This window comes from Haliotis cracherodii, unplaced genomic scaffold (genome assembly GCF_022045235.1).
Source record: "Haliotis cracherodii isolate W230 unplaced genomic scaffold, xgHalCrac1.p SCAF_15, whole genome shotgun sequence".
Classification (NCBI taxonomy): Eukaryota; Metazoa; Mollusca; class Gastropoda; order Lepetellida; family Haliotidae; genus Haliotis; species Haliotis cracherodii.
Window position 1 is genome coordinate 26,558,008 of NW_027266270.1, and position 133,696 is coordinate 26,691,703.

Here is a 133,696-nt window from a genome sequence, read left to right on the forward strand (position 1 = left end):
AATAATTTTTTGTTGTGGTTGGCCTTTAGCCAAAAGAGTAAATAAATTTATCATTCAACTTGGTCTGTACTTTCTATGGGATGGGGCCCTGATTTCAAGGTTGGATGAAGATTGTCAGAGTCATTGCCTGGCCTGGCCTACACCAGTAAGTTTGAAATGTTTTATTAAAGGTTTGTGATAATATTTATTTCAATTTATGTGTAATATGGCAATAGACATGAAATTATTTAATGGCAGGTTTCTTTTGTTACAAGTAGACCGGGGTCCCTGCAATATACTTTCAAAGAACTTTGGTTTAGGGTGTTGGCCAAACGCCTTAGATTTTGTTCTTAATGACTCTTTCTATACCCAGTAATATACAGTACTCAGCTGTACCCTGGAGAGCTCATATGCTCTAACCTCACACAGTTCCATTCCCTGAACTTGTACCGAGGTCACATCATTATATAATTTAAATAAAACGGTAGTTAAAATATTTAATGCTGCATATTGAAAAACATCAAATATATTGTGTAAGTGGTTAAGTTTGTTACCTTTCAATAGTATTTGTAAGTAGGCATATATGGTGATAAAAAATAGAAAGAAAGATATGTCACATGTACTTCAGTAAACTACAGTTTTAACGAACTCAAAGAGACCACTGATTTTAGTTTGTTATAACCGTAGTTCGTTATGAGCATATTTACAGCATGAATCTTCCGGTGCAGTGTTTGGGCTAGGGTCATGTAGCTTGATTTTGTGCATGGAAAATCTCGTAAAGAATTCTGCACGGTTGTTGTTTGCTCCACTTCAAAATTGCCAAGTTAGAGACATTTACTGAAGTAAATACAAGTACTGGACATCACCATGTGTGACCTTGACCTTGAGCAGTGTTCAAACATTAATATGCTGTTGGGCCTGAATATGAGTATCTCTCTCTTCCTGTTTCTGTCATTATGTAATCAAAATCATTCTCATTAAAATCACATCTTAGTTCTCGCTACCGCTAAACAAAGATCTGAGGACTTCCCATTACGGGTCACGTCAGACTGACCTTGTGCAAACTTTGACCGACCAATGGAATGACCAATCAGAAGGCAGCTTTCTCATGCTTTACGGCACTAATTTCAATTGGCGACTACACTTCGGAACATATTTTGACAAATTCTCGATTACAGATTTGAAACCTGAACAAAAGAACATTCTGGAATGGCTAATAGATGGTCTAGATTGTATGGATTCAGTCATTAAACTCGGAACTATCGTTCGGAGTTAAAGTTTTCAAGGTTGCATGATTAGAAATCATATTCCAACTGTCACTTTCATAATCTGGTAAGCTATGCTCTGATTGGTCGGTTGAAAGGTCGTTCTGACGTGACCCCTACTGGGATGTCCTCAGATCTTTGTTTAGCGGTAGCGAAAACTGCGGTCTGATTTTAATGAGATTGTAATCAAAATGTTTTTATGTTATGGCTGTCGTAAAGTTGCATAAATCAAACTGTTCATGTTGTTTTGGTATTTAATGATGCTGCGATGCACAACTGGTTCATTTCATTTTATAAATGAGGTCAATTATTATTCCTTGAAATAAAAATCGTTGAGTTATAGAATTAATTGAAAAATGTGAAAATTCTTTAGTATGTATAGATCGATCAGTACTTTGTTATTATGTTGTTATGTGTAGGTTGAACCTGGTATGACCCTGGTTGGATTCCAAGGGACATAGCTCTTGGTGCTCCAACCCTCCCAGAATCAGTTAATGGATTGAATTTTTTATGTTAGAAAGTAATATTGTCCAACAAACCAATCGTGATATGGTTTGCATGGTATTCTGTGATATTCCATAAAAATAACTGGTACTCAATTCATTGATATTCAGTGGTATTCTTGGATTTTTGCTATATTCCGTGGTATAGTGCGATATGCAGTGGTATTTGGGGATATAGCATCCCATCTCTTCCACCATGATATTAGCCTTGTTTGTCAGGCTTTTCATTTGTTTTTAGCTCGGGTTACTGATCACCCGACCCTAAAATGTAGGAATGTTAGTATACAATAATAAATTCTAGTTTATAACTTTTCAAATATTTCCATCCACAATCCCCAGCCTGATAATGAGTCTTTTCAAAACAATATATCCCAGACTGTTTTCCCTGCCTTGCCCCGGTATGTGTTACATGCTCCATGACCTGAATGACATGTTCACTCCAAGTATTTATACATGTAGCCCAATCTCATTAAAATCAGATCTTAGTTCTCACTACCACTAAACAAAGATCTGAGGACATCCCATTACGGGTCACGTCAGACTGACCTTGCGCAAACTTTGAACGACCAATGGAATGACCAAAACAGAAGGCAACTTTCTCGTGCTTTACGGCACTAATTTCAAATTGGCGACTACGCTTCGAAACATATTTTGACAAATTCTCATTACAGACTTGAAACCTGAACAAAAGAACATTCTGGAATGGCTAATAGATGGTCTAGATTGTATGGATTCAGTCGTTAAACCCGTAACTATCATTCGGAATACCCCATGTTAAAGTTTTCGAGATTGCATGATTAGAAATCACATTCCAACTGTCACTTTCATAATCTGGTAAGCGACTAACTGATTGGTTGGATGACAGGTCGTTCTGACGTGACCCCTAATGGGATGTCTTCAGATCTTTGTTCAGCGGTAGCGAGAACAAAGGTCTGATTTTAATGAGATTGACATGAAGCCATTATGATTATGCCTTCTCTAGCTTTTTTCATCCTACTGAAGAAGCCATCTTGTTTCGAGGATATGGTGGTACTGAATGTCTGTTGATTGTTTTATAAATCTTGAGCTGACATGGATAATGTTTAATCAGTTTGAACAATATTATACTTTCCTAAAGAGCTGTGATATTTCAATGTTAGACACTATTGTATAACAGTCAATGTGTATATGTTGTTGTTGATGTGATTGTATGCCTTACCTTGCATACAGTAATTGTTGATTGTTGGCCAAAAAAAGAAAATGATGATTTTTGTATTGTATACAGAGTGCAGGAATGATCCAAACAGTGTCTCTCACTGACTTTCAAGTGTGATAAGAGTGACCTGCCCATGTTTAGAGTTCCCTCCCCTTACCAAGATCTAAATTCTGGAAGTAAGGTTGTAACGTAGGAGGGTGGAATTCAGGAACAACAGATTTCCCTTTTTTGGCCAAGCCTATTTATTTGAGTGTTTTTGTCATCATAATCAAGAAATATGTGTCCTATTAATATGAAAATGTGACAAGTTTCAGATGGAGTTTCAAACTATATCTATATGTTTAGACCATGTTTGTACTCTCCATTAGCCTACCAGCTTAAGAGAATCATAAATTATAAATGGGCATGCTAAGATAACATGGTTTGTCTTCCAGTGTTATGTTTAGAAGAATTGTTGCTGCCCTGATTAACAAACATTGTTTGGGAAAAATAATTTTGAGATATATGAGCAGTGTTGGGGAAGATTCTGAGGACCTCCATCATATAACTGAAATATTGCTGAGGGTGGTGTTAAACAACAAACAAACAAGCAAGCAAAGTAAGAGCTGACAACTGAGGATTGGGTGGGTACAATGGCTGCTGATGTGGATAGTTGCTCATGCAGTCAACCACTGGTTTGCCTGGTCCAGATTGATAATGTACCAGCTGCAGTGATTTATCAGATCTTGTGCTGACATTTGGAAGAAGCTCCACAGTCTTACTTAGTTGGCTTTGTTTGGAGTATTTGGTGGCACGTGGTCCTGTGCACAGCGCACAGGTCACAAATCAGGTGAAGCTAAGCAACGTCAATCTCAGAGAGTAGTTGGATGGGTGACCACCAGCTTGACGCCTGAGAGTTTCTAGAGCTTCGGTCCTGCCCCACACTGAAGCACATGTACCACATGTGGTGTCTTTGTGACTTTGTTCGAAATGTGCCTCTGTTCACTCAGCAGTGAATGGGTACCCGGTAGGATGAGATGGTAGTGTGGCTGTTAACCTTCTAGCACCTTACAGGCAGCTTTGGGTTGTATACTCTCCAGGGAGCTGAGAATGAAAATCGAGTTGTGCACTGATCCATTGCCCAGGGTAATAATGGCGTAGCGCTTTGAGCATGAACTACTACATGGAGGCCAGTGCACATTATTATTATTTATTATTGTGTATGAATATGTAGGCCTACTGCATAATTTGATTTTAATCATTCCTACTCATCTAATAACACCTGATGTTGCTCATGCAGTTATTGCACAGGAATCTGTTGTGAAAATTGGAATTCATTATACAGGGACTAATATCCCACTTAAGGCTGAAGAGTCTCAGCATAACACCACTGCCTCAGGCAAATTTGCATACCGTAAATCCTGAAATTAAAGCGTCTCCAAATTAATACGACTGCTGACCCCAAGCCAAAAAATGCTACTCAATATCCCCAGTGGAATGATACATATCCTTACCTTGATCCAATCAAACAGCAAATAGCATAGCTTATTAACATTGAGTAAAGCACTTCCGAAATAACTATAAACAGTGTTTTCCTAAAAACAACACACAGTTTATATGTTTATTTTGTTGACTGCCATTAAGGAAGTTCAAAATCAATAAAGTAATTTGAACTAACAGCAGTTCACTGATTGGAGTGGTCAATGATGCCTAGTTTGACACGAGTGGGTAGAACTCTTGACCCCAGCAGTGATAACTCACCGGATGCCTATTGTGTAACTCCCATTCTTTAAGTGACATTGTTATATACTTGTTACAACTGCTGCTCAATAAACAGTGTTTGTGTTTATATTCAAGTTGGTATTTCTTATTGTTGATAGTCATTTTGGAGACATAAATGCGAACAAAGACCACTCACATTTTTTGCATTTAATTCAAGCTCGCGTTAATTTCAAGATTTACAGTATCATGTGACCAGACTTTTCTCTTTTTATTTGTAAACAAACACGCTCATTAGGAAATCAGAACAGACTAGTCTATTGCAAGATCCTCGGGGCACTTTATGTTGTTTTGCATAATTATATAGATATGCTACTACAACTGTGACAGAGAGGTGCTTGACAATACATATTTATACATCAAAGTGACCATATCTCTAGCTCTCCATAGGGCTTCAATGACAGCATGTGGAGCCGTACAACCAAAGTAAACAAAGAATAACTACGCAAATGGAAATAGTTTTTCACGTTTTAGGATATTATCGCCAATGAAAGTTATCTCTTCTTTGACATCTGTTTATCTATATGAGTAAAGTTGTCAAAAAAGAAACGGATAAAAACATATGCAGTATCTTGAATGGACTATGTAAGATGTGACAAATCATCACATGCCTGTGGCAGAGGTACAATGCTGGTTCCATTGAACTCTGGGTTGAGATGGAGAAAAGAGTGGGAGATCTCTATTAGAAATAGAATATTTTCACTGCTTCAAGTTCTTTGAACAGAGGGGCCAAACAAACAACTGAAATTCCCAAGATTTATTTTCTGGATAATTCACCACATCCAGTAAAAAATATCTTTTGTGTGTAACCCCTGAGGCACAAGTATTTTTTATCAGTTAATTTGGGAACAAAGTTTGTTTTACAAAACAATATCAGTCCCAATAATATCAAAATGTCCCTCACATATAATGAATTTTGTTATGAATTTTGCTACATTCCTGTGATTATTGTCACGAATGTCTAGGTTCCATTTTCTTTGTATGTTTTATCATGAAACTTGTAAATCATTTCATGGAATTTGTTCACATTTCTATGTCTGAGTGCTTTTTAAACTTATTTATATGATGTCAACACTTTTTTGCATTTAAAGAACACTTAGATGTTTAGATGAGGTATTTGTTATGTAGGTGTTGTGAAATGAACAATCATCTCATTGTATAGACTGCTGTGCAATCATGTGTCTAGCTGTGATGATAGAATCAGGCATTGACTCAGTATGACAATGCGTAAAGTCCCAGATGGTAGAAAGTGTATCTTGTCTGCTTGGTCTGAAACATGCAGCAATATATTTGTTGCCAATACAGGACTCCTCTTTACCCGATCTCAAAACAAATAAATATTTCTTGACGTAAAAGCTTTGACATAAATGTGACAACTGTTCAAAGTAAGCATATTTTCTTTTTGTAAATTTTGTTTTTACAATTTTGGCGCTTTCAAAATTTAGTGCAAGCTCGTTCCTGAAGCAAGAAAAAGTCAGTCTGATTAAAATCAGATCTTTTACTCCCATACATTACCTCTGTGATGAGATCTCGGTATCTCATTTCACGGTGTGTGAGCAAAACATTCAAACCAGCATATCCCATTTGTGCATCTTGAAAAAGAAACTAATACGACAATCTTCAAAGTAGGAAGTATTGCAAACCCACAAAGTCTTCATTAAGATTGGGCTGGTTCATCTTACGCAGCCTATGGAGGGGTTCTCAAATCTTAGCACAACAATGTATCATATCGGAGTAAATGATCTCATTTTAATAAGATTGGAAACAATCTGGTCTGGACTAAGCAAAGCTTTTGAGATACTGGAAGTTTCATCAGAAAACATAAACATATTGGTTTTCTTTTCTGGAAAGAAAAGTCTCTGAGAAAACTGCCAGATGAAAATCACAGGCCCCAATATTTGTTTGGTTATGTTTCTTATTGTATTTTGTTTGTTTGGATTGAAACTGTATGGTCGAGTACCGATATCAGTCAAATGATAAGGTAGATAGTAACATGAATATAGTCTGTATTGCACTATCAGTTGTGTTGAGACAGTGCTGTAGACGACTGCTTGTGTTATACCAGACATCAGGGGCTGGGACGAGTCCAAATTTACTACCCGGGTACCCGACACCCTATCACCCGACCCTACCCGGATGCCCACTATAGGTCTCAAGAATTGGATACAAAATGTCCGAATGGATATTGTTTTACCGCAGCCGTGGCAAAAACTATTTAGATACATGTATAAAACAATCTGATCATGCATACGCTGCAGTTGATAGATGCTTTATCCTTACTCGAACATATAAAAGTCAGAACGAATGCCTGCATAGTGAGAAAGAAATGTGAACATAAGCTAAACTTGTAGTGTAACCATTGAGTTTGATTGTTAATGTCATTAAACAGTATGTCACGTGACTAACCACGGGTCCGGGTTGTCCTGTGGGTACCCGGGTCCTACTGAGGACCCACCCGACCCGAGTACCAGAGTACCGTCCCGGCCCCACAGACATCACTTATCAGTGATGTCACCATTGTTGACATATGATTGTTATTCTAAACTGTTGTTTTGTTGATAATTATGCATTACAAACTGTATTCATAGTAATAAAGAAACTAAACACTGATTCAGGAGTATGGAATTTATCATTGAGATACGACAGAAACATTTTTAGATATATTCTTTTGTTTTCAGAGTTCCACGTTTTATTTGGATTGTTTGCTGAATATACCAGGTTTACAAGCTGAATGGTTGTGATCGCTAACATTACGCTAAAAAATCCTTTTTCTTTCGTGTAGGAAGAGTAATGAAGACATGGAGGGATATAGGCACTTTTTGGCCCACTGGAAATGTCAAATTTTGAAGAAACGGAAATATTGGTATGAAAATATTATAACATGTTCACATGGCTGTTTTCTTTCTTACATTTGCAAGGTTTGGACTTCTGACAAGATCAAATACACAAATATGGGTAAATTGAGTGAAAAAGGCACGTGTAGAAATTCACATGAAAATCTTAATTTTTTAGCAAGTCCGTGTCTTAAGACTAATGTTTTTTTGATTTCTTGTAATGTTTTTTGGTATATCTCCTATGAAATCAGCTTGGGTCAAAGGCCAAGCTGGGCCATTTTGGCGGATGCTGGTGTACACTCTCCACGTGAGAACCAATCTCATTAAAATCAGATCTTAGTTCTCGCTATCGCTAAACAAAGATCTGAGGACATCCCATTACGGGACCTTTCATCCAACCAATCAAAGCATCGCTTACGAGATCATGAAAGTGACAGTCGGAATGTGTTTTCTAATCATGCAACCTCGAAAACGTTTATATGGGGTATTCTGAACTACACTTACGGCCTGTCTGACTAATTCCATCAAAATTATCATCTATCTCTCACTTCCTTGGGATAAACATTTAAACGGAGGAGGCGTTGCACACAACGTGGGAAGCACTGCCATAGAATTGCAACCATATATTAGACATTCCCGAATATTCGTTTGTTCAGTTTTCAAAATTTTAATCAAGAACTGTGTCAACATATTTTTCAGGCATAGACTGAAATGGAAGTCGCCAGGATGAAACGAGTGCTGTAAAGTTCAAGAAAGCTACTTTCTAATTGGCTGTTTTCGACTTCTTGTTAGTCGTTTCAGTGGACGGTCAAAGTAAACAAAAGGTGTTCTGACGTGACCTGTAATGGGATGTCTTCAGATCTTTGTTTAGCGGCAACAAGAACTTAGATCTGATTTGAATGAGATTGCGTGAGAACATCCCACAGATGCTCTATTGGCGACATGTCATGGTACGAGCGGGCCAGTCCAAAGTCTGTATGCCTTCTCGTAAGGGAGATAATCCACAATGACCTGGGCATGATGTTGTCTGGTATTGTCATCTTGCTGTTCAAAATTTCTGCTGATAATTCTAAAATGGATCAACGACAGGATGAAAAATTTCGTCAACACATTGCTGGCCAGTCAAATGTCCATTCACAATAACCAAATCAGTTTGCTCCGATCATGGTCAAGAATTGTTGCCCTGCCATATTGCTCGCTGCTACATCACCAACATTTTCTGCCATCTGTGAATTGGAGGAAAAACCTTGAATCGTCTGTAAACATTGATGCCATTGGCACACATGTTGCCTAGCCCACCCCAATCTTTGCCTCCTTTGGTAAGCTGTTAGGGTCACATCCTTCTCAGGATGCCTTGCTTTCAGGCGTCTGTATAGCGCTGGTCTTTAATGGGAGATGCTGAAATTCACCTTCCTGTTATTGTACATTCTACCATGAATTTGGAATTTACTCGATTCCGATTGGTCATTCAGAGGCTGTTAAATCACAATACACCCCCTCTGATTGAAACAGCTGGTTTGACGGCCGCATCACCACGGAAGCTAATATTCATAGAATAGTACTATTTTCAGTCATTGTCGGTAGGCATATTTAAATAATTATATCTACAATTACAGGTTACAAAATGCACAGATGCAGTTACTACAATATTCAAAGGATGGGTTGCAATACATTTCGTGCAGAAAACACGATAGAAATATACAAAGGGAATGTATTTACGTTTTTGAGACAACAGAGAGCTTGGTATGACGTCATAATGGTGACGCGCGATGTAGAGCGAAAGCCTTGCAAAGCTTGCTTTGTTTTCTTTAGGGATGCCCACCTCATGTTAGCTTACCAAGTTGCCGTGTTTATATGCTTTCAATGTCTGTCATATGTTCGAGTGAAGTATTATGGTGTAAACAAACTGCTTGAGTATATACAGCGCCATATTTTGTATCCGTAATTCAGATAGATAACCCACTCAAAACACTGAACTCAACCCAAGCCGCTTCACTCAGTATATTTGCTAACACCAAAGAGTTCGCGTTTTATTTAGTCATGGTAGAATGGAGATAAACATACGGTGTTTTCAATGTAGAGCTAGGTTACCTGTAGATTTAACCGCGCTAAATTTAACATTTGAAACCTCACGCTGCGCGTTCGGTTCCAAATTCAATTTAGCGGGATTAAATGTACAGGTAACCGAGCGCTACATTGAAAACACAGTATGTTTATCTCCTAATTATTGTCATTGTATTCTCTATTGCTAATAGAAACATTTGTCATTTTTTTAGGCCTGCCACGTCCAGGTCTGATTGCAACCCCACCTATTTGATAGTACTTGTCCCACAGTTTAGAAATTACGCTTTTTGATTGCCAAACATTGGGGGAAGTTGGGATATAGACATTCCCCCCTCTAATGTACTCACAATTCACCATTGTGTCTGTTCATTGAGATACTGTCATGATGGCATTCTTTAAGCGTGTGCTCAGCTCAGTAGCATTAGTGATTGTGAGTTCCCCTATAGTGTACACACTTTGGCTTCTGTGTGCATGTGCATCACAGACCGTTCATGCATGATGTGACATTTCATTGCAATTAGATGTTCCGTTGAAACACAATGGTGTTGTAAATGTACACCTAAATGATAGTACATTCAAGTCATTAGATCCCTAATTTTTGGTCAAAGTATGAAAAGAACCCAGGTAGTGTAGTAACATGATTAAATTGCATACTTCAGTGTGAATATTTCCGGTGGGAAAAAAACATCAAAACTCTCTGAGGGGCGGTCGGGTAGCCCAGTGGTTAAAGAGTTCGCTCGTCACGCCGAAGACCCGGGTTCGATTCCCGACATGGGTACAATGGCGTCCCCCGCCGTGATATTGCTGGAATATTGCTAAAAGCGGCCTAAAACCATACTCACTCACACTCAAAACTCTCTGTGGCATGTATTATGTGCACTCCCTTCTACAGAGCTGTGTGTTGGGGAAAATGTGTGCACTGTACTCAAGAAAATATGGCAGGATGCAATATGTGTGGTAACAAACACCCAAACAAATAATGAACAACCACCAGGTGTAGTATAAGAAATATTTATTTCTAGTAATGGACGGAATGTCAGAATGCTTCTATGTTAACATCTAATGTTTAAATACAAGAAATATCACATAACAAAAGCATTGGCAATCTATCGATACATAACTCAATTAGACTAATAATTAACACCCTTAACATATAAACACTAAAGATAGTTTTGTACTCTCCCACAAAATATTGATCACTTGTTTAATATAAAATTATTTTTTCACATTATTGTTCCAGAAGGGTAATATATATGAAAATGCATATTCAATTTGTTTGTAATATTTGACAAAATGGCCACAAAAATAAAATTAACTTCTGTGAATATAGGCATGAGATAATCAGACACAATAATGACTTTTTGTCACACAGACATTCCTTATCATGAGAGTACATATTTACTGCTGATATTGATTTCTCGTCCTTCGAGTTGAAGGTGATAATACGTTATCAATGTGTGTCAGTATCTAAACAGCCTCGACAAGTTCACTTGGTTATTTTTGACAGATTTCTACGCTACGTAAAGCTGCACTTGCACATGCAATGAAGGAGCGGAGGGTGACAGGGGTGCACAATCCTGTGGTTTTATTCACTTTCTTGGGTATAGAGTGAGTTCTCCCTTTTTTTAAATCCTTCATCTGCCTGTGAACTACACGCCCCTTTATTCAGACCCACATCAATAAATCGTGTGGTTGTGTACACTTTCAGGCAAGGGTAGTGTGTCTCCCCATTAACCACATCCTTCATCTGCATTTGTTTCTGTGTATAATAATATCAAAATAACTACGAATTGTTTGAAGAACATTTTCTAGGAGACAAAAGCAATTGAGCTTCATGGTCACTCGTTGCAACTACAATGCATTAGGCATGATTCAGTGTAAATTTGAAGTGTATTTGGTCTGTTTGCTATAAGCTGATATGTACATTTATTGGTCTTGGCCTATCACAGCAGCGCAGGATGGAATTACAGTATCACAGTCAACAACAGAAACAAGGACAAATATACAATATCACAAAGCAAAGGTATGACGTGACATAAGCTAGAGTAATATCAACTATGATGACAAATATTCAAACAAGATATTGAATCAGGAACCTGAATAGATTCGATTCCAGAACAGAACACTTGGTGCACTGTTATTGAAATTATATGGACAAACTCATGGTCACAATTCTGTGAAATCATCATGAAACCCCTAAAGATATTGATACCTTCTATGCTTCTCCACTTTTGATAGGGATCCCCCACCTGACTATCCCTATCAAAAGTTGAGTAGTATATATAATCATAGTTTACTGAAAGCCATTTTAAAGCCAGACCTATCTAATCACTTGATTTACAGGGCCTCGTTCCTCAAAGTAATCTTAGCGCTAAGGTGATCATAAGTCCCATACTTTAAAAAAGGCTTACGATCATTGTAGCGCTAAGATCGCTTTGAGGAACGAGTCCCAGGTCAGATCCACCTGTTCTTTTTTTGGTCATTTTTCTGAAAACATAAGCATATCCAAATTTAGATAACTGACATTCAGCTGGTTCTTTCCTTGCTCTCTCCAGCAAAGATTTCATTGAATAACAGGATAGCATTTTCCCCAAAAATATTAACCTCCAAAAAATGGGTGTCTATTTGACAGACAAGAACACAGAAATATGTACAATGCAGAGATAAATTTATTAGTTGCTTTAGTTTTTACTTTTATATTTTTTCATGCTGCCTTCAGGTATTTTGGGGTCACGATCTGTAAACAAGTATTACAATGGTCTGGCATTATTGTGACACCGGTCAGCGTAACCCATGGAAACATTTGCAGGAGTAATATAAAACTCATATCTCAGATTCTAGAAGAAATAAAATCACTGATTGCCTACAAAATCAATATTCATGCAACAAATGTCTGACACAAATTTGATTAACTGTCCATCACAACCTAAATCCCTTTTCGAAAAAGAAATTCAACTTCTATTGATAGTGATTTTATTATAGTATCAAACCTTCCAACCAAGGTTTTAAAAAGACCAAATATTAAGACTTTGCACTGGTAGTTCACTGTTCAATACAATTAGGGGCAATTAGTATGATATATAATGTGCATCCCAGGCATAGGGTGAACGCGAGGCACAGTCATCGTAATTTGCGATGCAGAGTTGCATCCCTTGGGCACGCCAGAAGCTTGATTGTGGGTTTGTATCCCAGTTTGCCCCAATTATGTTCTAGCTTGTCAACACCATACCCCTGCCTGTGGGTTTCACTGAGGAGGCAAACGTCGGAGACCTGCATCACTTTGGGTTTTCCTCCAACATTAACCTGACAAGCTGTGATATAACTGGAATACTGTTAAAAGCAGCTTTAAACACAACTCCCTCACTCACTCCTCACCCCTTGATGAACAAACAATCAACTTGCTATGGCCTAAATATAATAAGCATCTTTATGTTTCAGCTCTTAAAAGCATATAAAACACATACACATAACATCATTTTTAACTATGTATAGTAATAGAAAAATACATAAACATTTTTGGATGACAAAGTTTGCTCATAGAATTGTGCATATCTGTGCATAGTTGATACATAAACAAAAATAAATATTTAATGAGTAAATTGTCAGTAGCTACGTGATTTTAGAGGTTCTTTGGTTTTAAACCCAGATACAAAAAATACATTCCTGCATAGTGTTTGGGGGATAAATGTTGTTTCAATTCAAACAGCTTCATCAACTCCTTTGAAGACTGTTTCAAATGGTTTCCGGCGTATGTACTATAGCTGTACATCAAATATGTACCCTTTTGGTTATGCTGCAATTTTGATTAAAATCAATAAATTTAATTTACTCAAACAATGTAAACATTCAGTCAAGTGCTGAAAATAGAACTTAGTCATATCTGGATAGATGACAGCGTTATAAAACTGTCCACTGTGTACAGTGAAACCCTGTTAATCCAATAACCTCCACTATTATCTCATCCAAATTTCCCGAAAAACGAATCATCAATAAGTAGTAAGGCCTTACATTTTTTTTATTGGTTTACAAAACTGACCTACCAAAAACTTAAAAGAAAAACGAGTTACTTCCCTTGTCACCCATGTGCTGAATCTTTTGGAAACATGTTGTCGTATATATTTGTTGAATTTTTCAGATTTTATTTTTCGACTACATACATTTAATTTTCAGCCAAATTTTTTGTAAACCAGCTAATAAAAACCATAAGACCTGATACTAGCTGTAATTGCCTGGAAATAAGGATTCCAGAATAACAGTGTCCAGATTAATGGGGGTTCACTGTAGATGAGTTGTGACTTTGTGCTACCACTCGGAGAATAGTGGCGGGCGTGGCATGGGCGGAAGGTACTGGTGGTGCTGAGATTGAACCTGGGTGAGACCCTGCTGAAACCGAGACCGGGGCTTCATGAAGGGGCTGGGTGGCGGAGATGTTGTGCCGGGGTCCTGGAACATGGATAACATACAAGCATTACTTCAACTGCTGAGGTGTCTAAAACATGGATTATGTACAAATGATACATTATAGTCTGGAAGGTAATTTAAGGTACCAACGTTTACTACAATATCTGAAAAACTATTGGACCTACGTCAAAGTTGGTATGAGATTATTAAACAGTCATACATAACTGGATATTACATTTAAAGACAATCGGTGCATGAATAAAAACTCAACTCGAAAGGGTGCACAGAAATCACGCAGGTTGAGACGCCCAACGCTAACACCGTATTCATGCGTGCGTGATTCCTGTGCACCCTTTCGAGTTGAGTTATATTCATGCACCGATTGTCTTTAAATGTAATATCCAGTTATGTATGACTGTTTAATAATCTCATACCAACTTTGACTGGAGTAGGTCCAATAATTTTTCAGATATTGTAGTAAACGTTGGAACCTGATTGGTTCAACTGTGTCATATGGCCCTGTGACGCAGGGGTAGCATTATGCAGATGGCTGTTACAATGAATGCTCATTCCACCCGTGACGAACAGGTCTGGTTGTTGATGAAATATAGTGATAGCTAAATAGACAGATTTTTTATTCATGCACCGATTGTCTTTAAATGTAATGTCCAGTTATGTATGACTGTTTAATAATCTCATACCAACTTTGACTGGAGTAGGTCCAATAGTTTTTCAGATATTGTAGTGAACGTCGTACCTTAAATTACCTTCCAGACTATAGCTGTTGAGGTGTCTAAAACATGGATAAAGTACATGTGTTGTAGCTGCACAGAGTATTTGAGTCTTACAACAACATTATGACCATCAGAGGGAGATAGGCTCGACTTGCGTCAGGAATTTATTTTAGAATGTAGAACTTAAATTGTTTTCACAGCATAAGATGGACTCTAATCATCTATATTGTCTAATGTTTAACAAAATGAAGCTGATGTAAATAAAATTTGTAAATAAAATAAAAATGCAAATGAAGGTATTGGGAATGTTTTGAAACAACTTGGAATGATATCTTCTATGCACCTATAAACATGAGGCCCTCCATGACAAATCTTAAAGTCTTCTAAAAAATATTCTGGCAGTTTGTTTTAGTATTTTCGTTACCAAATTACAATGATGCAATACATGAAGGACTGATATTATATCACAGTACAGGCAACTAAACAGTGTAAACAACTACAGGTTGCCCTTCAAGACCTGCATGAACAACTCCAGGTCACACCTGAGGTGCTGCATGAACAACTCCAGGTCACACCTGAGGAGCTGCATGAACAACTACAGGTCACACCTGAGGTGCTGCATGAACAACAACAGGTCACACCTGAGGTGCTGCATGAACAACTCCAGGTCACACCTGAGGAGCTGTATGAACAACTCCAGGTCACACCTGAGGAGCTGTATGAACAACTACAGGTCACACCTGAGGAGCAGCATGAACAACTCCAGGTCACACCTGAGGAGCTGTATGAACAACTACTGGTCACACCTGAGGAGCAGCATGAACAACTCCAGGTCACACCTGAGGTGCTGTATGAACAACTCCAGGTCACACCTGAGGAGCTGTATGAACAACTACAGGTCACACCTGAGGTGCTGCATGAACAACTCCAGGTCACACCTGAGGAGCTGTATGAACAACAACAGGTCACACCTGAGGTGCTGCATGAACAACTCCAGGTCACACCTGAGGAGCTGCATGAACAACTCCAGGTCACACCTGAGGTGCTGTATGAACAACTCCAGGTCACACCTGAGGTGCTGCATGAACAACTACAGGTCACACCTGAGGAGCTGTATGAACAACTACAGGTCACACCTGAGGAGCTGTATGAACAACTACAGGTCACACCTGAGGAGCTGTATGAACAACTACAGGTCACACCTGAGGAGCTGTATGAACAACAACAGGTCACACCTGAGGACCTGCATGAACAACTCCAGGTCACACCTGAGGTGCTGCATGAACAACTCCAGGTCACACCTGTGGAGCTGCATGAACAACTCCAGGTCACACCTGAGGAGCTGTATGAACAATTACAGGTTGCCCTTTAGGACCTGTATGAACAACTCGAGGTCACACCTGAGGTGCTGCATGAACAACTCCAGGTCACACCTGAGAAGCTGTATGAACAACTACAGGTCACACATGAGGAGCTGTATGAACAATTACAGGTTGCCCTTTAGGACCTGCATGAACAACTCCAGGTCACACCTGAGGAGCTGTATGAACAACTCCAGGTCACACCTGAGGAGCTGTATGAACAACTCCATGTCACACCTGAGGACCTGCTTGAACAACTCCAGGTCACACCTGAGGAGCTGTATGAACAACTCCAGGTCACACCTGAAGAGCTGTATGAACAACTCCAGGTCACACCTGAGGAGCTGTATGAACAACTACAGGTCACCGCTAAGGACCTGGTTTATCTACAGGTCAAAGGAATTGTTGCTCTTACACTATTGATTAAATTGATCAATTTATTATCTAAAGACATTTATGACTTTAAGAAAAAAGCATCTTCCTTTCTCGTCAGGCTCTGACAGCAAATCCACTCAACACTATGAGGCTGGTTATGTGTTAATGATCATTAATTACTGATGTTATACCACACACAAGAGCAAACTATACAGGTGATTGTTTCATTATGTAACACTCGGTACATAACAGTAGCATCACGTTATAGCAAACATGTTTCCCCAGACAACACTGTACTGGGAAAATACATACCTACCCTGCAAAATATAGTTTCCGAATTATACATACAGTAACATATATCAGCTTTGCCTTAAATACGATCACAATTCAACGCCTCAAGTTATTTTGTACAGACCTTACTCTCCAATGCCCAGCACTTTGTGCTTCAAGTAATCCAATTTTATCATCAAGTAAACTAAAGAAAAACACGGAAGTGAAAAGGAGAGAACTGCAGGTTTTTGCAGGTCATGTGACAGTCATGTGACACACCTAAGCAGTGAAGCGCACTAGCGAGGAGGAAGGTCGGTGGTCTTTGCTAGCAGAGAACTCTTGTTGCAAGGGAGAGAGGAAGGGAGTTGGTGGTCCGAACCGGATTGTACCAGCCTAAAACAAACAGGAATCAAGTCTTGTATGGAAGCCAGGTCTATTTTGATTCTCATCTCCTGCCATGCCTCGAAAAGTTTCAACTATGTGTACCCTGTCACAAAAGTAATCTGACTAAAAGGTCAGTGGATTGACTTTGTACCTGAGAAAAGTTATTTAGGAATGATGTAATCAAATTTTCTAGTTGTATTTGCCTTTCTGAAGTTTTGTTATTTCTAATTGATCTTCTTTTTTTTGTGCATTTCCACTTTTCAGTCATGTCAGGAGAAGAAAAACCAAAAAAAATAAAACAAAAACATAAGGGGGGAAAATGTCATGAAGTCACATTCCTAACACTGAACCAAGAAAAAAGTTGGTGTCAAAATCTCTTTTCCGATGAGACAATGTTTGCCATAACTTGCCATTGGACGGCAAAATGGCAAACTCTGATTTTGGAGGAAAAGACTGTAGAGCCATCCTCCACCGATTGTAATCCCGATCCATACACAGAGAAATCTTGCTGACATTTTGAATTTCAATCATAAATTCTGACAAGTAATCTTCCCAAATTACAGTTACTCATCTGTGTTAGAAATTACTATGGGTCATGGGGTCTGTGTATTCTCCTGCTGTATTTGAATTGGGGGACCCCGCATAACTTTGAGTTATGACATCAGGGTTATATGACAAGAACCCCTTGAGTTTCATTCTAAATATTGAACACTGCTATTGATACCACACACTGCATGAGCTGTGAGGAAGCTGTGAGTAATCTGTTACAATTAGCTAGCTGTTACATCTGTTATTGCAAGTTAGCAGCCGTGATATATGGAACTGAAGCAATGAGTCGTTAATGATGAATGAAACAATCATATATGGAGCTGATGTTTTAAATTGGGATCACAGCAAAATAAACAAAGCTTTCATAATAATGCAGACTGCAATGCACACGGTAAGGCAGCAATATACATGCGCTGCGGAACATGCGCGCCTTGAAGTGCTCGCTGCTGCCGCCATCACATCGCCACAGGGCCCTGGTCCAAGATGTAGGAGAGAAAGCTCGACTTCTGCAAATACCAGGTTCATCTCTAGCTCACTAGGCTCTAGCACATCTAGCAAAGGTCAAAACTCCTACTCAACTTTCATGCAGGAATTACACTAAAGCACTAAACCACTAACCACTACTTTAGTGAGTGAGTGAGTTGGGTTTGACGCCGCTTTAAACAGTATTCCAGTTATATCACAGCGTGTCAGCTTAATGTGGGAGGAAAACCAGAAGTGATGCAGGTCACTTTGATGAAACCAGGTTTGGTGCTGAAAACCGAGAAACATAATCGGTGCGAACTGGGATTCAATTTCACAAGCCGCTACCTTAGTTTTAATTGATAGATCCGTGTAGTAATGAATGATACATGTGAAAAACATTTGAAGGTTTAAATTAATAAGTTATGACAGGAATAAAACATATCTGTATTAGGGTGTCAATCATCAGAGGACTCATTACAACCGTTATCTTAACTTGCTTTGGAGTGAGTGAGTGAAATTGGGCAAAACACTAAGAGGTTTCACTGCATTGCAGTGGGTGGTGGGTCATCATGGGGGCTTACAGGTACCTATGTTGGTGGTGGGTCATCATCAGGGTGTACAGGTACCCATGTGAGTGGTGGGTGATCATAAGGGTGAACAGGTACCCATGTGGGTGGTGGGTTATCATGTGAGTGGTGGGTCATCAGGGTTTACAGGTACCCATGTGGGTGGTGGGTGATCAGAATGGGTGGTGGGTCATCATGAGGGCTTACAGGTATCCATGGGGGTGGTGTGTCATCATGAGGGATTACAGGTACCCATGTGGGTGGTGGGTCATCATGAGGGTTTACAGGTACCCATGTGGGTGGTGGGTCATCATGAGGGCTTACAGGTACCCATGCGGGTGGTGGGTCATCATGAGGGATTACAGGTACCCATGTGGGTGGTGGGTCATCATGAGGGATTACAGGTACCCATGTGGGTGGTGGGTCATCATGAGGGATTACAGGTACCCATGTGAGTGACGGATCATCATGACGGATTACAGGTACCCATGTGGGTGGTGGGTCATCATGAGGGCTTACAGGTACCCATGTGTGTGACGGACCATCATGAGGGCTTACAGGTACCCATGAGGGTGGTGGGTCATCATGAGGGATTACAGGTACCCATGTGGGTGAAGGGTCATCATGAGGGATTACAGGTACCCATGTGGGTGGTGGGTCATCATGAGGGCTTACAGGTATCCATGTGAGTGGTGGGTCATCATGAGGGCTTACAGGTATCCATGTGAGTGGTGGGTCATCATGAGGGATTACAGGTACCCATGTGAGTGGTGGGTCATCATGAGGGATTACAGGTATCCATGTGAGTGGTGGGTCATCATGAGGGATTACAGGTACCCATGTGAGTGACGGATCATCATGAGGGATTACAGGTACCCATGTGGATGGTGGGTCATCAATACAGTTTACAGTTAGTTCAGTTAGTGAATATATTCTCATGATATGTGTATTATATGCCTGTAAATAATCAAGTCTTGACCAGACAGTCAAGTAATAGAGATTGTGAGCAAAGGTGATGGCATGCTTGACACTAATTCTGGCATACGTGACACTAATGGTGGCATATGTGACACTGATGGTGACATGTGTGACATTGATGGTGACATGTGTGACATTGATGGAGACATATATGTGACATTGGTGGTGGTATATTTGACATCGATGGTGGCACATGTGACAGTGGTGGTGGGTATATGTGACATTGATGGTGGCACATGTGACATTGATGGTGGCACATGTGACATTGATGGTGTGACACTGATGGTGACATATGTGACACTGATGGTGACATATGTGACACAACGATGCTGGCATATGTGACACTGATGGTGACATGTGACACTGATGCTGGCATATGTGAAACTGATGGTGACATGTGACACTGATGCTGGTATATGTGACACTGATGCTGGCATATGTGACACTGATGCTGGCATATGTGACACTGATGGTGACATGTGACACTGATGCTGGCATATGTGACACTGATGGTGACACATATGACACTGATGGTGACACTGATGGTGACATTGATGGTGGCAGGGTGTGTATATCTATGTGTTACAGTACATTTCCTCAATCCATGATGTAACAAAAGTCTATGAACTGACATATATGTGTTATATGAGATAACTGCAAACACCTGTCCTTTGATTACACAATGAATGCTTTACTCAAGTCAAATGGGCTAACTTGCTTACAGAAACGCTGACAAAGACAGTTCTAGCGTGCAGGTACTTCTTGAACAAAGTTGCCCACCATTGCACTTACGAGATCACGCAGCAACAATGTCACCAAACTGCCTATCTTTCAAAATACTGCAAAGTCTGTGCAAAGTTGAGATATAGTGAGTGAGTGGGTTGGGTGTAACAGGTTTAACAGTGTTCCAGTTATATTGCAGCGTGTCAGCTTAATGTTGGAGGAAAGCCTGAAGTGATGCAGGTCTCAGATGTTTACCACTTCAGTGAAACCCACTAACATGGGTATGGTGCTGACAAACCTAGAAAATTAATTTGGGCGAACCAGGATGCGAACCCACAATCATAGGTTTCTGGCGTGCCCAAGGGTCGCAACTCGTCACAGCAAATCGCGGCGCCTTAGGAGACTGGGCCACCTGTGCCCCCTTGACATGTAGTGAGTGAAAGCATGCAACTCCATCATCCACAACTAGCATCCTTAATTTCCTGCTTCATTCAGCAGCAGTAAAAAGGTAGCATGCTGTGACAATGTCAGCTCGACTCACGGGTACTCAAAGTATGTGTCCTCCGACCCACAGCTCGAGCTTGTCTTCTGAAGGCAGCACAGGAAGCAAGCAGAGTCTAGTGTTTAGAACCGAGGCCACACCGCACACTGTTACATCTATACTACCACAGAACCCTGGGAGCCTTGCTCCTTGTCACAAAGAATTACTGCTAAGCCTTTAATTGTAATTACCGTATTCAAAGTACCCCGGTAATAAGCACCCAGGGCACTCTCAAAATTACAAATAGGGGGCTCTTATTGGAATATTATTTTGTTGAAAAAAAAAAAAAGATTTGAAAGATTTAAATTTCGTGGTTTATACTGACAGCGTGAAATGTTTATATACGACAGATATATTTTTCCAGAATTTAATTGCCCATAATTAAGGGTGCATATAACACACGAGTGCATAATATACGCGAATTAATAAGTCTTGTGTACATTGATCAATCGGAAGGGGTGCAAATTAGGATTGTTCACTTGCCAATAAATCAGCAAATATTGCCGTGGGAGCTTATTAGAGCGGGACGCTAATTACGTCGAATATGGTAACAAATGTTGTTTTCGTCCTTTTTGTCCCCAAATAATAATACAAGGATAATTTTTAATAAGGATGTTTTACAACACCATTGGATATCAAATTACTACAATTTTGGTATGGAATATCAATTCTTAAATATCACAGATTTGATCTGTTCTCCTCCTGGTATTCAAACTTAGCTGATAATGTATCTAGAACAGTCTTATGAATATACAAATGGTAAAGCTATTCACCATAGCAAGTTATTCTTTAATATAATATTTTACAAAACACATTTATGTAAATGCTGTCTAACAGGCTTTGAACTAACTATATACTGAGTGGTGGATGAGGTCTTGAACAAATTTATGATACATTGGAGATATCCTGGTTCAGCTTTATTTTAAGACTGGATTTATTTGTTTGTTTGTTGTTTAACGCAGCATGGAGCAATATTCCAGCTATTTGACGGTGGTCTGTAAGTAATCAAGTCTGGACCAGACAATCAAATGATTGACAACATGAGCATCAATCCACGCAATTCGGATCGATGACATGCATCAACCGAGTCAGCAATTCTGACCACCCGATGCCGTTAATCGCCTTTTACGGCAAGCATGGGTTGCTGAAGACCTATTCTACCCCGGATCTTCAAGGGCCTTTAAGACAGGAACCTAGGTCACAGACAATACAATTAGCAGTCATGCTTTAGTCTCCCCTAAATCTAGCAGGACAAGTTACACCCCCAGAGTTTTTCCCAACAGATAGATCTCAGAAAAAGACTGAAATTCTTCACTGAACAAGTTTGAAGAAGTGAACCATTGTCCTAAGCTATATTCCAGCTATATGACAGTTTCCTGTCTGGACCAGTCATTCCAGTTACTGATATTGTGAACAACGATCCACACCGTCAGGGTACTATGACATGCAATGAACCAAGTCACCGAGGCTGGCCACTCACTCCATGTCATTGTTTCTTACAACCAGCATACATGGGGACCCATTCTAACCCGCATTCCCCATGGGGTTGACCTTCCTGATGTAGCTATATACTATAATTAATTATACATGTAGCCATAAACTGTAATTAATTATACATGTAGCCATAAACTGTAATTAAGTTATTCATGTAGTCATATACTGTAATTAATTATACATATAGCCATAAACTGTAATTAAATTATACATGTAGCCATAAACTGTAATTAAGTTATACATGTAGTCATATACAGTAATTAAGTTATACATGTAGTCATGTACAGTAATTAAGAGTTATTCATGTAGTCATATACTATAATTAAGTTATTCATGTAGTCATATACTGTAATTAAGTTATTCATGTAGTCATATACAGTAATTAAGTTATACATGTAGCCATATACTGTAATTAAGTTATACATGTAGCCATATACTGTAATTAAATTATACATGTAGCCATATACTGTAATTAAATTATACATGTAGCAATATACAGAAATTAAGTTATACATGTAGTCATATACAGTAATTAAGTTATTCATGTAGCAATATACAGTAATTAAGTTATACATGTAGTCATGTACAGTAATTCAGTTATGCATGTAGCCATATGCATTAATTAAGTTATTCATGTAGTCATATACTGTAATTAAGTTATACATGTAGTCATGTACAGTAATTAACACCAGTGACCATGTTAGAAGCATAGTTAATACATGGTACACATATGGAGTATAAACAACATCATCTAAATACACAAAGTAGTGTCAGCAAGATATATAATCAACAAAAAAATAACACACTGACCATTAACCACAAAGAGATATGAAATAGCCAATTCAAATAAGCCTACTCTGCCTAATGCATGTTCTGAAATATGAACCCAATAAATATATACAAAGAAGAGATGCTGACAGAATATAAAATGTTTGAACATCATGAAGGGTTATATATATGATTAGTTTTGTTATAAACACACAGCTTCTCAAGTAAAGAGTATCACAGTCAGTTTAACAGGGACAGATTTGGTTCAGTGATGGAAGCAGCGGGCCTTGGCATTCTCACAGGTCTACAATCATCACACACCAGACAATACACATACCGAGCGATTGGCCAGTGTTCCACTTCCTTTCACTGTTGCACTCTGGGCCAAGTATTTCCGGAGCGGAGCACTTCCCATTCTCTGTGCAGCAGCACCTGCATAAGGTTGACCTGGAATAACAACATGTCTTATTCAGGGGCAACAAAGAACAGGTTTCTGATGTCTGGATTAATAACCTGAGGGGGAAAAAAGTCTGTGTTTGGTTGAAAATATAGTTTTTGAATATTGTCTTGTTATTATGCTTGCTAAAATGTTTTTCAAATGTTTTATACTAATTAACCTGACAGTTTAAGGTTTTAGGCTTATGAGTGAGTAAGTGAGTGCTTATATCACAGCTTGTCCGCTTCATGTGGGCGGAAAGCCCAAAGATATAACATTTACCACCAACAAGCACAGGTATTGGTTCTTTCAAACCAAGAAACGTAATCAGGGTGAAAATGGGAGTCAAACCCAAAATCCCAGGTTTCTGGCACACCTAAGGGAGGCAACTCTGAACAGTGAATTGCTGTGCTTGGACCACCTGTGCCCATCACAGCTATGTGTATCTGATCAAGTCTGGCTCAGACAAACCATGCCATCAGGGCACAAAGGACGCACAATCACAGAGCTGACCATCTGACCTCATTTAGTCACCTCTTACAGTGAGTGAGTATGGTTTTACGCCGCTTTTAGCAATATTCCAGCAATATCACGGCCGGGGACACCAGGAATGGGCTTCAAACATTGTAACCATGTTGGGAATCGAACATGGGTCTTTGGCATGACGAGCGAATGCTTTAACCACTAGGCTACCTGACCGCCCCTCACCTCTTACAGCAGGCAGTGGGTGCAGGAACCTGTACAAATGGACCAACGAGATGCTTATCTAAGAATGTACTTTTTGGCACCCACCAGGTATAGGATCTGGCCGAGTGGACTGCTGTCGGGACTGACGACTCCAGGTGCTGTTGTCATTGCCATACATGAGTGGGCGGGACTGGCCATTGTGGGGGTGACAGGCTTGGGCGGAGCTGCTCCCGTGGGGGTGGCGCTGGGCAGAAAGAGATGGAGGTGGCTGCTTCTCTCTGTTGCAAGAAATATTGGATCAGACAACACGGGTCAAATATGTCACATCAAATGTAAAAACATTTAATATTGTTCCCAAGTCAAACATAATATAGAAATAAATATGATTCTTCTGGGTTCCTTTCACACAGCAATGCTGGCACTACAACAACAGTAGGTGTAGATGTAAAAGAGGTTCAACACTCATAGTACAAAGACTACTGAATGGAACAAGGCAGACGTCTGAAATCAGACATATTGCAATTGGTCTGAACTGAACTTGCTACATTTAGATGTTTAAATACTGTTCAGACGGTCACTGAACCCAACTCAATCACCCCTGTTGAAGACCCAATGAAGCTCAGTACTGCATCTCACCTGCGGAGGTACACATGGTCCTGCTTGTTTCCAACATCAACGTTAATTTCCGTCAAGGACTCATCCTCCCTGGGTGTGAGGTCAAGGTCGTCATCCTTCACCAGATCCAGTGCTACAAGTTCATACACAGACATGAGCTAACCCTTGAGTTGATGGCTGCCAGATTTCATTTCAGGAAATTCTGGCCATTTTGTGTGTTTTCATTATCATTACTAGTGCTTTGCGATGGTGATTTGTTTGTTTGTTTGTTTGTTGTTTAATGCCACACTCAGCATTAATCCAGATGGATGATGGCAGTCTGTAAATAATCAAGTCTGGACCAGACAATCCAGTGATTGACATCATGAAGATCCATCCACGTAATTGGGATACAATGACATGCATCAACCAAGTCAGCGAGCCTGACCACCCAATCTGTTAGTCACCTCTTACGACAAGCATAGTCGCCTATTTTTTGGCAAGTATGGGTTGCTGAAGACCTATTCTACCCCGGATCTTATGATAGTGAGATGAGACTTTGGTGATCACTGCTATTTTAGCCTATTATAAAAAACTCATCAGGGTAATTTCAAAAAGACAAGGTCACCAGTGCTTATTTTTTTATCATTCTGTTCACAAGATAGAAACTTATAAATCTTGTGCTGGTGACTGGTGGCTTAATTTAGCCAAGAAAATATACTTTTTGATAAAACATGGACATTTTAACATTTATTGAACTTATATCAAAGCAGATTAGGCTCTTTAACAAACTAAATAATTATAATTTTAAAAGGCTCTGTAGCTCATCTCAGACATTGGACAAGATGACTTAGCCGATTTGAACTTTCAGTTCAGAAGACCTACAAAGTGTTGATAGCTCTGAACAACCTACCTTACCTGAAATTACCTACCTGTAGAGAAACTTAGATAATATATTGAAAATTTCACAAGGACATCATTACATTTCAGTATTATGTTAGGACATCAGTATTTACCTTGAACTTGTTCCTCATCCTTCCCATCTTCGAAAGCATTACGTGTGAAGCGATGAGCCGCAGTCGTCCAAGCTATGGCCTACAAGGAAGGAAGGGCTTTTATCACTGTTTGGACAACATCATCAGTTAGGTTGTGTGGTTACATTATCAGTTTGGTAGAGGCACTACAATATCAGTTTGGTCGTGGGGCTACATTATCAGTTTGGTCGTGGGGTTACATTATCAGTTTGGTCGTGGGGATAAGGTTATCAGTTTGGTTGTGGGGTAACATTATCAGTTTGGTCGTGGGGCTACATTATCAGTTTGGTCATGGGGCTATATTATCAGTTTGGTCATGGGGCTATATTATCAGTATGGTCATGGGGCTACATAATCAGTTTGTTTGTGTGGCTACATAATCAGTTTGCTCGTGGGCTTACATTATCAGTTTGGTAGAGGCACTATAATATCAGTTTGGTCGTGGGGCTACATTATCAGTTTGGTCGTGGGGTTACATTATCAGTTTGGTCGTGGGGATAAGGTTATCAGTTTGTTTGTGGGGTTACATTATCAGTTTGGTCGTGGGGTAACATTATCAGTTTGTTTGTGGGGCTATATTATCAGTTTGGTCATGGGGCTACATGATCAGTTTGTTTGTGTGGCTACATAATCAGTTTGCTCGTGGGGTTACATTATCAGTTTGGTACAGGGACTACAATATCAGTTTGGTCGTGGGGCTACATTATCAGTTTGGTCGTGGGGTTACATTATCAGTTTGCTGGTGTGGATAAGGTTATCAGTTTGGTCGTGGGGTAACATTATCAGTTTGGTCATGGGGCTACATGATCAGTTTGCTCGTGGGGTTACATTATCAGTTTGGTCATGGGGCTACATTATCAGTTTGGTCGTTGGGTTATGTTATCAGTTTGGTCGTTGGGTTATGTTATCAGTTTGGTCGTTGGGTTACATTTTCAGTTTGGTCGTGGGGTAACATATCAGTTTGGTCATGGGGTTACGTTATCAGTTTGGTCGTGGGGTAACATTATCAGTTTGGTCATGGGGTTACATCATCTGTTTGGTCATAGGGCTACATTATCAGTTTGGTCATGGGGCTACATTATTAGTTTGGTCATGCGGTTACATTATCTGTTTGGTCATGGGGTTACATCATCAGTTTGGTCATGGGGTTACATTATCAGTTTGGTCATGGGGTAACATTATCAGCTTGGTTGTGGGGTTACATTATCAGTTTGGTCATGGAGTAACATTATCAGTTTGGTTGTGGGGCTACATTATCAGTTTGGTCATGGGGATACATTATCAGTTTGGTCGTGGGGTTATGTCATCAGTTTGGTCGTTGGGTTACCTTATCAGTTTGGTCGTTGGGTTACATTATCAGTTTGGTCGTGGGGTTACGTTATCAGTTTGGTCGTGGGGTAACATTATCAGTTTGGTCGTTGGTTACATTATCAGTTTGGTCGTGGGGTTACGTTATCAGTTTGGTCGTGGGGTAACATTAACAGTTTGGTCGTTGGGTTACATTATCAGTTTGGTCGTGGGGTAACATTATCAGTTTGGTCGTTGGGTTACATTATCAGTTTGGTCGTTGGATTACATTATCAGTTTGGTCGTGGGGTTACGTTATTAGTTTGGTCGTGGGGTAACATTATCAGTTTGGTCGTGGGGTAACATTATCAGTTTGGTGGTGGGGTAACATTATCACTTAGGTCGTGGGGCTACATTATTAACTCCCTACCTGGCCATTAGGGCGACACAAGATGGAGGTGCACTCTGGTCCAGTGCCCCACTTCTGCTGTTCCTTCCACACAAAGTCCGAGGGAGGCTGGTGGAGGATGGGGTCGTTCATCCCTGACCACACGGTGATGGTGGAGTTGGATGGGAACTTGGTGCGAGGGGGGAAGCGGTACACTGCCACAGGGTGGCCGCCCACATTCTGCTGCAGCATGAAGCCTCCGAACTCCAGTTCCTGTTCCAATACACACCCTGTCATCATGCTACTCTCAGATTATCATCAGCACGAGATGCTCTTTTGTCACTGATATGCCAGACTGAGTACTGGGATGTTGGGTCTGAACAGTATTGCAGATATTTCATATTTTTTATGCATACAGCCATATTCCAACAATATTACCATGTCGGCCTGCTTTTGTGAGTGAGTAGGATTTTATGCCACTGTTAGCAATAATCCAGGAATATCACGGCGGGGAACACCAGCATGGGCATCAAATATTGTAACAACGTGGAATCGAACGAAGACCTTCTGCGTGACGCTTTAACCACAAGGCTACCCTCTTTATGTCATGGCCAGGCAAACCAGTGACATCATAGTATGACAACAATTGAAAAGCCAGGTCACAATGCCTGACCACCCAATCCCCATGTCACAATGCCTGACCACCGAATTCCCATGCCACAATGCCTGACCACCCAATCCCCATGTCACAATGCCTGACCCCCCAATCCCCATGTCACAATGCCTGACCCCCCAATCCCCATGTCACAATGCCTGACCACCCAATCCCCATGTCACAATGCCTGACCACCCAATCCCCATGTCACAATGCCTGACCACCCAATCCCCATGTCACAATGCCTGACCACCCAATCCCCATGTCACAATGCCTGACCACCCAATCCCCATGTCACAATGCCTGACCACCCAATCCCCATGCCACAATGCCTGACCACCCAATCCCCATGTCACAATGCCTGACCACCCAATCCCCATGTCACAATGCCTGACCACCCAATCCCCATGTCACAATGCCTGACCACCCAATCCCCATGCCACAATGCCTGACCACCCAATCCCCATGTCACAATGCCTGACCACCCAATCCCCATGTCACAATGCCTGACCACGCAATCCCCATGTCACAATGCCTGACCACCCAATCCCCATGTCAAGCTAAGATTTAAGATCCAAAGGAATACCTCATCCTTCTGCAGTGCTGTAGCCAGCCGGGTGGGCAGAGGCAGTTGAAAACATTTTTCCTTTTGAAAGTTATCTTGAATAAGAAATAAATAATCATATTTGCCCCCCTGTCAAAAAAAGTTAACTACGGCCTTGTTCTGGTGTCCTTATTCATTATACATTTTAAAAGCGAAATTTTCAGTGTAATCGAAGAGACCAATATTACATGTATCTACACTAGGAATAACTGTTTTAAAAAGAACACTAATACTTGTGGCATGATTGTGCGTGGTGTCATCTTCTTGATATGGTCCCTTGGACATGCCAGAAACCTATGATTGTGGGTTCAAATCCGGGTTCGCCCCGATTATGTTTCTAGGTTTGTCAGCACCATACCCGTACTCGTGGGTTTCACCGAAGTGGTAAACGTCTGAGACCTGCATCACTTCGGGCTTTCCTCCCACATTAAGCTGACAAGCCGTGATATGACTGGAATACTGTCAAAAGCGGCGTTAAACCCAACTCACTCACTCTTAATATGGCTTTGCTGAAATGTCACATTCATTGATAATGTTGATTGTCTCACCTGTGCCCCATCGTTGAGGAGTCGGACGTATTTTCCGTCTTGCTGGACCTCCATGATCTTCACATCTCCAATAGCACTGCGGGCACAAGCCATGGTGTTACAGTCAGGAATACTGGTGTAGAGCACCCACCACAACACAGTGGGAACAGACACTACTATCAAAGGTCACTACTTATAAGTCACAATGATGTTGGCGATGAGGACGTAGCCTGTAATCCTGTCAGCATCCACGACCAAAGATCTGAATGTACTCCTTTCAGTATGGATGCCAGAATATTTTCATAAATATCCCAAATGATCTTCAAAGGAGCATGAGAGGGAGATAACTCTGATCATCAAATATAACTTGTCCCAATGTTACCCACTAAAAAGTACGACAACTTCAATCCTATTACAAATTTAGTGAAAGGTTTTTCTTTATCAAATCACATACACATCATATGAAATAGGAATAAGACACTGGTAAAGGCCAATGTGAGAGTTCACAAATATCCTGTGGTTTAGGGTGTGATGCGCAAGTATTCCAGTATTCGTCAGGACAATTTCCAAATATTAACTTAGAGTTTAGCAGTGATACAACTTCCAACGTTTTCAGTTACACATAAAATCAACCTAAACATCCAATGACTATTGTGCTTTAGGAAAACACCAAGGAAATGCATGGAACGATGGATTTCCAGACTAAATCCTCTAACACAAGCACAGGACTAACTCTAGGACTGAGCAGCACTGTTAAATGTCAAACTGTTCCCAACATCCACAACTAAGACTCTCCAACCTGTCCTCTTCCACTCCTACAACCATACACTGTTTCCCTTCCATAGTTACTCCTTGAAACAAGCACAATGGAATGTCAGAATTCCTAAGTCTCCTTCCAATACCATGTTGACTGTCTGGTAATAAACTACTGTGAAATGATGAAGTGTTTTATCAGCCTGCCGCCTCTAACTGTGGCCACTAACTACAGGAGCTGGTTTCTATGTACAGGTAACCGCTAAGCCCTCTCAAGCTCTGCCGGGTGCTACTGCTAATTTATATTCAAATGATCTGCTATTGTGCAGTGTACCACCACTAACATTGATAAGGGGATTAGCGCTACAACACTGTGTCTGAAAGGCAGAGGTTTGTGACTTTTAACCTTCCTCTGTGATACTGCTCTGTGACATATTGTGTTACTCATGGAGGGAGCGATCGCCCTACACACAACCTTTCCTGCCGGGCCAGGTCTGACAGCCTCTATATGGCTGCATGATTGCCACCATTTTAAAGTTGCATAATGGTGGGGCCAGGCTGTCACTCAAGGAGCCTTGCTTTAAAAAGAGACTTGTGTGTTCTATTGAAGACCGTACATGACTGACAGCCGTATGATCAATATATATTTGATAGCACTAGATAGAGAAATCTGTATCAGACCATTGTCAGCTATCTAATCAATCATATCACGTACAATGTTCTTGGATTATTCCAGGCAAATCCCTGGCAAATATTCTTAATTATTTTTTCTTCTATTTCTTGATTTACAGATGAGCAAACCCAATTTTTCGCAAATATTCATAAATACAAAAGAAACAGCAGCTGTCTTTTTCTTGCCATGCTCACAAATTTCCAGTGGTATAAAAATCCTCAGTAAAAGATGAACATGTATGTGGGAAGGGACATAATTAAAGAACCCTTTGACTTTCTACTCAAGAAACACACCAATCAGCATCTTTTGACTTCCTACTACTGACACCAACCACAGAACAATATCTTAGAAGATGATTAACCGTGTGGTCTTCAAAATAATATCATTAAATCAGAGCAGAAACTTTGATGTCATGCTTATCCGGCCATTGATAAGTCTAATACATGTGGTCAAAGTACCTGGAAGACCTTATTCCCATTTACATTGTTTTTGTTCTTTGTGTCACGCCACACTTAGCAATTTTCCAGCCCTATGACACCGACCTGTACATAATCTGGACCAGACTATCCAGAGATTGTGTGTTATTGTGAGCAACCCTCTGTCAAGGAACAATGACACACAACCAACCATGTCACTGAACCTGACCATCTAATCCAATAAGTTGCCTCCTTTTACCATCATAAGTTGCTAGGGAACTATTCTTACCAGGAATCTCCATGACAGCCTATTTCCATGGCAATGGAAGATAAATATTTATTATTTTCCTGCAAATAAAAGTTTAAGAACTTCATACAACAAACAAAACCGTACATGCATGACAGCAGGGTACAATTTCATTCTGTTTTACCACGGACATATATACCAACTGCAACAGGTGCAACCAAGTGAATTAATCAGGTTGCACCACCAAAATATCGGCTGCACCTTTTATAAAAAAATTGAAACACTGTATTTTAAGTTATTTTGAAGATCAAATAAATTCAAAAAGAAAATAAACTTGAAAATGTATGTTATTTTGAGGAAATCTGTATATGGCTTTTAACATCTTGATACCAAGTGAACAACCTTAAACAAAAGTTTCAAAGTGTCTGTTTGTTGTGATTGTAACCTGAAGAGTGACTGTTCTTGTGGTTATTATGAAGAATTAGTTCTGTGAGTTCACTGCATTCAGACCTGTGATTTTCACTATTTTCATAAACTCTTGTTACCTGGATTCTAAAAGATTTGCAGCCAGTTCTAAAAGAATTCAGTTTTCCGCTATTATGAAATAAAACTCACACAGTTGCCATTTACTTGTGGTGGAAAATGTGACCTGCACTGGGTGCAGCCGGGCAATACAAGTTGCCTGCACTAGCAATGTTTCACCTGCACTGATGCAGCTTGGATATAGCGAAATCGATCCTTGGACAGTGTTTTGGATAATAACCATGTTGAAATTCTGAACAGGAACTATGATACGACACCACCACAAGGTTGCATTGTGGGAAGGGTATGAGGATACTCATAAGGTCATAGTTATTTTGTTTTTTTCAACCTCACAATGTAAATCAATATGTCTGATACTTGAAATGACACAAGATAAGACTGAATACCTTCTGCACGAAATGACACCAAAATACTGTCAGTGACCTCATGCTGGCTTGATAATGGTAACCTGACACAAGATCAATGGCCGCCAGTCTTGTAGCTAGTAGACTGAATACAGCAGTAAGGAATGTCAAAACTGATAAACTGGTGATCTTTCAGACTGATTCCGGTTCGTCAAACATTAATTCTTTTATTTACAGATAAGTGACCTAACATGTGAAAAGTGATAAAAAATAGAAAAGTGTTTGCATGTACTTGCAAAACAGAAGTAGGATCCCTTCAGAATTTCTAGTCCCCAGAAATCATTACATACCATCACACATTTCAGCATTAGACCATTACCATATTTGGTGTAATACCTACATACTACAAGCTCCCTCATACCAGAATAAAGTACTTGGCCTCTATCCAACATAAAGAGGAAGCAAAAGGCATTTTTTCTGTAATGACATTGAGTCAAATCTGTCCCAGGAGATTCCAGGTAAGAATATATAACTCATGCTTGTCGTAGGAGGCATCAGGCTCGGTGATGTGGTTGATTGTATGTTATTATATCTCAGTTGCATGGTATGATGCTCATGATGTCAATCACTGGAGTGTCTGGTCCAGACTCAATTATTTACAGACTGTGTCATATAGCTGGAATATTGCTGAGTGCTACAGGTCAATAGACTACCTTCAATTTCAAACTTTCGCGGTAGGTTTATTATCTAAGTGAGTTACCTTAAGAATGAATTTGATTTAAAAAAATAAGGGACAAGTATTTCAAGAACATTCCTAAGGCTATCCAGCATATTCATAAAACCATATACGATGTCCCTAGGTGGAATTCAATTCAACAATGAAAACATCGCATATGGTGCACATTTAAAGTAGGTCACAGTGACGGTCCACTGATATCATAAAATTGTCATCACTTGCAGCGGTAGAAACTAACAGGTTTGATCCACTAGTCCTTATAATGATAACATATACGATATAGCAAAACCCTTAAAAAGGGCAAATTTCTACTAGTCCTTATGATACCTTAACTATTGGGCAGTTTGGCAAGGACAACAGGACTAGTGCCAATTTCTAACGCTGCACTTGTCATACAAACGTATTCAAAATATTCAATCACTAAATGAAGAAGATTTTCACTACATGAAGAAGATTTATCTTAAATCTGAAGAAAAAGGCATTTTTGTCAAAATGGCAAACATACCTTCACTGTGACCTTGAGCTTACACTAAGCTACTCACAACCTTTTTGATCTGTCCCTGCCCTAAGGAAGACACATACCATGTAACTGGGGATGCTTCAAGATATTGTCAGATTTTGACTGTAACCGTTCCATTTTGTTTTTGAAACCATGCACTGCTTGGACATCACAGGGTAGACCTGTAGACCTGGGGTAGACGAGGTCTTCAGCAACCCATGCTTCCCGTAAAAGTCAACTATGCTTGTCATAAGAGGCGACAAACGGGATTCGGTGGTCAGGCTTGCTGACTTGGTTGATGCATGTCATTGTATCCCAATTGCATAGATCGATGCTCATCATAACAATTACTGGTAAGGAACTCATGTGCATCCTGATAAGGAACTCATGTGCATCCTGATAAGAAACTCATGTGCATCCTGATAAGGAACTCATGTGCATCCTGATAAGAAACTCATGTGCATCCTGATAAGGAACTCATGTGCATCCTGATAAGGTTGAGGAACTTGTCACGTGACACCAGCATGGTGTAAAGCGGAAAGAAAGTGTTCATGCAGCAAGTGTGTGGAGTGAGGTGACACACTAGTGTCCTACCTCCCCATCACCGCGCTCAGACTGGGATCACAGTGTGAGTGTATCATTGATACATGTATATATCTCCATGTCTTTGGATTTCTATCAAGCACTACATGGAGTAAAGTAATTTACTACTTTTCATTAAAGTAAAATAATGAGATATCATATGCAAACAAAAATCACATTCTTTTGCTGTGAATTTTACGCTGTATTGATATTATCATAACTTTGAATCAATGGTTGTGAATTACAGTGTGGCCACGTACGTACGCACGCACGCACGGCACGGCACGGCACGGCACGGCACGGCACGGCACGGCACGGCACGGCACGGCACGGCAACGCACGCACGCCACGCACGCACGCACGCACACACCATTCAGTGACGAGGACAAGCCCTAGCATCCCTACTGGAGTGCACTTACCGTTCCAGATTTACCGGTGTGAGGGGTTACATAGGAATACAGGGTGGGTGAATTGCAGGTGTGTTGGTGCACAGGAAGGGAGGTAACTCTAAAACACTTCAATGACAGTTCATGCACAATGTAGCTTATGTTTCGCATGCAGTAGACAATGCTTTAAAATCATTGCATTGATTGAACCTAGGTATGTCTCAAGACAAGCAAACACTTTACCCACTAGTCCACCACCCAGTAATATCAGGAAAATATCCAAACTATTTGTAACCAGTCATAATCAATGTGGTCAGTGGTCGGGAAAGAATGGCTCATAAACATTCAACCCCACCAATTCCCAGCACTACTTCTCAACCCTGTCTCTGGACACAGCCATGAGCTACATGACCTTCATCTTAGCTTCACCACGGACCACAATAAGCTTCACCAAGGACACCCTTAGCTCCACCTAGGGACACTATAAGTTTCACCAAGGACACCATAAGCTTCACCAAGGATGCCGTAAGATTCACCAAGGACACCCTAAGCATTACCAAGGACACCATAAGCTTTACCAAAGACACAATAAGCTTCACCAAGGACATCATAAGCTTCACCAAGGACACCGTAAGCTTTACCAAGGACACCCTAAGCTTCACCAAAGACACCATAAGCTTCACCAAGGACATCATAAGCTCCACCTAGGGACACTATAAGTTTCACCAAGGACACCATAAGCTTCATCAAGGATACAGTAAGATTCACCAAGGACACCCTAAGCTTTGCTAAAGACACCATAAGCTTGACCAAGGACACCCTAGGCTTCACCATGGACACCGTTAGCTCCAACTAGGGACACCATTAGCTTCACCAAGGACACCATAAGCTCCACTAAGGACACAATAAGCACCACCAAGGACACCCTAAGCTCCACTAAGGACACCATAAGCTTCACCAAGGACACCATAAGTTTCACCAAGGACACCATAAGCACCACCAAGGGCACCAAAAGCTCCTCTAAGGAAACCATAAGCTTCACCAAGGACATCATAAGCTCCACTAGGGACACCATAAGCGCCACCAAGGACACCATAAGCTCCACTAGGGACACACTAAGCTCCACCAAGGACACCATAAGCTCCTCTAAGGACACCATAAGCTCCACTAAGGACACCATAAGCGCAACCAAGGACACCATAAGCTTCACCAAGGGATGCCATCACACATGTGCACACTGAACCCTTGTATCTTACCTGTAGGTGTATTGGCTGACTACGATGGTGTGGTGGGGGCTAGGGGTAGAAATAGTAGGTCATTTGCAAAGACTGACCATTATTATAGAAGTGTGTTTCATATCAATATTAGGCTTTTATTTATTCCTCTGCTTACAAAACACATAATAATCATATTAAATGTGTTCTCTTAGTAGTGTCAGAGTCAACTCTCCTCGTAGTACTATCAGCTGACACTACTAACACTAAACTGATGAATGTCTTGTACTGACAGTCACTGGGTTACTTCCCTTCTTCGTAGCTGCCAACTTTCCCAAATTAGTATTTTATTACAGCATGGTATCATCTACATAACAGTACAGCCATGTGATTATGAAACTCAGTCTATAATTATATCACTTAGTTTCTATTTCGACTACAACAACTTCTAATAACAGAGAGGACAAATGAAACACTATTACTATTGCCAGGCTAAATAATGATCATCACTTACGCCTATGAAAATTTAGTCCTAAAAATATTTTTCACACATTGCCACAATATTTGTATGAATTCAGGAAGAAATCATAGTTTCCTATTTCCTATAAATTCGTAACACATACGAAGCACTTGGGACAGTTGGCAGCTAGGCGTCTAATAAAAACCTACTTTGAAGTTTTCAACATTGTTTAAATTAGTTAACACCCATCAGGATAAAAAACAACAACTCATGATGGCTTTAAGTGTATTCTAAATTTGCAAAGTGTCGCTTCAGGGATCTGGAAACCAAATGACTTAAATAAAGTACTAGGTTGAATAAAAACACCAAACATATCTGCTATTTTTTTATCATTTTGCTATATGTCAAAGGTTTACTTCCATTCAAATACTGACCTAGTTTAAAACCTTTTTCAATTCTGAAATTATATACAGCAGAACATGGATATAACGAAATTACAAACGGAGACATCAGTTCATTATATATGTTGTTCATTATATACATTCTCGCTCTGAAATGTCTGTCAACATGGATAAAACAAAACACAAAAAATTGCAGCACTGACTTGTATTAGCAGTGATCACTTCATGACATTCAATTAATAACATTATTTTTATAACATTTTTAGAACATTGTTCATCAAATATGCCTTTAGTATTTCAGGATTTACATACACATGTGTAGTCGGTGATTTTGCTCTGGCCTCGTTTTGCTGACTGCATTCATGAAACTGCCTCGATGAGATCAGCCAAATATCAAATGATTTTTTTCTCAGTTTACTTTTGCGTATTCAGGAAAATCGTAAGTGTTTCAAGAGCTTAAGGATAGTTTTCAATGTTAATTTTGGAATGTCAAATTCCACTGCAGTGTCTTTTTTAACTTTTATGGCATCAACAGCATTTGTAATTCTCAACTTCGTATCTAGACTGACAGCTTTCCTCTCACTATTGTCCACCATGATAGCATGTGCAAATGAACTGACACTTTGACACAATCTCATGAAATTTATATGTTTAATGTTTGTTTTACAGATAAGATTAGTCCAATTACAGGTAATATGGTTGAATTGTCACTGCTGATCATATTGATTCACCACAATTCGCCGCTGATTGCTTATAGTCAACTGTCAGTGACACTTGACACTTGAATGAGATTTCTCAGTTCGCTATACATGTCAGTAATAAGTGGTATTTGAGCTTTCGGGATCACATATCAGCTTGCTATATAAGCTAGTTTACTGTAGAAAGTTTGTTATATATGGACATTTTATATGATGATATAGAGGAGATAAATCAGGGTTTTGTGACAGTTTGTTGTATTCGTTTCTTCACTCTATCCATGTTCGTTATATCCGTGTTCTACTGTAGGTACGTATCAGACTCAGCTTGAACAAAAAGAGACTGGACTAAAAAATATCTTCCACATTCTGAAATTTTAGTTTGGGGGTTGTAGGTCAAATAAATAAAAATAAAATGCCTTTTTGGCTGAAACTGAGATGAAGACTCACCTGGATGTTGCAACGGTGTAGTCGTGGTAGGTGGAGCTGGGAGGACGCTCGAGGGGGCTGCTCTTGGGGCGGAGGGAGCTGTAGAGAGTGTCCCTCTGTAGGTCCTGGAACATCTCATCAAAGTAGTCCTTGCCCTGCCCCAGGGAGGTGGGAACCAGGGGTAGGTTGTGACTCCTTGGTCCTGAAACTGAGGTGAGAGAGGGTTAGATGAGGGTGAGAAGGGTTAAGGTGAGAGGGGCTTAGTTTAGGGTGAGAAGTGTTAACTGAGGGTGTGAGGGTTAACTGAGGGTGAGTAGGATTGAGCTGAGGTGAGAGAGGGTTACCTGAGGGTCAGAAGGAAAGCTGGGGGTCAGAAGGAAAGCGGGGGGTGAAAAGGGTTTAGTTGAGGGTGAGCGGGTTAGCTGAGGGTGAGAAGGGTCTAGCTGATGATGGTGGGAGGATGAGCTGAGTGTGAGAGGGTTAGTTGACGGTGAGAGGGTTAGCTGAGGGTGAGAAGGGTCTAGCTGACGATGGTGAGAGGATGAGCTGAGTGTGAGAGGGTTAGTTTACGGTGAGAGGGTTAGCTGACAGTGAGAGGGTTAGCTGACAGTGAGAGGGTTAGCTGAGTGTGAGAAGGGTCTAGCTGATGATGGTGAGAGGATGAGCTGAGCGTGAGAGTGATAGTTGACGATGAGAGGGTTAGCTGACAGTGAGAGGGGCTTGGTTCAGGGTGCAAGGATTTAGCTGAGAGCACAAGGGTTCAGTTGAGGGTGAGAGGTGTTAGTTGAAGCAAGTAAATTAACAGACTGGATAAATGTTCCTCCTGCTTTTATTTCTTTTCTAATTCCAGTTTTTTTTTATGGTCAGTCAAAAAATTATACAGCCTAACTGGAGATCCTACCTGGAGCCGACTTTGCCCTCTGATATTTGTGTGAGGTGACTGGGCCACGAGGTGTTTCAGGAGGTGATGGCTCCACCTGCAACCGGTTCACACTGGGCGACGTCTCGTACATGTACTTGGAGGTGGCCAATGGGAACTCAATAGTGGGCTCAGTAGGGTCCAGATAGTTGGGGATATGGGTTGTGGTGAAGTCCGGTTCGTACGGTGAGGTGGTCCCCAGGGGTATGGTGTAGTCCGGTAAGGCAGAGGAGGAGATTGGGTCTCCGGGGTAGGTTGGTGGCATGATGGGGATGTAGGAAGACGAAGCAGCAAGGGACGTGTTGAAGTTCCCCATGGCCGGTGGGGAGGCTGAGTAGGGGTAGGCGGTAGGGGGTAGAGGTCTCTCGAAAGTCACGGGCACAGAGGTCGGTTGTGTTGTGCCGACATTCACTTGAACTCGGAGTCTGTGAAAGAGATACAATTCCTGTCAGATAAATAGAAGGGAGCTAATTCGGGGATTATGATAAAGTAACTGATCAATATATTAAAACCAATATTTGAGTTGTATTTAGATTCAGAAGAAGATTCTGGTTCATCTCTGGCACCACCTAAGCATTCTCTTTCTCTCATTCTACCTTGGGCCCACTTCAACTCATCATCCCTCCTGCCATCCCAATCTTTCTTCTCACACACCAACCTTTCTGCCCCATTCCATACTTTATCTCATCTCCTTACCTCCAACACTTTCCCAAACCCCCCTTTCATTCCTGTACTCAGCCCATCTCCTTAACTACAACTCCCAACCTCCCCCATCCCTTCCTGTATTCAGCCCGTCTCCTTAACTACAACTCCCAACCTCCCCCTTCCCTTCCTGCATTCAGCCCATCTCCTTACCTCCAACACTTTCCCAAACCCCCCTTTCATTCCTGTACTCAGCCCATCTCCTTAACTACAACTCCCAACCTCCCCCATCCCTTCCTGTATTCAGCCCGTCTCCTTAACTACAACTCCCAACCTCCCCCTTCCCTTCCTGCATTCAGCCCATCTCCTCACCTCCCCCTTTCCCAAACCCCCCTTTCATTCCTGTACTCAGCCCATCTCCTTAACTACAACTCCCAACCTCCCCCTTCCCTTCCTGTACTCAGCCCATCTCCTTAACTACAACTCCCAACCTCCCCCTTCCCTTCCTGTACTCAGCCCATCTCCTTAACTACAACTCCCAACCTCCCCCTTCCCTTCCTGCATTCAGCCCATCTCCTCACCTCCCCCTTTCCCAAACCCCCCTTTCATTCCTGTACTCAGCCCATCTCCTTAACTACAACTCCCAACCTCCCCCTTCCCTTCCTGTACTCAGCCCATCTCCTTGACTACAACTCCCAACCTCCCCCTTCCCTTCCTGTACTCAGCCCATCTCCTTAACTACAACTCCCAACCTCCCCCTTCCCTTCCTGTATTCAGCCCGTCTCCTTAACTACAACTCCCAACCTCCCCCTTCCCTTCCTGTATTCAGCCCGTCTCCTTAACTACAACTCCCAACCTCCCCCTTCCCTTCCTGCATTCAGCCCATCTCCTTAACTACAACTCCCAACCTCCCCCTTCCCTTCCTGCATTCAGCCCATCTCCTTAACTACAACTCCCAACCTCCCCCTTCCTTCCTGTATTCAGCCAATCTCCTTAACTACAACTCCCAACCTCCCCCTTCCTTCATGAATTCAGCCCATCTCCTTAACTACAACTCCCAAACTGCCCTTCCCCTTCATGAATTCAGCCCATCTCCTCACCTGCACCTCCCAAACTTTCCCCAATTCATTCTCTCTCTACACAGCTCACCTCTTCTCCTCTTCCTCCAGGAGTAGCTTGAGAGACTCTATCTCGGCCTTGAGCGGTACTTTGGCCTCCCGTATGGATGTGGCCTCCTTTATCTTGGTGAAGAGGACCTCCTGCACATCACGTAGCTTCTTCTCCAGGGTGCGGATGTTGTCTGCAGAACGTCTGCGTTCTACTCCCAGCATGTCCTCCAGGGACTTCCTCTGGTGTTCCATGTTTGACAGCTGGAAGACAGAAATATCACATTATTAACTTTCTAAAATGCAGTCATTTTCAAGATACTGAAAACTTGAATGGAAGATTATATATTCAATCGGAAAATCGAAAATTAATTCTTTGGCTTATGTTTTGGAAGATATTAAGCATTTTGTTTTGAAATATTCAAGGTAATATTTAGATATGAAATGTGCTATAATTCTAAACTAAGAATTAAATATATGTACAAATATAGTATATGTTGGGTTGATAACTATAGCTAATAACAGGTAGATACACTATTATTTGTTGGAAATAAGGTGAGACACCCCCAACAAATTCACCCATTTGAACTGTAGCAGAGCACTGAGTGTCATGGATTACCTCCCTTGATTCTTACTGAACCAGTTATGCCCCTCACAGTGTCCTTCTGTGCAACATGTGTGCTGTTTGCAAAGAATGGGATACATGGCCCCATTTTATCCAACCCTCTTTAGTCTTCTTTTACAAAAGAGTGGGATACGAGGCCCCATTATACCCAATTCTCTTTAGTCTCCTTTTACAATAAAATAAGATACATGGCCCCATTTTACCCAATTCTCTTTAGTCTCCTTTTACAATAAAATAAGATACATGGCCCCATTTTACCCAATTCTCTTTAGTCTCCTTTTACAACAAAATGGGATACATGGCCCTATTTTACCAAATTCTCTTTACTCTCCTTTTACAACAAAAAGGGATACATGGCCCCATTTTACCACACCCTCTTAAGTCTCCTTTTACAACAGAATGGTCACAGGGGCCCATTTTACCCACTCGTCCTTAGTCTCCTTTTACAACAGAGTCAGATACAGGGCCCCAGGTAACCAAATACTCCTAAGTCTCTATTATATAACAGAATGGGTCAAGGGGCCCCTTTTCAACCAATCCTCTTAAGTCTCCTTTCCCAACAGAACTGTAAAAGCATCGTGTGTGTGTTAACTGACCTGTCCCTCCAGTGACCTGACCCTGGCCTTCATCTCCCCTGCTGACCCCTCCAGCTGGGTCATCTCTGTCTGAAGACGCTCGATCGTCCCGGCATCGTTGTCCAACTGAATCCTCAGAGCTGCAATCTGCACATACAGGTACTAGTTTAGCCTCATGATCATTGAGATCAGTGAATGTTTCTGTGGAAATCACAATGGCATGCTGTTTGACTGTATACTATAATTAATGTATGAAGCAGGGTTCAATGGCAGACCCTTCATAAAGGAAACCTTTTCCAATCTGGAATTTATCCAGCTTCTGAATAATATGAGCATTTCTGATTAAATGCAGTGTTTATACGCTTACCTGACTACACAGTGCCTGTAGATGTAGCGTCAAGTAATTATAAAAATTTACTATTTAAAAAAATGACAGGAATCACATTTTCACATCATCTTGATAAAGGTAAAGGACAATTTCCATAATCCAAATGTCAGTGCAACAAAACTCACATTTCTGTTATATTCTGCATCAGACTCCATCTGGTATTTCTTGAACTCCGCTTCCGAGGCTTCTCGTACACTCTTCAGCAGATCGCCCATGGAGGTGTCATTCTTGCTCAGTTCCCGGACCTTGGCCTCCAGACTCAGAATAGTTCCTGTTGATGTCTCCACTCGGTTCCGGAGTTCAAGGACCTGTTGTGCATTGACCTGGTCGTTGAACTCGAGTTTCTTCATCAGCTGTTGGACGCGGTCCTCTGCCTCCTGGCGAGCGACCTGTTCCACCTCATACCTATAAATATATATTAATATGGACTGTGACAATTCATTTAGGTTTGGGTGCATCAAAATATATAGAGGATAGTATATGAGTGTTCATGTCATACTATGTTCACGACCTGAGTGTTGAAATTCCGGTATTTCCGAAATACCTGAATTCAGGCACGAGTGTTGTACACATAGTATGACATTAACATGAATATAATGGTCCTTTTATTACTGAAGAAGATGTCTACATACAGAGATGAATTTTAGCATTTACCTATAAGGACAGCAAGTCGTAACAGTAAGGGAACCGCAATTTGTTAAATGATGTCAACAATCTTCAGCTATGACATCAGTCCTAGTGTGACGTCATTCCGACCTCATGTCATAAAAAGGTTCAAATGATGTCAACATTGCTGTTCAGATGATGGAAAAAATACACTGTTGTCTCGTGACGTGATATGACCCAAGGGCACATATGATTTTTATGAACCCCGATGTGTGTACCCTCGTAGGTAATAAATTGTGATACGATACCTGGAGTCTCGCATTTCATTGATGTATTGTTTCATAAACAAAATTGCTTTGGTGGTGATTGAGACTGCACATTATTACTGGTATACTGGTGTACTTCAAAATGCTTTTCAAACGATACGTATTGCAATGCTTTTTCTGTGCTTGAGTCTTTGGAGTTAAAAAAATATAACAAATTTCGTTCTTATTTGTATCATTTAGCCTAAATTCTACACAGAAATTCATTCACAAATAATGTTTCCCTTTGAAATTGATTGACAAAATGTCAGAAAAGCGGAAGTTATTTTCTCCCCTCTATCTGTGACCACTATGTAGTCTGCTGACATCATAGCAAAAGAATCTGCATGTATAATCAGTGTCAATCACTGTCAAACACATTAGTTCCCAATATACATTACCGGTACGGATCGCTATACAGATACCTATATTGCAAAATAGTGCAATACAATTTGTGGCCAATACACAGCCCTTGTGGTTATGTTAGGCATCTTTTCATGGAAAGTACCCCATGACTCACCGATGTTTCAGAGTCTCATTCTCTCGAGTAAGGCCCTCGACGTTACGCTGGAGCAGCTCAGAGTTGTTCGGGCCTTTCATGGTGGCAGCCATCTTTGCTGAGTGAAGCTGAGCCTCAAGGCCAGAGACCTGTCGCTGAAGTAAGGTCGTCTCTTCCACAAGCTTCCGACTCTTGTCACTCTCCACGCTTAGTCTGGGGAGATATTTCATATCATCTTCATTCAACTTTCATTCATATCGCTTCTAACCAAGGGGTAGTTGGAAGCTAAAGGTTGAAATCATACACATCTGCACCACCTCCTCTGAGTGTGTCAGTTAAAACGTTATATAGTACTACCTACTCATCTCCTGTCAAACCCATGATGCTGAATCTTTGCATAGAGGATCACACCCTAGTGTCTAAAAAGGTCCGAGTTCCAATATGATTTTAATTATGGTGAGCCATGGCAGCCATATTGAAATTGTCCTGATTTTGGGTGTATTTTCATTATTGACCATGTTGGGCATTATGGAACATTCATGCTGTTCTGTTGTATGAAAAGATAAGTCTGTTACATATTTCTATTTTTTTCATTTCATTTTTTAATCATCTTAGATTTTAATTGGACCGACTGGTGGTGTAACCACTGAGCTATAAGTTTTTGTCCTTAAACAATATATCACGTGACTAACCATGGGTCCGGGTAGTACTGTGGGTACCTGGGTCCTATTCAGGACCCACCTGACCCGTGTGTCAAAGTTACCAGTCCCAGCCCGACTGTATACCTCTTTCATAGGGACCTGTATTGTTTCTGTTGAAAATATCTATTTCAATGTTTTGTTCATGGCCGTGACATGTTTAACAAAATACAGTGTGTGGTGAATCCCAAATAAAAAGTGCAGGTATAATTTCACTCGGGAGGTAAAATTTCTTTGAAATTGAACCAGACAACAAGACACATACCTGCCTACATTCTACAAGCCCTTTGAAATTATTGCTTGCCACGGGCTGCCAGGCTACCTCTGTGTACCCACCTGTCCTGTATTTCAGCTGCGGCCTGCTGATGCTTGTTGCTCTGTATCTGCAGTGTGTTCTTCTCCCGACTTGTCATTTCAATATCCTTCCTGCAGAAACAGAAACGTAAAGTATTTTATTGCAAACACGTGTTGCTAATAATGTGGGAAGGAAAAGCAAGGCATAAGGGTGGTAACTCTAGTCAGTGATCTGGCAGAGAGCTCCCCCTGGATCAAAGATAGAAGGATATTTGCAGATTGTTTCATAAGGATATGAAATAATATAAGTTTCCGGCTCGTGGAATAAAAGCTAGCTAACAAATACAGAAATACAGGCGCGTAGAGGGCATGTGCATTATACACACAGCCAATGAGTTTTGATTCAACAAATGTTATATTTGGGATAACACTTTCTCAGTAAAGTACCAATTCACGGTACACACCCCCCCCCCCCCCCTTGTTTATTCAGAGTTTTGATTTGTTTCCCTGAGGAAAGACATTACAGTGAGCATGTAAAACCAATAATAGCATGTCAAATAAATCTTAAGTGAAGTATGCAAGTTGGTCCTGTTACTACACTCTCTGGAATTATACTACAAGGGTGCGTTGTGTTAATTGTTTCAGCAGGTCGTTCTTCTTCGTAACAACCCCATATTTACAATGTGCAGAGATTGTAACAATCTAATGAGGACGAGAGAGGATTTAGCCTTGGTTCACAGTTTTGCATAATCGCGGAAAATGAATAGTTGCTCGTTTGGTATAAGCTGGTTAGCGCTAACCAGTACCCCTGCCTCTGTGGGCGATATGGACTTCAATGCTTTCCGATGACACCTTGAAGAAGGAGGTAACCTATACATGAACAGTTGCATCTGGCTTTATCTTAATTAATTTTATTCGTTTTCTTCAAAATTTCATTCAACATTATTTATATTAATTTCAGCAAAATTCATGTGTGAACTGAATGGCAGATGGCACTAACTCACGGATATTGAACAATATATAGTTATCATTGTGACGTATGGCATGGGTAGTTACGAGAGTATTTGGCGAAAACTAATTGTGTGTAATTGACAGTGAAGAGGACGTCTGTTGAAAATCTGAAAATTTTAGTTAGTATGATTGAAGCCAAAATACAGGATTTATGGCAGATATGTAATAGAGGTAGAAGTTTTGTAAGAATTATTAAAAATTTTCAGCCACCATAATCAGATTACTGCTATCAACACCTTGAAATAAACATTATTTGTCAGAGAATGGACACATACATCAAAAATTCTATACCTTGATTCACAAAAAGTCCTTTTTGTTGTTATCAGACTATTGTACAGCACCAAATTATTTTCAAAATCAAAATAGCAAGACCATGGTCTTGGTCTTTATACTTCTTGTCAAATACAATGGTTACTTCATCGAGGGAATGAGAGTTCATATTATCATGAGTGGTGCAAACTTGTTTAATGATGCCACTGGAATCCAAGTGACGTCATTTCTTCTCCAGAGTGGCCATATCTTAAGAGCCATAATATCAGTATATCGTCCCTCGGCAGAAATAAGCGATTTACTTCCCTCATGTCTCCCTCAAGTCACTCCCAAGTACATCATAAATCTAGATAGAACGCTTATGTATGAATAAGCTTGATCCATGATCTATATCCAACATCAAGAAAGTTTCCACTGTCGTCCCAATAACTCAGCAAATGCTACTGCTTTCTGAAGACACATATAATCTAACCAACACACCTGGACAGATATACAGTTCATTGGATTAATTCTAAAAATGAGATGAAAATGTAATTAGAATGTTTACAGAATAATAGGTATTAATACACTTTTATGTCGCCAACGATACACAGAAAACGCATTCAAGATTATTTCACTTAAATTAATAAGCGATGTGCATGCATGTGCATGATTGCTTTTACTAGTCCAGACTTATGGTGGTTTTATAGTGCCAGATGACTGGGATACCATGCCGAGTTTAACATGGATACCCCACTCAGACACAGTAACAGTCACAGAGGTAGAGCTTTGTAATTTTTCGGCTTTTTGTGTCATTGTGTCCCGATGCTATGGACCATTGCTCATTCTTTCAGTCACTGGTTTGCCTGGTCCAAACTCGACTAATTACAGGCCACTGGGTGGTTGCATTATTGTTTAACAATACTCACTCACTCACTAGTGACAAAGTGGTGATTCCAGGTTAGAACAGGTCGTAACAGCAACTTAATAGATCAGGTGCTCTGGCTTGGTTACTTGGTTGATTGCATGTCTTCTTGGATAGTTGGTCACAATATCAATCACTGGAATGTCTTATCCAAACTTGATTATTTACATGCTGCCGTCATATAGCTTAAATATTGCCGTGTGCCGAATTAATCAATTAACAAACAAAGTTACAATGTGACATTCAAGATACTTACCGAAGTTTATCAAGTTCTTGTTCGTAAATATTTTTCAAATTGTTCATTTCTTCTTCTAATATTTTGGCAGATTTGAGGAATGCAGAAGAGTCAATTTGGTTGCCTTGGTCATTAACCATTCGTACACGATTCACGTAGGATGTGAGTCGGTCATTGAGTCTTTGCAGTTCCTCCTTCTCAGACAGTCGAGACACGTTGCCTGGCAACATGCTCATCTCTCCGCCTACAAAGTAACTCATGTTGTGAGATCGTTGCAAAGATGAATGTGAGTACCCTTTGTTAACTTTTGGCACAATTGGTGGACTGTATGGCACTAATGTCCTGTTCTGTTCATTGCTAGCAACATTTAATGGCTGAAACACGTTTTTTGTTGTCACACGAGTTAGCTTCTGTGGAATCGGTCCTTGTATTGTAAATATCTTCTGCTCGTGAGGGCTATGAGGTGTCTGTTCTATACCCTGTTCACTAAGATAGTTCCTACAAGTGATAAAAGTTTTTCCTCTTTCAGCGGGGTTGTCTCCCTTTTTCCCAGTTGGTGCCGTATGGCCGTTCTCAATTTGGTCCACCTCCAACAATTGTTCCAAGAATGGTGAACTTGGCTTTTCACTTTCAGTTTCTGATTGACTACACTCTTTGGTTTCTACATGAGTTGTCTCCTCTTGGCTGGATGTTTTGTGGGTAGTCTCCCCTGTGTCTGTTTGTTGATCAACCTGCTTCTCCCCCTCTTTCACTCCATCAGTGAATCTGAAAATAGCAAATTCTTTGTTTCAATTATTCATAAACTTAAATAAAAAAGTTGTCAGTATTCGGACCCAAACCTTTAGACTTGTTTGACTGAAGATAATTGATTGTTTCTTTTTGTTAGAACATAGATTTTTATACATATTATTCATAATTTCTTATGAACAGTGGTTATAAAATCTTGTTACAAAATGGCTAGCCCAAAAACATTTTGTTAAAAGTCACATTATTTGTTTTTCCAATTTCAGTTGTTTTTCAGTCAGTCTCATAAACCAACTAAAACACAATATAAGGCCCCTGTAGGCTGATATGGGAACCTAAATTTGAACTACTTGTGCTAAATATTACTTGTGTATTCTGAAAAACAGAAATTTCAAGTGAAGGCAGTGTAGGTAACATGTATACATGACAGGCATACTTGACAAACATAATTTGAACTTTGAAACATAAACATCTTTGTGAAAATAATAGCTGCCTTTTCTCCCTGTGATGTCAATATCTATCTTTAAGGAAATTCTTTATCACTCATTATTGGTCCAGTAGACTTACAAATGGCCGTCATAATGTTCTCATTGAACAAAACTTTCATTGAACCGTTTACAAAACCATGAAACTACAAAGACAGGAAGGATATAGCATATTTCCACTCTCAGTTCAGAGGAAGCATTAACCTTTTTAATATCAGGCGAACTCAGAAATCTGGACAACATTTCTCCTTGCTTATGGGGCAGTGTATTCACAAAATAATTGTATTGTGATATAGGTATCTGTATTGCAATGCTTAGCAATATATTGGGAGCTAAAGTGTTTAACAGTGATTGACACTTTTGTTTTTCGATGTTTCTGCCGTTTTGTCAGTCAGTTTTGAACGGAAACTTCATTTGTGAATTAATTTCTGTGAAGATTTTAGGTTAAACAATACAAAAAATAATGAAAACCTTATATTTCTTTACCCAGTATACTGGAACACAGAAAAAATACAGCAATACATAGTTTGAAAAGCTTATGGCAGTATACCTGTATAAGCATACACACATAAACATATTGCACTATTTACCAGCGGTATAACAGTTTTAGTCCACTAGTCCTTATAATGATAACATATAGCTAACCCCTTAAAAAGGTCAAATTTCTACTAGTCCTTATGATACCTTAACTATTAGGCAGTTTGGCAAGGACTACAGGACCAATGCCAATTTCTAACACTGTATACCTGTATCAGCAGGTGATCAGTGATATGGCTCAACCATGAGAACATTTCTGCACCCAGTCCACTTGTAATTTTGTAATTGTACAATGAATAGTAGTGTGTGTTGCAATCCGTTTGACAGAAAGTGGAAATCTATCCGACTTTTCACTGCATAGAAATATATTTTGGATGATCTTTTTTGTCTCCATCCCAAATTTGAAAAACATGCCATCTCAGCTTGGCGAAATGGATACCATGTTTATGACATATTAAGTTGGATCAATATTCATCAGAACATGTATGATTTAGTTGGGTCTTTTTAACCAGGCGAGTTCTGTTATCTCGGAAGTATGTGACATTATCCATTGCATCTGGTAACATTACATTCCAGGGTCACATCATAGCATTCCAGGGAGACGTTATGACAGGCTTACAACTGTGAGAGTTCACATAGAGAGAGTGCTTCAGAAAATGATTGATAAGTTTTGTACTCTACAATGTAGATAAACATTTCCAGATTTGCAGACATTATTGAGAGGTCGATGCCAGGAAATTTGAACATTTAAAACCTCTGGCTAACACTGTTTGTTTCAAGTGAGAAGAGATGAAAAGAAGTTCAGCTTTATGTTCAAGAATGGTAAACTTCTATAGCAATGTGGCTGCCTTAGCTACTCTCCAGGCAGATGATCTGTAAAGTTGGCATTCGTATTTCAAGTAGAAAGCAATTGCCCGACGAACTGGTACATTTAGATGTTGTCAGGGTCAACAATGTTTGTGTGTTTGAAATGGCAAGAACAAACAAAAAATGTTGTTGGTATGGTTAGTTTGGAATTGAATGATCGATTGAGGAGCTATCAATTGATTGTTTGAGGATCAATCATAGATCAGTGAGTGAGTGGTTGAGTGGTTGGTTGAGTGGTTGGTTGAGTGAGTAGTTGAGTGGTTGAGTGAGTGGTTGAGTTGTTGAGTGAGTTGTTGAGTGAGTTGTTGAGTGAGTGGTTGAGTGAGTGAGTGAGTGAGTAATAGCAATATTCTTGCCATAACATAGTGGGGTTGACACCAGAAATGTGCTTCTCACATGTTCCCATGTGGGAAATCAAACAGCGTCTTCAGCACTATGAGTCAACGCTTTAACCACTAGGCTACCCCAAAGATTATCAGAATATTGCAAAATGCTAAAGGAGAGCACCCTATGGAGGTGTTACGGTGTAGGCTGGTCATAAAGGCAATAAACCCCTGTCTGCTCAGGAACACTTCAGCACTCCGTATAACACGCTACAAAGGACCGTCACTTGAACCTGAATGTCAAGCATAGGACATATATATCGGCTGTCGAGATGAAATACCACTAGCTCCGTGGCTTTATGACTCAAGAGATTGGAAACCTTTTATTGCAGCATAAGCACATGGGTTCAAGATTTATCAACCAAACAAGTTATATCTTGACAGAGGAATTTAATAAATGACAAGGATTATATTCAAGTTCAGATTTGGTGTATTGTCTGTTTTCAAATGTCTGTGTGCTTGGTTGCAAATAATATGCTGTGTCAGTATCAGACAAGTTAGTGAGTGCTACTGCTAGAATTCATAAGCCATTCATGAGTGACACGAAACAGCCTTCTCTTGTTTTTAGGTATGTTTAAAAAGTAGTAAAATCTAAATATTTTTTACATTTGTATACTTATCCTGCATTATTTCTTAATGCATTCACTGCTTACCTTTAGACAACAAAAAGACAGCACATGGCGATGGTCTTGGGTGAAGAAATAAAGTTGTTTCACATTCCACTCCCTTGCTTTTATACTTTTAAACAGGCAGCAGTATTAGTCATCTTCCTGGGGCATGGGAGTTAACTGACTATAAAAGACCAGTTTCCGCCCTTGACGAACTAGACTGGAATTATGGAGTTATAGTTTGGCTGGAGTAACGAGTCTATGCAATCAAAATCGCATAACAAAATCTGGTTCGTAAACTGCCATGCAGATTTCAGTCGATTGCAGGATTTTAGATTTGATGCTCTTCGAGAAATAAGACCAGTTTTATTATAAAGATCTTAATTATCGATCAGATCATCTTGACTGGGAGCCATCATTTTAATAATAAGCAAATGAAAGTAATACGAGAGGTGAAATCTGATTGGCCAATAGGAGGGACATAGAAGGAACATAACTCGTAATAGTCACTGCAGGCACTGTAACCTTAGGTTCCGGGTACTTTACCCTTCTACCTATGGTCACTTCTACTTATCAACTACTCCTTGGTTCTAGGGATGATGTAGCTCGCTTTCAGAATCACAAGTCAGATGGTTTGCTCAAGTCCTTTTTATTTATGATAGAGTTAATCATAAATATCCTCAGATATATTCTTGTTGTTGCCTGATATAAATACAACACATACCTAGATGATGGTTGAAGAGCCTGATGGTTTTTCTGATGAACGTTACCTCTACTTCTTTTCTGACTCGGGATCCCAAGACCTACAGAGAACCGTTCTGTTCAGCTGTACGCTCCCGACTCCCCGCACCACTCTCGGACAACTCCCTAAATACTATTCATGATAATTTTAAATATTATTTGACGTCATGTGAAACGAGTCCTAACGCTCACCTCCATATGAACCCCAATTTCCGTTCCAATCAGTTTTTCTATCAAGCCCTTCTTAACCAAACCTTCAGCTAATTTCCTAACTCATTGGTCAACCGAATATACCCTCAACTCTAAACAACCCTAGATGTAAACCCAATACTCTGCCAGATTGGAAGGCGCCGAAAAGATTGTGATTCAAATGAAGCTTGTTATTTAGACATTCAAGTCAGTAATAGCTTGCAGAAATATTTGATCACATCCGGACCCTCCGACCCTTACACTTCAAGACCATATTCTACCAATTTCCTCAGATTAATGAAAAGCCATCTCTATCACTCAAGAGAAGCAAAATAAATAATCATATGCCCTGGGGGTTATGCCCTCACCCCGTACGGTCACTTCTCTCATATGCATCCATATTCTACCCAAAAGCTCAATTTAGTAAACTACATTTTAAATAAATATTAAAAACCCTTTTTCCAAAATACCCTGGTTATAGCACTACGATCAAGCCCAGAAATTCAAGCCTAGTTCGGCAATTTTGGAAACTGGACTTTTACAGTCAGTTAACTCCCTTGCCTCAGGAAGACATATTAGAGTATATTCCCAGGTGCTTGATGAGGTGAGACACAGGCAAACCATGAGTTGTTAGCAATAATTCACTAAATCAAGCAGTTTAGGGGTTCAAACACTCAGTCAATTCTGTAGACTCACATCTCTCTCTTAATAGCATTAAAGGATCATGAATATATCCCAAATTATCCCAGCTGATATAAACTACATTCAAATATATTATCAGTGACAGCTCTTCTGACCCAGACACAATTATTCTGACTCCCCTTCTATTAAAGTCTAATCTTACTCCAGTGATTACTAGAAATCCCAACTATTGTACAGGGCTTGTAGATAATTGTAAGAGCTGTGTACCCGACATTTGGGATCTCTTTAAGCATGGAGCTACCTTACACCCATTATTAACATGTGGTCCACTACACATCTGGACAACAGTGAACGGCTCTACAGATTTGCTTTATGGTTCTTCCATAATTACACAGGTTACCATAGTTACCACAGACTGGTTCATATGGTCAGGCTAATGCCTCCTCAGTGGAGAACATGTTCACTGGTCCGTCAACACCATGCTTCATGTGCAGATCTATAGGAGCTTGGAGGTCGGCCTAGAGCCAACATACACCACTAGGTGGTCATATACATTACATTATACAGCTTTCAGGAGTGAGTGAGTATGGTTTTACCCCACTTTTAACAATATTCCATCAACATCAGGGTGGGGTACACCAGAAATGGGCTTCACATATTGTACCCATGTTGGAAATCGAAACCTGAGCATTCAGGTTGACGGCAAATGCCTTAACTACTGGGCTATCCTACCACTCTTCAGGAGGAGGAGGGACACATTTTGTGATCACACATCAACATACAAGTGCTAGCTAAATGCAAATAAAACAGTAAAAAAATGTTCAATATGCTACAAAAAACAGCAGTGCACACCCCACCGCTGGATTCATGAATGCAAAAATACAAAAATGAGTTTTGCTTTTCACGCCAATAGAATTTCAGTTATATCCTGACATGCCAGCTTCACTCGGGAGGACAGCCTGAGTGATGCATGTCTCCGCTGTTTACCACTTTGGTGATTCATGAATATTGTTCTGACAAACCGAGAAACAGGATCAAGGCAAACCTCGGATTCAAACTCAAACAATTTCTAAGGGAGAGCAAAATGTGACAGCTCCGACAGCCACCCATGACCCCTCTTACAACGACTGAGATCGAACTGAGTGTAGGTGAAGCCCAAGGAACATGCTTCTAAATCTGACACCATAAATGGATCACTCTAGCGATCTAGCATGCCGGAAGCCCAGTTACTGGATTCATGAAAATATGAGCAAAAATATAGCAAACTGGATTTGGGATGAAAAAAATATTTGTTATCAAATAAGCACAAGATCAGTGCAGCTTTGCACGAGAACATGAGTATCATGGCTGAAGCGAGGGTTTCATGCCATTTATATTCTAGGAACATGGTTTTACTTCATTTGTAGTCATTTCTGTGCTTGGTTAATTATCAAAATCAACAATTTTGTTTGCATGTGTCCATGACAGCTGAATATTTTACCTTTGATATTTGATTAACTATGAACCTTGATCATTTGATGGTACTATTGATAATAGTGTCGACTTCTATAAAAACCCAAGCAATAGTAAACAAACATTGCCAAACATGATAAACAATGCACCAACAGACCAGAACCCACAGCACTTGTACAACTTCAAACTACAGATCCAAAATGAGGAAGATTCACCCCACAAAATGTCAAATAACAAAAAACATCTTGAAAATTTGAACCTGCAGATAAGACAATGATCCATTACCTGACCACTTTCTTCTGTTTAGTCTGAGGAATCGTCATGGTAACAAAACGCTATGGCATCCAAGTTAACACCAATATCCAATATTGAATTATCAATTTTCCATCCAGAATTATTGCATGTAGAGATATTGCCTTGTACATCATTCGTCATCATCCTCTAGCGGTTCCATGTCTCCCTGATGTTGATGATGAGGTACAACGTATGTGTCGATGTTGTCAGTGGGATACGGGATGAAGGAGACTTCCAGGACGTTTATCGATGTGCCAGTTAGTTTTATAACCTAATTATTTCAAGTACAGTATCACATGCCATGGTCGTGAGTTTCAACACGGTATATGCTTCCATGTGTCCATGGTTACAAGACATGTTGACGTTTAAGCAAATAACAGAGTCAAATGTTTGACAGAAATCCCCGAAGGACATGGTGGCGGTTTGACAGTTGACATTTGGTGGTATACATCACAGGTTTAGCCATAATATTGGAACTGGTATCAATAATGTGTTCACAATACCAGTAAAAGTTTGACACTTTTAAAACCTGCATTCATGAAATGTTTGATCCCACAAATGTGTTTTTATGCATGTTTGACCATTGAAATGTAATTGTCAAACATTTTCTCACAAACCACATATCTAATCACATATATCGTCTGCCATTTATGAATCTATTGTCTGACAACATTAATATCCATGAAACAGTCCACCACATTAGTTCCCCATATGTCATTCCAGCGATAGGGAGCATGGACAATTCCCTATCGTTGCCACTCAATGTGACAAACATAAACTACACAACACACAGAATACCCAGCCCCTATCAAACCAAGTTCTACTCGGCTTCCACAGGACTTCAACACTGATCCCGATTGGACGAACTACCTCTTGTTAAGCCGAGTACTTGTTCTGCTCTGTTCTGACGGTTCAAGTGTGTCGGGACACAGAAAGTCAGAGCTGTGATGTGTTTGCCTGTCAGTGGACACTTTGATAGATGTGTTAGTGTAAGAGTCAACAAATGACCTTGGCAACCCTTGACGATACAGAGAGCAAACCTCCCACCCCAACATGGCCCAATCTTATCAAATATCGTGCACGTATGGTCGGAGCCAGACATTCCAGCAACTGCCGTATATGTTCACAATAAACACAACAATTGAATGCTTGTGGCATTGTCCACTAACATACACAGTTTAATTTGATGTTGGCTGAGCTGACTGTATCTCTAGGCATATGATCGTGGCTGTGTTTCCAGTGCTTGAATGAAGGCTTTGAAATGAAGCTTGGCTTAGGGAGCTGACAAAGATATTATTTCAAACTTACAGTTTTACAAATGTTTGTCTGCAGGGCATTATATACTTTGATATTATTTAGACTGCAAAAATATGCTCCATTGTGCAAGGTTGAGTGAGTGAGTGAGTGAGTGAGTGAGTGAGTCAGTCAGTCAGTCAGTCAGTCAGTCAGTCAGTCAGTCAGTCAGTCAGTCAGTCAGTCAGTCAGTCAGTCAGTCAGTCAGTCAGTGAGTGAGTGAGTGAGTGAGTGAGTGAGTGAGTGAGTGAGTGAGTGAGTGAGTCAGTCAGTGAGTGAGTCAGTGAGTGAGTCTGTGAGTGAGTCAGTGAGTCAGTCAGTGAGTCAGTGTGACTAAGGTCAAGAAACCTGTTTGGGTATTTGTCATAAAAAGGGAAAGAATAATGAAACTGGTTTGGTTTAGAAAACGGAAGTGTTAATCAACATGCTTCACGGTCTTGTTTGGCAACAAATACCTTTAAGCAAAGGTATGAAATTATTAACGCCCCAGTCACTGCGCCCACGAGACCCACACATGTGACAGTGATGTAAAACTATAAACTGACTGTATACAATTCATGTTCATGTATTTATATTTTCCTTTTCCATGTTTCAGGGGCTTTCATATAAGACATGTTTCTAGGGTTCAACACTTTGGTACAGGAAAATGTTGCACTATCAGGAATGAACTTCAAACTTTAGCTGCATTTTGACAAGTTCTTTGAGGAAGAAGAATTTGAGAGATAAAAGTAATAATTTGAACATTTAACTTGTCTTTCAAAACAGCAACAGAAACTAACATCTTTAGTCCAGTAGTCCTAATAATAGTAACATGTAGCAAAACCCTTAAAAATGGCAAATTCATACCAGTCCACTTATCAACTATTGGGCAGTTTGGCAAGGACTATAGGACTAGTACCAATTTCTAACACTGCAAAAGCTGTATTTGTCTGATGACTGAGAGACTTAAATATGTTAAAATGCTGATGAATAATAAAACAGTTATCCAAAAGAGTCTGCAGCCCCATGTCGACACTGTGATGTTCCCTTTCAAAAAGGAGAGTAAAATATTCCTGAGTGATGAGTAGTACATGAGTTACCTCCCCTGATGCTCATGCAACAAGAAGCCTTGATCATGCTTGAACTGTTGCACACAGCTGGTGAAAGTAGATGTCAGGGATCAAGCTAGCAAAAGTACTATGAAAGCAAACATGTTGCAGTACTTGCTTTTTGTACAATATTCCTAAAACAGAGATATCACAAAAATATCCAAACTACATTCAGGACCAAACCCACATATCCTCAAACCTAATGAAACAAGCATACAACAATACATCCAACCCACTCATGAATGCCAATTTTCACACCAGAACACACTTATATAGGACATTTGTTTACAACTTTTTAAATTTACATTATTAATGATTTCAAAGTGTAAGTACTTATGCATTTTGTGCAACATAGTAGCTAAGCCACTGGATGTGTGTGTTTGCCAGCTGACAAACTAGAATTGGGTGGTTACAATGTGATCTTGCTGATTTGTTTGTCATCATGCTCATATGGTGTATTGTTGCTGATGCTGACAACCCACCGTACTGCCTTGCCCAGACTCAATTATTTACAGATGACACCAGGACAGAGTGTTGCTGACTGCAGCCTATAACATTCACTCACAGACAGACAGACAGACACAGACACAGACACAAACAAACACACAGGCACACACACAGACACATACAGATACAGACACAGACACACACACAAACAAACACACAGACACACACACAGACACATACAGACACAGACACAGACACAGACACAGACACACACACACACACACACACACACACACACACACACACACACACAGCAATCCAAGCTGTGCAAAGAAACATCAGATCTCATTGGTGGGTTCTCCAGTTTCGTATTGGAGACTTTGACTAGTCCAGATCACAGGGGGGTCAAACATTGCTGATGCCTGATTGGAAAACTAAACATTTCAATTGGCAATGATAAGCATGTCAGGTTCCATGGATTCCGAAGGGGGAACAATACATTGGGTAAACCAAGTGTGTAAAAATATTTGGGATTGCTTGGACAAAATGGCTGACAAGTATGACCACTAAGGGGGGAACAATAATTTTGGTAAACCAAGTATGTAAAAATATGGGGATTGCTTGGACAAAATGGCTGACAAGTATGACTACTATTCACTTTAAAAAAACACAGTGTGATCCCATGCATCAGGCTCACTTGTCCAAATCTTGTGAAATACTTCAACATTTCTCTATTCACCTGAATAACTTTGTACATCAAGCCTCTAGTGCATGTAAGTTTTGTTGTTGAAAATAATAAGTTAATCAATGTTGTTTTTGTCCGCCAACCAGAAATAAGTAAAATTTTAAAAATAACTATTGCTATAAAAATCATTATAAACAAAGTATTTAAAATAGTATAATTAAAACCTATCCAAAACATAAAGATTACTAAATTCAGTGAAGTGATTAAAACTAATGAATCACAGTCGTTTCTCAAAACTCCTGTTATCACTGAGTCCCCCTTTAAATTCTTAATCCTGCAAATGCACCTTATACTGTGTAGGTGAAGTTTCAGGTCTCTCTTTCAAGATAAGTAATTTGGTTTTTTCACTATGTCCAAACATGTTTTATGACATCCAGGTTCATGGTATTGAACTGTTTCATTCAAAATTTCAAAAGCAAAAAAACCCATTTTCATGGCATAAGACATTCAATAAAAAAAACTAAATTAAAAAAAAGCATTTGACAATACTAAACATTATAATATCTTTGCTATAAAAAAATTCAAAAGCTGACTCTACAATCCAAACCTTCATGCATTAAGTTTATTACAATAACCAGACATGATATCTGCCTGACAACACACTACAGTCGGTATAACCCTGTAAGAGGTAATTAGGCCAAGTGCTAACAATCTCCAGCACACACAAGGATTACCAGGTAACACTTACCCTTTTCCTTGAGGGGCCATTTAATCTTAAATCAATGCTGTACTCATATCATAATACATCCATTCTCCAACACACAAAATGTTTCCGAAGACAATAAATTAAAGAATATCACCCATCGTCATGGAGCAGTAGCAATTCTACCTGCCTGAGTAAATCTCTTGATCAAAGTACTGGACTTAGCAACTGGTGGGGATCAGTAAACAAATGTGGAGGGTCCTACCGTTACCAGAAGGGCTGGCCAGGCGTATGGATAATTTCTATACCGTCTCGCAACATTCAGACAAACCTCTGACTGTCCATAGAAATGATTCACTACACATTATAAGGGCTTATTTGTTGCATTAAAATGAGGAGCTAGGCATACATGTTCTATGCACTCATGACATGTTCAGTGTTGTATCAAATAGAGACTGTCAAGCGATTTCTGTATGGAGCAGAAAAGCTAACAGTATTAGGTCACTGTGGGTGAACGCTGTTGCAATGTGATACCATGGCTAAAGATCAGTACCATACACAAGAGGAATATGTATGTCCTGTCATCAATGAGGGAGATTTGGTGACGGTTTAGATATCTTCTCATTGTCGATATGAGTTCATCTTAATGGTTAAACAGGATGATCATTTTTCATCTCTCTGTAGTTTTATTGATTTGGTTGGTTTGTTTATTTGTTTGTTTAGTTGTTGTTTAATGCAACACTCAGCAATTTTCCATCTATACGACAGTTGCCTATAAATCGAGTCTGGACCAGACAATCCTTTGATGTTGAGATCCTCGCTGTACAAGATCATACTATCAGACAAGTCACCGAGCCTGCCCACCCAGTCGATTTGGTCACCTCTTACAAAAGGCACAGGTTGCTTGGGACCTATTCTAACCCAGAGTCTCCACTGGGGCAGAGTTTCTAAGCAGGAGAAAATATATAATGTTGTCATACAACAAGTGTTATATTTAGGAAAAAACTTTCTTAGTAAAGTAAAAATTCCAATACTTTTGTGGGATGAGTCCCATAAGGATTTGAACCCTGACTCTCAGAGTAAGGCACCTAATCGCCAGAACCCACTCAGCCACCAAGACTTCCACAAATATGGAAGTCTGACAACAGGTAGTCGAGATCACAAATTCACATGTAGAATATGTAGTTTACTTAAGAAAGTGTTATCCCAAATAGAACATTTGTTACCTTTGACCACCTTCTAAAAGGCATTGTGTATTCAATGTTGTCATGGTTGATTTGAGTGTAGCTACTAAATGACGGTTATGTTCATTACCCATTGACTCAGGATATTACGTAGAGGGTAATGTCCGAGTAACTCTCCATTCCATAAAAATGATGGAGCAGAGGCCCCGCAGGGACCCGAGGCCCATTATTATGAAGGAATGGAGAGTTACGAGGACATTCCCCTACTTAAAACTCATCCCTACTTTTACACTTTGACAAAATATTCTGTTGTGGAAAATATTTGAAAAATCAACCAGAACTCTTTGTTGTCTGTATTTATATTGCGTAAGTCGACCTTGCGTGATGCATGAGGAATGCGTTCTCTGCCGCTGTTGCAAGTGCACCAAGCTCCATCACGAGCTGACATTTACAATGCATGGTACACGGCTCTTCATAATTTTGTTGGGTCCTAAACTAGTATTTATCAATCGCTTGCACATTTGTTAATACATTCTGATGGGAATAATAGGAAACATAGAGCCTAACACAAATTATATACATATTATTTTGAGTTTTAAGTATTATGCAAAATTATGAAAATATTTAATAGTTAATTTCACATGTGCCGCTGTAGCTGAGGTTGACAATTACACGTTCTCAAATCAAACAATATCGGTTCAAACCCCGCTGGCGACAGAAAAAAATAATGAAATTATTCACTTGTCAATAAATGTAAAAGATAGTTCTGTCAATTCATAGTGGAAATTAATTCAAATGTTGGTTCAACATAATGTATAGTTGACAAACAACTCTCCATTCCTGACAAATAATGGAGCGTTCAAACAATAGAATGATGTCACAGATGTGTTTTAATTTGAAAACACATTTTGATTACCATGATTACAAGTTCTTCTAATTTCCTCTCGAAATAACATTTATTAACAAACCTCCATGTCAGATTGATGAGATCTGATTGGTCCACATAATCTTGATAAAAACCTGTCTAACCCATGTCGAAGCATAATAAATTTCTCAGTGGGAGAATAAATCTCTAATACCCACCATTTGCAATACAGGCTGCACGTGGATTTCTGCAAGGCAGAATAAATCCCTTATACCCGCTTTAAAGCAAAATGATGCACGCTTTTTCCAAGTTAATTGAAGATACGTGACATAGCACAAGTTAACCTCAGCTCAATCGAACAGCTGTTTTCTATCAAATTTTCTTTTACAATGTCACATTAAACCATGTCTGTAAGATAAACTTGTTGTTGCAGGATCACTCAGGGTACATGGGGTTTTATGCGTCCCTCCGACTCGTGGTATAAAACCTAACGCGGGATGCATAAAACCCCATGTACCCCTGTGATCCTGCTACAACTTATAATATAACCATACAAATAAAAGAGCAATTGACTCTTTTAATTGTTGTCCAATCAAGCTTAGAACAGCATCTTAATCCTCATTAAACATCAGTTATCTGTGTGCCATTAGTTGTCAATTACAGTCAAACACTGTTGTGTCGAAGTTGAAGGGACCTGTGAAAATACTTTGAGTACCGTTATCCGAGGTTCGACACAACCAAAGATGATAAAAAAAAAGAAGGAATACGCAGGGACCAAACTTTTACTTTGAGACAACTGCAAGTTCAACATTTCACAGAGCTCTAGATAAGCTTTCGGTGCATTTTAAAATCATTGGGTATCAGTAATTCTATCTGGGTATTCAATTTTCTGTTACCGACTAGTTTTTACACATGTGGGTATTTAAGTTAAATATTTAAAAACACTATTCATCTAGTCCCTGCTAACTTGTGTCGTGTGGGTTCGAGAGCTTTATAGGACTCAAAAATACCACAATACTTCCACAAGAAAGTGTGATGGCAAATGATCATGATGTAACTGTCATCGTGGAGTTTGGCAAGGTTGACGGAATGCCTGTTTATAATTTCAAAATAAGTTGCTGATTTGCGTATTGAATACGCAGGGTTACTTCCCAATATTTTGATGATACGCACAAGTTTTATTTTTGTAGCGTATCTGTAATGTTTGTTGCGTATTTGATACGCTTGGAATTTATTTTACTGCGTATTTCAGCATTTCTGTTGCGTATTTTACGCAGATACGCAGCTTATCTGGAGCTCTGTTTCAAAGTTCGACACAATGGTGTTTGACTGTATCTATTGCTTTTATTGTTAATCGGCTGTTTATAATACCTCTCATCACTTGGTTGTACTCAATCGAGCTTGGGAATGGTGTCAGGATCTTTATCAAAACATCGCTTTTGCAATAAACCAGAATGTGTTATCCATAAAGTTGTACCTTTTCTTATTTAAACACCAACTCCTGTAGCCCAGTCAAACAGTAAATAAACAAGCATGTCAACAAATCCAATAAAAATTCAAAACACCTCATTTGTGTTTCCTTTTCAAGCTCACCTGAAGATCAAGTGTATGAAATCTGCTTCCTCCTGCCTTTGGTTGGCATTTAGAAGTGATACACATAAGGAAGAGAATTTATTGATGTCAACTTCTCTATTATGAGGAACACAACGTTTCGGAGTATATTCTTATTCCTTCATCAGGTGAAAAATGCTGTGAGGGAGAGAACATATATATGTACCTGTAAGAACAACAAAAGTAATAAGATAACAAAGGTGGAAACTTAACAAGGGAAGCCAACAGATAATTGGCGCTGATAGGTGATTAGCATTGGACAAATGGAAGCCAACACTTAACTTATAACTGATTGTAAATTGGCAATGGACAATGGGCAAACAGGAGGCTGTGGGTAATTAGCACTGACAGGTAATAGAATTCTATGGTTGACATCCATAAGTTCTCTTCCTCATCTACTACTAATTCACAAACTGCAGAGACAGAAATGTATATTTGTCAAGTTAGAAACAGGTGTTTAGGTGTGCCCTTTTGAATTAAATCTGCCCACAAGGATAATTTTGATCCATCTTCAACTCAGATAATAAGGAGTTGTAAGATAGAAAGTTTGCCCCCTTTGTTTAAGATTGATAACATCCTATTTAAGCACAAGAGTGAGTGAGGATATTTTTCGCCGTTTTTTGCAATATTTGTGCAATATCATGTTGGAGGACACCACAAATGGACTTTAAAAGTTGTACCCATGTGGGGAATCGAACCTGGGCCTTGGGTGTGTTCAGGGAAATCTTTAACCACAAGGCTACCCATTAAGCATTGGCCACACAACATTTGTAAATGAACATTCATTACTGGCATCAAATAATATACATCATCATAACATATTTGAAATAGAAAATTATATTTAGAAATGTGTCCTTTAGGGACCAGGAACTTAATTAACTTAATTTTGACTGTGCCCTACCTGGTGGCACCAAGGATGACCAGGGATGGAACAGACAGGTGGCTGTTACAGTGATACAGCTGTTGTCAGGCCCTGGTGGGGGTGGGATGGGTGAACACCAAGGATGACCAGGGATGGAACAGACAGGTGGCTGTTACAGTGATACAGCTGTTGTCAGGCCCTGGTGGGGGTGGGATGGGTGAACACCAAGGATGACCAGGGATGGAACAGACAGGTGGCTGTTACAGTGATACAGCTGTTGTCAGGCCCTGGTGGGGGTGGGATGGGTGAACACCAAGGATGACCAGGGATGGAACAGACAGGTGGCTGTTACAGTGATACATTAAATGTCTGCCCTGATGGGGTGGGATGGGCGAACACCAAGGATGACCAGGGATGGAACAGACAGGTGGCTGTTACAGTGATACAGCTGTTGTCTGACCCTGGTGGGGTGGGGTGGCATGGGTGAACACCATGGATGACCTCGGATAGAACAGACAGGTGGCTGTTACACTGATACAGCTGTTGTCTGACCCTGGTGGGGTGGGGTGGCATGGGTGAACACCATGGATGACCTCAGATAGAACAGACAGGTGGCTGTTACAGTGATACAGCTGTTGTCTGACCCTGGTGGGGTGGGGTGGCATTGGTGAACACCATGGATGACCTCGGATAGAACAGACAGGTGGCTGTTAAACTGATACAGCTGTTGTCTGACCCTGGTGGGGTGGGGTGGCATGGGTGAACACCATGGATGACCTCAGATAGAACAGACAGGTGGCTGTTACAGTGATACAGCTGTTGTCTGACCCTGGTGGGGTGGGGTGGCATGGGTGAACATGAAGGATGACCTCAGATAGAACAGACAGGTGGCTGTTACAGTGATACAGCTGTTGTCTGACCCTGGTGGGGTGGGGTGGCATGGGTGAACACCATGGATGACCTCGGATAGAACAGACAGGTGGCTGTTACAGTGATACAGCTGTTGTCTGACCCTGGTGGGGTGGGATGGGTGAACACCAAGGCTGACCTCAGATAGAACAGACAGGTGGCTGTTACACTGATACAGCTGTTGTCTGACCCTGGTGGGGTGGGGTGGTGTGGCATGGGTGAACACCATGGATGACCAGGGATGGAACAGACAGGTGGCTGTTACAGTGATACAGCTGTTGTCTGACCCTGGTGGGGTGGGGTGGCATGGGTGAACACCATGGATGACCTCGGATAGAACAGTAAGGTGGCTGTTACACTGATACAGCTGTTGTCTGACCCTGGTGGGGTGGGTTGGGGTGGCATGGGTGAACACCAAGGATGACCAGGGATGGAACAGACAGGTGGCTGTTACAGTGATACAGCTGTTGTCTGACCCTGGTTGGGTGGGGTGGCATGGGTGAACACCATGGATGACCTCGGATAGAACAGACAGGTGTCTGTTACACTGATACAGCTGTTGTCTGACCCTGGTGGGGTGGGGTGGCATGGGTGAACACCATGGATGACCTCAGATAGAACAGACAGGTGGCTGTTACAGTGATACAGCTGTTGTCTGACCCTGGTGGGGTGGGATGGGTGAACACCAAGGCTGACCTCAGATAGAACAGACAGGTGGCTGTCACATTGCTACATTGAATGTCTGTCCTGATGGGGTGGCATGGGTGAACACCAAGGATGACCTCAGATAGAACAGACAGGTGGCTGTTACATTGCTACATTGAATGTCTGCCCTGGTGTGGTGTCATGGGTGAACATGAAGGATGACCTCGGATAGAACAGACAGGTGGCTGTTACATTGCTACATTAAATGTCTGTCCTGATGGGGTGGCATGGGTGAACACCAAGGATGACCTCAGATAGAACAGACAGGTGGCTGTTACATTGCTACATTGAATGTCTGTCCTGATGGGGTGGCATGGGTGAACATGAAGGATGACCTCAGATAGAACAGACAGGTGGCTGTTACATTGCTACATTGAATGTCTGCCCTGATGGGGTGGCATGGGTGAACATGAAGGATGACCTCAGATAGAACAGACAGGTGGCTGTTACATTGCTACATTGAATGTCTGCCCTGATGGGGTGGCATGGGTGAACATGAAGGATGACCTCAGATAGAACAGACAGGTGGCTGTTACATTGCTACATTGAATGTCTGTCCTGATGGGGTGGCATGGGTGAACACCAAGGATGACCTCTGATAGAACAGACAGGTGGCTGTTACATTGCTACATTGAATGTCTGCCCTGGTGGGGTGGCATGGGTGAACATGAAGGATGACCTCAGATAGAACAGACAGGTGGCTGTTACAGTGATACATTGAATGTCTGTCCTGATGGGGTGGCATGGGTGAACATGAAGGATGACCTCAGATAGAACAGACATGTGGCTGTTACAGTGATACATTGAATGTCTGCCCTGGTGGGGTGGCATGGGTGAACATGAAGGATGACCTCGGATAGAACAGAAGGGAGGCTGTTACATTGCTACATTGAATGTCTGCCCTGGTGGGTTGGCATGGGTGAACACCATGGACCAGCTCTCCGTTCTGCTGGGTAATGGTAGTGGACAAGTTGTGTGTGCTATCAGCCTTATTTCCAAGCTACATATATGATTTCAGTCAACAATACAGGTTGGTAATTGGTATATTGAATTCCATTCACTCATTCATTTCCTACCCACAGAATTCCATGCTTTTATCTATTGAACGCTCATCACACAGCCTTTGGAAGAGTTGTTTGTACTTGGGCTGATCAGGTGAGTTACTATGTCTCCACCCTTTGAGTTGGATGATCAATACGACACAACCTTTGAGTGCTTCTATCAGTGTTGCTGTGGAAGCCAATCAAATCACACACTACTCTTCAGCGAAATGATTTTCCTTTATATCATCCTCAGTAATCAATGTCTTGTCCGTGGACGATCAGAATTCCTTTAGGATCAATCTTGTTTTGACAATACAAGTGATCTTAACAAAATACCTTGTCCCAATATTTATAACATCCATGGTGATAAAATGTTAAGGAGACTACAACTTACTATTGATCAGTTGACCATTGTGATTTTCTAAATGATTACCACAAGTTTTGGGCGAGTTGATATGTATCACATACAACAACTATTGGGTGAGTTCATCTGTATCACACACGATTTCTTTAATATCTGATCTTAGTGCTCGCTGCTGCTACATATAGATGTGTGGACATCCAAGTACAGGTCATATTTGAACGACCTTTCACCCGGCAAATATGAGCATCGCTAAGTAATTACGAAAGTAAAGTCTGAATGTGTTTACCTATCATGCATCCTCAAAAAGGTTAACACGAAAGATTATGGCCTGTACAACAGATTCTGGCAAAATCCTCATCTATCTGTCATGGCGACTGATTTACGACACACATTGTCTGAAGAACATTTAATTGCAAAGGCTCATTACGGTGTCTAGCCGGGAGAGCCACATTTCAGAAATGGCTATTGCCGGTAGAGCCACATTTTCAGCTGAGTGCATTTCACCTATTCTAGCGTGTAATTAATTAATCCGATTACCGATACCTTTATATGAGGGTCCCACATTTAAATTACTAAGCGTGGTGTTCTTTAAAGATACCTTTAAATGAGTGTCCCACATTTAAATTACTAAGCGTGGTTCACTCCATATCAGAACCATGGCAAAGGCACAAGTTCAAATAAAGTTCATTGAAAGTGTCAGAAGAGGCGTACATTTGTACTATGATGGCTTTAAGTTTCGGTGTAAGAGCAGTCGTGGTGAAAGAAGATACTGGTCCTGTATTGTCAAGGAGTGCACTGCAAGGATCACAAAGGGGGAGTTGCTCCACGCCATGAGATCATGGGTCACTCCCACGACCCACTACCATTCGAGTTTGAGGTTGATGCCTTTAAGGCTAGACTGATGGAGAGAGCGAGGACAGAAACGACACCTATACCCACTATCTACGGAGAGGAGATATCCAGACTACGCCTACGAGGTAGTGAAGCTATTTCAGCGAGAGCAGTCACTCGAAGAGATTGCAGTCCTGAGACTCTCTCACCAGTGGTCAGAACCTTCACGAAGAAAGAAGTACAAGGCAATCGATGCACGTATTGTGTCCCTCAAGATCCAGCTCCTGAACCAACACCTGAGTCAGATGGAATATGCTGACCACGTGGGCGACCTCCTTCATCTGCAGTAATGACATTAAATCCATTATGATATTCATATGCTATTCATATTCATCAATGTAAAGTTTTGATGAATATGTTATCCTTGTTGAATAAAAAATGAGAAAACAAGACTTGTTTTGTTATATACGGTAACCTGTTAGAATCACAAAGCATGTTTTGACAGCATAGCCGCAAGAGCCACATTATACAATCACGCAACCATAAGCATTGCCGCGAGAGCCACATCAATTTGGGCTATCTAATTTCGAAATGTGGCTTTGACGGCCTGGAGCCATGACATCTATCTGCCTTGAAACACTTAATTGCTGTTATTTATAAGATGCTAATCCTATTTGATAATCCCCATTTTTGTGTACATCGACTGTCTGCCATCCTGAACGAGATGTGCAAGTATGTCACTGATGAATTACTGTTTACATCTATATTTATTACTTACTAAATGTCAGGTGACCTTGGCTAGATAAGCCTTGGTGCTGAGAGATTGAGAAGGGAAAAGAAAGGTCTTACCCTTAGCCTAGCTAGGGTTAGGCTGGGTGCTCCGGGGCACCTAGACAACAACCACTACCACTATGTGCTGACCTGGCACATAGTGTCTTTTGTATGTATATATCTACATGTATAAAGTAAAACTGTATATACCGCAAGCCATCGTCTCCAAGTTGTCACTTCCTACTGAGAACCATACGTCGGCCCCTTGCATATACGAGTATGCAAATTATTCATTAATCAACGTCAGACCACACTCGTTGTTATATCTCTCACTTCAATGGGATAAACACCTGCAACAATGTTGGACATCAATAGGCGATTATTGTGAACCATTTTAAGGGCTGCTACATCTGTCTTCTTCAAACTATACATCATAACTCAGCAAAACAATTAAACTATTCACTTGTAATGTGTGTAGAGCCAAACTGACAACCATCATAATTCATCAAGGTGATACAAGCATGTATAATATATATACTGCACACGAGCCAAAACAAGTCTCAAACTGGTTTGACAAGTTGCCATACATCATATATCACTTGCCTGTTGTGATCAGACGTCACTTCAGGTTACCAGTGTTTATCTGGAGAAGTCCATGTACATAAATGACAAAGATTAGACCATGATGAATTAATTATTAGATTTACATATTACCACTACAAAAAACCCACCTCACATCAGTTTATTGACCCCAAGTAGCTACAGGAGGAACATCACTGTGTGTTGATGTGTTTCTTTACGTGTTGAAATACACCATATCTATGTAGTCCTACCAAACATTTATCTGTTGACTGTTAATGCACACGATACCTAAACAAATACAATGATTCATGACTCATTTCCTCTTGTTTTTAAATTGATGAAAATCTAATCAAGGTTTCAGATCGGTTTATTTTTATTCTAGAACACAGACTGATTGTCTTCCAACATGACCTGAAGATATTTGTAAAATTTGGTAATGATATAGAAGAATTACTTATCTTAAGTTGATAAAATGATGAAAATCTAATCAAGGTTTCAGATCGGTTTATTTTTATTCTAGAACACAGACTGATTGTCTTCCAACATGACCTGAAGATATTTGTATAATTTGGTAACGATATAGAAGAATTACTTATCTAAAGTTGATAAAATGATGAAAATGTCCTTTTGCCATGTTCCTCAAGCAAAATCACTGCTAATAATTACTTTTTGTTGTCTTATGTGAACTTCCTTAGATATTTTCTATTCTGAGACTTGTACAGATTTGTAACAACAGAAGCTGGGTACATGGTAAGGCCAAATATAAAATGTGTTTGTTTTTTCATGTCACCAAAGTGCAACGTTTTCCTCCTTGCACACCTGGTAATTGTTCAGGATTTACCTTCACAACAAGGGCAGGCAACTCTAAACGCCTTTCACTCTAAACTAGGTTTCATACAATGGACCTATTTAGCTAAACACTATCATACTGAATGTCCAACTCCTCAAACACATATCAGATACATACCAATCCAGAACATTGTACTCTGTAGTGACACAACTAAGCTTTAACATTTAAATGTAAGGAAATATCAATGATAATGAATCAAACGATCTGTACAATGTTTCTGAGCCTTTCTTTCATAAATTTTGATTTCTTACTTTCTTGATTTCAAACTCTTTCATTCACCATAGTGCAGGGAATATTTTTAGAAAGATCACAATATCAAAATCAAAGGGAGAAAACTCTGGGCACATTCGTAAGTGTTCTTTATCCAAAATGACAGCTGACACAACCAATCAGATAATTCATATTCATATATGTGTACATATACAGTAAAATACGGAGTCAACCAAAATTATCATCATCACATAATTTGAAGCACGAAGTGAGGAAGATGTTCATGGTGCAACAACAATATTTAAGTTTGACTGAGTTTCTTGCTTTTTTAAACATCATAATATTTTCTGTATATAAATATTTTTATTTCAACTTGTCCAAATCCACATTGAACATTCTAAAACATAAAAGGTTTTGTGGGCAATTTCTCTTCTGACTAGGCTGACATGCAAATAACAAATCCTGAACTTGGTACAAAAGTGTTTAAGTGTATAACAATAAAAGAGATGATAAAAAACAGTAACTGTGTAAACTTATAACAATAGTATACTATAGGATAGTATAAGATGGTTCAAAACATATCCACCCTTCTGTCATATATACCTATGTTAAAAAAATACATGATAGGAATGTATTTAAATATCCAACGGTCATGGCTCAGTATCATAGCCTTTTGAAAAATAAGTTATGAAAATGATAGCTGTAGATCTATATCTAGTTGGATGTAACTTGGGCTTTGGCCATTGATGAAACATTGTGTGATTCATTACACTAAAGTAATGTCAATTTATTTCATAACCTAACTCTCTTCTATCACACAAAGAAGAGAATATGAATACTACTTAATAGGAGTTAAAGAACACCCGATTCATTCATATTACTACCGAAATGTGAAAGAATTGTCATATTATTACAGTACTTCAACTTCAAGTAACTATTTATTCCTCCTATACCCTCCTCATGAGCAGGAGGTTGATTAATACATGACATGTCTAAACCAAGACGTGTTCCTGTTGTGGTAAAGCCATAGCACTATAACAACAAACATTATATTGTTCGCTACTGCAGAGTAGTGTTAATCCGTAAACTGCACAACAAACAGTAACATACATGATTCCAAGATACATTCTAACTGAATCTCTATCATATGTTCAAATTATCACTGTATTTGGAAGACACCTCAATCATCATTTGTAGTGGCATTGTTGTAATGTGAAAGAAAGCCTACTTCCATCATGTATAATGGTGATATGGAATCTCAAGTATTTATTACGAGTAAGGCGTATGTATAAGTGTCACTGTCACTACATAACCAACTCCAGTGACGCTGAACTACTCGAAAGCTGGATGTTTTGTACTTACAGTTAAACGCTGATGATATCTGTTTTCCGGGACGGAAATGTCGACAGCGGGAGATTGGATGATTCAATATTTAGATAATCACCATAGTTTACTTACCTAAATGTTATTGGTGATCAGCAAGGGTGAAAGGCCGCTAGTCCGACATTGTTTATGCGTCTCCAGGAAATGCAGGCGCTCCTTACCGGAAGTGAATTAAATACTACATATGTACAACTACTAATTGTCAACGAATATTTGATGAGAGGTTGGTGTGTGTTTGAGTAAACCAGGGTTTTAAGACGAGTACTTTTCGTATATAATAGTTTTATAAAACTATTTTTATACAGGTACATGTAATTGTTAGTTCAAGAGTGAAAAAAACTAATACACTGGTTCATTTCCCTGCATTTGTTGTTGTACTAATACTACATTCACGAATAAACGAGGGAAATTCAAAATACTCTAAGGTTGAAATTTCTCTTCTACAAATCGTTTTTATTGATGTAAAGACTATGAAATTAATTAATAATTATTTTAGCATATTATATCTTGTGACAGAGCTAAGTTTAATTTGTGTACTTAAAGGAATAATAATACCATGGGCTCTGCAGCTCACCTTGCCGATTTGTACAATAGTACAAAAATAATTTTTTGCAACATTATAAATAATTTACTTCACCAATCATTATGCAGCTAATGTATTTATGACGATCATTGTTTTTCCCATAATGAGAGCTCGATCAACATGATACAGCAATATAAAGGGTGACCGTCTCCAGGACAATTAATTTACATCACTACTAAGACACGTGTTCTTGTCATATACATGCCACGTATGCAGAAACAGTATTAATAGTAACTGACTGTCCATTCCTTTCGTCCACTTCAGTTCAAATGATAAGGGTTCTTCAAATTTAAACATTTAAAAAAAGTAAAATAATATTTACCCTGTAATTTCAGTTTTTATAATGTTATTTTAAGGTGCTTGGTGTTAAATAAGAAACTGTTATAGTCCTTTTTCCATTTCACTGAACATTTGGAAAGACTGTTTGGCTTATATAAAGCATGCAGGGACCACGGGTGGTCCAGTCCCTATGCAGGGCTCCGTCCCTTGGGCGTGTCAGAAATCTTTAATCGTGGGTTCGAATCCCAGATATACCGTCATTGTTTCTTGTTTTATCAGCAGCATGTCCGTATCGTGTGTTTCACCGACGTGGTACGAGTTGCCAAGTAGTCTTGAGGCGCGCCAGAAACTTATGATGGATTTGAATCCCGGTTCGCCCCGGTTATGTTTCATGGTTTGTCGGCACCTTACCAGTGTTCGTGGGTTTCAACAGAGGTAAACACCTGAGACCTGCATCAATTGGGGCTTTTCTCCTACAATAAGTTGACACGCCGTGACAAAGCGGGATTACTGTTCAAAGCGGCTTTAAACCCAATTCACTCTGACTCACTACCTTAAGGGGTATAAAGAACTGTATAGATTCATCGTATCCTCCTCTTTTGTCTGTGATATTGTCTGGTTTTGATGGTGTAACTCAGCGATTTTCGCTTCAGATTCTTCAGCATATTCCAGCAGAACATATCGGTATAAAATATATGTTACACGTATGTGATAAACGCTTTATAGCATGCTTTGTCATGATAAGTGAGTCAGTCAGTTGGTATAAGTCCAGGTACATCACGGCAACCTGTATAAGCCTACATGAGTCTGGCCCGAAAACAACATTTTCGACTAAAGTAATTCACGACTTTATCCCAAATGCATTTTGTTTAATTGTTACGTATATGATTTGAATTCTCTGTAACAAGCCCCACCCCCACCCCCACACACAGCGTGCGTGCGTGAATGTTCAAAAGTTGGGAACGAACCCGGGCTCACGGGGTGACGAGCGAACCCTTTTACCACCAGACTACCCCACCTGTTAACTCCTTAAAAATAAATTGAATTTATTTATTTATTTATTTATATCATTGGTTATGCAAATTGATACTTTACGCACAGCTGCGACTTCTTAACACAGCACAACGTATTGCAGATGAATAAATTAGTCTGCCATAAAAACCCTGAAACAAACATATACAATATTTCCCGTTCAAGTCTATAATAGTTGGCAAGTTTCAGTTTCTGAAAATAAAGAGTCTCTTTCCTACTGTTCACTATATTTTATTTTTTAAGGTAATTTAACAACTGTTGTATTTTCTGTAAAATACTTTCATTGCAGAGACCAGTTGTCATTGTCGAATGCATGATTATAAGTGGTGCATTTGCAGCGTTATGGAAGAGCGTCACTTGTATCGGTAGGGGCTCGTTGGAAACTGCAATGGTCAAATACGCCGTATTTCTCTATGTAGAATTGCGTCCCTCGGTTGTGCCAGGATCCGCGGATTACGTTCGAATCTCACATTCGACCTATCCCACTTGTATTTGTTGTACCATGTCTTAGTGCATTTTCTGTAAAACGCCATAAAAATTGGCGTCCCTTAGGCGTGCCCGGAAACTTCGATTAATGGTTCCAATGATCGAATTCCAATTTGCCCTGATATCTTATATTTCGAGGGTTATCGGCACCATGCCCACGCCGAAATAATGGCTAAAGGCGGAGTAAAAGCAAACCCATATTACTCACACATTTTGGGTCGACACCAGTAACGAGACATACATGTTCCGTCTGATGTTCATGTCAAAGTCTAGCATATTAATGTGTCCTTTATGTGACATCCTTAGGATTATGCACGGTCATCATCAATTGTTATATTTATCTTCATCATTAAGTTTAAGTGCTCAAATGATCTGAATGAAACTTGTTGGGGGACCAAGCCGACACACAAATAACTAATGTGCAGCTTCCACACTCTTCGTAGGGTAGTTCTTCTCACAAGACAATATAATGTCGAGAAAGAGAAATAAAACTTATTTTAATTTTCCAATTTGTAACATTTTGAAAGACTTGGAAATAATGTTTGTTGCAATCGCACTTGTAAAAAAATCGTTTTTCGTTTCTTGCTTAGCTTAACATTTCGACGAAACGAGCGATGAAACCTGTAACAGCTGATCTCATTGGTTCAGTATTTCAGTAATGGCGGACGTCATTTCAGAACTTTGCTGTGTTCCGATATAATTACATATTTCACGAAAAGTAAGATTTTTTGACACGAAGGTTATTTCCCAGAAGCGGTGATTATCTCGTCGAGAACTTCCTCTAACCGGATGTTGGAAAATGTATTTGTTTTGTCTCTACAATAATCCGATATTGCTGATGAAATGACCCGTTCGTTCGGTTCTCGAAACAGTAAATTTGATAATGCAATTACTAAATAGTCGTAACAGACGCTCAAAGTTGCATTGCGCGTGACTTTATTCATGTTTACGGTTTACAATGTGATTTCCACAGCCTTGTTTATACATGACCCGATCATCATTGAACCGTGCACGATGATGCAGCTGCGTACATTCATTACATTGTTTATTCACATGACCTGGCGCAGAGCTTAGTGACCATTTCGGGCCAGTCATGTTGGTATGGATACTGTATGAATGAATAAGTGTTCAAAGAAACGTTACTCTTCAAGTGATGCCATATTTATTGGCAGAAGAAGGAAACTCCACACATTTATAATCATTGTATGTATTTGATACACGTCAGCCATGTTTGTTCAATGTTCCTACCAGCAGATCTCTGATAACATGTGAAATTGAACAATAAGGTTAGCAGATATTTGTAAAGTTTATTATAATTGAACCTCAGTACAACTAAGCAGGTCATAGAAAATATTGAATGTAACCAAATGCATGAAGCAAGGTTCCATTACTGAGAATAATCAATTGATTTTGTTACAACTTGCAGTAAATTTCATGCGTGACAAATATGTAACAGAACATGAAATACATTTTATATAATTTAGGTGTTTGCAAGACCTGAACCGTGATGTAGATAAGACATCTCCAGGTTCAAGTAACCATGTGAAGTAATTACAGAGTAATGATAACTGTAAAAAGTTAGTCTCTGTTGGTTTTACATGTTACAAGATTTAAACACTGACATTATGAACCTATCAGCAAATGTTTTGACAGGGTCTGTAATGTTTTTTCGTGCAGTTTCAGATAACGTTGTGACTTCATGGTTTTATTCAGGGTGTTGACTGACTATTAAAGTTAAGTTTCCGCCCTTACTGAACTAGAATGGAGTTTTGTGGCCCAATCTTAGCGCCATCAGTGGCAATTATTATGAGTTATGACCCTCTTATTGACCATTCAGATCAAATGCATTTGCTTCAAACAAAATGATGGCACCCAGTCAAGACACATTTGATAATCCAGATCTATAGTGTTATAATACAGGTCTTTACCTCGCAAAGTGCATCAAATCATTTGAGCTTCTTGATTTTAAACATGAAAAGATTTGGGAAATATCTGCCGACACCCAGTTGATGGTTTGCAAATCCTGCAATAGACCAAAATCTGCATGACAGTTGCCATATTGTTTACAAACCGGATGTCGATTTTGTTAAGCGATTGTGATTGTACTATATATAGACTTGTTAGTCCAGCCAAAATGTGACTCTGAAATTCCAGCCTAGTACGTCAAGGGTGGAAACTGGACTTTAATAGGTTGGTTTTAGGTTTTGTTATCTTGATTATGTTGTCACTTTCTTTGTCAGCTTTTAAATGTTTTTTTAAATATGTCCTTACTCATTTTTTCCAGTAAAAATGGATTTAAATGAGTCCCTGTTCAGTCGATTGAACAAGAAGCCATCTCGGCCTGTATTGAGTCGCAGCTTATCAGACAGTGGTCCAGAGGAGGCAAGAGATGCAGATGCCGAATCCTCAGAGTCTGGCACACCTCATGGTGCATCATATGACTCCTTACTCATCCCAGAAACACCAAGGTTAGTTCTTGTTCACAAATGTTGACATGCATGCTGTTAGAGACCTTGCTGAGCACAGATATAAAACATACTAATAATGATAGACATGCTTTGATGTATTGTCTGTCATATTAGCATGATCACGTCACCTTCTTATGCCTGTTTCTTGACCTACACTGCAATATGTACAAGCTCAAATTGAGTCTTGTTGATCCAAGAAATATACCTATTCAAGGGAATCCCACCTTCAAAGAAAGCTCAGTGGTATTGTGCAAATTGTAAAAATGTCAACCACATTCACCTTCATTTACATGCTCAGTGGCCTACTAAAGACACATGTTAGATTTCCACATCTGTACTCAATAATCATTGTTCCCGCCGGCAGTCCTGTTGGACTGGCAACTCAAAAAATTACCAGTCCCCTCTATTTTTGTCCGTCCCACCTCTAAACAAATAAAGTTACCTGGTTTTAATTCATTCAACATCATATTCAATGCAGTGACGTCATCTCTGAAGTAAATTAGTTTCATTCACACAAAGTTCAGTCACAATTTTCTATTTTACAAAAAATATTTCTAGACTAAGTCACTAAAAATATATATTTAACCTCGAAGCGAAGCAAAGCAAAATGTTTTTTCCTTGCACTAAAAATAGATAAGGGGAAATCCTGATGGTAACAGCTGACTTCGTTCGAAAAATATTCTTCTGTGAATATCGCCAATGTTTTGTTCGACAACAAAAGTTTATGAGGTACTTTATTTGCTGGTCCACAGAGACTTGTAGTCACATGAATTACTGGTCCAAGCCTGATTATACTGGTAAAAAACTGGTAATTACCGGTAAACGGGAACACTGATAATATGTGTCCCTAACTCAATAGTACAGCATAAATGTTGAAAATCTACATAACACCCATCTCTTCTGAGTGATACCAGAACATCTAATACATGTTCTGAGTGACACGGGAACGTCTGATACATGCTCAGTGGCCCATGGTACACCTTCTGAGTGACACCAGAACATCTGATACATGCTCAATGGCCCATGGTACACTTCTTCTAAGTGACACCGGAACATCTGATACATCCTCAGTGGCCCATGGTACACCTCTTCTGAGTGACACCGGAACATCTGATACATGCTCAGTGGCCCATGGTACACCTCTTATGAGTTATACCAGAACATCTGATACATGCTCAGTGGCCCATGGTACACCTCTTCTGAGTGACACCAGAACATCTGATACATGCTCAGTGGCCCATGGTACACCCCTTATGAGTGACACCGGAACATCTGATACATGCTCAGTGGCCCATGGTACACCTCTTCTGAGTGACACCGGAACATCTGATACATGCTCAGTGGCCCATGGTACACCCCTTATGAGTGACATCAGAACATCTGATACATGCTGAGTGGCCCATGGTACACCTCTTCTGAGTGACACCAGAACATTTGATACATGTAAGACAAACATAATGAACACACAAGCATACAAATGAATGTTATCCTCATGGAAATCAGATCTTGTATATCTGAAGACACCTTCATTAGCAGTTGTGTCAGGTGAGGCTGTGTGAGGATGCTCTGTCATATTCAGCCTTAGATTTTTGAATCTTGTTTTGTTTGATGGGGATGAAGTCCTCATCCCACAACACATTCTCTAACTAATTACATACGAGAGCCTTCTGCCTGCTTGTACCCCTGTTCTCTGCTTGTAGAACCGCTCACTGCTTGTCCTTTACTGAAGCTTGAGATGATCTAGTGTGGCTTGTAAGTGTGGAACAGCAATCATGTGTACAGATGTATGCAACAAAAACATTTCCTTGTCATCTGGACACACAGGAAAGAAGTGAGGTGATTCCCGCCTTGCGCATGCGCAGTGGCGTCTCTTGCGAGGGATAGGGTTTCCCTCACAACTGTTAGCTATGTTCGTAGTGAAGAGGACGTCTGTTGAAAATTTATTGAATTTTGTTGTGTGGTTCTCAGCATAAACAGGAATTTATGGCTATGATGTAATAGAGGTAGTATCCTTAGAATTTTACACAATGATAACTATTGTTAGATATCTGAAGACACCTTCATTAGCGGTTGTGTCAGGTGACCCTGTCAGATCAGCCAATCCATATTGCGGCTTCTATATTCTTGGAACGAAGCATTTAGAACAGCATGTCATATTTACATGTATTCTGTACACTTTCTGAACATAGAAAAATACGACTGCATCATTGTTATTTTTAAAAAAAACCACCTTGTTGATTCTAAGCACCATGGCATCTACACCCAAAAGGGAGTGCCATTGAAAGAATATTTGTGTACTGTGTGGATTTTCATTTCCACTAACCTTCCATACCAAGGTGGTAAGGAAATGAAGAATAATTTTTGAAAGCTGACATCAGACTGGCTCAAGACCCCATGCATCCTTCAATTGGACTTGGGTGGTAAAATGTTCAAGGTTCACCTGACATGACCTGAGAAGGTGTCCACATAACTTTAGAGAGGTATCCTATCCGAGTTCGGGATCTGATTTTGCAGTGCTTGAAGTAATGTAGTATAGGTGACTGGGCACTTTATAGGTACCATATTTGCCATATTAAATGCCCTGCCCTTATGACATGAATAAGTGCCCTATGACCAACATTTATGGGTATTTTCAAGTAATCTATTTCAGTGTGTATAATACACATTATGTACAGAAAATGCAGCTGTGGCCCCATGGGGTTTCCCTCAATACTTTATTGATTGGCACATAATATTTATGTTCAGTGGGACATCGGGCGCATTCATGTAGCTAGGTTTATTATGCCCCTGACCTAAACGGACGGTGGTATTTAGTTATACCAAGGAATGACACATTTGTACAAATATAGTTCTCATATGAACAATTTTCATTGTGTTTTTACCATAACATATAAACCATGGCCGAACAGCAAAGTTTCACAAGGTAGAAATTTTCAATGAACCTGGCTTCGCAACTACACATGGTTACAGCATAAGTCAGAAAGAAATACTGTGATATGTCAGCTCTGCGTAAATCATGTGAAATCAAATTCAATGACAAAGCGAAATTATTATTTTCGAACAAGCACATTGAAGAGATGGTGATCAAAACAAGCTATTGAGACTAAATAGTTGACATCAGACATTGTTGCGGCAGTACATAACGTTACATCTGAGTAAGAAGCCATGGCAAACATTCTATTGTATTGCAAGCGTTACCTGTGGAAGGGGATTCTGCATCGATAACCTGTGCATAATACTATAAGCTTTTTTATGATCTCTCAGAGTGTGGCCCCATATGTTTTGAAAATGACCCATGTTTTGATGCTGAAGGGGTCGCTGTCACCACTTGTTCAGTTTCTTGGCAGAACACTGTATTTGGCATACATGGTTTGCCAACAGCAAGTAAGTCCCCGGGATGTTTGCTATGGTGAATACAGTGGATGTACAGTAATAAGGTTGTTATATCTGAACTCACACTTAAAACATTTGATTCCTGCGATCAGACCACCATGTTAATCAGTTTATCATGTGAATCCTATCATGTGATTTACTTGATAAAAGATTAGTTCAATTAGAAAGGTCATTGTCAAGATAATTATTTCGTTGCTTCTACACCTGCTCATTATAATGATAGATGTCTGTTCTGCTTTATTTGAAAGTGATGACTAGTCTAGTTGCTGTGGTTACATATTGATAAAAGATATTTAAGTTCATTTTGTTTGCTTCAGCCCAGTGTTTAAGCGTTGTAAGAACAAGAGGGAGCGAGAGGTTCACCCCAGCTTAGAAGAGGACTCTGACTCTAAAAGATCCCGGGCAATGCAGAAGAGTCTTGATCGCTTCATCTCACCCTACAAACCTGCTGATATTAAGAACAGAGAGCGGAAAGAGGCATTCGAGAAACTACGAGTCGCACGAGAGAAACGGCTGGCGAAAATTGAATCTGATTCTGATCGTGAAGATAAAAACCAACCACAGTCTCCGACGAACGGTTACAAATATGCTCACTTTGGAACTGGATACCTTGGCTGGCCATCAGAGTCAGAGTCTGAAAGTGATGATGATAGTATTCCTCTACGTACAGTTTTACATGACAAGAAAGTTATGAAATCTTCATCAGAAGTAGCTATAGACACCATCAGTGATAGACTTAAAATAAGAAATAACCTTGTCAAAAACCCATCTGTGGGCAGGCAGATGAAGGAAGCTGTTCCAAGCCATTCTGTTGCTGCAGTTATAGGTCCCGATGCCAGTTATGTCTCAGAGGTCCAGGTGAAGACTGAGGTACAGTGTGAGGGTAAGGGAGAGCCCAGTAAAACCAGTGTGACCGAGTTTGTGAGTCCTAAGCCAGAAGGTCACCAGACACTTGACACAAATGCCACTGAAAAATTTGACGACATAGTGTGCGAAGATATCAAGCAGAATAGGGTCAGGGAAAACAGGGATTGTGAAGTCGGTGAAGATGCAACGCTCAAGCAGCTGGCTTTAAATAGACGAAGGAATTTGTTTCCCAAAAAGGATGGCAAGAAAATTCGACCATCTTTGTTTGATAGTTGTAACGAACCAGCCAGTAGTATAAACCTTCAAAGATCTCAGTCGGAGCATCGGGTTCAAGGAGAACAAGAGCCTCGTCCGTCGTGCCGCTTTGCAAGGAATAATTCGTTCCGTTCACCCACTTCCCTGTTGAATGATTCTCTGGGTTCATCAAACAATGACAGTGTGATAATGTGTACTCCACCAGTACACAGGGGAGATAACTCTGCTCCCAGGACAATCAGCATATCCGAGTCTTCCTTTCTCAATCAGCTGCCACCTGGGGGACCGAAGCCATCCAATGTTGACAGGGTTGATAACTCTGGGAATGCAAGGAAGAACTGTTGTTATAACACCAATCTTACCTTCAATAGACCTGAGAACAACGTGTATCGGACCAGTGCTGAATTTGCCACTCCATCTCAAACACTACATGTGAACAATACAAAACCAAACAACATTATTCACAGTATTGATCTCACACGTTCAGACAGTCCTACTTTTTGTTCCCCCCAGAGCCGTGTGAATGGAATGCATAATAACTGTCGTTTTCAGACTCCTACGCATGACGTTGCAAGGCGGGAGACTGTTCATATAGAACCGACCCACCCAATATCTGTTGATGTTGGAAGACCTGAGAGATCGCCATCTCCTGATATTATCCCTCTGGGAGTATTCAACCTTGCAGTTAATCGGCGGCCCGAGTTTGATCTGTCAATCACTCCCCAGCCAATGAGGAACCGGACTGGCAGCCGACGACATGCCCGGGCATCAGGGCTGAGACGGAACAGGATTGGAAATATTAATAATAGTGGTGAGCTTGATGAATGTAATTATTGATGCTGTTACGCATGTTACCATGGTTTCAGGGATGACAGTGTTCCAAATTGGGCATGTAAGTCAAGGGGTCCTTGTATGTCCCCAATGTTAGCAGTGAAAGATTTAGAGGGGCTCCAGACATGCCAGATTCCTTTCGTGACCAACTCCTGTTATTCCTGGACAAGCCGAATAGCAACTCGTGCCCCTCTTTTTTGAGACTGAGTTCCGTCTAAGTGCAAACGGGCATAACTAAACAAATTGTAATGATTCACATTTATTTCCCCCATATGTCATATATGTACCAGATGCTATTGAACACATTTAAATGTATCTGGGGTATATTTCTGAATGCAAGACAAAAATTATTCCTATGGGATTCTTTGACCTATGTACTTGAAGTCATACTCTCATTCTGCAGGGTTAGAAATTGGCACTAGTCCTGTAGACCTTGCCAAACTGGCCAATAGTTAAGATATTATAAGGACTAGTAGAAATATGCTTTATTTAACTGTTTTGCTATTTGTTATCATTATAAGGACTAGTGGACTAAAAATGTTCTGACTGTTCTTTTGTATTTTCACACATAACATTCATCGATAGGGGGACGAGTCTTCTTGCAGATTACGGAAAGGGGCGAGTGGTGAAGAATTGCTGAATTCAAATACTATAGCATCCAACCTGAACCTGTGAAAGCAGTCTGTGCCAAAAATGTTTTAGTCTGCTCGCCCGAACATGGCTATTAGCATAATTTTCAGGAGATTTTAGTGTTATTTTCGTTGGATCATAGGTTTTTCGGACATCATACGTTTTCGAACATCATACGTTTTCGGACGGCCATGTTTATCACGATTACTCACACTATAATTGGGGGTGTAGCATCACACAGACATTGTAAATACATAGATGATGGCTTGTGTTTAAGAGAAAGTTGTCTTTTATAAGGGAATGAGATGTATCACAGTTGTTGATGTGAATAGAGAGAAAACTACAATTGTTTCTTAAGCGTCCCATAACCCAGGGATACAGACTTTTATTATGTAAGATTAATAGGACAAATAGAATTTTGACGGGTCAGTTTCCACAGCTATGAGTTGGAATTCAAGTAGAGCAGTCCAGGCCTGTTTTGTCACTATGTATCCCTTTCTGTTACATACATGTAATGCGTTATGCTGATTACATTTGGTGGCTCAAGATTGGAATGAACCATGGATACATAGGACTGTTAACATGTTAACATAGTTTACTGTTAGAAGATAATATGATATTGTGCATGGAAGCAGTGCCATCCATTAAGTCTGAACGCAACTGTCAGATTTAACAGTGTCAGCACTATTTAGCAGCTCTGGATGACGGTATCTCTCCAACGACGACACGGTTGATGTCTGAGGTGTCAGTCAGCAATGACGCAGACGAGGCTGTGAGTTTAGTGAGACAGATGGAAGATGATGAACAGTATGCTCGCAGGTTGCAGGTAGGATGTAATACTTAGATCTTTTAAAAATACAGTCGAGTCCTGTTAATCCAACATGGTTGGTTGCATATGATTATGTTGGATTAACGAGTATGTCGGATGAACGTTCGTGATCGAAAATCGGACAACTACATGATGGATAACCATACAGACACATTGTAATAAAAAAGAGGAAAAAGAAATATTCATATTGTTATGTTACATTGTTAGCGGAATGTGTTTTCAAATCATGCAACCTCTAAACCTTAACACAAAACTACTATTACGGATTCTATGACTGATTCAAAAAATCTTTGAAAGCATAGTCTTGAAAGGAAGTCGCCAGTTTGAAACTAGTGCCACAATGCTTAAGAAAGCTGCTTTCTTATTGGCTAATGTCGACTTCCTGTCAGTCATTTCAAAGGTCAGTCAGAGTTTGCGGAAGGTCCTTCTGATGTGACCTGTAATAGGATATCCTCAGTCACAGCGAGAACTTGTATCTGAGTTATGTTATAAATCCTGTTTTGTTTAATTAGAGCATTAATTGTTTATTGTTAAGCACGTTTATCTCTGCAGCCGTTGTAAAATGCAGCTACTAGCCGATTCACCTCATATCAAAACATGGGTTGTGTACTCGCAGGCAGATGACCACAGAGTATGTTGATTACTTTGTTGAATTAACGAAACTGTCGGATTAACAGGTCTAAATAGCACTGACTTAATTGGTTCCCATCATTAGTGTCGGATAAACTGATCGTCGGATTTACGAGACTTGATTGTATGTGATTCAAATCTATCATATTTAAGTAGAGATACACTAAGCGTATACCAACTTTTAGGTTCTTGCAGCAGAACTCTATAATAACTGTGTCCTTTCAAAATGTTCAGCCATCTTAAGTTCCAGAATTGACTACTTCTATAAATTTTGGTCCTTGTGTCATAACCTATTTATTATCTAACATTATGCTCAAGATCTGTATTATCTTTGCAACTGTAATACTGTAAATACTGAAATTAATGAGTCTCCAAATTTATACGACTGCTGACCCCATAGCCAAAAATGCTACTCAATATCAATGCCACTCTCTCCTTTTGAGAAATTCTCGATTACAAATTTGAAACCTAAACAAAAGAACATTCTGGAATGGCTAATGGATGGTCTAGATTGTATGGATTCAGTCGTTAAACCCGTAACTATCGTTCGGAATACCACGTGTTAAAAGTTTTCGAAATTGCATGATTAGAAATCTCATTCCGCCTGTCACTTTCATAATCTGGTAAGCGACGCTCTGATTGGTCAGATGAAAGGTCGTTCTGACGTGACCCCTAATGGGATGTCTTCAGATCTTTGTTCAGCGGTAGCGAGAACTAAGGTCTGATTTTAATGAGATTGGTTGTGTCCACTCATGTCTATGTGGCCTTGACCTTCCAGGAAGAGATGGACAAGGAATTTGCAATGTCCCTCCATCAGGCGGATGCAGGATTTGCTCAGTCAGACCATGCAGGGGCATTTGGAGCAGAGGAGGCAGCATGTCCGCCAGCACTCTCCCCAACATTCCTACAGTATTGTCGTAGTCCTGTTCGTCGCCGTGGTTACAACAGCAACCGACAGCCTGTCATCCGAAGACGTAGAGGAGCTGCTGCAGGTATGTCATATAAACAACCCGTGACATTTTGGCTCAGTTGCTATTGCAAACATTCAATTAGACTTTGTACCGATTACATGTGTATTTGCAGGGATTGACTTATGGCACAATTCCGCGATATTCTCGCATAGTTGTCCTAGATATCACATCAACATTCATTCAGCGCGATTTAAAGTCGCTAACTGTTACACTTTCAATAATTTCATCTGCATTGTCACTCTCATTGTCTCTTACAAGCGTTGAAAACGTCTTACTGCTTCAATAAAATTACCTACCGTACCTCAAAATGCCAATAAAAACTTAAACAATAGTTTGTTTCATTTGTTAAAAGGTGTCAATCAAAACAACAAGTTGCATACTGGCAACACTGCATGTGATCTCTCCCTGTGCATAACCAATTCCTATATCGCTGCATGGAGCTTTGCATCAGCTGACTATAGCAAAGTGCGCAACACTGTTGATTTCCGTTAGGTAAAATGAGTGTCGGGTTTACAACATTAACATGTTGGTAGTGCACGAACTTCTTATTCCATTCGAAACAGTTATCTACGACACCAAAGTTACATATTGTTAGACATACTTTTTTGTCACTTAAGTCCTACTAGAAATCTGCTAAAAAACAATCGCGGGTAAAGTTTCAAAACGAAGGCAAATTTCAATTTTGGAATGACAACAAAACAAAAACTAAATGGTTATATTTACAACTTTTTCTCCATAATAATATACAAATTTCAGATCACACACGATCATAGTTTAGTTGATATTCACCTTTCCTTTAGGTCAGGCAGCACTGGTGGAAGAGTTATCACAAACGTTCAAGAATGCAAGAATGACCAGAATTACAAATTTTGAATTATTTCTAGTGGCCAAACAGAGTTTAAAATATGCTACGGTATGTTTGCTTCCAGATTTGTACATTAAAAGTGAAAAATTTGACTTAATCATTCATATCTAACTCGTCAACATTGTGAATGTCAACAATCTTTTCAACTTCCGTTTACTTGTCAACATTTTCTGGCTGCTGCTCATGACAAAAACGCCGCCTTCTCACTTAGTTTTTTGCTAATTAAACAACGATCATTATCCAATAATATACACATATCTTTAAATATTTGCACTGGAATAATTAAGGGTTTGAACATAGGTTACGCGAGGATATATCTATGTAACCTAGCAACATTAATTGCATCATAGTCAAAAATAACAAAAATCAAATACAGTTTCCACTGTTGAAGATGAAATGTCTCTACTAATTAGCAAAATCTCATCTTCAAAAATTCTCATTGCTTTGGGACCAGGGGATATTTGCTCTCATAGGTAACAATTTCCAGGATAATCCCTGTAGTTGTGTGGGTAATTTGATAGGTATATGCATGCATTGAAGATATATATCCATTGTTTTTTTTATAACATATTATTGTTTTATTCTTGTATGACATTTATGGGTTATTTTCCAGAAAATATCAGGTGAGCTACAACATCCATTTTAACTTACCTATTTAGATATATTTCTTGATAGAAATGTATCTGCAAAGTGCTTTTAGTGACTGGCAAAAGAGATTCAATGTCTTTTTATCTCGCCTGACTGAATGTCAATTGAATGTATCTCATGGCTCATCAATCAGCCCTTCATAATTTTGTACTTGTGGTCATATGCACTGCAACTACAAAGCCTATGAAGCTAAAACTGTGCATGGATGAGCAAAGCTGTGGTATCTAAAAAGAATTGTGCACAGAATCAAATCTGACTTTAAGCAACACTCAGGCAGCCATATTGAAAATGGTTTTTGAATTAATTTGTAAGGTCATTTTAAAAAGTCATTGTTTGATTATTTAGGGTTTAAAGCTGATTCCTTTCCTATATTTGTCATGTTATTTATCTGGCTTGATTTTGCAGCAGAGCCGGAGGAAGTGTCTTATGAGGAACTTGTTGTAGATGGACCAGGATTTGAGGTAAATACTGTCATAGCAAATCCTTTTGTTTCAAGATGTCTTTGTAACATGTGTAATGTAAGCAGCCCTTGATATTTACGCTAGTCCACTAGCCCGAGACTACTAAATTGTCAAATCCAGTAAAGTAAAAATCCAATGGCGGTAGTGTTCATTGACAAGTAGCTTTTGAGGGCTATAATTTGAAACCAGTTTTCAATGCCTCCATTTTGCTACAAATTGCAATAAAATAAAACTGACACAATATGTAAACATAGCAAACATTTTTGTCTTATTCAAGCAGGACTAGCTACAAACTCTGAAGATTAGTGAAATAAAGTTCATCTAGTGGGCTGTCACTGTAAAACTGACATAAATCTGGATAAGTACAAGCAGCCACACACACGTGCATGCACATTGCTGTATTAGTGCAATATTCTTGAGTGTGACTTGAAACCCTATTTCACCTCACCGCTCATCATGAGTAGCTGCAAGATTTCTGATGCTGTAATCTTCAGTCACTCACTGGCCCCTAATCCTGGTTAGACATGGCCACTAGTCCGCTTGTCCCAAGTCACTTAAAAATATAGAACTACTAGTACAGTACTGTTTGATTTCTTTCCAATTTTCTCCCATATGCTGAAGAAATTTTCTGTTGAATATGCTATGTACTAATACAATATTTATTGCATTGTTTTCATGCTGATGTGTTCAGCTGTTAGAACCATGTATTGCTATGTTAATCTTGTTCCTTTTCTCCTGTTTATTGATTCTTAAACTAACCATGCTTCACACATCTTCCCGAGGCAAGCGTGTCCACTAGCCTATATCAAAGCCTTGTTTCTACGGGGGCACAGGTGGCCCAGTCGTCTAAGGCGCTGCAATTCGCCGTGCAGAGTTGCGTCCCTTGGGCACGCCAGAAACCTATGATTGTGGGTTCGAATCCCGGTTCGCCCCGATTATGTTTCTAGGTTTGTCAGCACCATACCCGTGCTCGTGGGTTTCACCGAAGTGGTAAATGTCTGAGACCTGCATCACTTCGGGCTTTCCTCCCACATTAAGCTGACACGCTGCGATATAACTGGAATACTGTTAAAAGCGGCGTTAAACCCAACTCACTCACTCACCCTTGTTTCTACCCTTGCCACATCAAGACCACTTTTCTTGGCTCGATTCTGACACCACCTCGCATAGATCAAGAGTTATGCCCCTTGTAATGAAAACACGATATCAAATCAGATCGCTGTTCTTATCTTGTATAGCTTCACAAAGATGGCGACTACCATAGGCGAAAAACATTTGCGATTTCATCCCTGACACAAAACATAGGCTATCATGGGGGGTTTAAAAGCTGAACAGATGTGTCAACAAAGACGGGCAGCGGTAAATCACTTTCATAGGAAAGTGTACCAGTTATGGATTTTGATTTTGTGAAATGTTCTCTGATTTGACTATTGATATGTGAGATAGTCCAATCAAATTTAGCACAGGAAAGTAAGCTTGATGTGGCAATGTTGGAAACAAGACTTGACTTGGGAAAAGGCGAGTGAACGCTCTTATCTCGGGAAGATGTGCTTTACATTGTTCCGAGCTTTCATGCTCGATATTTAAATATTAAATATGTACCATTTTCACATAAAGTAATGACGCATATCTTGCATTTAAGCATCCTATGTTCCAGCATGGTGCTCGACGCTTTCCTCCTGGGTCTGACCACCCTCTAGGTGAATACTATTCCTTTAAATTCTCTGACCCGTAGACCCAATCTCATTAAAATCAGATATGAGCTCCAACACAGCTTCACGACATTCACAATTTTGTCAGCTCCTACAGCCACAGTTTCTGCTTGGTAAACTTCTGTTTCCGTCTCCAATAAAGAGACTTTGGATGGTCTGGTTGCGTGTTTTGATTTTTTACCTGGTTGTCATAGGGATAGATCTGTACTCATCAATCAGTAATTGATTAATTGATTCAGCATAATGAAGGTAATGAAAGAAATTGTCAATATTTTTTAAATTGGTGTTGGTTGGTGGTCTTTCTGTGTCGCACTTACAGGTGATAATTGTCATTTTTAGTGGACCCTGACTAAATCATGTCATGATGTTCTGTCGATCATTCATCTGTAATACTTGCACTGAAAATGTTTCTAATAACTTCTTGGCACATAAGTGTCATATTTAAACAAAATGTTCTACCTGTCCCTGGCTACAAAAATGTTGCATTTTAACCTTATTCCCCATAATCTGTAGACAAAAATGGATTTGTCTCCAAGACGTTAAATCATCCAGTTATCCAATAAGGGAGAGATTTGTACTCATAACATGTAACATGTGTTAATTTCTATAAGCAGTGAAGTCTGTCAGTGAAATGACTGGTGTTGTGTTGCAGCTCTGATGGAAGCACACATCCTGGCTCTTCTAGACAACTCCCCCGTCACTGTGAGTATGAGCTGAAGTAGAGAACACCATACAGTTGTTGTCAGGGTCATTATGGCTACATTTTGATGGCTTTATGGATCGACAGACTGCAGCAAAACGCTAACACGTCAGGATTTATAATAACATAACCTTAGTGTAAATATATATTAATTAAAACAAGGACTGGTCGGCTTGGAGTCAGCATACTATTTCTGAGTAGGGTATTCATGTTAAGCTGCTGCATGGTATCACAGTGGGCTGGCACTGTAAAACCATCATTAGTCCAGATATGTACAAGCACCCAAACACACACTTTCACATAACTATATGATTGCAATAATCTTAAATGCAACGTTAAGCCCCATTTCACCTCACCTGTTTGATGGACTTTGAGATATAAAAACAAAAACTACAAAGTGCAACCAAAAACTACTGGAGCTGATCCAGGAACTGCTTGGTTTCTTGTGACAATGAAGACCTATGAGATTTATCATCTTTTGACCTAGCACATGCTATCTCGTTTCCTAACCTAATGCTAATCTGCATAAGTGCATAGCATAACATAAACACATGACCAAGGTATAGTATTTATCTTATATACTGAATTCATGGCTATGTTTATATCCCTTCAATGGAGTTGTAACATGAGAGCAACTGTATGTGAAATATTATATCATCTAGCAATCTTTCATCACAGAACAGATGCATACCAAGGGTTTTGCAAAGCGTTGGGCACACTCACAAGTCACAAAGGGAACAAACTCATGTTGGACAGACAGTCAGACATAGGTTGACAAAGGTGTCAAAAAGAGGTGGCACCCCCTGCACCCACTTAACTGACAAAGCCGAAAATTTAAGTCTTTGAGTTGCAGTGTTCTAGACGTAGAGCTAATTGCATACTGAAGTATGTTGTCAACTATGGCTTACATGTAAAATGCTACCTTTCACTCTGTCGACAGCGCCGTGGACGAAGGAGGGGAAACAATGGTGGCCGCTTCCTCCGGAATCTACACAGCCCTGTTGGGGATGGGAATGACTATGAGGTGTGTTGTCTTAATCAACAGAGATGCCAGCCACTTTGAAATATACATGTGCATTTTAAATTTGTACTGATGTTATTAGCACAAAACACAACATGTCAACATGGCCTAGTGGTTAGTGTATTTGCTCATCATGCAGAAGACCTGGGTTCAAATCCCTGGTTAAATCCTAACTCTCTTTCGTTCTTAGCTGTCTCCTATGGATGATATAAGTAATATCAGACTTCTTGGGACTCTGTCAGATGTAGATCCTAAGAACTCCATGGTTGATGAGTAGGGGTGCGTGGCCACAATTCCTTTGAGAATGCACATTGGTGATTCTCAATGGTGATTGGTCAGTTGAAGTTTCATGATGTCACATAGTTGAGAACAATATGATGTGATGTCATCCATTGTTCATGGCATCACAAATTGATAACATTATTTCATCTGAACAAATGGACATTTCAAACTTTTTCCAAAAACAAAATTGCAAATAAGTATACAATAACCTTCTCCTAATTATTGATTATTAGACTTGTGAATGGTGCCCCTCACCAAGGGCTGAGAGATAACACTCATGGCCTACTCTGTAGTTTCCATGTGCTCTCTTGGGTGTCCTCCAATTCTCAATTCCTTCACCCTCATATATTCCCAGGAGCTCCTGGAGTTAGCAGAGTCTCTGGGTGAAGTGAAGCAGAAGGGCATGACAAAGTCCGAGTTGAACCGTCTCCCTATACGCAAGTTCAAGAGCAGCGACAGCAGCGGCAACGACACCACAGACTGCCTCATTTGCATGTGTGACTACCAGGAGGGGGACAGTCTACGCATACTGCCATGTTGCCATGAGTTTCACCAACCCTGTATAGATAAGTGGCTTAAGGTGGGTGGTTACGATGTCTTTAGATTGGTGTATGTGTTGCCATGAGTTTCACCAACCCTGTATAGATAAGTGGCTTAAGGTGGGTGGTTACGATGTCTTTAGATTGGTGTATGTGTTGCCATGAGTTTCACCAACCCTGTATAGATAAGTAGCTTAAGGTGGGTGGTTACGATGTCTTTAGATTGGTGTATGTGTTGCCATGAGTTTCACCAACCCTGTATAGATAAGTGGCTTAAGGTGGGTGGTTACGATGTCTTTAGATTGGTGTGTGTGTTGTCATGAGTTTCACCAACCCTGTATAGATAAGTGGCTTAAGGTGGGTGGTTACGATGTCTTTAGATTGGTGTATGTGTTGTCATGAGTTTCACCAACCCTGTATAGATAAGTGGCTTAAGGTGGGTGGTTTCAATGTCTTTAGATTGGTGTATGTGTTGCCATGAGTTTCACCAACCCTGTATAGATAAGTGGCTTAAGGTGGGTGTTTACGATGTCTTTAGATTGGTGTGTGTGTTGCCATGAGTTTCACCAACCCTGTATAGATAAGTGGCTTAAGGTGGGTGTTTACGATGTCTTTAGATTGGTGTATGTGTTGTCATGAGTTTCACCAACCCTGTATAGATAAGTGGCTTAAGGTGGGTGGTTACGATGTCTTTAGATTGGTGTATGTGTTGTCATGAGTTTCACCAACCCTGTATAGATAAGTGGCTTAAGGTGTGTGGTTACGATGTCTTTAGATTGGTGTGTGTGTTGTCATGAGTTTCACCAACCCTGTATAGATAAGTAGCTTAAGGTGGGTGGTTACGATGTCTTTAGATTGGTGTGTGTGTTGTCATGAGTTTCACCAACCCTGTATAGGTAAGTAGCTTAAGGTGGGTGTTTACGATGTCTTTAGATTGGTGTGTGTGTGTTGCCATAAATTTCACCAAACCTACCACATAAATAGTCTTGACTATTTTTTGGTCCAGAGAGCCTGCTGATCATTTCTAGGTACTGTGTAATCCCAAACTATGGGGTGGTTGAAAACTTAAGGCAGTCTAATGCCGGGTACCTATAGGTAAAAATAGGTTCATATTGTATGGTGGGATAGAGGCAATATCTGTAACAACTGTTACATGTGTCATAAACGTGTGAAACACAGCAGAGAGTTACTTTATTGACCAACAATGATTTTTAGTTATAGAATTATTATTGAATATGCCAATAGCAGTCATGGCTGACATTTTTTGAAATGGTGGACATTTGGCAAAATGAACATTCTAAAAACAGTATGGTACATACCTGTTATGGCCAATGATTGCTTAAATATGTTCATACACACAGAAAACAACAAATGTTGTATTAGTGTCTTAAAATAATTCTTAGATGTACTCAAGACCCAATATCGGTCGGCCATTTCACAAGATGGCCAGCATTTCCAACCTGGTTTTTATTGAAGAAATATCTGGCTTAGTACTTCTTAGAAATGCAGTGAAATAATGATGTCATTTCCTTGTTTCCAGAACACTGCCACCTGTCCGATTTGTCGTGTGGATGTGAAAAACAGCAGCTGAGGCAGGAAATATTTAGTCTTGTAGAATAGATGCAGTTGACTGTTAGCTGTTGTCCTGATGCGATGAGGAACCCTTGATGCTTGTTGCTACAAGTGGTAGTAGATGAAGCTGTCTGTAGGATGGAATGAATCTGTTGGTGTTGGATGTGCTTTAGTATGCAATTCTGTTTTATCCAATGTGAAAATAACCTTAAAGAGTATTTATTTAATCTACCCTCATTCGAACAAATAACCTGTCTCTCTGTCACTCATATTTCTGTAGACAAGTCTTTTGCATATATATAACATTTGCATCCATTTAACATATAGGCCATAAAAAAATATTTCTCATCAAGAGCTTATTTTCAAAAAGTCCAGGTCACTAGTTTTGTCGTTTGTTTCTTTAGTCAATAATTTTGACAAACTTGCTAGCAACCCCGATGCCACAGTTTAAGTAAGGGAAGATAACTCTTCCTCATCATACACCCATTCTGGACATTCTAGACAACTGAAAGCCAGAAACTTGTCTACAAAAGCAAAAATTACAGAAGTCTTGAAAAATGAAATCTATATTACCCACATGATGAGAACTATTTCCTTTTTCTTTTTTCATGGCCTAACATTGAGAACTAACATCAGCAATGCTGATCAACACACACATATGGCTCATTGTCATACAGCATGTGCTCTGTGTATGTCCTGAAGCAGTTCACTGGACTCCAAATTATTCTTCCCATTCATGCAAAAGTCAGGACCTGAATGCAGGTAAAGGATGACTGATGTACAGTCTATATGGTGTATCCATGCTTGGCTTCACTAGAGAATTACATAAACAACATGGTGCTTTCCCTACACCAATATAAGTGCACACAGACTGCCATGGTCTAGTGGATAGAGCATCTGCCTGGAGAGTTGAGGGTTAGTGGTTCTATCCCTGGCCGTGTCTCCACTAAAGAATGTTAAAATATGGAACTTGTTGTTGCCCTGCCTAGCAGTCGACATGAAAGGGATAAAAGAAGAACTGGTTGGCTCTGAGTCATTATATTGTGTGTTAGTGGGGTATCCATGTGGGTTAGCACTATAGAACACACATTCTTTATTCTTTAACATATTGGGTACACACAACATGCAGTATTATAAAACACATATGACATCTCTCATGAGGTGTGGGAAGTGGGGTCACTTATTGGGCACAGTCTCAACTCATCAGGCCTCAAGCTGGGGTTAGACTTCACTCATGGGTACAATGTGTCAATGGCATTCTTGGTGTCACTTGTGGTCAGAATGTGGCTAAAAGTGGCTTCCTTCATCCCATGCTGTGATGGAACTGGAATAATGCAAAAAACCCTACTCACTCCCAAGATCTAGCTTAGTGGTCTGTATGTACACTGGTCAAGCAGAAGAATCAGGTTCTAGTCCCTGAATGGGTACATTTTTTTTGTCTACTGTTGGTGTCCCGACCCCACCAACTTTGGTGTCTCCCTACTCCATCTGTCTCCTGACCCTACCACATGTACATGCGACACAAGACTCTCCTGACCCCGCCACATGTACATGCGACACAAGACTCTCCTGACCCTGCCACATGTACATGCGCCACAAGACTCTCCTGACCCTACCACATGTACATGCGACACAAGACTCTCCTGACTCCGCCACATGTACATGCGACACAAGACTCTCCTGACCCCGCCACATGTACATGCGACACAAGACTCCTGACCCCGCCACATGTACATGCGACACAAGACTCTCCTGACCCTGCCACATGTACATGCGACACAAGACTCTCCTGACCCCGCCACATGTACATGCGACACAAGACTCTCCTGACCCTGCCACATGTACATGCGACACAAGACTCTCCTGACCCTGCCACATGTACATGCGACACAAGACTCTCCTGACCCCGCCACATGTACATGCGCCACAAGACTCTCCTGACCCTACCACATGTACATGCGACACAAGACTCTCCTGCCCCCACCACATGTACATGCGACACAAGACTCTCCTGACCCCACCACATGTACATGCGACACAAGACTCTCCTGACCCTACCACATGTACATGCGACACAAGACTCTCCTGACCCTACCACATGTACATGCGACACAAGACTCTCCTGCCCCCACCACATGTACATGCGACACAAGACTCTCCTGACCCTACCACATGTACATGCGACACAAGACTCTCCTGACCCTACCACATGTACATGCGACACAAGACTCTCCTGACCCTACCACATGTACATGCGACACAAGACTCTCCTGACCCTGCAACATATACATGCGACACAAGACTCTCCTGACCCTACCACATGTACATGCGACACAAGACTCTCCTGACCCTGCCACATGTACATGCGACACAAGACTCTCCTGACCCCGCCACATGTACATGCGACACAAGACTCTCCTGACCCCGCCACATGTACATGCGACACAAGACTCTCCTGACCCTGCCACATGTACATGCGACACAAGACTCTCCTGACCCCGCCACATGTACATGCGACACAAGACTCTCCTGACCCTGCAACATGTACATGCGACACAAGACTCTCCTGACCCTGCAACATGTACATGCGACACAAGACTCTCCTGCCCCTGCCACATGTACATGCGACACAAGACTCTCCTGACCCTGCCACATGTACATGCGACACAAGACTCTCCTGCCCCTGCCACTGCCACATGTACATGCGACACAAGACTCTCTTTACATTGCTCTTCTGTTCCTCTGTTCTGCAGTTGAGTGTTCTCTGAGGTTTCATCACAGCGTGGTCATTCATGTCTGTGCCCCCTTTAATTTTACACTATTTATGATATTGTTATAATTGTTTGATTAAAGATGGTTTAACTTCAACAGAAATTTGTTTCTTTGCAAGAGGTGTGAAAATATTGAAGACATGTATAAATATGCTGATATGCTGACAAGGGATAAAGATATGACAATATCAAGAACAAATATCAGGCATCACAATGTGAATGACGGCTTAATGATCATGTTGAGTGAGGGATCACCAGTTGTTCTACACCACGATGCAATTGGATGAGTCACTGTCCGCCATCACCTGAAACAAACAAACAAACAGGAAACTGCAAGAGAGAAAATAAACGTAAAACATTTCCCATAATGCTTTTTCTAAGTTGGTTTATAGATCTGCTGAGCTAAAGAATTAAAAATTGTATTCCACAAACAGTAATCATTGATTTGAGTATGTTGACTTCTCTTTGAACTGTCCGATAGCTCAAGCTTACCTGGAGAAATCTGTAAGCCGAAACATAAAATAGTTTGGCCATATCAACTGAGGTGGAAATAAAAAATTGATAATAATTTCAAGGCATTTGGCTAAAGAAGCAATTGTTTTTGTAAGGATAAGAATTTATGGATACCTAGACCAAAACATCGCTCTCAGTTGTAATAAAGAAGTTGTTCATCCATAAATTCTTATCCTTACTTAGTACTCCAACTTCTAAATGGTAATCAAAGAAGTTAATTGTTTTTTGTGTTTATGTGGATTTGCACAGTGTACCTTCATAATATGCGATACATTCTCAAACAAATTTGTTGGTACCCAAAGACAATCTTCCGACCATCTCGAATGTCCCCAGAACCTTGTGCTGGTATTAAGAGCTGATGAAGATGGGGAGTAGCTTCTTAGGTACGGAGACTTGGCTCATGGTGTGGATTATTTACAGACTGTGTGATATGGTTGGAATATTGCTGGTGTTAAACACCATTTTCTCACTCACTAAGGTATGTCTAGACATCTTGTTTAACGTGATCAAACGTATCAGTTATATTGCTTCAGGGTCGGAAAATCAGAGTCTGTCTTGGAATTGAAGACTGTTCTCGAAAAAGATGTACGAATATTTTTAGGCAACATTCTTTGTTTTAATCAAATGTAACAGGACATATACACAATCAAAAGTTTGTATGTTTTGAGACATGCATCAAATTAAATTCCTGCTTTGCTGTTGTTTAGCATGTCAATGAATTTCTTTGGTTTGGGATGCAGTTCGGTGAAGGGGGCCAACAAATTGTCCTTCATCTAAGCTTTTACCGGAATTGGTTTTAGAAAAATAAACATTAGCTGTCCTTTACTTGTCACAAAAACTCAATATATATAAATTATGGATAGTGAGTTTTGAAAACTAGAAATAAAGCACTAACTGTAATCACCGAGATGTTACCACCACAGTGCTTGCAGTGAAAGGCAACTTCACTAGATCCAGATTGACTATAGTAACACCAGGAACATGTAACTGCTGCAGCTTCCAGTATTTGCAGTGTGGCTGAGTTAGCAAGGGTTCCTTGGATGCCTCAAAGTACTTATGAGTTATAGTATAGAGTTATATACATATATATATATATATATTTATATAGTGAACAGTTTTCATTTTATATTAAAAATCTGTCTTCGCTTCATTTTGTGCTAACATTGCAATATACTCAAAAGAAGTTAAAGATCACATGATTCTTTTAGAGGCGCTCCTGTAGCCTTGTGGTTAAAGTGTTCACTCAAGTCGAAGATCTGGGTTCGATTCCCGACATGGGTACAATATGTGAAGCCCGTTTCTGGTGTCCCCTGCTGTTGAATATTGCTAAAAGTGGCGTAAAACCAAAATCACTCATGATTCTTTCATATAAATGTAGTTTATCTGTAATGGCATGACAGTTTCAGGTGTTCCCTAACTTCTTTTGAGTTGTATACTCTGCCCATTGTAAAAGTAGGATAAGTGATGCATGTTCACACTGATACTCCAGACCAATAATCTGTGAGACTTCAGTTTTGTGTACGTTTTCAATGATATCTCACAGCTCAACTTTCTTAGTGAAATCTGTATATTTATACACCTGTACCCAGTCTAGATTTTATTTACTGCAAATTGTTTTAATGAAATTTGGCCATGAAAAAATATATCTCATCAGAAGCTTATTTTCAAACAGTTTCAAGCATGTTCCAGTACAGCAAAGTTTAATCCAGGAAAAATAACTTGGGACTCTATCCTGTTTTATATGACAGGCCCTTTAATGAGAAATACTTTTCATGGCCTTAAAGAGATGATTTAATGTTTGAAGATAGAGGTTACTTGTTGATTTATTTATTAATTAAGGCATAGTGTTCATCTTGTAGACATGTCAATGAGTAATTGATGAACTATTTTAGGATACAATTAACTTTATAGTTGACAACATTTTAAAAGTTGATTCTCAGGTTATGATGAGTTAGTGGAAGCATGCAGTCATGGTTTGATTTTTTTAAATGTGAAAAGGTTTGTGTGTCAGATTTACCTTTAGCTTCCCTCAGTAGAAGTATAGTGGGTTTGTCATGGGATTTGTACTTATCATCCATCCTGTCATCTTCCTGAGGCAAGTGAGTTTACTGACTATAAAAGTCCAGTTTCCACCCTTGCCGAACTAGGCTGCTATTATGGAGTTAGATTTTGGCTGGACTAATGAGTCTATGCATAGTCCAATCAAAATTGCGCATCGAAATCCGGTTCGTAGAGTGTCATGCAGATTTCGGTCGACTGCAGGATTTGCAAAGCATGTGCACAGCTAACTCGTCAACAGATATTTTCTAAATCTTTTCATGTTTTTAATCAAGGTGCTCACATGATTTGATGCACTTCGCGATGTAAGACTCGTTTTATCACAATATAGATCTTGATTATCGATCAGATCGTCTTGACTGGGCGCCACCGTTTTGTTTGAAACAAATGCAAGTGATACGAGAGGTTGAATCTGATTGGTCAATAGGAGAGGCATAGAAAGGACATAACTCGTAATAGCCACTGGTGGCGCTACAATCCAACCCAGGAATTTCAGCCTAGTTCAGCAAGGGTGGAAACTGGACTTTTAAAGTCAGTTAACTCTCTTGCCTCGGGAAGATGCCATCCTGTTTGTTCATCTTAATTGCTGGAGCAGGACTCAAAGAAAAAACAGGTTGAAAGGCCTGAAAGGCTGATTGTTCAATTTGCTGTACTGAAAAATGATATTGATACGTAGTAGGGTTGAAATGATATATTAAAGTCACTTTACTACTCATTTCACAATACATTAAATATCTCAATACATTTTGATATAACAAGAAAACATATATTTGTTTCTTGATCACTTGATTTGAAATGTTCTGACTATTTTAGAGAGCGCCAAGATTTGATCAGATTGAACAATATGATGAAACCCAAATGTTGATGAGAGCCACCTCGACTATATGTTGTCCTAGTTCACACAACTCATAACTCTTATCAATTACAATTCATGTACATCATATTGTGGTAACAAAAGGGTTAACATCCAATATATATCATTTACACCATATTAAGTACCACTAACTAACTTCCAGACCAGTCTGGGGACACGGGTGGCCCTTGGGCATGCATGAAACCTATGATTGTGAGTTCGTATCCCGGTTCGCCCCTATTATGTTTCTAGGTTTGTCAGCACCATACCCGTGCTCTTGGGTTTCACCAAAGTGGTAAACGTCTGAGACCTGCATCACTTCGGGCTTTCCCTCACATTAAGCTGACACACCGTGATGTAACTGGAATACTGTTAAAAGCGGCGTTAAACCCAACTCACTCACTCACTCCAGACCAGTCTGTAAGTAATTTTAATAAGCTCCCCCTACTGAGACCAATAACTTACATGATGGTCAGTATTTTCTCTTGCATATTACATATTAGAGTAACATCTAGTCTCTGAAATGAACATATTTCACAGAAAAAAACAGTTGATAGTTATAAAACATAATAAAAAGGAGCCAAGCGATTGTCTTCATTTTCAGATACTGCAGTAATCTAGACTTGCCATATATAGACTTGCATGGGCTGTATTGGATATATGTATATCTTAGATGTCGTATATTGTGAACGGCAATTGCATTATGTAAGCCTTTGTCAATACAGAAGCACACAAGGATAATTATCTCTGCATTATATAATGTAATTCTTAAAATAATCAATTTTGCTATTCGCCATAGTAACTTTAGGAACCTCCATGGGAATATAAAAAAGCCTGAGTGATATAGTGCCAAATGATTTGCAGCCATCACGATTTACATAAGCACTCACACTTTGAGAAGCCACTATCTGATCATTTAAGGAACATGATGCAAAATATTTTCAGGACGTAATCCCCACATCTATATACAGCGCTTACTGAGAGAAGTTCCTGCTGGAGACCTCATTTGCATATTAATGGAAATGAGATACCAAGTTTATCAAATTAGTTTATCACAGTTTAGTTTAGTAAAACTAACCATCGAATGACAAATACAGAATATGAAAGAATAGGGTGTTCTTCAATTTCTTTTGAATAGTTCACATGAAACAGTTTAGTTTTTCAAAAAATATCTTCTTATCTGTATTTTGTCCGATGAGATATTCAGAGAACCAGACCTTAGTATGGTAGGTTTTAGAGAAATAAAGGGCTTAAATTCAATAAACTCTAACTAGGGCTGGAAATTGACATGACACTGGATAACATTATGACAAGACACAGCATTGTGCATTATTGGCATGGAAATCTTTGAAATTTGAATCTGACCTGATAAAACATTCAAATAAAATATACGTCCACCTCTCATCTATATTTTCTTACAGGGTTCTAATTTCTTCACATTTTCCCTCTAATCATTTTAATCCTTATTGCTCTCAGCAATACTCAAGAATATAGATATGATCATTCTATCATTTGGACAAGACCTTTAATGTGTAAATATTGTATAGACGGGTGCACTGCAGTCCCTTACAATTTTTATGGAAGTGTGGATGGACTTCACTGAGTGTATTCCAGATGACTGTATACAGGCTATATTCATCTGTGGAAGTGATGACAATACTAATTTTGTAGCAGTTCGATCAGTGCAATATGGTCTCCGATGCATTTGGTTGTCCTATTTTCTGTGTGGCATGTGACAGTCTTGGGAATTCTTTTATTTAAGACGAGTCCTGAGTACTTATAGCTGGAGTTGTAGCAGAGGTTGGAACTGGTCCTGCTTGAACAAGACAAAAATGTTGACTACATTTTCTGTCAGTTTTATTCAGTTTGAAATTGTGGCAAAATTGAAGCATTGAGAACTATATACTATTATATAGCTAAAAGGCTACGAATAAATGAGGACTACCATCATTGAATTTTTACTTGTCCTCAGCACAATTTCCTGTCTGGCTAGCGGACTAGCATGAATTTTGAAGGCTGTATGATACTAAGTCGTATTAGTATGATTTCTTGAAGTTCAGCTTCATAATTGTCAGCATGCTGGAGTGCAAACACAGCTTTTGTTTAATACAGCCATGGATAGTTGCAATATTGGTGAATATTTGTAGGTGACACTGGGATTTTATAAAAAAAACCACATATCATCCCAGAAAATGGTTGGAAATTGGAAGATGCTTTATGAAAAAATATTTAGGCTCATAGTTTTAATTATATGGTCAGTCCCATCTTGATCTTAATATGTTGAGAAATAAGAAACACTAAAGTACTCTTTATAAAAATTTTCAGAAGTGAGCATATACTGTACAACAAAACTGCTATCTCTTTTTTTAAACGCTTGCTGATTTGTACACAGAGTATCAAATAGAGAAGTTGGCCAGTAGGCGGAGTTTTCAGTTTTCAGAAAGCATTTGTCAGATGATACCTCTTTATGAATCAAAATAGGAAAGGTAATTTATCCTTTAGATTAGTCTTATATTTTATGTTGCAATATGAATTCAATATTTTATGTTGTGAAGGTGTTGTGATTTGTTTGGTGGTGCAAGAGTGTAAACCTTCAAGATATTGAAATGAAATAAGAGAGCAACCATTTGATTTTTTCTGATTATATCACTACTTGTGTTCATGTAGTCTGGCTGGGTGCAAAATGTCATGCCAGCACGGGATACAGGTGTTCCAGTCATCTAAGGCACCACAATTAGCTGTGCAGAGTTGCATCCCCTAGGTGTGCCAGAAACCAGTGAATGCGACCTTGAATCCCAGAATCACCCATTTTTGTTGTTTCTAGGATTGATCACACTATGCCAGTGCTCGTAGGTTTCACCGAAGTGGTTGACATCTAAGACCTGCATCACTTCGTGCCTTCCTTTCTCCCATCACCCCCCCCCCCCCACACACACACACCACACACACACACGGACATGCAGTGATAAGTTCAAAGCGGCATTAAACCAAACTCCCTCACTCATTCCAACACAAACCCTAAGCATGTAATAATGTTTTATCTTCAGTATCAGGTGAGCTACAGTACAGTCTGGATCTATATTTACCTGAACATTAGTGCTAAACACACAGACTATGACATTTGTATACCATGTAGAACAACATTGTACATAGCACTTTGGTATTGTAGATGTAGTTTGATAATGTCAAATATTGTCAATATTGTGATGAATACTATTTAGGATGAATAAGAAAAATAGTTATTTTCCATTTTTGTCTTTTTTGGAAATTACGTTAGTTGGTATATTTTATTATTACAGACTTACCATTTGTTCCAGACTGCATGTTCGATTGAAATATTCTGTTGTGAGGAGTTAACACATTATCAAAAGAAAAGGAAGTAAGAAGTAATGTGTGACTACTGAGTATAGGCCCATTGGTGATGTATGAAAGACCCAATCTGTTATGGCTGTATCACTTACTGTATATTGATGGGAGCAGAACAACACCATCTACCACATGAAACCCTTCTTTTTTTTCACATCAATGCCCTCTGTACTTCGTGTGTTACTACACCATGAAACAACTGTCATACTGTTTGAAGCGGCGTTAAACCAAACTCACTGTGACATCGATCCCAATTGCGTGGCTCGATGCTCATGATAAGAATCACTGGATTGTCTGGTCCAATCTCGATTATTTACAGACCACTGTCATATAGCTGGAATAATGCTGAGTGCGGTGTAAATCAACAATCGTACCAAACCACTCACTGTGTGTTCCTAATCTAACCTGAAATGCAAATTTAGTCTGTTTTAGTCTGTTTGTCAAAACTAAGTGAACATTGTTTACTGGCCGTCAAACCCTACATATTGTTTTCCGACATGAATGCTTAGGGCACACACGTAACCATGTTACTTGAGCAGGGGCAAAGTGGTCTAAGGCACTGAAACTCACTGTGGAGAGTTGTGTCCCTTAGCTGTGCCAGGATACTTTAATCATGGTTTCAAATCCAAGATTCATCCTGATGATGATGATCCTTGGTTTGTTGGTACCATACCCATTCTTGTTGGATCCACTAAAGTGATAAATGTCTAAGGCCTGCATCACTTTGGCTTTCCTCTCACATTGATCTGATAGCTTAGATGGTAATATTTATCACTCATTATCTTTTGCAGCAGGTTTTCCTGTGCCTTTCCAATGTTGGGAGATTTAGCAGTGTGTCTTTGAAAAGTCCAGCATGTTTTGTTGCTCAATATTCTAGGACCCTGTTCCACAAGGCGATCTTGATGCTAGGACTCTGTTAAGTCTATGTTCAACAATGCGAGTTAACACAGTCCAAGTGATAGAATTGCTTTGTAGAACAGAGCCCAGCAGCATATATTAACCAACGTTAAGTAAGATTCTGGGCCCGTTCCAAGAAGTGATCTTAGTGCTATGTTGATCCTAACTCCCATACTTTAACATAGATTTATAACACACTACAATGATCCTAACTCCCATACTTTAACATGGATTTATAACACTCGTAGTGCTAAAGTTGTTTTGTGGAACGGGCACTGGATTATATTTGTTTGTTTCACTGCCATTTCAGCTCTATTTGTCTGGGCTTATGTCATGGTATTCCAGTGTTGTGACCCACTGATCACAAACATGATTAATATTGACCCACAACAAACATATAACATGGTTCATGCTGTTCGTGCATCTCAGGATCAAAACATGATGTGTTCACACTGGGACTGCAACTCACTGTGCAGAGTAGCATCCCTTATGTCCCAGGATCACTAGTCTGGGTTTGAATCCCAGATTTGTCCATTGAGCCAATGTGTCAGTGTATGGTGCTGGTAGCTTTCACCTAGGTGGTAAACATCCATGACTCCTCTCATGTGGCTTTTCTCCCAGCTGACACCCCATGCTATGTTACTGAAATATTTTTCCAAGCTGTGCTAAAATCAACTCACTAATGACTCCTTTAAAAAAGATACTATTCTCATAGGCATAGGAAACCGTGAATTATTTTTTTTATGTATAAAGACAGCTAGTCTTCAAATAACTGATAATACAGGATACCTTGAGATCACTGTATGCCTTCTGAAGTCTAAAATTTGTGGAATATGGCCAAAACATGTGTTTATTTTATTTTCCCTCTTACTAAGTAGAGTGTGAGTTTTAGATGAGATGTGGAACCATTACAAAGACATGAGTGCCAGAATTATATGTTGCTAGTCCCCACTTACTGTTTTCTTCTTTACAGATTAGGAGCTGACTGAAAAAAAATATGTTTAAAAAAACTACCCAACCCCAACCGCAAAATAATTATTGAATAGTTGATCCCGAAGTCGATCAAGAATGTGTTCTTTGATTAATTTGAATTCCATTGAAACAAAGGCATTATTAATGAAATCACAGTTGCAGGTGCACAATGCTACTAAGTGGAATATATTGTGAGCAGGAGAAGTTAATGTACATTGAATGTCAACTGTATTTGTCTTGTAATGAACGGATGTGATTACAGCAAGCCAGTTTGTCTCTGTACTCCTCTCCCACAACTTTTATGTTTCCTTATGTAATAGAGGGATCAGCTGTTTCTGATTTATTGTAGGATATAAATCATAGATTTATATTTAATTATTGAGACTCTTATTTGTACTTTTAAACCTCAGAAGTGCAGTGTTTATATTTGAATTTGTTCTCATGGAATAAAAATTGTTTTTTTAAAATCTTTCTTGATTATTTCACAGTGTTTTTAGTTGACAAATGAAGCTTACAACTGGTACATGTGAACAGCACAGAGTTTCGGCATGGAATCAAAGGCGTGGCAGGCCGACATGTCCGCAGAGGCGATAGTGGCTCTGTCGCTTGTAACAGTATTTTGCAAATGGCTTCCAGCTGTGTATATTGCACACATGTTCTGAATACAAGACAAAATCGTCTGTACTATATATACTGACACTATAAAAAAACAGTGGAATTTGGGAATTTTCAGCAAACTGTCGGAAAATATAGAAATTAGTCTGTGGTCATGAGACCTGAACATTGCAGCTTCCATTCACTTGTTACTTACAAGACAACTTTGATTCAGAGGGTTCGATTCCCGACATGGGTACAATGTGTGAAGCCCATTTCTGGTGTCCCCCACTGTGATATTGCTGGAATATTGCTAAAAGCAGCATAAAGCCATACTCGCTCACAATTGTTTTCAAGGACATGGGGTGTTAAGTTGGCACAACCATTGTGGTATGCATCATATTGTTCATATCTACATTATTCTCAAAGTAATAGTTACATTGTTGTAATAATATTTTATAAGTGAGATCAGTGGAGACTTGCAGATATTAAAACTGAAACCCACAACATTGTGAGTGCCTATGTTTTTTTGAAACCATGAACCATACAGGTACTTCTTGGTGAGAGTCACCTCCCTAATTCTAATATGATAACTCCTGTAGCCTGACACTCAGTTATTCATGCTGTCCAAAAGTACTGATATCCTGGCTGCAGAGAATCTAGATAAACGTTTCTGCATAGCCATATGCTATAGGCCTGTCCCTTACCCTCTCGACAGGCCACCCCGCTATAAGGAAATGTATTGTTTCACCCCTGCCCTCTCCCTCCTAGCGGCGACAGACCACCTCCATTTTCTTGTGGTAGAGCGGCTGTTAGGAGTGGGGAAGGTACAAGGTTCAATCCCAGGCTGCATCATACCAAAACATGTTAAAACATGGTACTTGTTGTTACCCTGTCTGGAGCTTGGTATTAAGGGTTTAAAACAAGGACTGGTTGGCTCAGAGACAGTGTACTGTGTCTGAGTGGGGTATTCATGTTAAACTGTGGCATGGTATCTCAGTATGGTAGCACTATAAATCGGCATCAGTCCGGACTAGCTCAAGCAGCACACACACTGGTCTTCAGCAATCCATGCTTGTCATAAAAGGTGCCTAACGGGATGGGGTGGTCAGGCTCGCTGACTTGGTTGATGCATGTCATCATATACCAATTGCGTGGATCGATGCTCATGATATCAATCACTGAATTGTCTGGTCCAGACTCGATTATTTACAGACCAACATCATATAGCTGGAATATTGCTGAGTGCATCATTAAACATCAAACAAACAAACATTAAACAACTGTAACTTTTCTTGTCTTTTGTGACTGCCTCCGTCTCGGACGCTGGATTGTCTGGCCCAGACTCAATTATATACAGACCACCGTTGAGCATTAAACAACAAACAAACAAACGTACTTTGTGTACCCCTCTGACTACCAGTTGTCGGACTTACATTTTTGTGGAAGCCTCGTATCGGTGGCAGAGTGGGTTAGATCGCTGACTGTGCCTAGGCGACTAGGTGCATCAGTCTGGCAGGGTGGGTTCGAATCCCGGACGGAACTCAACCTAAAAAAGTACTAAAATCAGTACTTTACCAAGAATGTGTTATCCCACATATAGCATTTTTCACATTTGACCACTATCAAAGTGGCGTTGTGGGTAAAGCAGTAATTTTGATAACGTGGTCTAAGAAAGGAATCTTTAACTCGGACTCGAGGCAGGGGCACCCTATTGGTGACCAGGGTAAGAATATGCCCCCGGCACTCTATTGATGGAGGCTGGATTTAAAGGAGGAATATCAGAAGAGATATTATTAACGACCTGTTTCATCTATGTCATGGATATTGTTATCGATGCGATAATCCAACCCGATCAGCCGTGTTTCACCATCCGATAAATATGCAAATGAGGTCATTCAGGAGGAACTACTTTCAAGCTCCATACATTGGTGTAAGCCTTCCTTCTCAATAAACTAACGTCCACAATATGGAAAGAAAGGGCTTCCCCATGCATCGCCTTATTTCCGTTGACAAAAATATATGTGCGGGACCAGTTCAAAAGTTCGATGTCGGATAAAAAAACCTCCTTAATTCCTAAAGTTTTGAGGAATTAAGATTTGTATCGGACGGCAGTTTACTCAATGTATGTATTCAAACGTGGTTTCTAACGTTACTTCATGATTGAAATTACGTCCAACATCCATTATTTTAAGAATGACATTATATTATACATCCTCTTGTGTTTCCGTATATATACCCTATATTTGGAATAACAAATAGGTATTATGCCCGCCAAAGCCTAGGAACTACTTTTAGTCAGCGCTGTACATAGATTGGGGTTTACTTCCTCAAAACATTATGCATCATGTTCCTTAAATGATTAGATAGTGGTTTTTCAATGTGTGAGCGCTTATGTAAATATTGATGGAGCAAATCATTTGACACTATCACCAGCGCCTAAGTGAACAAAAAGGGCCGAATTGTGCACTTTGAGTTAAACACATGAAACTCGGTACAATAAAAGCTTTTACCATGGTGCCAAACATATAATTAAATTGTTTAATTTAAGCTAAAAATGGTTGGAAAAGGTTTCAAGCATTTATCTGACATTGTGGAATAACCGTCTGTTTGATCTTTGAGTTAAAATAATGAAACTTGACACATTAACAGTTCTGAACAAGGTGAATAATTTTGGCTACAGGCCCAGCAACTTGGTCAATAATTTAAAAGATGTCCGCCTTTCTCAATATGGCCGCCATTCCAGGCCAGGACATGAATGAGTCGCCTGCTCACACAATACAATTCTCTCTCTTAGGTCAATCAATTATATGATCATTTAAGGCTAAGAAATTGCTTTTTCACGTGATCTATTACTCGAAATAACCAATTTGCTCAATACGCCTGCTCACACTTTACAGTTCTCGCTCTCTGATCAGACAAGCGTATGATTAGATGTCTGTTCTTTAACGCCGCACTCAGCAATATTCCAGCTATGATCTATTTACCCATAAAACATGAAAATACACAAGATATATATATATATATATCCTTGTCAGGGCTCAATATATTCGCCATCATTTTGAAGGCCAACTTACGATGGAGCTTGGCGCATGTGCCTCATTAGCAAAGAACGCATATCACGTGCACAACTCAGGGACGAATCACACAGTGAAAATACCCACAGGAAAGATAATATGGGTTACTTTAGATTTGTCATGTTATTTCCAACAAAACAATGTTTCATCATATTTGACATTTGGGCGCATTTTTAAATGGTAATGCCAAGGTATGGAGAGCATAAACGCTGGTATACAGACAATGTAGGGTTGACTTGGATGTATCTACAATTCACATTATGATAAATATTCACACAGGGACGGTGAAGTGGTCTAGTGGTTAAAGCCTTGGCTAGACACGCCGAAGACCCGAGTTTAATTCCGCACATTGGTACGTGTGAAGACCATTCGTAGTTCCTCACCATCACTCCCACCCTGGCTAGACACGCCGAAGACCCGAGTTTAATTCCGCACATTGGTACGTGTGAAGACCATTCGTAGTTCCTCACCATCACTCCCACCCTGGCTAGAAACGCCGAAGACCCGAGTTTAATTCCGCACATTGGTACGTGCGAAGACCATTCGTAGTTCCAATACTGCGTAAACAACAAGTTACTTACTCACAGAAATACTTAGTTAGCTTTTCGCTGATTTCTTCATTTAAAAAAAACATGGCCATGCACAGAGTGGAGTGGTTCCCATTGCTTCTTTGCTGGTCGAAAGAAGCAACAGACAGGTTGTATGTTATTACAATTTCTGTCATATGCTTCAGCATTCGTCACCATTCGCCTCTTTCCGTAACCTGCAAGACGCTATTTGGCTTGTCCCGGAAAAACACGAGTTGGTCACGAATGAGGGGCACGAGTCGCTATTCGGCTTGTCCCGGAATAACACGAGTTGGTCACGAATGATGCTTCAGTTTCAGCTTCATTGTTAAAATTGATAGAAGCGTTCTGAAAATCTATCCCAGAAAGTCAATGAAAGGCTAACCGGCATCAAACCGACAGTATTCTAATTTGTCAAAATGCGTCCTCTCACGACTGACTGGATTGATGTTAATGACGTCAATTAAAGGATTGTCTTGACCGCTGTCATATAATACTCATACAGCTGGGATACTGGTGAATGTGGTGTTAAACAGCAATGGATTGTCTGGTCCAGACTTGACCGCCGTCATATAGCTGGGATACTGGTGAATGTGGGGTTAAACAGCAATGGATTGTCTGGTCCAGACTTGACCGCCGTCACAGCTGGAATAGTGGTGAATGTGGTGTTAAACAGCAATGGATTGTCTGGTCCAGACTTGACCGCCGCCATATAGCTGGGATACTGGTGAAAGTTGTATTAAACAGCAATGGATTGTCTGGTCCAGATTTGACCGCCGCCATATAGCTGGGATACTGGTGAATGTGGGGTTAAACAGCAAATGACTGTCTGGTCCAGACTTGACCGCCGCCATATAGCTGGGATACTGGTGAATACGGGGTTAAACAGCAATGGATTGTCTGGTCCAGACTTGACCGCCGCCATATAGCTGGAATACTGGTGAATGTGGGGTTAAACAGCAATGGATTGTCTGGTCCAGACTTTACCGCCGCCATATAGCTGGGAGACTGGTGAATGTAGGGTTAAACAGCAATGGATTGTCTGGTCCAGACTTGACCGCCGCCATATAGCTGGGATACTGGTGAATGTAGGGTTAAACAGCAATGGATTGTCTGGTCCAGATTTGACCGCCGCCATATAGCTGGGAGACTGGTGAATGTAGGGTTAAACAGCAATGGATTGTTGTCTGGTCCAGACTTGACCGCCGCCATATAGCTGGGATACTGGTGAATGTAGGGTTAAACAGCAATGGATTGTCTGGTCCAGACTTGACCGCCGCCATATAGCTGGGATACTGGTGAATGTGGTGTTAAACAACAATGGATTGTCTGGTCCAGACTTGACCGCCGCCATATAGCTGGGATACTGGTGAATGTGGGGTTAAACAGCAATGGATTGTCTGGTCCAGACTTGACCGCCGCCATATAGCTGGAATACTGGTGAATGTGGTGTTAAACAGCAATGGATTGCCGGTCCAGACTTGACCGCCGCCATATAGCTTGGATACTGGTGAATGTCGGGTTCAACAGCAATGAAACAATACTCCGAAACCAAATGTAATGCAATGCATGGGATTAATATGAACTGAGATGCCGCAATATTAAATCATGAACAGATCAGCAGACCCCCAGAATGGTTGTTGATAGGGCCTTTCATTGTTGGGCGCATAATATCAGTGGCAACTAAATTATCACCCATTACTGCTGATAATTACCATGGCGACAATGCATGCTACTGCTTACAACTGTAAACTGGAAAAAAGACGTTACTGTCACTGATCACGATAAAGACGTTACTGTTGCTGATCACGATATAGACGTTACTGTCACTGATCACGATATAGACGTTACTGTCACTGATCACGATATAGACGTCACTGTTACTGAACACAATATCGACGTCTCTGCCTCTGATCACGATATAGACGTCACTATTACTGATCACGATATAGAATTCACTGTTACTGAACACAATATCGACGTCTCTGCCTCTGCCTCTGCCTCTGATATAGACGTTACTGTCACTGATCACGACATAGTCGTCACTGTTACTGATCACAATATAAACGTCACTGTAACTGATCACGATATAGACGTCACTGTTACTGATCACAATATAGATGTCACTGTTACTGATCACAACATAGACGTCACTGTTACTGATCACAAAATAGGCGTTACTGTTACTGATCACAATATAGACGTTACTGTTACTGATCACAATATAGACGTTACCGTTACTGATCACAATATAGACGCTACTGTTACTGATCACAATGTAGACGTTACCGTTACTGATCACAATGTAGACGTTACTGTTACTGATCACAATAAAGACGTCAGTGTTACTGATCACAATATAGACGTTACTGTTACTGATCACAATGTAGACGTTACTGTTACTGATCACAATATAGAAGTCACTGTAACTGATCACAATATAGATGTCACTGTTACTGATCATGATATAGACGTTACTGTTACTGATCCAAATATAGACGTTACTGTTACTGATCACAATATAAACGTCACTGTAACTGAACACAATATAGACGTCACTGTAACTGATCACAATATAGACGTCACTGTAACTGATCACAACATAGACGTTACTGTTACTGATCACAATATAGACTTCACTGTAACTGATCACAATATAGACGTTACTGTTACTGATCACAAAATCGACGTTACTGTTGCTGGTCACAATATCAACGATACTGTTATTGAATTGTTTTATCTAAACACTGATTAAGGTCATCATTTAGCATTCACTTAATAGTATTAGTTAGTTGTAACCATTTAACCACTGTAGAACCACGAAGATCCGGGGTGGAACACACACACACCCACACCCACCCACACACACACACACACACCCACACACACACTCACACACACACATGCACGCACGCACACACAAAGGTCTTCAGCAACCCATGCTTGCCCTAAAGAGGGCTATGCTTGTCGTACGAGGCGACTAACGGGATCGGGTGGTCAGGCTCGCTGGCATGGTTGATGCATGTCATTGTATCCCAATTGCGTGGAACGATACTCATGATGTCAATCACTGAATTGTTTGGTTCAGACTCAATTATTTACAGACCACCGTCATATACCTGGAACCTTGCTGAGTGCGGCGTTACACAACAAACAAACATTAAACCACTGTAACTTTATCGTAGTAGAGCGTCCGCCCGGAGAGCGGAAGGTCGGTGGTTCGATCCCCGGCCGCGTCATACCAAAAGACCTTAAAAGATGGCCATTGTTACCCTGTCTGGAGCTCGACATTAAGGGGCTAAAACAAGGACTGGTCGGCTCGGAGTCAGTATACTGTGTCTGAGTGCGGTATTCATGTTAAACTGTGGCATGGTACCTCAGTGTGCGAGCACTATAAATCGACATCAGTCCGGACTTGTACAAGCAGCCACACACACATGCATGCACGCGACGTTAAACCCAATTTCACCTCACCTCACCTCACCTCACCTCACCTCACCTCTTGTGTTTTATGACTAATTGTGTTTGATGGTTTACTGGGAAATACAGTTACTTTTGGAATTGTTTGAAAACTCACCTAAAGTTTCCGCCTGGATTTACTCGTGTGATTGATTATCACGACATTGTATGGGTTGACTTGAGTGTGAAATGTTTTTAGTTTATTACTTTACTGATGTACATCATTAAAAAACCCTTTAAAATACACATTGAATCACATTGCCCCAATAATTCTTCAGGTAACATGACACATGAGACTTGTTTATGAGGTTGTTCTATTCAGGAATCCACTTCCTCCAAGTTATCATCCCACGTTTCGTGTGTACAGATAATTGACAGCTATAAGACATTTGATTCATTTTTTTTTATCATAATCAATTATGTACGGTTAATGGAAAAAAATGTCTGAAATCGACCAATTGTTTTGATGAAAGTTCGGGAACAACTGTGTATCGACCATTTCCTCCCACTCAAAACATACCTTTAAATCTCTCCCTACATTTCACGCTCCAGAAATTGATCGTTACATACATTGTGACACGGCTTTTCATTAGCTTACGTAGTTTTGTTTTAATTCAAATAATATTGTCTATGTTTGTTCCTTCTTCAAAGGGTATTATGACGTGACAGCCTCGCGAGATGATTAATTTGTCCATGTGACTTGATAAATATTTGATGTATTTGCCATGTATTGTAAAGCGTGTTGCAGATAGTATCTGACCTGTATTTCATATATACTACTTTCCTGAATGTAGATTGGAGCACCCACTTAGTTTTTGACGTTCGTGTTTAAAAATATGTGCACGCACTACTTACAGCCTGTATAGTGACATAGGACTTCTGTCATCAAGAAAGTGTGTCTGTTTGCCGTATCAATACCAAGTGCTTGTACGAGTATTTTTAGTGCTGTTTGTCATTACTATTTTCTAACACTGTAGTTGGTATGTCGGTTGCGTGCAGAGCTGCGTTACATGTTCAGGGGTACACGTCTGGGGAGAAACGGGTGGGTGAGATGGGACATCCAAGATGGCGACGGATGGACGGTCGAGAGTGGGCTGGATGTATGCCTCACTCACTCACTCACTCACTCACTCACTAAGGGACCGACCATTTGGTATTCTGGGAGAAGAGGGTGCGTGTGGGGTAGGAAATTGGAATTCTGTATCGAGATTAGATATTTTACAGGTACAGAACCAGATATATTTTTCATTTAAAACTATGAGCCTGAATATATTTTGAAGAAAAACAACTTGCAACAAAGTAATTTTGTGGTAACAGTATGAAGCATAAATTTCTTTTTCAGGAATTTTCGAGGACAATTTAAGAAGATCAAATGGTCGATCCCTAACGCCGATCAATCTCACAGTATCCACACCCAGGGGATTCCGGGCTAGAGTTGATCCGAGTAACATGGACTGGTAGTAAAAAGCAACTTAATGGATCGCGGGTGGTCAGGCTCATTGGCTTTGTTTATTGCGCGTTATCGAGTGAGTGAGTATGTTTTTTACGCCGCTTTTAGCAACAGTCCAGTAATATCGCGACGGGGAGCACAATAAATGTGCTTTACACATGTCGAACCCGGGTCTCCGGCGGGACGAGTGAACGCTTTAACCACTAGGCTACCCGACCGCCCGCGACGGCGTGGATCGTTGCTAAAAAAATAAATCACTGGATTGTCAGGTCATCTGGCAGGAATTTTACGACGTTAAAAAACAAATAAACTTTGGATATGTATCCATGTTAATATGATTGTCTACTTGCGTCAGTGTTGACATGTAGTTACTCAATTGCCTTGTTGACTGTATTGTAGTTTTATGCTGCAGTGAGCAACATTTCACTTACATCATGGCGGCTGTATCCGTTAAAAATGTGTTGGTGTATGGTAACGGCCGGCTATTTGTTCTTTTAAAAAATAAACATGTATTGTGTTCATTGTTTTGCACAAGGCACGATATCAAATAAGTACATCAGGACCATTTTGTCAACTTTAAAAAAAAAAAATTTCTCTGAGGAAAAATAGCTGAATTTGCTTTCATTTTCAGTGTAGACAGACTTTTATGATGGACAGAGTTTATATATCTTATTTCTCCTTTCATTTAACACACAAAGCACATATTATTTGATGCTTTTGCCCACGTGATTCTACGAAGCACCATAATGAGACATGTACAAAATACATTTGTTCATTAAAAATTGAAAAAAGACTAGTTTAAGTTGTGTCGGCGGTGTGTAATGTTTAAAACATATTTTATTCGTGGGTACGGGGACACGGGTGACCCAGTCGTTAAAGGTGCTGCAATTATGTGCAGAGTAGTGTTCCTTGGGAATGCCAGTATCCTCTAATCGTTGTTTCGAATCCTAGGTTTCTCACTGATTATGATAATGGGTTTGTCAACACCATATATAACTAATGTTATATTTGGGATAACACTTTATACCCGTGACCTTGGATTTCACATTTGGTACACATCTCTAATTTTAGTTGCCACTCCGTGCTATAGCAGAAAGACTGTTCAAAGCGGCGTTAAACCAAACTCACTCACTCACTTGACTCGTGAAGATCCGGGACAGAATAGGTCTTCAGTAACCCATGCTTGCCATAAAATGCGACTATGCTTGTCGTACGAGGCGACTAACGGGATCGGGTGGTCAGGCTCGCCGACTTGGTTGATGCATGTCAATGTATCCCAATTGCGTGGATCCATGCTCATGATGTCAGTCATTGGATTGTCTGGTCCAGACTCGATAACTTACGGACCGCCGTCATATAACTGGAATATTGCTGAGTGCGGCGTTAAACAACAAACACTCACTGACTTGAACGAACTGCAAATGCTGCCGGGTGTGTATGGGTGAGATATAACTTGCTGTGATTCCACTGAAAGAAAAGGAAAAACTTCTTCCCTTTGATACAGAAAAGAAAATTCATGAAAGTGTTTTCTACATATTTGCTGACCTTTGATTTTAACTGGTTGCAACACGCGTGGGTTTTATAAAGGTGAGTGAGTCTGACAACACTAGAATGTTTTATTGCTGCATCTAACCTAGTAAGGCAATCACTTATTATTATCCACTAGTATATGAATAGGCGTTTTTCATCATCATGGTAGACTTAAGGGTTGACAGAAAGAGGCTTTCACTGAGTAGACACACGTCTGTCGTTAAATATTGTTCATAGTTCGTTATGTTGCTATATTCGAAATGCAGCGGTTGTGGTAAAGACGTTGAGAGCTTTGAAAGAGAAAATTGGAGGGCGTAAAACCGTCACAGCGACAGAAAAAACCAAAAGCAATAGGCAGAGTTACTGGTGGATAGGCAGGTGGATAATAAAAAAACCCTGCAACTTCGGACCGGCTTAAGATACGAACAAGACACAAAATTCTACAGAACAAAATTTACAGTTGACACACGGGGATTGTTTGTTAATTATTACAGATAGATGCCATCGCGCAATGACGGTCTGTCAAGGAAGTCAGACGTTGGCGGTAGTCGGTATCCGTCTCAGGCGGTTAATGAAGTGTTCGAGAGCAGATTGAGATTGGGACTTATAATTGTATCAAGCGGCTGCGCATTTTGATAGTGGTACTAGTCAAGACAGGACAATGACGGGATTGAAGATAGCGGCAAATGAATGTTTCAATATGTTGTCTGTACGGTTTGTGAACATCAACCAACTGTGCCACAAGGGTGTCTCACTCTCGACGCCGCTATTCAAGAAATGAAAATGAAATTCACGTGCAAATCCCATGGGGTTGTGGCCCGATGCACTGCATCTATAAAACATTTCTGGGCCATCTTGGTGAATGAGTGAGTGAGGCAGGGATACATCCAGCCCACTCTCGACCATCTACCCTGTCGCCATCTTGGATGTCAGAACTCACCCACCCGTTTCTCCCCAGACGTGTACCCCTGTATATATAACGGGTGCAGCAATTCGCGAGTTGTGTCCCTTGTCCGTACCTTGTCCCGCCTGTCGTAGTTTCGTATCCAATATGACAATGTAATTTAGGATGGTTTTCCCAAAAGTGGGAAGCGACTATGACCGGCGTCTCTTTGGACTTTACTCCCTTATTAAACTGGGACGCCGTACTATATCGACACAAGTAGTCAAAGCAGAATTAAAGCAGACACACTAACTCACTTATTCGACTTCTCTGCCTTTAATAGAAAATGGTCTTTGTTTACTCAAACTGCAAAATAACTTATTCACTTGATGTTTGCAACATAATTTGATGTACCATAAATACCGCATCTTGTATACATAAATATGCCTTCATCTGTACCATGATGTGGATTATGCCCTAGGCCTCCTCTGTACCATATCCTCTTGAGAAGTACCTGTATTCATAAAGCTGTATTGCCTTTCGGATGCATATGTATCCTGTGTATATGACTGAATAGAAATTTATAAAAAAAACAAAAAACTCACTTATTCGACCATTGAAGATCCGGGTTAGAATAGGTCTTCAGCAACCCATGCTTTTCGTAATTATATCAGCAATATTCCAGCTTTATGACGGCTGTCTGTAAATAATTAAATCTGGACCAGACAATTTAGTGATTGACATCCTGAGCATGGATCCACGTAATTGGGATCGGTGACATGCATCAACCAAGTCAGCGAGCCGGACCACCCGATCCCGTTAGTCGCCTCTTACGACAAGCAAAGTCGCCTTTTACGGCAAGCATGGGTTACTGAAGACCTCTGTGCGTGCGTGCGTGCGTGTGTGTGTGTGTAAAAATAAACACGCGGTAGACGTCACAGACAAATTCGTTGACTGGTAGCTTATATACTACAGCATGACTTTAAAGGAATGTAAAACTTGACATTTCCATCTCAACATTTGTCATTTGTAGATATCACTAATTCTATTTATTGATATCTAAAAATACATAATTGAATTTGTGATATCAAAAAAACGAATTCCTGAAATGAAACAAAGAGGGAATGAATAGTATTACGGCTGGAAGCTGGCTGGGTGTAAGGCTGTATACTAGCGTACATCTCTGCATCCTCATAACGAGCGGCATTAACGACTGTGAATGCTGACAGGGCACTCAGTGTTGCTCATACTGAACCCACCGGCGTCCCCTGTAATTTCCCCATGTCTGTCTAGGGGTGGGATTTTATATTAGAGGTAATAAGAAGACGGTGGACAGTCGAGCGCGGTGGAGGGGAAGACGTGCACGAGGTCGGCAAACTGCACGTATGTACGGTTATTATTAACTAGGAATACTAAAGACGTGGGTTGCCTGAGACGCACGTTGCTTCTCCATCAACGTCATCAACGGCAACATCTCCCCCACTAACCCCCGGGGTCTTACAGCTGGCTGAGGGGTCGTAATGTGAGGGTGGGGCACACGGGTACTTGTTTATTGTGTACCTCCCCAACACATTCATCTCACCCCCCCCCCCCCCCCACATACCACATTCATCTCCACCCCCACCTCTCTCTCTCTCTCTCTCTCTCTCTCTCTCTATCTCTCTCTCTCTCTCTCTCTCTCTCTCTCATCCCCTTTACTCTCTCTCCTCATCCCCTTGACCTCTGTCCTCATCTCCTTCACTTCTCTCCCCACCCCCTTCACCTCTTACACTTCCCATCCCCTTCACCTCTTACACTTCCCATCCCCTTCACCTCTTTCTCTCCCCATCCCCTTCCCCTCTTTCTCTCCCCATCCCCTTCACCTCTTTCTCACCCCACCCCCTTCACCTCTTTCTCACCCCATCCCCTTCCCCTCTTTCTCTCCCCATCCCCTTCCCCTCTTTCTCTCCCCATCCCCTTCACCTCTTTCTCACCCCACCCCCTTCACCTCTCTGTCTCCCCACCCCCTTCCCCTCTTTCTCTTCCCATCCCCTTCACCTCTTTCTCTCCCCATCCCCTTCCCCTCTTTCTCTCCCCATCCCCTTCCCCTCTTTCTCTCCCCATCCCCTTCCCCTCTTTCTCTCCCCATCCCCTTCACCTCTTTCTCACCCCACCCCCTTCACCTCTCTGTCTCCCCACCCCCTTCCCCTCTTTCTCTCCCCATCCCCTTCACCTCTTTCTCTCCCCATCCCCTTCCCCTCTTTCTCTCCCCATCCCCTCTTTCTCTCCCCATCCCCTTCACCTCTTTCTCTCCCCATCCCCTTCCCCTCTTTCTCTCCCCATCCCCTTCCCCTCTTTCTCTCCCCATCCCCTTCCCCTCTTTCTCACCCCACCCCCTTCACTTCTTTCTCTTCCCATCTCCTTCACCTCTTTCTCTCCCCACCCCCTTCACCTCTTTCTCTCCCCATCCCCTTCCTCTCTTTCTCTCCCCATCCCCTTCCCCTCTTTCTCTCCCCATCCCCTTTACCTCTCTCTCTTCCCATCCCCTTCCCCTCTTTCTCTCCCCATCCCCTTCCCCTCTTTCTCTCCCCATCCCCTTCACCTCTTTCTCACCCCACCCCCTTCACCTCTTACTCTCCCCATCCCCTTCCCCTCTTTCTCTCCCCATCCCCTTCCCCTCTTTCTCACCCCACCCCCTTCACTTCTTTCTCTTCCCATCTCCTTCACCTCTTTCTCTCCCCACCCCCTTCACCTCTTTCTCTCCCCATCCCCTTCCCCTCTTTCTCTCCCCATCCCCTTCCCCTCTTTCTCTCCCCATCCCCTTTACCTCTCTCTCTTCCCATCCCCTTCCCCTCTTTCTCTCCCCATCCCCTTCCCCTCTTTCTCACCCCACCCCCTTCACCTCTTTCTCTCCCCATCCCCTTTACCTCTCTCTCTTCCCATCCCCTTCCCCTCTTTCTCTCCCCATCCCCTTCCCCTCTTTCACTCCCCATCCCCTTCCCCACTTTCTCTCCCCATCCCCTTCCTCTCTTTCTCTCCCCATCCCCTTTACCTCTCTCTCTTCCCATCCCCTTCCCCTCTTTCTCTCTCCATCCCCTTCCCCTCTTTCTCTCTCCATCCCCTTCCCCTCTTTCTCTTCCCATCCCCTTCACTCTTTCTCTTCCCATCCCCTTCACTCTTTCTCTCCCCATAACCTTCACCTCTTTCTCTTCCCATCCCCTTCACCTCTTTCTCTTCCCATCCCCTTCCCCTCTTTCTCTCCCCCTCCCCTTCACTCTTTCTCTTCCCATCCCCTTCACTCTTTCTCTCCCCATCCCCTTCACTCTTTCTCTCCCCATCCCCTTCACTCTTTCTCTTCCCACCCCCTTCACCTCTTTCTCTCCCCATCCCCTTCCCCTCTTTCTCACCCCACCCCCTTCACCTCTCTGTCTCCCCACCCCTTCCCCACTTTCTCTCCCCATCCCCTTCCCCTCTTTCTCTCCCCACCCCTTCCCCTCTTTCTCTTCCCATCCCCTTCACCTCTTTCTCTTCCCAACCCCTTCACCTCTTTCTCACCCCACCCCCTTCACCTCTTTCTCACCCCACCCCCTTCACCTCTCTGTCTCCCCATCCCCTTTACCTCTCTCTCTCCCCACCCCCTACACCTCTCTCTCTCTCCCCACCCCCTTCACCTCTCTGTCTCCCCATCTCCTTCACCTCTTTCTCTCCTCATCTCCTTCACCTCTTTCTCACCCCACCCCTTCACCTCTTTCTCTCTCCACCCCCTTCCACCCCGGTCCTTTAAGGCCACTTGCACCAACTCAGCTTCAACCCTTGCTGCACCACCCTCTTCTCAGCTCAAAACCCCTCAGATCATATCCACACCATCTTTGTGCATTCGCCCCCCCCCCCCCCGACCCCCCCGACACACACACACATACACCCTCTACCTCCTACTACAACCATGTACTTTGCTGTACCCCCGTCCCCTTTCTTTCTCTGATATGTCACCGTGCACCGACTTCACATAATCCATGCATTCCTTCATGCATGTTCTTTCTATTCTTGACAAGCTATTTGAAGGTCATCGAAAAATAACCTCATATCATCAGTTTTGCAAAGGATGTTACCTTGTCAAGATGTTGCATTAAAATATATTCCTGCCAAAGAAGACATAAGGGATATCGCCCTGCCACATGTTTGCAAGACTGAAGCGCACACCTGACCGTTCAGTTCTCTGCTGTTATTAAGAGTCTACTTGACGGCTGAGATTGGCAACACTTACATTAATCTGATATGAAGGGATCTGCCCTATTAGGGCGAAGTGCGTGTGGGTGGACTAGGAGCGTTCTCAAGTGTCCGCGACATGCTTCTATCCCTAACGATGACCACTCGTCTTTAACTAGATCTATATTCGTGAGCAGATTCACCTTTGCGCAGCTAAAACTGGCTCTCTGGCATTAAGCTGGTCCAACTTTTCGCATGTGTTCCGGTATCTGCAGCCTGTTGCCCAGCCTATGGTTAGAAGTATCCGTGAATTAGTTAACAAAACGTATTACAGAAGCAAAGCCCGGTGGGAGGAAGTGTTCAGTGCCCTGTCAGTTCGATAAATACCTAGATAAAGTGATCAGTTTCGTTCATAAGTCCTGTATGCCTTTCATTAATTTACTACAATAGCAGAGCCCTGGGCATATGGGATGGGGGTGTTGGTGCCGAGATAGAGAACAGATGTCCCATTGGGACCGGCATCAGGGACGTCGCAAGATTCCAGACAACGTGTACTTCAGCAGTTTAATCAAGGACGATACTGTATTTGTCTTCCTGGGGGGTGCAAGATATGTAACGGTACTATGCGATTTGTACACGATTCCTATTTCTTGTACCAAATGAACTTCTGTTTCGGATTGTGATAATGGAAAATGGCCTGTATGATGATGTTACACTATAACAGTGCTGTAACTTATTTAGAGGGATGGTTTTATTGTGTAACACCTTTGAAACTTTAAACATATTTTGTCGAGGGCATGTTTCACATTGAGATCTGCCTGAGGGTCGCGTCATACCAAAAGACGTTAAAAGATGGTACTTGTTGTTACCCCGCCTTGCGCTCGATATTAAGGGAATAGTGAGTGAGTGAGCTGGGTTTAACGCCGCTTTTAACAGTATTCCAGTTATATCGCGGCGTGTCAGCTTAATGTGGGAGGAAAGCCCGAAGTGATTCAGGTCTAAGACGTTTACCACTTCGGTGAATCTTGTGCCCTCCGCCGTGATATTGCTGGAATATTGCTAAAAGCGGCGTAAAACCATACACACTCACTCACTTCGGTGAAACCCACGAGCACGGGTATGGTGCTGACGAACCTAGAAACATAATCGGGGCGAACCGGGATTCGAACTCACAATCATAGGTTTCTGGCGTGCCCAAGGGACGAATCGCGGCGCCTTAGACGACTGGGCCAACCGTGCCCCCTATTAAGGGAATAAGTCAGTGTGCTGTGTCTGAGTGGGGTATCCATGTTAAACTGCGGCATGGTAATTCAGTGGGCTAGCACTATAAAAATAGTACAAGCAGCCACACATGAACACACACGAACACTCACACACGCAAACACACACTTACACACGCACGTCTCTTTAAAGTGCAATAATGTTGAACGCTACGATAAACCCTATTTCTCCTCGTCTCACATTGAGAACTTCCTGTCACTGTCGTGGTACTGTGCAGATCTGTCCACGATTGCTGCCACACAGATTTACTATAGTCGTAATACTGAGATGGCTTCAAGAAACATGGCTGTGCATCCTCGACTACCAAAGGTATTATATCTGCAGTTTATTAGATGACTGCCCTGGGTTAATTCGTTTTGGAAGCAACGTCACATAACCTCTGTTATCGGTATCTTCCCGCAAGATTTATCTCGCAATGAGATTTGAATTAATGAATATGTTTAGAGTCGTGTCATTCGAATCGGACTCCAAACGAAGCGATGGTCGAGGTTAGTTGTAAAAATATCATATCATGCACTGGACAATCCAAAGAGAGGGTCTTGATCAAAGAAACATTAGAACAGCAACAACGACGACTAAAGGTAAGTTTAAGGAACGATCGAGGCCCAAGGCGATTGTTGCGGTAAATCGGACGTGGAGGTCCTTGCTAGAATAGGTCTTCAGCAACCCTTGCTTGGCGTAAAAAGCGACTATGCATATCGTTAGAGGCGACTAACGGGATCGGGTGGTCAGGCTCGCTGACTTGATTGATGCATGTCATCGTATACCTGCCTGCTTGTCTGTATGTCTGTGCATCTGTCTGTCTACATTTCTGTCTGTCTGGTATCTACTTATCAACCTGCCTGCCTGTTTGTCTATCTGTCTGCTGGGCTATTTATCCAACCTTCGGAAGTACAGCATTAATATTTCAAATCATTGTACGGAATTGATGATTCATGAAAAAACGGGGGAATTCAACCTCCTGACATTTAACAACCGTCAATTATGCATAACCGTTACATTTAAATTCAAACACGAATTACTTAGCTCTCAATTACACTCAGATAAATTTCAATAAATCATATCCCCGATCTGTTCACTTCAATAGACGGACACACCGGAGCGACACAGCGGAATGAAGTCGCTGAAACGTACGGGCACCTCCAGGACACGTGCGGTGTTAGCCACATGTACGTTACCAGAGCTTTGAAATTAAACTACGAGTGAAATATGCTCGGGTGCATTTGATTAGGGCGTATTACTTCATTGTCATGCTCTGAATACTGCTTGTCAATAACTTGCAATCATCCAAACAAGGAACAACGTCGTACGTGTCGCGGCGCCGTCACAGTTGAAGGGGGACATGTAGTCTCCGGCGTTCTTTCTCTCTAGGGGGATATTATTTATTGACTAGAGGGGTATCGACGGATGTTGAAAGGAAAGGGAAGCTGATTTTTCTATGCACAACGGAACAGAATTTGAGAAGTCCAATCAAATACGCCCTTTAGTCACCGACACATGTCATCACAGTTATTATCAAATGGGTTTACATGAAATATTTATGCTGTCACAGGAAGTTTGTCATTATGAATAAGTGTATCATTTTGAACATCGTTCTGCCAATGCTCTGTTTTGCATAAAGTGACATTTCTGATACGTACACATTTTTTTGTGTCCTAACGAATCAATATGATTCTCACTCATTAGTCATTACTGTTTAGGTTTTCCACCTCTGCAACAAATTCTGTACTTGACACTGTATACTCCCCAGGGAGCTGAGAATTCAGAATGATGGTACGCTGTTTCCTTGTGCCGTAATACTTGTACGCGCTTGTAGCAATCGTTGTGTAGAATATGTCTTATTTGTATATCCTCATCACCACCGTCGCCATCATCATCATCATCACCACCATCATCATCATCATCATCATCATCACCACCATCATCATCATCATCTGTCTTATAAAACAGTATTATCCCTTGTTTTTTTTTCAAAAAGATGTCAGGGGCCTATACAATATCACTTATGTAACAGTTAGAATAGGTCTTCAGCAACCCATGCTTGTTGTAAGAGGCGACTAACGGGATCGGGTGGTCCGGCTCGCTGACTTGGTTGATGCATGTCATCGTATCCCAATTGTCTGGTCCAGACTCGATTATTTACAGCTGGAATGTTGCTGAGTGCGGCGTTAAACAACAAGCAAACTTTTGTTACAGTAGTCGCAGAAACGCTGACACATCAAATTCTTTCAGTTGACCCATGTACTGATGTAAAGTTATTCTGTATTAACGGTAAAACTATCACATTAGGAATCCGTGAATTCCTTCAATGCAGCAGAGTAATATTATACATACTTTAAAAGTATCAGGTTGTGAATAAAGAGGGGTTGGAAGTAGGTGGGCATCCTTGACCCAGGCGTCCTCGTCTCTCTCTTCCTCGCCATCGTTTGACCCACTTAATTAAAGACAAGATCTTACTTTTTGTCCTTAATCCCAACAGGAACTATCTCTTTAAGAGTCTAAAGCGCAACCTTTATTTATAAAAAGATGTATCTTAATTCCATTGAAAAAGATATTTTTGTCCTATTATTCCTGTTAAGATCCATTTTTATTGCTTATTGTGTGGCCCTTAACCGGGACCGTTTGAATCACTGATCATGTTATCAATTGTCACTTCAGCATTGAGTACACAGCCTCCCTGGTCTAGTGGATAGAATGTCTGCCGCAGAGAGGAAGGTCGGTGGTTCGATCCCTGACCGTGTCATACCAAAAGACGTTAAAAGATGGTACTTGTTGTTTCCCTGACTGGTGCGCGGCATTGAGGGTATGAAACAAGGACTGGCCCGCAATAATCTTGTACGCGACGCTAAACCCCATTTCACCTCACACCTCAGATTGGATGATTTACAGATCGTCACCGATAGTCCTTTCCTCGCTATGAAGTTACACATAATCCCCCTACCACTACTGACATAGATCATCCTCGATTATCTAGAGTATTATATCCAACTTCTGAGTGAGTGAGGCGGGTTTTAACAGTATTCCAGTATTATCAAGGCGTGCCAGCTTGGTATGGGAGGAAAACCCGAAGTAATGCATGTTTCAGACACTTATAACATTGGTGAAACCCACAAGCTGACAAACCTAGAAACACAATCAGGGCGAACCGGGATTTGAACTTACACATGTAGCTATCTTCTGGTTTCAAAAGTGACATCACTGCAGTGACTACGAATGGAGCACACATGTTTTTGTCACTGCTCACAAAATTTTGTAAAGCTTTATCTGGTCGTGATTTTTGTTTCTCAATAGGCACAATTCATTTGTAAGCATGACGACATTCTTTACTAGGTACTATAAGGATATTGTTTTCTTTAGTAGGTTACAAATCTATAAAATAAAACTTGATGCGTGTGTAGCACGCGACGTCATTTAATGTTGGTTATGGTGACCACAGCAATAGGAAAAACACGAAATTTGACTGAAAAGATATTTCTTTACTGCTGTGCTTCAAAATAGAAATATATATGGGCGAAAGTGTTCGGCAGCTTGGCTCCTGGGAGTTTCGGAGGCTCAGGTCCTGCCCCACACTGAAGCACATGTAGCACATGTAGCACATGTAGCACATGTGCTGCCTCTGTGGGCAAGTGGCCATGTTCGAAATGGATGTTAACACTCAAGCGTCTCACAGGCAGTTTGGGTTGTATACTCCCCATGGAGCTTAGAATGAAAATTGAGTGCACACTGATCTATTGACCGGGGTAATAACGCGCTTTGAGCATGATACCCATCATAGAAAAAGCCCCATAGAAATTGATGATGATGATGATGATGATTATTATTGTTATTATTATGCTGATGCTGATGCTGATGCTGATGCTGCTGCTGCTGCTGATGATGATGATGATTTCATTTTACACTGCGAACCCAGCGTGTTCACGTTCTTTAATGTGTCTCCGTTTTCGTATTATATGTGGAAATTACAACCTACTCAACCAAAACACTGTGTCCCAGTTTCTCCTCTGTGACATATTGCCTGGAAACATGCTGGCGCGTAGTGTCATGTGGTAAGTAGGTTTGTAGGTACGAGAACCAGTCTGGCTCGATCTGACACAGAAACGTTTCCACCGAAGCACTGTTTGCTGGTAATGGCGGGCTGACAATGCAATGGATCTCACGTAATACAGTTGGATCCAACTGTTCCCGGCCTTGTCATATGAGGCCGTCTTGACTTCAAGCAGCAATGGAATGACAAAGAGGGATGTCAGTAACGGCAAACATCTCACCAACACTGCTGCAGCAGTTGGGAGATTATGTCTGATGCAAATTTCCATTATAACTTGTACCATATATTCCCGTGTTTTTATTTCAGATAAACAGTTGACATGCCTTTGCATGAGATTGTGCTCACTTTGTTTGCGAACATCTGTACCATGACTATTTGATAGTGATACATAAACACCTGCGTAAGATATAGTCGAAATCGTGCAGTGGTCTCTGCTTTTAGCAGATATTTCTTATGACTGTGAAAAGGATTATGTGGTTTATATTTTTGGTTAAGTAGATATGGTTTGAATGTTCCCCTGATAACTTGTAGGTTAAAAACTACTGATTTGACGGCTTTCAACTATTTAGCCACAAAGCATTTACTTTAGTTTAGCTGAGAATATTTTTACTTTATTCATCTATCTCTAAAAAAATATCTTTAACAGTGACTTTATGTTTTTATTGCCTCGCTCAGCAAAACATGTTTTATTTAATATTTGTTACATTTGAGTTTCACATTTTGAATGTGAAATATGTTTCAAATCATATGTCACATTTTGGCATTGAAAATGTGTTCATTATATATGGCATATAAAACTATTTTTAGTTAATTGATAGGAATTTGGAAGTTATCCTTGGATGAATAATTGTACGTGCAATATGACAGCTTAATCTGAAAAGGTAATTTCTACACGGCTATTCCGTAAATTCGTTTAATTTAATTGGCCCTTGACTCAAAATTTTATGTCGTCATTTGCACTCAAAGTCTAAATACGGGCTTGGCCCAAGAAACAATTCGATAAAAACCTACAGTACATATACATCAAGAGAGAACTTTCAGAGTTCATATCCTTGCGTGTAAAGTAAAACATGAACGATATATTCACAGAATCTATAATTTGGGGGTTTAACTAATCACATTTGCTGTTGAATATAATTTCTTTGCATGTCAAGAATGTCTGGATTTTAAGGAACTATTTAACATTCCTTGCCTGAAGTATGCCGCCATGGTTGCAAACGAATTTGGACGAATTCTGCCTCTGAAAAAAACCCATTTTCGTCATAACTTTATAAAAATTAATAATCTTTGTGAGCAGGGGCAAATAACGAATACGTGATTCATTCTTAGCTAGAGTTTTTTCTCAAGTATGTAATTATATTTGATGATAACCAAGTGCAAATTCCAAGTAGACCTTCCGACCACGAAGAACACCCGCAGAGGGTCATGCATCTGTTGCAATGCCTCTGTGTCTGCCCTGTAATGTGGCCATCCTTATCATTTCTTCAGACATGTCACCTCGGGAAGAGTTACCTCCCACACCAGCGCCCTCTATGTAGTTGTCTCAATTCAAATGTGGCAATATTCTCACAGCTATAGCCCCAGTGGGCAAACTGGATTCTAACTGGTCCTCGCTTATGAGGATTCGTCTATCTGATGTGATCAAGATACGACATTAACTAAGCGTATATCAGACAAATGATAGTGTTACTTATCTAAATGGTTTCCCCGCAATCTCCCCCGCAAACCGGGGTCGTTCTAGTTTTTATTAACGGTTATCTGCTGCAGAAATTGATCCTTTGGGACCGTGTGTGTCCTAAACTGGGTCCAGGTCCTAGCGTCATCGATTGGTGGTACGCCAATACTTTGCTAATTTCATGTCTTATCCAACATCGTGCTCCGTTTGCTTTCACGTGATTGCTGATTCGTGCCTTAAAAAGACAGCAAATAGGGAGTTTGGTTAGCGTCTTTTAAATCTGCAACTGGGTATACCATCTTGTTGATGTGAAGTCACCACAAATACAGCACTGTTGCACTACTCCATACACACCCGTATAACCATCACTCTCCTTACACACCTGTATAACCATCACTCTCCTAACACACCTGTATAACCATCACTCTCCTAACACACCTGTATAACCATCACTCTCCTTACACACCTGTATAACCATCACTCTCCTTACACACCTGTATAACCATCACTCTCCTTACACACCTGTATAACCATCACACTCCTTATACACCTGTATAACCATCACTCTCCATACACACCTGTATAACCATCACTCTCCTTACACACCTGTATAACCATCACTCTCCATACACACCTGTATAACCATCACTCTCCTAACAAACCTGTATAACCATCACACACCTTATACACCTGTATGACCATCACTCTCCTTATACACCTGTATAACTATCCCCCTCCTTATACACCTATATAACTATCCCCCTCCTTTTACACCTGTATAACTATCCCCCTCCTTATACACCTGTATAACTATCCCCCTCCTTTTACACCTGTATAACCATCACTCTCCTTACACACCTGTATAACCATCACTCTCCTTACACACCTGTATAACCATCACTCTCCTTATACACCTGTATAACCATCACTCTCCTAACACACCTGTATAACCATCACACTCCTAACACACCTGTATAACCATCACTCTCCTAACACACCTGTATAACCATCACTCTCCTAACACACCTGTATAACAATCACTCTCCTTACACACCTGTATGACCATCACTCTCCTAACACACCTGTATGACCATCACTCTCCTAACACACCTGTATAACTACCACTCTCCTTTTACACCTATATGGCCATCACTCTCCTTATACACCTATATGGCCATCACTCTCCTTACACACCTGTATAACCTCCACTCTCCTTATACACTTGTATAACCATCACTCTCCTTATACACCTGTATAACCATCACTCTCCTAACACACCTGTATAACAATCACTCTCCTTACACACCTGTATGACCATCACTCTCCTAACACACCTGTATGACCATCACACTCCTAACACACCTGTATAACCATCACTCTCCTTATACACCTGTATAACCATCACTCTCCTAACACACCTGTATAACCATCACACTCCTAACACACCTGTATAACCATCACACTCCTTATACACCTGTATAACCATCACTCTCCTTATACACCTGTATGACCATCACTCTCCTTATACACCTGTATGACCACCACTCTCCTTATACACCTGTATGACCACCACTCTCCTTAAACACCTGTATAACCATCACTCTCCTTACACACCTGTATAACTACCACTCTCCTTTTACACCCATATGGCCATCACTCTCCTTATACACCTATATGGCCATCACTCTCCTTACACACCTGTATAACCACCACTCTCCTTATACACCTGTATAACCATCACTCTCCTTATACACCTGTATAACCATCACTCTCCTTATACACCTGTATAACTATCCCCCTCCTTTTACACCTTTATAACCATCACCCTTCTTATACACCTGTATAACCATCACTCTCTTTATACACCTATATAACCATCACTTTCCTTATACACCTGTATAACCATCACTCTCCTTATACCACCTGTATAACCACCACTCTCCTTACACACCGGTATAACCATCACTCTCCTTACACACCTGTATAACCATCACTCTCCTTATACACCTGTATAACCATCACTCTCCTAACACACCTGTATAACCATCACACTCCTAACACACCTGTATAACCATCACTCTCCTAACACACCTGTATAACCATCACTCTCCTAACACACCTGTATAACAATCACTCTCCTTACACACCTGTATGACCATCACTCTCCTAACACACCTGTATGACCATCACTCTCCTTATACACCTGTATGACCATCACTCTCCTCACACACCTGTATAACCATCACCCTCCTTATACCACCTGTATAACCATCACTCTCCTATAAACCTGTATAACCATCACCCGCCTTTTACACCTGTATAACCATCACTCTCCTTATACCACCTGTATAACTACCCCCCTCCTATAAACCTGTATAACCATCACCCGCCTTTTATACCTGTATAACCATCACTCTCCTTATACCACCTGTATAACTACCCCCCTCCTATTAACCTGTATAACTATCCACCTCCTATTAACCTGTATAACTATCCCCCTCCTATTAACCTGTATAACCATCACCCGCCTTTTACACCTGTATAACCATCACTCTCCTTATACCACCTGTATAACTACCCCCCTCCTATTAACCTGTATAACCATCACCCGCCTTTTACACCTATATAACCATCACTCTCCTTATACCACCTGTATAACTACCCCCCCCCCTCCTATTAACCTGTATAACTATCCACCTCCTATTAACCTGTATAACTATCCCCCTCCTATTTACCCTGTATAACCATCACCCGCCTTTTACACCTGTATAACCATCACTCTCCCTTATACCACCTGTATAAACTACCCCCCTCCTATTAACCTGTATAACTATCCCCCTCCTATTAACCTGTATAACCATCACCCTACTCATACACCTGTATAAACCAACACATTTAAAGATAAAAACATGACATATGTTTATTCCGAGATGTAAGCAGGTATAATATAGATTATAAATCAATTCTACTAGACGTCAACGTCTGAGAAATATGTTTGTACAGCAGTTTTTTTTGTTTAAAAATATCCTTGACGATAGTACTTCTTTTTCATACGGCTGAAATGCAATTATTCGTTTTAACAAGACAAGACCACTTATGAAGTTCACTTGGCGGGTGCAGCGAAATCGTAAGGCAAACTGATTGTGATTTGATCGATAATGTATACACAGAGAGAGAGAGAGAGAGAGAGAGAGAGAGAGAGAGAGAGAGAGAGAGGAGAGAGAGAGAGAGAGAGAGAGAGAGAGAGAGAGAGAGAGAGAGAGAGAGAGAGAGAGAGAGAGAGAGAGAGAGAGAGGTGGGGGGTGGAGATGAATGTGGTATGTTGTGGGGGAGAGAGAGAGAGCTTTGTAGACATAGATTACAGTATGTTGCGGGATCACATCTAATTCTCCTCTTATTAACATTCTGACATTTAAGCGAGTGTCAATGCTTATTTGTCAGTTGAGGGCGATTTGGCATATCACAAGAACAATAATTAGACTTATAAAAAAAGCATCCGCGATATTTGATCTGTGATTGGCGAATACTTGCAAAACGACCCAACGTTGAAAAACGTCGCCTTAAATAATAAACCCATGCCATACACCTGACACTATGTATTGCTGACAGCACCAAACATATGCGTACACATAGAAGATATACTGCGGAGCATCACACCAGAGACTCGAGGGAAATATACCTAGAATAGAAATAAGATCCTGTTATTTCCCCTCAAGGTCTTTGTCTGGGTAGAACAAAAGTCGACTTGACAATTGAAATCAAATTTCGGTAATGTTATCGTCTTGTTTTGACGTCGGCAAAACATTGTTTCAAAGTTCGTTGATATTTGTTATGGGCATCGTTACTTTCTGATGACATTTTGTGCTCGGTCAGCACTCTGTGCTATAAACTTTAAGAAATCCATTGGTCCCATATTCTTCGCTGTCATTTCGGCGGCCATCTTGGAATTCCAAATGGCCAACCTTTATTCAATGATTAAGAACCATATCCTCTTGCTCACAAGTCTTTGGATCAGGGTTACAACACTCAATGCCTCATTAAAGGTTTCAAAACGTTTTACGGGAGACATGTGGAGGACATTAACAAATTGAAGCATCAGTGACAAAAATTGTCATAGGCAATATCCTATTTTCAAATGTGCAACATGTTCTCGTGCTTTTCCAGTTGAACAATTGATTTGCCTTTGCATGTGTTTGGGACGGGAGCCACCGGTGGGTCAGGATAAGCTCGCCTTTTCGTGGACACCTGTATCGTCACTATTTCATAGTGATTCTTGAACACATGCTCAAAGATGTGATCGGAATCCTGTGGTCGACTCTTAAGATTTCTAAGATTATGGAATGAATTTCATCGCTATATTTTCACCTAAATGATAAACGTCTAAGACCTGCATCACTACGGGCTTTCCTCTGACTTAAAGCTGACGCGCTTTGAAGTTACTGAAATACTGTTTAATCCAAATTCACTCACACACTCACATTTTCTTGCGTCAGGTATACCTTTGTCTTCTCAATATTGGAGATTCTAGATTGTTCTCCCAATCCACTCGAAGTTCTGTTTTCCAAGTGCTTCTTTCAGTATAATCAGCGTGACATTCATACGTGCCTGTGTCATCAACTCAAAGTATTAACGAAAGGTTTTGCTGGCATTTGCTTTTAGAAACCCGCTTATAGAAATAGCACAGACCCAAAACTGTTCAGCAATCTCCTTCCTTGTATAAAGTCCCAGAGTGACATTTCTTCTTATGCACATGGCATACATAGTAAAAGTATGGTCCACGAGCCAGCCAGGAACGATTGGCCTTGGGGACACATAGGAGAACGAAGCTGATAGCACACGAGTGCAGTTACACTCATTATTGGTTAGAACGTAACCTTGATTATCCGGAAAGGACAATGTACAAGCAGACAAGACGTAAAAAACATTTATTCTGATAAAAATAATAATGCATCTGTCAGTGCATATTCGTGAAGTCATATCCTCGACTCAAGGTCGTGATTCATAATTTGCACCTGCGGGTTCACGCACGGCCAACAGTTTTGACGTTTGTGTTTTTTGGGAGCATGAAACTCACACGCGTGTTTTGGAATGTGAACAGCACACAATGCTTTTTTAGCCCAGGTGCTCATGAAAAACACTTTTCTTTAACCGTAATAAACACTTACGCAATGCCGAGGCTTGGTGAAAATCAACATCTACGTGCTGTGGGTATTCCGCAAACAGGAAGGGTCGAAACGTAGTTGCCACACATTTTAATGTCCATCGAAAACACAATATCATCTCTTTGGAGACGTTATATACAGCAGGGAAAACACTCATGACATGCCACGCACCGGTCGTCCACGTGTGACGTCACGTCAACAAGACAACCATATTCGGTTGGTGCATCTGCGGAATCGATACCCAACTGCCACATTAACAGCTCGAACAATTCCTGGGTTTAGCGGCAGAACCGTACGCAACCGGTTGAGAGAGCACAAAATTCCGTCGTCGAGCAATACGCCCAACTTTGCTTCCACGTCACCGTCAGGCACTCCTAGATTGGTGTAGACGGCATCTGAAGTTTCGAAGACATGGATGCCAAGTTTCATCTCTGATGGCCGTGCAAGAGTCTACAGTCGTCCTGGAGAACGTTTCAGCAACGCTTTTCTTCATAGATTCCTCGGGCTTAAAACTATCAGACATATTTTTTTTCAATAATTCCCATGACTGTGACCCTGAATTCCCCCAAACATGATAAATGCCTTACTGGACAATAGTGTGGTCAATTTCTTGGCTCGTGTCTGATCGTCTCAGCCGTTGGCATCACAGAACAACTCGTAACGGCGTACCGTCTGAAAATCGCCATCCTAGAAATTTTCAGGAATACTAATTCCTATCCGGGTCACCATTTGTTCTTTCTCCATCTGGCATTGTGACGACTTGTTGACAACTCAGATCAACTCACACTTCGTAATCATTCAAAACGGTCTTTACTACATCATCGCCATATCATAACTGCCGCCTTAACCGCTACCACCCCAACAACGTCATCAGCTACCTCACCATTGTTACTAGTACCTAGAACTTACATGGTTTAGAATAATTACACTATAATGAATGACAGCTCGTCCATCCATGGACGGGCGCCATGTTAGGTCATGTGACTAGCTATACTAAACTAGCTCCATACACGTAGTAAAACTCTATGCATTGTTAATGGCAATTTGGATGGCGTACGCAACCAGGACGACATCGTTCGAGATCATATCTACCCTTTATGCAAATGCAGGAACGTGACGTCACGTTGCAGCAAGATAATGCTCGCCCACATGTTGAACGTGTTGTGACTTATTGTTGTGTACTTTTTGAGACAGCATAACATTGCTGCACTACCATGGCCGGTTGTTTCTGCAAACCTCTCCCAAATAGAGATGGAGCGACGCCTACGACAGGACCAGAACCAGACGGTAACGCAACTCAGCTAGACCAGTCTTTGGTTGACATTTGGAACAACATCCCCTAGGCTGTTTTCAATCATCGGGTGTCTTCAATGCACCACCGCTGCCTCGCCTGCATCAACGCAAATGGGGGTCACAGCCGATATTGACAGTGTTAATTTAGTTGTTACACCCGCCCATCTTTCAGGGCGTGTCGCTCTGTCTCCTGTTACAAGGTATGGGTTTTGTCAATGGATTTGTAATGCTAAAACATTGTTCAGGACGAGTGAATAAATATTGATCAGGCGAATTGCGAAATAGTATGTTGCTGTTTTCAATAACATAACTTTTTCATCATTTTATATGAATCACAGTTATTTTTTTTCTGTTAGGATATGATAAGGGCCAGGAATTTAAGAAATTATGAAAACCTTCCAGTGTGTCAGTATCCAATATGATCATATGAGTGTTCATTTTAACTTGTTTGGGGACTAACACTAAATGCACAGGCGTAAGGTTGTAAGGTTAAACTGCAATAAAGCTGATTTTCGAATTTCAAATATTTGACGTATCAATGATAAAATAATGTCCGATATACTTCCCCATTTCAACTTCTTCCCGTGTTTCATGGGAGGTGAACAGTTGACTTACCTTTGCATGTATTTGTGACGATTGCCACGGGTAGTGCAGGATACGCCTATGAACACCTGGTGCCATCACTATTTGATAGTGATTCATAAACACATGCTCATGATACAGTCGGAATCGTACAATAGACAATAGACAAAAGAGATTCATCGTGGCTATGAAAAGGGTTAAGTCGCTTTTATTCTGGGGGTTTAAAGTAGCATTTTCCTCATATTGGAAGATGAGCAAGTCTTTGACCCAAGCTGAATTTCTAAGGAAATGTACACGAAAACCGTGCAAACATAAGGTAACAAATTCATCTTGAGTCACAGGCTTGTTCATGTTCAGATTTGCTCTTGAAGTTCGAAAATGAGCCTTTTTTACTCAAAAATAGCCAAACGCATGTATGTATCACTTCAGGAGTCCAAAAGTTTTAAGAGTAAGAAAGACAAAGCGCTAGCTGTCAGCCATTTGAACATGTCTGCTAACTTTCATATTTTTAAATTTCCCCTCATCTCTAGAATTTGACATTTCTAGTTGGCCATAAGGAACCCTTATCCGGTGTCGCCTTTGTTTATCTGAGTTGGGTTTAACGCCGCTTTATTAAATGGCCCCGTAGAAAAATCCGTTGTAGAATTGGTCCCAGTACCCCATATTTGTCGCAGTAACCGATCGAAGCTCTTGTTGTTAACCATTGGTTCAGGTGGCCCAGATTCGATTATTTACATTGTATATTGCTGGAATGTTGATGACGTTAAAAACATTCACCACTCACTCCCACTGAATTACCTTGTACAAACTGTATGACTGATCCGTCTTAACGGCATTGCGAAGTTTGCTATATAACCAAGTAAACACGCCCCATCAAGTTAAATTTGTGGCCCCTGACTGGGATCTGAGTGTTATGACAGAGGTTAACATTTAGTCCCAGAAATAAAGTTATCTTATTTAAAAATATCTACAAATAAAAAGTATAATCAAAATGGAGCCCGGAACTATGCTTAAGTTCAGAATGAGTGAGTGAGTGAGTGAGTGAGTGAGTAGGGAATAACGCCACTAGAACAGTACAGTAAACTACGGTTATAACGAACTCAAAGGGACCACTAACTTTAGTTTGTTATAACCGTAGTTCGTTATAAGCATATATACAGCATAACTACAGCTTATAGTCGGGACAAAAAAAATCAATTAAAAAAATTAATTTGGGAGGAAAGCACGAAGT

The 133,696-nt window shown here is 40.6% G+C and overlaps 2 protein-coding genes and 1 pseudogene across 6 annotated transcripts; 1 reads left to right on the forward strand and 2 right to left on the reverse strand.

The window, feature by feature from the left end:
• Positions 1-10,686: 10,686 nt before the first annotated feature.
• On the reverse strand, positions 10,687-58,223 carry LOC139462428 (lamin-B2-like). 2 transcript variants are annotated; one of them, XM_071244137.1, is made up of 17 exons: positions 58,075-58,222; positions 46,893-47,636; positions 44,494-44,583; positions 43,481-43,672; positions 42,178-42,457; positions 41,686-41,811; positions 40,508-40,728; positions 38,699-39,141; positions 37,819-38,005; positions 29,441-29,516; positions 27,676-27,906; positions 25,941-26,019; positions 24,967-25,078; positions 24,436-24,608; positions 23,545-23,654; positions 17,019-17,132; positions 13,957-14,041 (listed from the first exon to the last, which is right to left on the reverse strand). In XM_071244137.1, exons 1-16 carry the CDS (start codon positions 58,092-58,094, stop codon positions 17,019-17,021), a joined length of 3,198 nt encoding a protein of 1,065 aa, XP_071100238.1. In that variant the 5' UTR covers positions 58,095-58,222; the 3' UTR covers positions 13,957-14,041. The 2 variants fall into 2 exon arrangements, with proteins under 2 accessions (XP_071100237.1, XP_071100238.1); XM_071244136.1 differs by lacking the exon at positions 17,019-17,132 and having other exon boundaries at positions 10,687-14,041; positions 58,075-58,223.
• Positions 58,224-73,232: 15,009 nt separating this feature from the next.
• LOC139462003 (uncharacterized) lies at positions 73,233-92,589 on the forward strand. 4 transcript variants are annotated; one of them, XM_071243494.1, is made up of 11 exons: positions 73,233-73,297; positions 74,864-75,047; positions 78,758-80,373; positions 81,716-81,849; positions 83,261-83,474; positions 85,372-85,427; positions 87,070-87,127; positions 87,792-87,841; positions 88,780-88,863; positions 89,498-89,722; positions 91,222-92,589. In XM_071243494.1, the coding sequence occupies exons 2-11, from the start codon at positions 74,869-74,871 to the stop codon at positions 91,270-91,272; spliced, it is 2,667 nt and encodes an 888-aa protein (XP_071099595.1). In that variant the 5' UTR covers positions 73,233-73,297; positions 74,864-74,868; the 3' UTR covers positions 91,273-92,589. The 4 variants fall into 4 exon arrangements, with proteins under 4 accessions (XP_071099595.1, XP_071099598.1, XP_071099597.1 ...); XM_071243497.1 differs by having other exon boundaries at positions 87,085-87,127; XM_071243496.1 differs by having other exon boundaries at positions 85,375-85,427.
• Positions 92,590-117,119: 24,530 nt separating this feature from the next.
• On the reverse strand, positions 117,120-117,831 carry LOC139461619 (uncharacterized; annotated as a pseudogene).
• Between the last annotated feature and the right edge of the window lie 15,865 nt (positions 117,832-133,696).

Excerpts from the sequence above, each read along its gene's own strand:
- LOC139462003 (XM_071243494.1), top strand. The coding sequence starts at position 74,869 with ATGGATTTAAATGAGTCCCTGTTCAGTCGATTGAACAAGAAGCCATCT. Across the intron at positions 87,128-87,791 it reads TGGGTCTGACCACCCTCTAG|CTCTGATGGAAGCACACATC; the intron begins GTGAATACTATT and ends GTTGTGTTGCAG. Across the intron at positions 89,723-91,221 it reads GTATAGATAAGTGGCTTAAG|AACACTGCCACCTGTCCGAT; the intron begins GTGGGTGGTTAC and ends CCTTGTTTCCAG.
- LOC139462428 (XM_071244136.1), bottom strand. The coding sequence starts at position 58,094 with ATGGCCCCTCAAGGAAAAGG. Across the intron at positions 42,458-43,480 it reads AATGAGACTCTGAAACATCG|GTATGAGGTGGAACAGGTCG; the intron begins GTGAGTCATGGG and ends ATATATTTATAG. Across the intron at positions 41,812-42,177 it reads ATGCAGAATATAACAGAAAT|ATTGCAGCTCTGAGGATTCA; the intron begins GTGAGTTTTGTT and ends CTGTATGTGCAG.